General features: G+C 42.9%; 1 protein-coding gene and 1 long non-coding RNA gene across 5 annotated transcripts; one reads left to right on the top strand and one right to left on the bottom strand.

Moving 5' to 3' along the window:
* Positions 1–9,870: 9,870 nt before the first annotated feature.
* LOC130597369 (uncharacterized) lies at positions 9,871–71,567 on the bottom strand. Of its 4 annotated transcripts, none has more exons than XR_008971750.1 (3): positions 71,257–71,567; positions 56,980–57,090; positions 9,871–9,955 (listed from the first exon to the last, which is right to left on the bottom strand). It is a non-coding gene; the product is annotated as an uncharacterized LOC130597369 (long non-coding RNA). The 4 variants fall into 4 exon arrangements; XR_008971751.1 differs by lacking the exon at positions 9,871–9,955 and adding an exon at positions 25,082–25,169; XR_008971752.1 differs by lacking the exon at positions 9,871–9,955 and adding an exon at positions 50,980–51,411.
* Positions 69,017–120,650, top strand: EFEMP1 (EGF containing fibulin extracellular matrix protein 1). Its single transcript, XM_057405844.1, has 11 exons — positions 69,017–69,210; positions 69,513–69,601; positions 72,517–72,565; positions 72,744–73,004; positions 106,873–106,995; positions 110,879–110,998; positions 113,331–113,450; positions 114,871–114,990; positions 116,421–116,544; positions 116,663–116,858; positions 119,419–120,650. The coding sequence occupies exons 2-11, from the start codon at positions 69,521–69,523 to the stop codon at positions 119,575–119,577; spliced, it is 1,353 nt and encodes a 450-aa protein (XP_057261827.1). The 5' UTR covers positions 69,017–69,210; positions 69,513–69,520; the 3' UTR covers positions 119,578–120,650.
* The last annotated feature ends 4,790 nt before the right edge of the window (positions 120,651–125,440 follow it).

Raw genomic sequence — 125,440 nt, forward strand, 5'->3', positions numbered from 1 at the left:
TTTCCTCCACCATATACACCACAAGTCTGTGTGTAGCTACTTCTCATCATGTGCTTTTCTTCAGCACAGACACCACACTTAGTGAACACTGTAAATTCTGATGCCTTATAAACATTTTCTGAAGGGCAACACAACAGATCTCAGCCAGGGTACCTCTAATGTTTTTTGCATACAAGAAACAGCCCTCAAATATATAATCCATGGAAGTTTGCTTGATGAAGTTAAAATGCATCACATTCAATCACACCTGCATTTGCAGATTGTCCTTCAAAGAAGCTGCCTACCAAGGTCAAAAGCAGCCACCTGAAATGGGATTTAGGTGGAGATTTAGCTTCCTCGGATTAAGTTCTCCAGTCAGTCCTTGCTGGGAGGAGCACTTCTTGCCACACTTCTGAGCACATCCTCACTTTCTGCTGTAGAGCACAAGCCACAACCACCTTCCTGTTCACTCATCGTTAGACAAGAGGCCAGCTCAGTAAACCAGACCTTCACAAACCAAAGGGAGAACAAAGGCAGGGCAGACTCTGGCATATAGCAAACCTCATGAAGTGTCCCATGGTATGATTTGAACTGAGTGCCATCAAGCCCTTAAAGGCACCCATCACCAAAACAGTGAGACAGCAGCAACCTGGAGCTCAGAAGCTCCCATCTCCTCACAAGTGAGCCCTGTGGTACTTCAGGGAACATCAGCAGATCTATGGGATGAGGAGGGCTTTGAGAATTCCAGCGTTTGCTGCTCCAAAAATACCCTGTTTGACCAGGCTGCTGTCAGAGCCCATTCCTACTAAAACAAACATTTAACATGTGCAAATACTAAAAGATGAATTTCCTGTTTGAACAGTCAGCACAACAGAATAGTGCCAAGAGAATCATTGCAACATCTGTCAACGTAACCAACCAGCTACCAGCCAGAACACAGGACAACCGTGATCCACCATCGAGAGACAGACAGAATGTCCCAGCAAAGTCTTCCTATAGCAAATTCCACCTTGGAGATGAATGACTAGCAGGAAAAGGGGGGCAAGCAGGACAGTTGCTGTGATCTCCTACCCTTCCCTTCAGCTTAGGAGTGAAAGCACCTTTGGTACTCTCTAGAGATACATGAGAGAAGGAAAGGAACCACCCTCTGGGCAGTGACAAGTTTGGGACTTGTCACTGCCCCAGGTTGCTTGTGACCACGATGCCACTTCCCCCCAGACATCACAGAATGGTTTGGGTTGGAAAGGACCTTAAGATCATCTAGTTCCAACCCCCTGCCATGGTAACATCACAATAACATCAGTCACCAGAGCTTACAAGCCTGGCCAAATGCCCACAGCAGATATGTACAGACATTGATTGCCACGATGGCAATAACAAGTCATTAAGATTAACACAAGACTATGCTTCAATTTTTGTTATTTTAAATAAATATTTTCAAGGTCTTTGCTCAGTTTCAAAGCATTCACACATTCATCATCACTCTCTTTGAACCAAGTGATAATAAAAGGGTTTAAGTTCGGAGGGAAAAGGTGTTACTGTTGACAGCTCATTGCATGCTTCTGCTCAACAGAAGTACTGTGTGCTGGTACCTGCAGCTGGGTCAGCGTCCTCACCATTGCCTTCCTGCAGGACAGCATGGGCTCACTCTCAAAAGCTGTCTGTACGTGCAGTGGGACACATTCATGCCAGGGGAGATGTCACTTCATCAGGAGAAATGATGCTGATGAAGCTGTGGGGGGGTTTAACCTATTTCAGGAACCAAAAATCCCTCTACATCCCGAGTGCCTGAGCAGTTAGTACAGTCGTGTGCAGCGAAAGGGTAAATGTTATCAATCTGGCTTTACAAATGATGTAAAAACCCAGAGGAAGCCAAATTAAAGCTTCTCTAACTTAAGAGCTAAAGAACCCTCCAGTGCCAAGGAGGAGGATTCTGGCCACGTAAGGCCAGGGGAGTATTTCCTTTGTGAACTTGCTGCCAGTGGAAAGCTGGTGAAGGATTTTCTGAGCCAGTTCTTCCTATTGCAGCATGTGGAACATGCTGGGCGGGGGGGAGAAAAGAAAGAAGAAAGAAGGAAAAGAAAGGGAAAAAGAAGTGTGGCAGAGCAGTTTATAATACCTCAACTAGGATGTGCTGTAAGCAATACATATGCTCATAGTAGTAAAACACAGCTGATTTCCAAACACTCTCGCCCTGGATACCTGCAGGGAGAACCCAAGCTCGCTGCCATTCCAGCCCCAGCTTGCATACTTGGGATTTGTAAATGCAAACGGAGCCCTTAACTTCCCAAAAGCTTTTTCCTGTTTCTATTTTAAACTAAAAAGAGCCACTCGGAACTTGCCATCAATCTCTGCAGGCTCAGGGCACCTGAAGCACCAGCATAAAATGTTGTGTTTGTGATCTGCTGCAAGTTTGCTGCCTGCATCTGTAATGTGAGAAAGCCATAGGAAGTACAAAGAAGCAATTGCCATTGCTCAGGACTGACCCTGCATTAGTGTAGGTGACATTTGCAGTGCTTTACACTGTTCCCAGCTTGCTCCCACAACTGCCAGTGGGAATTTCCCTTGCTTCCTTTGGGAAACCAGCCCCAGACATAATCCACCTGATCGTAAAGAAGTTCTTCTCAATATCCAAGCTCAGCTGTATTTTTTCCTTAATTTTACCTTGCCCATCTTCATTGTGCTTTTTTCCTGATTTTTAATTACTCCTTTATTAGTTTGATATTTAATGCTCTCCCTCTCACTGATCATAGAATCCCAGCCTGGTTTGGGCTGGAAGGGACCTTAAAGCTCCTCCAGCTCCAACCCCTGCCACAGGCAGGGACCCCTTCCACTAGAGCAGCTTGCTGACCACCAAAAGAAAATGCAAGAGGCCCTGATCCTCAGTGGAAGTTACATTCAGAAAACCCCAAAATGAACAAAATTGATGAATGAGAGAATTCTGTACATCGCCAGCAGGATAAACAACCCCCACCCCTCCCCTGCTGGACAATTACCCTTCTTGCCCAACAGCAAAACCTGCCTTGATTCTATGATCTTGAGAGTCCGGATGCAGTGATGTGACAAGAAGTTTGGAGGCTGGGGACCCAAATGCACCTTTAAACCCAGAGCGGCTGCAGAGCAGTTTCTCGAAGGCAGGCCACGCAGTGTGAAGCAGCTCAGTCCAGCTGGCTGAGTGATCCATACAGCTGTGGCTTCCCTCAGCTCTTCAATAAAATATTAGGGTGTGTTTCCATTGTTTGCTCGCTGTCATCAGCCCATCCTTCAGCTGACGGAGGTTAAAGGCTATGGAGATTCCTGGGACAGCTGTTTGGTAATTGTCACAGCCAGTTCCTTGGTAACCCACAATCTCAGGAGGTAGATTCTTGGTTGCTAAGCGATAAATTCAGGTAAAAGAACCTTTTCCTGGGTTTTATTACAACAACAGGCTCCAACTGTAGAGTCTGGAGCTGTTTCCTTTTCTTTTCCTTTCTAATTCCCAGGGATGGGATTTAAAATTATTGCTGAATAACTTTCCTGGGCTCTGAGGCAGCGTTCAGCACGGATTAAATGAAGTGGCACTATATTCTGCTCCTATTAAACTGCATAAACCCACAACAGACATCCTGCAGCGTGATGCAGCGCGTGTAGTTAATTTGCTGGGTGTAAGAGAGGCACTCCCACAAGAACAGGCTGAGTTAAACAGGCCTTCCTGCAGAAAGGACTCTGTGTTCCTCTTTCCTTCCCTTTTCCAGTTTGGGATCTCATTCCCATCTTTAGGAAAGTGCAGCATACAGGTTTGAGCTGAGCCAGATGCTCTTGTGACTAACGCTTGCTAAGCAAAGCAAAGACCTTGCTGCCCTTGGCAGCATCAGAGGGGTCAAACCTCCACATGTTCCCTAGCAATTTTTCCCACATGTGTGTCACAAGCAGGAGCTCTCAAACATCCTCCCAGCTTCAGTGCCAGCTCTCGGTGTTTCTTAATGTCCCCACCTATGAAACAGAGATACTGGCAAGCCTTTTTAACATCACAACCTTATTTATGAAGGCTTTTGAGGATGAAAACCTGCTCTTACCCAATCTGCTGATGTTTCATTAGCAGAGCTACAGTTGTGCTCAGTGGGGATGGCAAGTGGTGGGTGAGAGCGAGATGGGGTTAACTTGTCCCTGCTGTCAGCAGCTCATCCTCACGGTCCATGTGTGACTCCAGCATGGGCTGGCTCCCAGGGCAGGCTGAGGGCTCTCTGTCATGGGGAAAAGGGCAGCTGCTCTGCCCTCACTGCTCAGGGGATGGTTAAGGTCCCTGCCTGCCCCAGCTCCATCTTTCACAAACAGGCTTTGCTGCTCTGTTCTTCTCACGTGTGCTTGCCACAAGGATATTATTATTGGTTGCTCCAGGAAAAAAAGCCCTTCTACCTCTTGTCTTTGTTATTAGTTCTCATGTCCATCTTCAAGGAAATTAATAAAGCAACACTTGCCTTCCTCCAAAAGAGAGATGCAGGCAGAAGTTGGCAGTATTGGCTACACTAACCACAGCTTGCTAGTACAAAGCAGGTCAGAAAAGGGTTGTGATTAGGGTTTGGCTGCTGGGTGCACAACGATGGTGCAGCATGGGCTTTAGGAGCATGGTGCAGATGTCCACAAGATTTGTGCAGCCATTTACATGCGTCTACCAGCAAAGCACCAGCCTCCACCAAAGACAGCGGTGACAGTCCAGGGAGTAGCTGACTTCCCTTTCTGGGGCTGTCTGACCAGTGGGAAGAAACATAGAACCACAGAATGGCTGAGGTTGGAAGGGACCTTAAAGCTCATCCAGCCCCAACCCCTGCCATGGGCAGGGACCCCTTCCACTAGAGCAGCTTGCTCCAAGCCCCTGTGTCCAACCTGGCCTTGAACACTGCCAGGGATGGGGCAGCCACAGCTTCTCTGGGCACCCTGGGCCAGCGCCTCAGCACCCTCCCAGGGAAGAGCTTCTGCCTAAGAGCTCATCTCAGTCTCCCCTCTGGCAGGTTCAAGCCATTCCCCTTGGCCTGTCCCTATAGGCCCTTGTCCAAAGCCCCTCTCCGGGTTTCCTGCAGACCCTCTTTAAGTACTGGAAGGCTTTTATAAGGTCTCCCGAGAGCCTTCTCTTCTCCAGGCTGACCCAGCCCAGCTCTCTCAGCCTGGCTCCACAAAATCCAATCATACTTTTTGTAACTGCCCATCTCCCTGCAGAGCAGCAGGCATGGCCTCTGCTCTAATATCTGAAGGAGGATGATGTGTTGGTCCATGCTGTTGATAATCCACTTTCTTCTGGAAAACCCTGGCAACACTGAGATGGTTTCCCAGACACTGGAAGGACTGCTGCAGGACTCTCGAGTGACTCATGTTCCTTTCTAGGACTAAGGTGTTCTGACCCTCACACAATAACCTCTGATATGGGAACAATTAAGCTTTCCAGAGTTAGCACTCTGACATCAGGAACTTTCAGGCAGTATTTCTGCAGCCAGTTCTGCTATAAATCCCCAGTGAATGAGACCAGCTCTTGCCTCGCTGTCAGACTGCCCTTTTCCCTTGACAAGTGAACTCCTCAAGCCATACTAAAAAGCTACTTCAGCCAGTACCTGAGTCAGCACCGTGGGGACCAGTGTGATGCACGTGTGCCGGCTACACTGAGCGCAGCATCCATCCTTCCACACAAAAGACGGGCAGCAAACACAGTGCAGCATCTCAAAGGAAAGGAAAACCACAGAATGGTGATGGTGAGGAACAGGTAACCTGTTTCTCTGTTGTATGTGTGCAGTGTCTGCCAGGCTTCCAACCAAAACACCCTGAGCTGTGATGCAAATACACCTTGCTTCAGGAGGAGCACAGACTACAGCAGAACTGCTTTAACCTAGGTAGGCCAACTGCCTTGTGAAAGCCCAGAGCTCAGCCTGGGTGGCTGCAGTAGAACATGTACAAGGAACCATGCCCCTACAGAAGATGAGTCCTAAAAGCCTGGGAAAAGCTTGGGATGAATTCTGAAAGCATTTTGTGTCCTGACACTCTGTAAGAAACCAATGAAAGACACTTGGCAGTATTCAAATTTAGACTAGCTTTTCTTTAGTATTTCTTCTTTGTGTTATAACCACTGAACTGCTGGTGCTCGGCTGATAAAGGATACCTCACTTAGCCAAATGACCCTCCCTTTTTACTACTAAAGGGTAAAGGAGTGAACTTAGATCAGAAAATTGGTTTGAATGAGTAATACAGAGACACATAACGAACCCTTCTATACATAGTCACTGTCACAAAGATTACAGAAGGAGGGTTCTCATTCCAATTACTACCAAAGTTACCATCAAATAGAATGAAGAGCTGGCCTGTGTGCATACAAAAGCAGTAGGAAAGTTATGCTTTACAGCGAGACAAAAGGCCCAGTTTTCAGTGATACATTCCTGGGGAAGCCAGCAGCTCATTTGCTGATGGCATAACAAAAAGGACAGAAATGATTTTGAATCCGAAATTCATGTTTCCACTGGTCTTACTTGATTTCTTTATTTTTCAATTGCATATTCCAATCAGCTGTAACACTCATCTGGAGGAAGAAAGCGCATTACAAATTATCCTTACTGATCATTTTAGCTTTGTGCTCAATTTCTATAGCCCCAGGAACACGACAGCTCTAAAGCTGTATTTCTGTTTAAGGTGTTTGAGCTGCATGCAGGCAGCAGATAGAAAATGTCACCTGCTCTGGATGTGCAATTGGCAGAAGTCAGGTGCAATGACTTCAATGGAGTGCCCACAGCACCTGGTGGCACACTGGAGCCTAAAGATAGTGGAGGTGAAAGGAAGAGTGGGCAGCGGCTTTCAAATGCAATAAACCAGCACAGAAGCAAAACACAGTGATTGGGAATGGCACAGGGTGGGCATGGGTCACATTTTGCATTATAGGCATTAAAGAAAATACACACACATTTCAATACATCTCATTTAACAGTGTTAACAGATCTGATTAAATATAGTCATATTCTACAGCCACCTATAAACCACCATCCTGAGCCATTCCACCTCCTCTGCAAAATGGGGGAAAGTAACAGTATTGACACATTGACATATTGATTCTATGATCAAAAAAAAAGGGAGAATACTGGCTTCTGTGTAACCTGAAGCTGATCCAGCACCTACAGAGTCAATGAAAACATTCCTGTTGACTCCAGTGTGCTTTGGATCAGGCTTTTAGTAAGAGAGAGTCTTATACCAGGGAATCCTCTATTACTGAAGGAGAACAGCTCAAACCCTGCCTCACCACCTCATCTTCCTATTCCTTAGAAACACTTTTTTGAGGAAACAAGGTGTCATCTTTTGTGAGACATTTCCAGGCAGCTTTGAATGCTGAGGAAAATTACCTGGATGCAGCAATCACACTGCTAAGGGGACAGTAAACATGTTTCAAAAGGCCACGAAGACCTACCTCAAGAATTAAGCACAATATTCCAGCTCTGTGCTATGCAGGAGGGAAACAAATGTCCATTTTCCTCAGCGTGTCACCCTCCTGTGCTTCAGATTCATTCCTGCCCTTGAAATGGCATTATTTTCACGTTATTCTTTGGCTTTTTGTTCCGGTTTCAAACCTAATTAAACTTGGAATAATTAAGCAATGCCTCCCTCAGAACAGCCAGGCCCTGCTTCTGTTTGCTTATTCTCCTGCTGCTTAGCCCATAAGCCTACCTAACGCAGTAGTGATTTAACAAGCCCCGACTTTTTGGGACACAGTAGAGTGGAACAGAGAAGGGGAAGATTTTTCAGCCTCACAAACCTTACAGCAGCACCCTCCTGCCTTGTCATTTCTGTACCTTGACAAGATCTCCAGCAAGAAAATTTTTGCATTTTCAGCCTCACAAAAACCATGGGTTCTCCAGCAATGAGGCAACGGAAAAAATCAATACTTGCCATGTACCATGTAACCAATAGAATAAGGGCAATGATTTATGTATGGATGGATGCAGACTGAATCAGCTGGGGCCTCAAACAGAGGGAGAGAGAGAGAAGGAGAGAGAAAGAGGTGTGGGGGTGAGCTGGACTGCAGTGATTATTCCTACACTATGGCCAGATATTCTTTTTCTTCTGCAGCAATAATCCCCTTCTCTAGCACTGCAGGACATAGAGGAAGGACTTGCAATGTGTGGAATTATCTGATGGACCAGCTTTTCTCTTTTTGCCTCAGAATAATGATGCTATGTTGAATATTAAGGTACAGTAAAAATAAAGAAGAATGTGGTCTGCAGTCCTTCAGTCTTCCAGCTACCTCCACCCTAATAAAGACCAAGCCAGTGGGTCAACAAGAACTAGTTTAAAGAGAGTCAAATTATCAACAGGATAAAACTGTACCATCACTGCTTCCTGACAAGAAAAAGCAGGAAGGGCTTACTGAAGAGAACTACTGTGTACCCCAGGAGTTTCTGCTGAGGATATAGTTGTGTAAATTGGATTACCAGGGATACAGCACTATAAGGTATTTAATGACTGTGGTAACTTTTAGGATATCTAATGCTGCTGTTGATTTAAAATCAAAACCTTCAAACTAAAAGATTTACTTATGTGTCTGTGTGATGCAGCTACCAATAAACACTTATCCAAACTATTTTCGATGCTTTACTGCTGTACTGTTAATGAATATCTAGTAAAATGACTTTGAAGTGACAGTAATGTGCTACAGAAATGTCAGATGATTTTATTAAAAACACCTCCTGTCTAGTTTAAAATAACCTGTACACATTTTGCAAGGCTTTGGCTGTTCTGACTGTATTTACATTTCTGAGAATCAGACGTTCATTCAGTACTTTCAATATTGCACTTTGCTGAGAAGTAATCTTGTTATAATTAATATTTCTGCTGCAATTACCACCGATGACCGAATCGATTCTCTTTTCTTTCTATAACATTTGGACAACATTTAACCCGTGGGATTGTCAGTTTTCCTCTTGGAAGGCATAACATTTTTAGATAATGCTATAGAACAATAGGAGGCCACTAGTTAAATACACCAGTTCTGCAACGTGAGATCAATTAAAGCTTTAAGACTCGTGCTATGTTTAAAAGCTTTGTGTTTTATAGATGTCTGTGAATGTATGAGGTCAGAATAACACAGAAATCATTCCATTTCTGACTTCCCCCAATGTATGTCTGATAATGCGCTGGTGAGGTTAATCAGTAGCTACCAAATTGCATGTGGATGCTTTATGGTGAAAATAACAACGAACATACAAAGCCAATATTTAACTGCAGTATAAATAGGGGCTTGCTTTCTAAAGAATGTCACTGTATGTCACCAGACTTTGCACCTGAATTTACATTTCTGACTATTCTGCTTTGATATTCCCTCCCTAGTTCTTTCACATAAGTTATACTGTGCCTAGCAGAACATACACTTGTATGGACATATCAAAATAACAGTAATGCAGCAAAATAATACACTAGAAATAGAGTTTTTATTTCATTTCCCATTCAGTTGGCAATGGCAGACAATATATTTCAGAGAATGAAAGTGTGGAACCCGTTATAAAGCAGAATAACTACATACAGCTCGCTCCGAATTCAGTCAGAAAATTCTTCTTGTGGCAAACCTGAACAACAAGAACAACCAAAGGGTCCTACACCCCTCAGTCCTTTGTCTTTATGAATCCCACAAATTAAAATCTTAATAAATTAAAATACTTAAGGCTTTAGAATTATGTTAAGCTAAAAGGGGAAGAGATGCAGCCCATGTACCAACTAAAGCACGACAGAACACAGTCCACAAGTGAAGATGCCTTAACAACTTCTAACGTAGAAATAATATGATTTAAGGGGGTTTCTCAAACTCCTCCAAGCACTGAGGACAGAGGAGGTTATCAAGAGGCTTACCTCTGAGCAACAACTGTAATTCTTCTCCTCCTGTTTTTTCTCTCTCTTTATTCAACAGAGCAACAGAAACTCCATGGATGATGATGACTTTCTTGACTTTTGTTGTGAGCTTCAGCCAGAATCCATGGACCTACGGCATTTGGAAATGGAGAGGGAATACCATGAAAACCTTGGCAACAGCAGAAGGGAAAAGGTGGGAAGATCAACAGAACAGGTACCAGCTCTCCACAGCACCACGACCAGGTGAGTTACACCAGCAAACAATGCTTCAGAGCCAGGGAGATGTAAATCATTGCTGAAAATGAACGGAAGCATGCTGTCTTCATGCTGGACCTACACTGCTTTGGTAACTTGAAATACAAGCTCAGGTAGCTAAAGAAATCTGCCCAAGGCTTTGGTCAGTTACAATTCACAGTTGTACATGTATATAGAGCAGACAGTTCACTTTAAAGCGACAGACAAGTTTATGGTTTATAAACCAAGGGCAGGGTGCACTATCACTAGTGCAACTCTGCACCCAGACGTAGTGTACTCTGTGCTCAAAATGTCAAGTGGCAAAGGAATTTTAAAAGCGGAATAATGTTGTTACAATTAGGAAAAATGAAGAAAATGACCGTATTTGCAATACAGAAAATGATTTTAATGTCCAAGTCTTTCTGATGTACAAATCAGTGTTTGTTTCTACCAGCTTACTATGTTCTCAAGTTACCATTTGAAACTAAAGTTGACGAGTCCTCTCAGGGTGAAAACCCAGAGCTGCATTAATAAAAGCTGACAATAAAAATATTGGAGAGGAAAAAATATCTCATTTACCATTGTAAAAGAAGGAGAAGACTTTAATACCATGTTTACTGCAACTCATTTCCTTTGCATGCTTTCAGCTTTGATTAGAAGAAACGCACAGTCAGGGCACAGGCTTGCTCCCATTTACACCAACAGTGAGATTATCAGTAATACTTTCAAAGGATTTCACTTGATACCTTCTTAGCATTTTGAAAACTTGTGCTTTGGCAACAAGACCAGAAAAAGGAGGCTGGTGTTGTAACAAACATGTTAGTTTGAATTCATTTTCAATGCCAGGATGCATACGACTGTCTGTTAGTACAGAATCACAGAATGATGTCTTAAAACGAACGTGCTGAAATTGCTCCTTTCTCTTAAAATCAATACAATGATTTAAAATTGTTTAGAAGCCCCCATTGAAAACTTCTTCCTACATCAGTTACACCACTGTGATTTGTCACATGAATAAGGAAATGTCACAGAGTTTACCTGATTGAAATGCTTTATCGTGCCTTAGAAACTGCGACGCTGTCCATCAGCAATACGTATGGGTTTGATGTCTTCCCAGTCTTTGGCTTTGTGTGGTCAAAGAACCAGGGATATTTGTTAGGGTCTGCTAAACTGCTTGTGAAAATGTGCACACTGTCAGACCCAGCTGAAACTGCCACTGACTGGGGTAATGAACAGCACCAGCCTCAGCCTAATGCAGACCAAGGGGAGCAGCGGATTTAACCAAATGCGATGTGTATTGCGAGGTGTCAGATGGAATAAACAGCAAAAGAGGGGAAAAATTCAAACCAGAAAAGCATGGTAGAACCTGATTTGCAAAACACCAGCTACACAAAAGCAGCCCCCACTCTGCAGATAACCTGGTGATCTCTAGGCAAGGCCTCAGTGCTGTGAAAAGAAATGCGACAAGAAAAACGAAGCTTGTTATTTGCTATAGAACAAACCCAAAGTGCTTGTGATCAACACACTTGCTGACCAGTTGGAGAGCTGGTGGTTATCACCTGCAATTACTGGACCTGCATTTCTTCCTTGCTCCCGTTTCCCATACTTACAGTGTGCAATGTCTAATCGCTTCTTTTATCTCATGGAAACTATCCCAGCTCTGTCAACAGCTCCTGAATTTTTAACGCCGTACCCCCTTCCTCCCTCCCGCTTTTATTCCTCCTGAAATTTCCTGACCCCAGATCTTAAGATAGAGCAACTTCCATGGATTAAACAGTTCTATAGGAGCCACCTAATAAAACACTATTAATTGTAATAGATTTTTGTTTCTTCTTCCAATGATATTTCCATGGCAACATTTTCCCATTCTATTGTGGAGGGTGTTCTTCATTCCCAGAGCAGGTTAACCACAGGGCAGGAAGGGCAGGCTCTTGGTCAGCCTTTATTTTCTCTGGTCCTTCAACAAAGGTTAGTTGAGGTCATCAGAAGCCAAAGGGTAATTACTTTTCCTCAACAGGGTTAAAGTCACACAGATTGCTATTGAGACAACTGTATGGATGACCTTCAGGTTTTTATGCTCAATCTGCTTTGCTTTTAGCACAGCAAATGCTTGTAAGGATAACAGAGAGGGGGAAAGCCCAAAGAGCTCCACACCGGGTACATCTCCCCACTTTTCAGCTGCGCTGCTGAATATTAGTGCAATTCTTAATGAGAATGCAATTAGGTGAGCCCAAACCACAAAAGGGGTGAATAGTGATTAAACATGAAAGGTTTAGATAGTGATTAAACATGAAAGCTATCAATTGCCAGAAAGGACCTGTTCCATGATTTCTCTATTCAAGGAATTTTAATAATTTTCCTACTCAAATGTTTAGGAGAGCAAACACCCCCATGTTCTCTGTTTCACTAGCTTCAAATTCATCACTCGTGTCACCTGCTTCACTCAAAAGAATGAACTGGGATTGCAGGATTTAACTGGGGAAGACTTTAGTGCTTGGTGTGTCTGGCCTATCTCCTTCTTTAGGCTTCCTATGGAACAGTGTCAGCTCAGGAGGGTGGTGGAGATGGGGGAGAGAAAGCCAGACCTGAACTGCAGAGAAAGCCAGAGAGATGATTTGGGTAAAGAAGGATTTTACATGGATTTAAAGGAATAAAGCAGGCTGGTGGTATACCAGTGTCTCCAGCAGAATGTGCTTAGCTCTCACCCTACATAAAGAGTGGAAATGCACTCAAATTGTAAACCAGCTTACAACAGATAAAAAATCCCAATGTCTAAGAGCAAGAGCAACCTCAGCCAGTGGATCTGCACCACTGGTTTGAATCACCAGGCATCAGGCGGGGCCCTGGGGTGTTTGCTTGGTCTCTGGGTACATGGGCCACCCAGACCACTGGAAGCTGGTGTGCCCTGGTCCACAGCCCCTGCCCCAGCACTGATGGTCAGGCAGAGCTCTCTGCTCCTTCCACTGGAACCTGAACATCCCCTGTGGCTTCCTGGGCACCACTGATCTCATTACTAGAATTAACAGCACTGGGTTTACTTTTTGTGGTACACTTTTAAGTAAATATTACAATAATAACAGTCAATAATGCAAAGAAAGAGGGGTGAAATGGGGGGGGTGTCATCTTTCCCAGCCTTAGCTTTAGCCTCCTGTGTTCTGACTACTCTTTCCAAGCTCAGTGTTGACCAAAATAAATAAATAAATACTAAAAGGATCAGGTACTGATCATTAAGATGTCCATTATAAATCAGGGAAGTGCAGCTCAGCTGCTTGATTGATGGGTTACTTTGTAAACTCAGCAAAAGGTATAAATAATCACAATGCTGATAAATGACAAAGGGAAGATTTGGTAATCAATCAATTCAGATGGGGCTAAATGGAAGAATAATGCATCATTTATATTTGGCCATATTCTACAGTATGTAAATTATTGAATACTTGCTATACCACTACGACATCAAAGAGGTGGTAGACAAATAGACGATCATAAGACACAGCTCTCAGACTCTAGCCCTGTCACGCTGTTTAACCATCTGCACTACAGTGTGCTGGGGGCAAGCCAAAGGACCTCAGAAACTTTCTTCTCTCCAGTTCTTAACAAGGGCAGATCTTTCTTTGTTCAGAAGCTACGCTTTGCCAGATACAGCTACTGCTGTAATTCCTGTAGAGAAATCACATTAAAAAGCACTACAAATAATATCATTAAATTAAGGATAAATGCATTTATAAGGACTGTCCATCAAGAAAGAGCTTAAAACACAGGAATCTCAGAGTTAAAGGCCTATATATATTACATCCGTAACATGTATGTATAAGAGAACCAAACATGTTATGTTATGGAAAGCTGTTTTTAAAAGACACTATTAATATTAATTCCACTATGAAATGACTCTATGTGGCAACCAGATAGTTACAATGTGTTCTTAGCTCTGTAATCTTGCACTTCACTAAATTAATTAAGATTCTGAATTTGTTGGATTGTGACACTGGAAGAGTGTCATCCCAGACAGAACAAGGCACAGGTTTCACTAGCACCAGATTTCTAAGACGGAAATGCTTCCCCTTTCTATGTCATTCCTATTCCCATCAGTTACCAGCCTCCCTGCAGCCTGGGAAGCAGCAGTGGGTCTTTTTCCTGTAAGGAAATGAGGAATTTTCAACTATTTATGATCCAACATTCTGAATGTCCCAAATTCTCACTCTCACTCCAGTTATAAGTGTTCAGGACCCCTCTCCCTTCAAGCCAGCCTACGGGAGCTGATACAGAGCAGGACAGGCACAGGAGTCGTGAGCATCCTTCTGTCTTTCTGTCCTATCTGTCTGAAGAATCTGGGCTTTCAGGATAACATGTAACTATTCAGGGACAGACTGAAAGATCCAGGGAAGTTCTTGATCCCGCTGCCCTGGATTAATCTGCTTCCTCACGACTCCTAAGCAACGACAAGGACCACAAAGTGCTGACAAGGGCAGGCCAGAGAGCCAGGGAACATCTATTCACTACTTTTTCATCATTAGTTTAGACTATATCCTATCCAATATCATTCAGATAACATCCTTACAGCCAAATGCAGGCTTTCTGAGTTGGTACTGAATCACTAAAACCCACAGTGACGCAATGTACCTACAAGCACTTTTATAGATTTAAAAGAAATGGTAAAAAACACTACAAAAATAGGAATTTCAGCTGCCTTTTCCATTAGTAGATAGCAGGGTACCAGAGTCACTAGTGATTTGTGAGTGGTTATTTGGATTCACTTTGCATCTACAATGACTGAAAATGGCACAGCCTTGGAGAAGACAGACTGCACAGGCATTTGTTTGCTTTGCAATCATCCTCTTGGGTTTCTGTTGTTGTTTTATAACGAGCAGAGACTGCAAAACAGCATCTCTGAAAACCATCTGGTCTTCAGAAATGTGGACTTCTCTCCAAAGAACAGCCTGGATTTGTCACTCTGTATCTGTGCCCATGTAGCTCTAAAATTATACAGTGTTTAGGTGAAAAGAACAATTGGAAACCCCCGAATATTGAAGCTGTTTCCTGATGTTTTCTCCATTTCCCCTGCTTCTCCTGTAACACCTGCTCATGACCTCAGAGTGCAAGTATTTCCCAGGTGGGACACCTGAAGTGTAAAGCTCTTTCATGTCATCAGGCAGCAGAGACCTCGATGCTCAGAAGGCCTTGCACAAATGTGAAAACATTCTTCACAACACTGAATGCAAAAGAAATTATTCTTTCTATAACACAGAAGGAAAGAAGAAATCCTGCTGGGACAGTGTGTGTGTGTGTGTGTGTGTCAGGTGCCTTCCTGGTCTCTGTCTTATCCATGGCTACTGGAGAGGGACTCTTCATCAGGGATTATAGCGACAGGACAAGGGGTGATGGGTTCAAACTGAAATAGGGGAAGCTCAGGTTGGAGATAAGGCAGAAGCTCTCCCCTGTGAGGGTGCTGAGGTGCTGGCACAGGGTGCCCAGAGAAGCTGTGGCTGCCCCATCCCTGGCAGTGTTCAAGGCCAGGTTGGACACAGGGGCTTGGAGCAAGCTGCTCTAGTGGAAGGTGTCCCTGCCTGTGGCAGGGGCTGGAACTGAGTGATCTTAAGGTCCTTCCCAACCCAAACCACTCTATGATTATATGACTACTCTTAAACTCTCTCTTTTCCATTAGTTCTCTTGGGTGTGTTGACTTCCTTGTCACAAATTCTATAACCAACAGATATTATTAGGAATGATGCCTTATTCTGAATAAAATACCATAGAACAGGCCTTCCAAAAACTGAAGAGCAAAGCAAGTTTGCTTCTCCAGACTTGGGCTCTAAATGGCAGCTGGCCATGTAGAGGTAGAAGCCTGAAGTGAATCACTATAATCAGTACCAGAGGATCACCTTCCATACCATGCACCCAACAGCAATACACTTCTCTTAAGAGAGTATTAATGTATTTTAGTAAAAACTACTGTTGTGTGAGTCATACAAAGAGAAGTATATTCCAACTGAAGTGCTGCTGCTTTCAACCTGGGCTTTCAAAAAGCACATTTATGGTGCTCTCAGAGCAAAAGACGTGTTTTGTATCTCACAGCTCTTAATCTGCAATGCACAGCTCCATCTGCATCACCAGTGCAGGTGATTGCTGCTAGCACAGTGGAAAAAAACAGCTAGGAAACCTGGCTTGGAGCTAACGGAGAAACTGTGGCACCCAAAGTGTCATAAAGGAAAGGTAAATAGGTTTCCCAGATGGTAAGAGTGGAAAACGTGCAAATAAAGCAAGCTGACAAATTCACATTATCTCAGAAATAACCAATCTTCCCATTTAACAGTAAGACTTGGAAATATTCATAATGTGCCTTGGGATTGACTACTGCAGTCTCTGACTATCACAGGCTTGTGCCTAATGGAAAGGATGTTTGTTCCTGAACTTTCTCAGAGCTGACTTTTGCTTTTCCTGGCCTTTATCTGAGCACAGTGCAGATCAGAGAGGCCTAGGATTCCCACACGACACACACGGAGCCACAGGATACACTGCTCCTCTCTCATTCCCGCTTCATCCCTTCAAGGTCTATCCTATAGCCAACAGAGCTGTAGTGTCACAGGCTGGATAACTCCCTCTCACAACAGGCAAAGAAGAGATCACTGCTAGCCTCATAAGCTACCTTCTTATCTTGAAACCTTGTGCCACAAAGGCAGATAGATAGGGAGTGGACTGTGGGATCTGTGTGCTTATTTGACTGTCACCTGAAAAACCACATGCAGGAAAGCCCCATACCCTAGTACAGCAGTTATCTGTTCACCTATGACAGATATCTTCCTTCAGCTGCGACCCTCAGCATCTTGATTTTCTGTCAGCTTTAAATCCCAGCTCATTAGAAGAATCACTACTCCTCGTGATTCTTGACTTTCACAGTTTCTAATTAGCCTTCATAGTAGTCTATTACCCAAATGAATTGTGATATTCCACTTGGTACGTTACATGAAAACAACCGACATTCCCATTTCTCCTTAGCATCATTTACCTCACAGTACTGCTGTCCTGAGGGTAGCACATTTTAACTGCGCAGTTTAGTCATTCAAATGAAGAAAGGTGAAAGGAAACAAAGCCAGGCTGAATATTAACTCCAACTTTCCTTTCCAAAGTTATTCCTCCGATTAGGAGTCTTAATTGGGAAGATCTGTTCCCAAAGCCGTACTTCCTGAAGGTCTGTACATGAGATAGGCCCATGGGAACTGCCCACACAGCTTGGCACAGCCCTCACTCACGTGGCAGTGGTAACAAGAACAGTTCTCCAGTCCACACTGCAGATCTCTGCTCTCTATTCTGACTGCAGCAGCTGTGGGGTCATTCAAGCAGAACTCACCGAGAGGTAAGAGATGCACGAAGATGATCCCTAAGTTTAGAGGAAGTTACTTCCAGAGGGAAACTAAACTATGAAGTGTAGGATGATGAGGGCTGGCTTTCATTGCAGGAGATGAGTGAACGGGGTATTTCTTCCAACTAATGTAGGTTTCTGAATGTCATGGACCCCCCAGGTCCACATCTGTTCAGTAGCACAGCAGTTCACTGAAAACTCCAATATCTAACAGGTCACCTGTGGAACTGCTCAGTTATCCATGCTGGAAAACTGACAGCAGGCTTGAGTGTTATCTGGTTTGGAACAAAAGTCACTTTTGTCTCTTTTTGTGAGCTCAGCCTGAAGACCTGAGATTGACACACCACTGATCTTCCTCGAAATAGAGCACCAACAGCTTGTAGAGGGTGGTTCCCTTTAGCAACCATAACTTGAGCAACAAATCGTAACTATTGTTTCCTCCACCTTCATCCAGTGCAGCAGAAACAGTGTTCTTAATTTGAGATTCACAAGTTTAAGATCAACAAGCAAAATTTTAATCTCTTTGTTCATTTTACTGCATTATAACAACTCATTCAATTTGCATCACTGATGCAACCAAGGTACACTACAACTACTATCAGTAGTAATTACTAGACTGTGCAGTCTTACAGCCCCTGCACCCAATTTCAACAACATCAGGAAGCCTTTACTGGCCACTACCTGTAGCCTCTCCTAGGGACTGCAGCACATCAGCACAGCCAAACCAGTCAGACCAAACCTGGAGTCCTGTCTCTGGCAGTGGCACAGAGCAGATGCCAATGGGCAAGGATAATGATCATAGAATCATGGAATGGTTTGTGTTGGAAGGGACCTTAAAGCTCCTCCAGCTCCAACCCCTGCCACGGGCAGGGACCCCTTCCACTAGAGCAGCTTGCTCCAAGCCCCTGTGCCCAACCTGGCCTTGAACACTGCCAGGGATGGGGAAGCCACAGCTTCTCTGGGCACCCTGTGCCAGTGTCTCATGATGTGGCAAAGACATGGTGCAGCCTCCTGCAGTCTGTGGTTCTGGCAGTGCTCTGTTCACAGTCACCACTGTATCCACCAACTCTCTCTTCCCCCAGTCTTTGTCTCTGTGCTCACTGTGCCTTGCAGCACTTTTTAAAGGTTTATTTTTCTTGTCTTCTCACTCTAATCACCCTTCTTGAAGTGCCCTCTCTGTTTCCCCTTCTACTACCAGCTCATTACTACATCCTGCCCATCTCTTTTCTGCCACACCTCTCACTACCGCACTGAGCCAGGTCAGGTAACCTGCCTCTAATAACACATCTGAGTGGAAAACATGGCTTTAAAATATAAAATCCTCTGAATGACCAGAGTTGCTGGTCCACACTGATGATCCAAAAGGCACTAAAATACGTATTATATTAGATTTTCTTCTTGCTGCTCTTACTAGAATATTCACAATACTAAGATTCACAGAACTAAATCAATCTCATCCCTGTGTGCAGTGTTTCATGCATGTATTTCTGCGTACAAGAGGCATTTCTGCCTGCAAAGCAAGGTTATCTCAACAGTTCAGCATCATGCGCACATCCAAAATGTCCTCTGAGGTGCAATAACACAAAAGCTTGCTTAAACAGCACCAAAACATTAACAGTCTTTTGTGAAATTCTATGGTAATGTATATTTGCAATGGGGCAGATTTCTTCTCATACCCACCACCAATCATCTGTCAAATAACTGCTTTAGGAAAGCAAACTAGCAGGATGCAAAAGCATTACTGTTTAACAATCAAAATTAACCTCAGATAGGGATAAAAAGACTTTAAACTGTGACTTTTATACATTATTAACTGCGCATGACTTTCCTATGGCTGCTGTCCTTGCCCACAGAAATAGAGGATTCAGAAAATCAGTTATGTCTTCATGCTGTAGATCCCAAAGAGTTCTTACAGAGTTCTTACACATCCCAAAGAGCTCTTCTATAGTTCTGAAATCAAACTTGCCCATTTTAGTGCCCACCAGGCTTCTATCGGCACTCAGCACTGTACAGGAAAGATTCTCAAAGCAATACCTCTCCAATTTCAGGACTGAAATATCTAGATCTAGATTAGATTCTGTGGCATGGTTAATAACTGCCTTAACAAAAGCTTCCCCTGCTCCATTAGGCTTGTTGTCAGCTACTCCCCTGGCAGCAGACAAAGAGTTAACGTCAAAATGCATCTCCCGATACCCCGATTGCCTTTCCTCATCCATTGTTTCCAAACTTCTTTTGAATGGCCAGAAATTTTCTGCCTGAATAAACTCCCAACAGAAAACAGGAGCAAACAGCACAACGAGGCAGAGAAAAACTGCATTGGCAGCACAGAAAGGAGACCTGGTGCTAAAACCACAGAGTTCCAGCACAGCATTCATTGTGCAAGTAATGTAATTACAAAATGCAAATTTCACCCTCTTGAATCAACGTTAGTTAAAGCTAGCAACATTCTGTGCAATACCCTGAATCTGGCAAGTTTAGGGGATTTGGATGACTTAATACTCAGAATGGAAAAGAAATGAGCCCAACTCTTTGGAAAGCTGGGACAAAAAGGCTTTTAAAAATAACAAACCCCTCTTTTCATAGCACTCCATGTCTCAGCTTTCCTTTACACTGAAATCTGACGCTGGAAGTAGTATTTGTCACTAACACATAAGAGCTTCTCATTTCAACCTTCTGTTTTGATCACTCGTAGCATTCTCACATGACTATTGGTAGTAAAAATATATTCTTACACAAACCAAGAGCAGTGCATTTCAGTTATGCTTATCTATCGATTCAGTTACACTTGAATTGATCTCAAATTGTTTCAAGCAACTGTTCTGCACCCAAAACACCACATGAACCACAGAAACCAGATCAATAGATTTCAAGTGAAATAATTGTTTTCCTTTGTAAGACCCCCATTACTTCTTGAATGCAGAAGTGTTTGATTGACCTCCAGGAAAGCAGCAGATGTGAATAAGCCAAGCACCTCAGGCCTTATCATTTAAAGTCAGGCCTTGAAAATTACAGGGAAGTACACTGAATGTGCTTGGTTGCTGTGGGAAAAGCACAGCTGGAAAAGCTGCAAACCTGCATTTTGCTCTGATAACATGAGAAGATATACATGGTAAATCCAGGCTTTTAGAGTTAGTCACTCCTGAACACACAGAAAGATATTTTATTAGCTAAGAAATGAATTCAAGGATTCGTGACTGACTGGTTTTATTTTCCCAGTATCAGTGGTAGCGAGGTGTTTGTCCTGTTCTGTGAGATTTCACACAGCTGTGCCACTCAACTCACTTTTCATAGTGTCTTACTACATAATGTTGAGGCTTTGTGAGTGCAGTCACTTCCAGATTGCCCTATTCAGACCTACAAGGAAAGAGGCATAAACCAGCGCAGCAGCTGAGGAAACTAGGGTGACCCCATTAATTCTACTGTGCAGATTTATTCCAGATAAGCAATTTATTGGGGTGCCAAAAGCGAGATCTTAAGTGGTACTGCTAAACAGAGGGAGATGGGCTCTTCTAGGGGCTCAGGATAGGTTTAGACAAGGCGCTGACCTCCGTGCAACACAGGCAGCCCTAGGAGATGAAATGATAATGGTATCCCCAGGCTCTCAAATCTTCCTCTGCGTGGTCAATGCTGCTCCCTTTACCTCTCTTTCCTACCTTTCTCTGTCCTCCCTACCTGGAACATGCCCTTTTGCACAGAAGAAAGTGTCCAGGGACCATCATCTTTGTCCACAGCCATGGGCAGGAACAAAGTGCCTGCAGAGAACTGAGGGAGAGTGTGACTGGAATGTGTTGGAGTGAGTGGTATCTGGGGATGTGGGTTGGTGGTACAGGACCGAGCAGCTGGACAGAGGGTTAGGACATCCTGTGATGGTGATTATGGGAAGGCCTTGCTAGAAGTCACAAACTTGATGGGCTTGACCTGTCAACCTCGGCCCAATATATGCACACTCCATTAGACAGACTTAAAGAGCACACAGCAGGAGCAAAGTTACTGCTTAGGTAATGCAAACATGGGTGTTCCCCCAACAGGCATCAACAGCAAACAACAAAAACCATATGTGAGCCTACTCACAAATTGTAGTTTTAATACCCAATTCTATTTGTAGGTAATTTCTACCCTCAGCTGATGCTTTCCGCCACAAAAGAAGTAGGAACTGGGAGTACAGTGGTGTGGTTGTGGTCTTGGGATGAGCTGCTGTCCCTAGCACCAGTCCTGCTGGAATGGGAAATTGTTATTGCTTTTCATTAGACTGCAAATAAACTAAATACATTCTAGCTTAGGGTATTTTTGTAAGGGAGCCTTGGTTAGCTCCTTGCACATATTAGACCTGATCTGAGCTTTACCCTTTTATGAGTGCCATAAACTGCAAACACCTTGTCATAAACATTTGCAAAGGTCAAAGCAATTGCAACAATTTTGCTAAAGAGATAAATGGTCAAATAAAACATTGAATTGTTAATTCCCAGGTGACAAAAAGCTGCAGGAGTCAGATCAATAAGAAGACACACAGAACGGATTCTGGGATAAAGGGCGGGTCAACCTTGAAGTGTTAATAACTTGCTCCTATTATTTTGCTCTGGCACATCATGTGTTCTAGCAGGTAACATTGCTGTTAATAGCAAATTAATGTCCACGGATACACAGAAGGAAAAATGGGAGTCGGAGACTGTTGAGACAAAAAGTTTGGAAAGGATTTAGTTCCATTAACACAAGGAAAAACAGTGACAGGTGATAAATGACAGGAAAGCACAGTTTTACTGTTATTTCTAATCTAATGTGTTAGTCAATTCTCTTTCTCTCTGCAAATATTCTCTTTCCGTCCTTGTTCTTAATGCGTGGGCTTTATTAAACAGTCACTGTCAAAACCATACAGGCTTATGTGAGTTAAGAGAATTGTAAGTATATTAGATGACAGCTGAGTATGTTGAAGCAGATGCTCAGCTGGTTTGTACTGCCTGAGCTGTTGGTATGGAACTGGGGTGATTTGTATTGGCCTAAAGTCTGCCCCTCGGAATACATTTGTGTTTGTGGAAGGGCAGTATGGAAATTAGCATCCTTGGCAGATAGGTTTGTCTAAGAGAAGAGAGAACCTTTCTTAAGTACATAAAAGGGTGACCATAATGTTCAGCATTTCTCTCTGCTGAAAACACAGCTACTTCAGCAGTAACTCCTCCTTTTCTTGGGGAATTCATGCCTTTCTGCCCACACTGACCATTCAACTCAATAAAATGCAGGTTTGGAATTGCAAACGTAGAATTGATGCTCAAGATTGACTACATTTGCATAAAAGGTCTCTCAGGTCAAAACAGGGGATATGGAAAAGGGACTTAGAGAATCATTAGAAGGCACTGTCTGTTCTCTCTAGTCCACCCCATTCAATATGGTTTTATCGAATACTGTATCTTTTATTGCAGCCCAGCTATCGAGTTAGCTGGGCTACAATAAAAGTCAGATAAACCATACTTTGTTATGAAAACTACACCCCCCCAGTTTCATGACTGTCTTTAGATGAGGTGATTAATAGTTCTCTCAAACTGTTAAAATTCCCTTTCCATCTTATTCACAAAATTCCAACAGGAGCATGGAAGTGTCAAGTATGTTGCTTGAAACTGTGCACTGAGTGACTGCAGTCTAGAAACTGGCTCTTAGTTACCAGTGCAGTGTCCCTGCTTCAGTGTGAGGTGTCCCTGCCCATGGCAGGGGGGTTGGAACTGGATGATCTTAAGGTCCTTTCCAACCCAAACCATTCTATGATTCTATAATGGGCTCCTATTTTAAGTTTATTTTGAGACAAATATTAAGGGAAATTTCAGGCTGTTGGAAGGAAACCACCTGAAGAAGCTACTTCTCAAAACTATTGCATGTTTAGACCCTTCCAGAGAAGATGACAGGTTTAAAAGTTATATACCAAGGAAATTACCTCATTACCTAATTAAGAGACTTTTCTAAAGAGAACTGTAGTGATAGGATAAGGGATAATGGGTTTAAACTGAAACAGGGGAAGTTCAGGTTAGATATAAGGCAAAAGTGCTTCCCTGTGAGGGAGCTGAGGCGCTGGCCCAGGGTGCCCAGAGAAGCTGTGGCTGCCCCATCCCTGGCAGCGTTCAAGGCCAGGTTGGACACAGGGGCTTGGAGCAAGCTGCTCTAGTGGAAGGGGTCCCTGCCCGTGGCAGGGGTTGGAAATGGATGAGCTTTAAGGTCCCTTCCAACCCAAACCAGGCTGGGATCCTATGATTCTATGAGTAAGCAACTCCTGGAAGTCAAAGCAGGAAAAATGTCAAAATCTATCAGAAGTCAGTAACTCCTCATACGCAGTGAAAAATATCTCCCAGTATCCATGGGAAGGAACTGAGATACTCCAACTACCCCAAAGCATTTTGCAGTGGTATAAAATACAGCCAGCAATGGCTGCATCGATCGCACTGGACACGTGAAGGCAAACGAGCATTTGAAAGGTCAGTAATTTTACTTCTGCCAAATTGGATGCCAGTAATTTGTGTAAGTCTGAAAGCCAAATATCAGGGTAAATTCCCCCACTCATATGTAAATGTAATCACCTCTAACAGCAACCTCGGGGCATCTGGCATGAGAAATGCAGAGAGAGTGCTTAATCCCATAAAGCACGACAGACTAAGGAATACACAGAAGATGCTACATGACAAACACCTATTTAATGTGCTATAAATGCCATGAAAATATACTTTGAGAGGAAATTTTAAGGTTCTGTTAACTACTTATTAAATGAAAATAAAACTCTCCTTTTCTAGTGCACTTCAGAAACGTTAGATTGCATAAATCCCATTTTAATGGTTAAACAAAAATTGACTCATTCTCCAAGTCAACTTTAAGGTGTCATTTTTCGCCTTAAAAAGAGAAAAACACATTAAAGGGTTTTTCCAGAGAAGATATTTTCACTTTCTGTCTTCTAAAACCATCACTTGATATATATACAGCATGAGGCCTCCTGGCTCACACAATTAATGGCAGTTATGCCACTAAAATTAATGGCTAAAGGATCAGGACACGGTTAGGTTTTTCCTAGAGTATTTAAAATTTAAAGAGACTTCCACAATTCTAATCTAATAGTAATAAATAATAACCACTAAGTGGGTCTGTCCAACATGGGGAAGGAGATCTGGCAACAGGAACGTAATTCAAGCTACTGCTAAAACAGTATTGCTTGTGTAATCAACAGACATCCTCTGAAGACACATGAAGAGCACAAAGGGACCTGAAGTGACATCCTGCCCCGCAGCAGCTCCTCAGGGGGTTATAGGCATTGCAGCAGAAATCCCACTGCTTTCCAGCCCTATTCTGAGACTCAGGCACCAGGAAGCTGCCCTGATCCGTAATTTTTCCATTGCCATAATTTCTTTCACCATCCTTTCTTATGAAGGTGGGGAAAAAAGACTGAAGGAAAATAATACACTGGAATCTGCAGGGCAAACCCCACCGTCCTCCAAGGAAACACCACACATGCAGTGACTACTGTGTGGACCTTCCTCTGTCCACAACCATTAGGAAATGAGCAGACAACACTGACAGGCTCAGGGTTAGCAGGATGTGAGACCTGCCAGTAACACTTCACTCCTCTGCAATATCACAGGCACCCTTCACTGCCTTTTGCACTCCAGGGTAGAGGAGAGAATGTAAAGTTCGAAACTCCCTTTGCTTTTGTGTTGCTGTTACTGTAAAGACATCCATGTCATGAGCCTGGATTTCAGGCTGATGCGAGGAGCATGTGCTGTCAGGCCTACAAAGAAAGGAAGAAGGGTTCATTTGGGTTGCCTTAACTGAAAAGGTGATTTAAGAACAGGCCACTGTTGAAGAAAGAACCTATTAGGGTGAGAGTCTGTAGGTTTCACTATAGTTTCACCCCCCTAGATACAAGACAGATCTGTATAGCTGTTATTAAAGGGCTCTGTTTCATGTCTCCCTTCCAATTTTGATAATTTGATTACATTGTATGACACTGAAAACATATAAATGGGGTGCTTCTACCCCAGATCCACCCTAGCATCTCCACACAGTACTACCATTTTGATGCAGTTTGCTTTGTTTTCCTATGAATTTCTAGGGTTTTGACTTTCATTAGAAATCATGTGCTTTAACCTTGTATTTGTAGGCTGACTCAGCCTCTATCAAACCAAACCTGACTGTGTCAAACCAGCCATTGAGCCAGTAAGTTTGTGAGAGGTTACGGAGCCACGGCAGTAGAGAAAGTTTTCTCTGGTAACAAAGGAGAGAATAAGCTGGTTTTACAATCACATCTATTTACTAATTTCAAGTTAGTTCAGACGTAACATTAGTAGCAGCAGTATTTGTATCACCTGAGACACACATGGAATACAATGGTCTGTGTTTTGCCTGTCACTCTTTTCACCCACACAAGCCACTGATTTAAATATCTATTTTAAATCAACGTCTCTTTGCCCTGCCAAGAGAGGCAAATGAAGAGCACTTCACACACACCATCTAGTAATCCTGATGGAATACAAATGTTAGCTTACTGAAGTAAATGCCACTTCCTAAATAACCACAAAATACAACATACCCCTGAGTGATTGCTGCACCAGTTTAAATGCTCCAAAATGCTAACACCAGTTTTTAGGAATGGAATAATATGCTCACAGACTGTAGTAGCTTACACAGAAGAGCTCCCCTCTCTCACAATGGAGCCTGGCATGCTGAAGTGTAACTAGTTCGCATGCAGTTCTATTAATTACAATCAAAAGAACGTGATTTAACCTCGTAACTGTGGCCTTTTGAAGAAGAGAAAGGCAACTGCTGTGAAAGTGCACATCTTGTGCTCTCCCAGCTTTTCCTGTTCCATTAAAAGGCCCCCGGATCTCCCCTGGGACACAGCACAAACCAGCAGGAGCACGCAAAGACCAGGTGCTGCAGCTTATTGCAGCTGCAGTGCATGTAGAGGGGGAAAAGCTACTGCTGATGCTCACCATGCCTGATAGAGCCACTACCTGGAGATGTTCCATTTCCCCCCAGCAGCACCTCTTTAAAGCAGAGCTGGTCAGATGTAACAGTCACTCATGGTTAAATTACTAGCAAGGTTCTTTCTGGAGAGACGTGGCCTGAAGCCCATTTGTGCTTAGACAGAATCCAGCCCACAGTACATCACAGCAACAGTGTTCAGGGCAAAAACAAATACATAAATGTGAATGTTGCTCAGCAAGTGTCTGCAGAGAACAAGAAGCCAGAGCATCACGCTCTGTGATAGTACCGCAGCTACAACACGATGGGAAAACACACACTTCACACTGCACCACTTGTGAACAGTACAGGTGAATGGTGAGATAACAACTACATGTATAATTAAACCCGTCAGCTTTGACTGGACAATGTTGGGAACACATTGTTCACTGCCCCTATCTTGTTCTCTCTTCCTCTCACTTTCCTTTTCCCTTCTTTTCCCCTTTCTCCTTTCCTTTCTTTTGTGCCCTTCCTGCTTATGCTGAAGCCCCTCCGGAAAGGGGCTTTCTCAGTACCAGGGACAAAGGGATTCAGCTCTGGTTTGCCCTTGTGCAATACCACAGCAAACACAGGCAAGGTGGATGACAGCAATTGTTGTAAGGAATCTGTAAAAATATGTACTTAACATACAACCATAACAGCCCCCTGATGTTAGACAAGTCATGACATCAGCACCGGCTTTTGTTCGAATCGTATGGAACAGATGCATGGAATCCCAGACTGGTTTCTGTTGGAAGGAACCTTAGAGCTCACCCAGTCCCAACCCCTGCCACGGGCAGGGACCCCTTCCACTAGAGCAGCTTGCTCCAAGCCCCTGTGTCCAACCTGCCCTTGAACACTGCCAGGGATGGGGCAGCCACAGCTCCTCTGGGCACCCTGTGCCAGTGCCTCAGCACCCTCACAGGGAAGAGCTTCTGCCTAAGAGCTCAGCTCAGTCTCCCCTCTGGCAGGTTCAAGCCATTCCCCTTGGCCTGTCCCTACATCCCTTGTCCCAAGCCCCTCTCCAGGTTTCCTGCAGCCCCTTCAGGCACTGGAGCTGCTCTCAGGTCTCCCCTTCAGGAGCCTTCTCTTCTCCAGGCCGCCCCAGCCCAGCTCTCTCATCCTGGCTCCAGAACAGAGCTGCTCCAGCCCTCGCAGCATCTCCATGCCCTCGCTCCAACAGCTCCACGTCCCTCTTGTGCTGTTGCCCCCGAGTTGGAGGCAGGACTGCAGGGGGATCTCACCAGAGCACAGTAGAGGGGGAGAATCTGCTGACCATGCTATAACAGTTGGCATCCAAAGACAACCATATCTACAGCTACAGCCATTAGAGTCACTACTTGATCTGCCACAACAGTCCTTTGTAGACCACCTACTTGTGCTAAAAGGGTACCTTTTAATAACCCTTATCAGAAAAAAAGGCAAAGTGAACATCCGAGTTCTGAATCACCTCCCTGCTTCTGCCACCAGCCCAAGAGCTTCCTGGTGTATTAAGCAAATTGCATGAGTATAAAAGTGCAAGGAGACCAGAATTAAGAGCTCATTAAAACTGAACTGCTGACCTTTTAAAATGGCAATATAGAATTGCTGTGCCTACAGAAACTGTAAGGGGGCAATAAAATTGCATTAGAACATTTTCAGTCTGTGCTCACAGTTAACCACGGAAGTCTTCTGCTAAATAAAAGCAAATTGAAATAATGGCATGCCACTCAGTAGAGGCAGAAAAACATAATATAGTCAAAGGAGGCTTAGGCACGTTGTTTAAGATATGTAAGGGTTTCTGCCTTCAGACACTGAACAAAACTTCATGCACAATTATACAGCCTCTTTCTATGCTTGGTTACAATCATGTGATGTGAAACCCAAACATTCCTGACACAAACGTCCAGCTGGAGTCACAAAGGCAGCTTCTTGGAGGCAAAACACCTCCAAGAGTTTATGAAGTAGTGGGAGAAAAGACAAGAAGGCCACTAAACATCCTCATTAGGAACTGCTGTGACATGCTAGGTTGTTAATAGTATGGAGCTAATAGAGCTGACACTGCAGGGTCTAATACAAGGTGAGAGGAGCTTTTAGGCAGAAGCTCTTCCCTGTCAGGGTGCTGAGGCGCTGGCACAGGGTGCTCAGAGAAGCTGTGGCTGCCCCATCCCTGGCAGTGTTCAAGGCCAGGTTGGACACAGGGGCTTGGAGCAAGCTGCTCTAGTGGAAGGGGTCCCTGCCCATGGCAGGGGTTGGGACTGAATGAGCTTTAAGGTCCCTTTCAACCCAAACCGTTCCATGATTCTGTGATCTCAGTTCCACTGTTACCCTAAAAGGCACAGGCTGGTGGACAACCAGCTCAAAAATCAACAACAAGAACCTTTCCACTCCTTTCTCCTAAGTATTAGCAACCTCTGTGGTTCAAGAGTCTGACTGTAAAGCAGCAGTTTGGGCAGGCAGGAGGTATGGGTACCTGCACCAGAGAGACATGGCAACCACAGTTGCAGAGCCACACAGGTAACTGCAGATGCACCTCATACGGCCCTGTGCACTGGAAATCCAGGACACTCCTTTTGTTATATTCTTATTTCCATGTGCGCACTTATGTCTGCAATAACCACTCTGCCTTGATGAATTATCAGTAACACTTCAAAGAGAAACACTCACTCGTGTCTAAAGTTCCAGCAAACTTTGCCCAGGTGCCCGTTTAGAGCTGAATATAAACTAATGAGACATAAAAATGTCCCCTTGGCAATTCTTTCATACTGCAAGGGGGGGCATTTCTTCTCTGCCAGCTCCTCTTATTAAATGTCCATCAATGGGAAATTTGGAGTATCCTTTAAGTGTGTTTCTTTGGGGAAGCAGCTGAAACCTCTGAACCGTGCATCACATCAACCCCCTTTGCTAATAGCACCGTTCATGTAACTTAGTTTTTCCAATCCATCTTTTCAGTTTGGGGTTTCAGCTGTTTTCCCCTACTTCCCGAGGCAAGTTATATACCTGTTGTTAAAATCTTTAGGAACACAGAATAATTTGCTCTCTGCCCAGTGCCCACCGAGTTTTTTGCAAACAGCAGGATTTCTTTAATGCTTCTGATTGAATTTCCCTACTTTCTCATTTAAGTGTAGAAAAGCAACTCCTATTCCGCACCCCTCTTAGCAGATTGTAGTAAAAGAGGAGAGAGGGGAAGAAAAAAAACCCCTCACTAAAGCTCTGACAGATGGTACCCAGCGTTTGACTCATGCTGGGCTCAGCAGGACCTATAGTTTAGAAGGTTAGAACTGTCAAAAAGACTCTGCTTATCAAGTGAATAACAAAGTGGGGACTGCCAGGCTGTTTCCTATAGAAAACTCGTGTTTTCCTTGTAATTCCCAGCTATCTTCCTGGTGCTTCCGAAACTTCTGAGGAGCAGATGCATGCTTTTCTATTTAAGAAACAACTTGGAAGCTGACATCCCAGGAGCAGCCGGCGGCACAGTAGGCCTGACTTTAAGAAGTTGTGCCCCCGTGCTAAGTGTCAGCGCTGCGGTTTGGGGACCTCAGAGGGGATTTGAGAGCAAGGAGAGAACTCTTCCTTCCCATTCACCTTCTTTTGCAGGCGGGGAACAATCACTCTTTAATTCTTCTCTTAGATTACTGCCCCAGCCTGAGGCTGGCTTTAGCCAAGTGTAAACTGTGAGCAAAGGCAGAAAGGTCTGAGCTTCAAGCAGGCTTTCCTTTTGAAGTCACTTCCATCAGTCAGCATCTATCCCAGTACAGAAGTACCTAAAGTGACCGCAGATGTTAGCGAGCAGACTGAAAGCACTGCTGAAGTCTGGAGCAATGCAAATAAACAGTTAACAGCTTGTGCCCGTGCTATCTGGTAAGTATGGACTTCTCAATTCGGGGGTAGGGGGGGAGCTTGCTGGTAGCTGTAGTGTTACTGTGGATATGTGACAGGCACTGTTATTAATCACTGCTCTAGCACTGTAAATATTCTTACTGCTTTCCGAAAGTAACAGCAATTCAGTTGTTAAACAAGGACATTGTTTTAATCAGCAACTGGTACCAAGTTAGCAGCTGCTATTCAACAGTTAGAATTAATGAGATAGTAATTATACAGCAAAATGCAACCAGCACTCAAGGCTCTGTCATTGCCTCTTTTGCTTTTTATTCTCAGCTATGAAAAATGAAGCAACTGAGCTGAGATTTGAACTTTACAGAACGTAATTAATTCAATGTGGATTCACTGCTGTGCCTGGAATCAAAGCCGGGTTAGAAAAGACTTGAAACTAGTTTGGGACTGAACGGGGAAAATCCTGGGTTACAGTGAAACGGAGTCACAGGCATGCAGAGCGGTGTGGCTACACACAGGGTACTGGCTTGGGTTACCCTGCTGCCAGATAACCTGCAGCAGAACAAATGCATGGTCAAAGATTCTCTCATATTTACTTATTAATTGATATCACATTGATCTTAAGGTAAAGCCATAACTAATGTGATGATCAGAGCCTTCTGAATGTGGCAGTCTGTGTTTCAGAATGTTTCTACCTAGTTTGTGTATTAAAAACTTGCTTTGAGCAAGGGAACAAACAATCAGGTTAATTCTTGCAATGGTCACTGTAAAGCAAAATTTCTGGCCTGAAATGTGGCTAATTTATTTAAGTGCTTATTTATTTAAGGCTCCCCCCCCCCAAATAAAAAAAAGAGAGGGGGGAACACAGTAAGCTTTTCTCTTTTCTTTCTTTTTCTGTTGCTTTTCTCCCTGCCTTACCTTGCCTCAGATCAGTCCCCATTCCCCAATTCAAATGTCTGCTAACGAATCATGCAGAGATCATGACAAGAAATATATCTGTCCAAAAATGCTTGATTAAGATTTTATGCAGCTCAGTCACAAGCTCAAGTGAAGGAATATTAAGCCATTTATTTGTGAAACATATGTAAAAAATGAGCAAAGTTCTCATCCATCACTCCAGGGCATACATGCTGTTCCCTTGCAGAAGCTGCAATTCCCATCCCCTTATTCAGCACAAACCCAATGACCTACAGAGACATCTCAGGGAACAAGGAATTGTTCTTCTGTCTCCTGGGCTCCATGCAGCCAGGTAGTGAGATTCCCACAGCTCCCTACAATGTCTCCTCCAGGAGCTGACTGAAAAGCCCCTGGGCTGCATCAAACTGCTTTGTGCTCTGCACAAGGAGCCCTAGTGCAGGAGCTGGTTTTCTGCCCTTTCCCCTCCCTGCAGCAGGTGCCAGAGAGGGACTTTGCCAGTGAGTTAGCACTTACAGAAGGGACACTTTGTCCACATCTGTGGTTATTTACTAGACTGACCTTTGAAGCAGCTCTGCTCTGGAGCCAGGCTGAGAGAGCTGGGCTGGGTCAGCCTGGAGAAGAGAAGGCTCCTGAAGGGGAGACCTGAGAGCAGCTCCAGTGCCTGAAGGGGCTACAAGAAACCTGGAGAGGGGCTTGGGACAAGGGCCTGTAGGGAAAGGCCAAGGGGAATGGCTTAAACCTGCCAGAACAGGGGAGACTGAGATGAGCTCTTAGGCAGAAGCTCTTCCCTGTGAGGGTGCTGAGGCGCTGGCACAGGGTGCCCAGAGAAGCTGTGGCTGCCCCATCCCTGACAGTGTTCAAGGCCAGGTTGGACACAGGGGCTTGGAGCAAGCTGCTCTAGTGGAAGGTGTGTGCCAGGGGTTGGGACTGGATGAGCTTTAAGGTCCCTTTCAACACAAACCAGTCTGGGGTTCTACGACATTTCCTGCGTTGGTGATGAGTGATTGCTGCTGTCATGAGATGTCCACCACAAAGACTGAGCAAGCTATATAAAGACTAATACCTGTAGCAAAAATGTGATGTGCAACAGAGAGAAGACAAGCAAAAACACTTTCATGGACAGATACAGGAGGGAACCTGCGTTAAGTCTACAAATAAAACAAGAGCTAGTAATGAAGTCACACTGGCTACTTCACACAGGAATGCCCAAATTCCTCTGGAAAAAAATCAATTCCAAACTGAAAAATCAGTGTTCTAATAAAGAGCCACAAACACCATAAGCCTCAGAAAATGCATAGTCTTACTCACACTTGTATTTCAGTAAAGGATGTCCTGGTTTCAGCTAAATTACATACTTGCTTTCTTCTGCTGAAATGATTCAGTCACCAGCAGCCTCACTGCTCCGTACCTGTTGTAAATCTTTGGGTACAGCTCAGCTGGAGCAGCAGGAACTTCGTCCTCACTCTCTCCACATCTGCCTGGGATACAGCTAAAGCCCAGGGGTATCCAAGCTGCAAGAGAGGTATGTACTTTGGAACAAAGGGAGCAGATGGGCTGGCCTAGAACACCTACCACTGCTGCACCTTTAAGGAAACTGTATCTGTGAAATGGGACATTAAATACATTCCATGAAGGCCCTCAATTCTTTCATTGTTCTCCAGATCCCCAAAAGTAAACCCCAGAATCAATCATTAACCACAGTCCTGAGGGCTTGAACCTGCCCTAGGCTTGAGAGTTAATGTCATCTGAATCAGGACGGTTCCTCGTACAAGCTTGCGATGCTTTGTTTTGTGCCTATTTTAGATCACACTGCTCAAAACAGGTTGTCTGCTTTGTTAAAGCATCTTTGTTAAAGCAAATTCCCACTGGCAATGCAACAGAAGCATTTCAGAATGTCTCAAAAAGAGGATAAAGGCAGGTTTAACACTCTTTCCAAGAGAGGAATGGGAGCCTCTAATCACAAGCTTCCCAGCAAGTCATTTAAACATTATTTATATTTATACCTTACCCACAGTAAACATGTAAATAGCTCCTATACATGTTATCAAGCAGACAGGAGAGGGAGCTCTCTCTTCATCCCACCCGATCTCGAATGGGTTTTGCTGAAGTGATTAAAATCCATCCCCATTTTTATCCTATGTCACATGTCACTCCTGTCCTGGAACTTTCTCCTCTTAACAAACAGCTCTGTAACACAAAACGTTCCTGTGTCCCACAGAACAGGGCTTGGGATGGATGCAGGAAGTACATTTTTAAGGCACTTTTAATTTTGGTATAGGAAAAAATGAGGATGTAATTGTTATTTACAACATTCTCCTTCCCTACATATGGATACAAACGCATACTCTGCATGTATGTGTGCGTTGTAACTATACTACTTATATATGCTTATACCAGAAGTATACTACTACACTTTCCAACTAAAATACTAAGTTATTTTTCCTTATCACCATCCTTTACGTGTTCACAGATAATTTTGTATTTATCCTGAAATCCATCAGACCAACCTAAGAAATCTGATAGATCCAAGTGTATTTTTAAGATAAATCAATCTGAATCAATCTGAAATATCAAACGCAAAAGAAATAGAGAGAAACAAACCCCAGCTAAAACAAAGACAAAAGAAAGTCACAGTAACCTTAATATCTGCCTATTCTCATTGTGTTTATTGGAAATCTTTTTTACATGGTCTTAATTCACACCCTGGCAACAAAACTTTGTCAGCAGAAATGCTTGTATCAGCATCTGGATATAATGCTAAAAATCAAACCGTGGGTTACATCTGCCTCGCAAAGGCTTTCTAATCAGATTTACTTAATCCGTTTGAAAGAAAAAAACCCTGGTTTTGTCCCCCAATTTGTTGCAACATCTGAAAGTTCACGAGGTTACGACCCCTCTTTAAGACAGCATCTTCCACCACCTGCAAAGAGCCCAGGAAAGCAGTCTGAAACAATAAAACACGTGCTAGTTAAGCGTTGCCAGGGAAACAGTTCTGCTTCAGCACGGGGAGGGGTCAGCCCCACGGTGGCTTTGTCTAAAGAAGACATGGCCCAGCTGTTACTAAAGGACCATTGTTGTAGATCATCAGGAAATAACAGTCCAGGCACCAGCTCTGCCCTATGGAAGCTTCTGTTTTCCTCACTGCCAGAGGTACAGCTCAGTCAAACGATGGAGGAACAGGCCTTTAACAACCTAAACTGAAATGTAGTAATAGTAAAGATACTACAGGCAACCCATCAATAGCAAGTCATTGTTAAATGCATACAAATCCATTCTTTCCCGCTTTCAAGGTGGTGATTTTACTAATGCATCACCCTCAAGTCACTAGGTGGCAAACACTAACTATCCCATCAGAAAGCCTCAGAGCCTGAAGATTAAGTTATTCTTTATGCTTACAAATGAATCAGCATACAAAGACAGTTCTGGCTTCCTTACATCAAAGGGGTAGGAAGGGCTGCAGCAACAGATTGGTCTCCAGTTCATTCTGGTTTCTTTCAAGGATGAACAATACTTGATTTCATTGTCTCAAAACACAGCATCACCATCTTCAGTCCAAAGTCTCATCTCCCTTCAAAATGGAATTTGGCTGACTACACTCATTAGTTTTTAGAATAGACTCAATAGAGGAGTGTTGTGCAGGTTCTGTCAGTTGGGTTTTATGTTCCATAACCTCAATTTATTTCTGCCCAAGCTCATTTCTCTGATACTGAGGATGTGGTGAGGGGGAAATGTGTGTCTCTGTGTTCACTCCCACTTCCCCAGTGCTTCACTGGCATCATCAAAAATGACAAGAATTACTTGTTCTCTAGAAAGAACCTTTTCAACCTCTCCTGATAATCTGCTTAGCAAGGCCACAAGCTGGTTTGCCTTTGTACTGTAGAAGCAGTTGCTGTGAGTCACCTCTTACAGAGGCTTTTTTTTGCATGGATTTTTCAAGGATAAGGTACAAAACAGCCTTTCACTTCCAAAACACAAAGGAGAAATAAATAGTGCTCTTTAGGCTCCTCCTAAAGCACACTGAAGATTTGCCACAGCAAAAGACACCAAAGATCTGCTCCTCGTCCTTCAAATTCTTTGGATCACTTTGCATTGGCAAAACCACGTCTCTTAAAAGGAAAGCTCTGCAGCAGAACTGAGTAAATTCATCTGAGGTTTTTACAGCTGCTCACAAAAGGAGTATTAAAGTAGGTTAAAGAAGGGCTTTTTGTCTTCTTTATTTCTTGCGCTTACTGTCTGGAATTAGCATAAGTGTTAGGGTACAGTCCAGGATTAATCTCTTCTCATTTGTTTGTGTTCTTTTCATTTACTTAACCACCCGCTCAGTACAAGTCTATTCATAATCTGGGCCTCAAAGAATGCCCGATTTACATGGAAAAATGCACAACAAGACATAACAAGTGGGAGAGTCAGAAATGAGGCGAGAACTACATCGGCTGAAGGGGAGAGTTTTGTACCAGAGAGCCTGCACAGGGCTGCAGCAATCAAAGGGGTGGTGGTGACTGAAGGAGACTAAAACTTGTCTCTTTCTTGCCCAACACCAACAACTACACAAAAGAAGGACAGAGAGAAGTGTTCACAGAAGAGGAATTGCTGCCATTTGATCACCAACAGATTGAGTGTTGAGAAGGAAAGGGGAAAATTACTGTTGCTACAATAGAGACCAAGAAAAAAACTCATAGAGGCAGGGGCAAGAAGTTCACAGAAAGTCAGAGGAAAAGTGGTGTCCTCTGGTACAGCCAGACCAAGTCCCAGGCGATTGTGAGGCATCCAAAAAACAACCTTTGGAAGATGGGGATCCACACAGACTGGGAATGCAGTGTCAGGACCAAACCATGTTTCAATTATTATTAATAGAGTCATCTAGTCTTGAAAACTAAGGAGTTACATATGGTCTTTCCACAACAGAGCCTCCTTCAACAGCAATCCAGTGTAAAATATCCCATGGACTAGTAGAAAGAAAAGATTTCTCTCTCTTCTTCAACCTGGATATAAGTCGCAGACTGGGAAATCTCTGCAGGCAAATGTGATGTCTTTATAGCAATCTCACAATTACCCGTAGAGATTCTACAATCTGGCAGCTTCGTGCACTGTAATTATAAAGTTTGCACTTCATGCTCAGCACCTCTGCTGAGTTGAGCTGATTTCAGTCCAAATTGCCTCAATGGCATAGAGCTGACTGCAAGCTATTTTCTTAATACTTTTCATGAGCCAAAAGTTGAAACCAAAAGCATAAAAGCCACATAAATTAACCCACTGGGCACTGGAAAACTACTGCTAACATCTGTCTACTAAAGGACAAAGTTGTTATAGGTTCTGTTTCAACTATATGGGGTTAATATTCCAGTAGTAGGCTACACCTACTGTTAACTGAACCTGAATCACAACTGGGTTTTCATGGGTTAGTTCATGCACTGCTGGATGGGCTCAGCTTCTTAAAAATGACGATGCTTTGAAGAGCTGTTGGGTTGATGAATGTTCTGAAATCCAGCTTTGGGCACAGCAACAGCAAGAAAAAGTCACTTTGAAAGAAACTGCTCTGTTTCAGATAAGGGAATACCAATGCAGGCCTTCAGGAACAGAAAAAGGTTTTTTCCTCACTTAAAATGTTCCTAGAACTATCTGATATTTGGGAAGTTTTAGCTCATCTTACTTGAACGACATTCAACAGATTCATAGTTGGACAAGTATTTACGATGGCTCAGGAAAGCAACAACTCTTAAATGTTCCTGAATCATCCTGCTCAGAAATGCATTCCTACAAGCTTATGTGTGCACAGAAATATTCCTATGCCATACATACACATGGCTTTATTGTCATCACTGCTTTCAGAAAGCTGATGACACCATGAGCTACACAGTGGAGCTGCAGAAGGGTTGTGCACTTTTAGGAGGACAATACAGATGATACAAATAAAGCTCACAGAAAGCTGACTCCACATGTCCTGTTGGTGCTCCAGAGTTAACATAACACTGAACTGAATGGGCCCAGCTCACCTCCCAGTGACTGTACCATCATTTGTGCCAACTTACTCCAGAAGATAGACCTCTGGAAAATTCACTCCACCTGAACAAAGCATATAAAAGCTGGACAGGAAGAAAATTTGGCCTGAAAGGACATTGATGGTGATGCTGAGCTGTTCCCGCAAGAAGAAAGCAGGACTGCAGCCTTTATCTGGGTTGCGAGTTAGATAAAAAGACTTTGATCTTCTTGGTTGCTGTTATGCTAGAGGACTTCCAGAAAACACTCATGACTTTGAAGACCCATCATATCCACTTGCAATCCTGCTGAGAAGTCAAATGCCTACCTGGGCTATAAGGATGTCACTTAGGTTTAACTTCAGCTACTGTGGACTTAGGCAAAGTCGAAGTGCCTCTTCCTCTGATCTTGCTGCTTTGCTACTACTAGCTCCAGTGGAAAGGAGAAGCAGAGAGGATGTTGGTGTTTTCAGTGCAGGGCACTATTCCAGCAGGAGGGCACATAAAACAAATACTACTTAGATAGAAGAACAGTCAAGAGCAAGACATGAAGGCAGGGAAAAGACATGGCTGGAGCTCTCATTTTAAATGTGTGATTCTCACACATTTTATTACTTCCCCGTTGTACACCTCCTCTGTTCTCCCTATTTACAAGAGCTGCATACTTAGTCTGCACAACAGCCTGGCTATGTGACTCTCTAGTTCCCAGCACTTCCCAACAAACCACTTTTCTTCCAGGAGAGTCACCACCTTTAGTCTAGATTGGAATGTACATAAAGACTGAAATCAAGGTATGAGTCTAATCTATTCTTCTCAAGCAAGTGTTAACTGACAAATGATGAGGGCAAGCATGTGCAGCTACCACGATTACAGCTGATAACTGTGCGTGCAGCTACAATTGGCATGTCAGCATCTGCAAATAAAACCTGCGCTGTTATCCCAGAACAACTCCGAACAATAGCAAAGCCCCATTCATTTCAATATCATGATTGTTTCAACACAAGCCTTAAACACCAGTTTTGGGACTGGAGGCAGAATTGCAATTGGAACTGACGCATTTTCCCCACGCAGATCCTTATAAATTATCCTTACTTTTATTATGTTGTCTACTATGTCTTCACAGTCTCTTTTAATAAGCCATAAAATGTGTTGGGCAATAAAAACATCAGTTACCTTGTATGATTCTCAAAAAAATTATCTGACTATTCCACACTAGCATTTTAAATCCATCTTCAATTATTCAGTCAGCCCAAGCCCTGCAGAGATATCAATATAGTGCAATGTATATCCAAAAATGCTGTTGATGAATAACATGCAGCCTCCCCATCCATTCAGATTCAGAAAGAAATGCATCAAAGAGGAGCTACGCTGACAAATCCAGCCCTGAGAAAGAAATCAAAGCCTGATTGCAAGAACTGACTCAAAAGGGTGCTACCATCACTTTGGGCTAATCTAAAGTTTTAATCCCTTGATTCTTCTCATACCATTTATTTTGTTACTGTTCTGATTAAGAGGCTTTGGGGGTTCATCTGGTATTTTTAAGTTGCTGACATCATCCTAAATACTTCTCGTCTTCTTGTGCTGCCAGCAGTAACTGTGCTTTCACACCTCTAGCCTCAGAATGCTCCCATTGTAGCAAGTGAAATATCACATGTGAAAGAGAAAAGCAAGCTTTTCTGCAGGTTTTCAGATCTTATCATAAAACTGGAGTAATAATGCCAGTAATGTACATTTATTGTTTTCTGGATAAAATCTGGGTGAAACCAAACCAGGCTTTCACACTAGATTCTTATGCTCTGGATTCCTCCCAAAGCCTTTCACCCTCACTCTAATGACCTCTTTCTATCTACTTGTTTATTAGCTAATATTTTTAAGCAAGACAAAGATTTGTCAGCCAGCACTAAAGCTATGGAGCTGTTTTGAGCCCATCATGATGAAAGAGTGGAAAATGAAACGGGACATGTTAAAAATTCCCTTTTTACAAAAAAAAAAAAAAGAAAATTCTTAAAGACTTGCCACCAGTAAGGGTAATGGATGAACTGGTAACACAGCTCTTCTGAAGCTGCACCCAGTCAACATCGTGATGACCAACACCAAGTCCCAGGGATCTCTTTCCCTGTAGAGTGCCCAAGTTTCGATACTGACTATCTATTAGTTATTGTTGTTATTGTTTTACTGTTAGCACCACACAGAATGGAATCTCTGCTTACTATTTAGAATCATAGAATCATAGAATCGTTATGGCTGGAAAGGACCTTAAGATCATCCAGTTCCAAGCCCCCTGCCATGGGCAGGGACACCTCACGCTAAACCATATCACCCAAGGCTCTGTCCAACCTGGCCTTGAACACTGCCAGGGATGGAACATTCACAACCTCCCTGGGCAACCCATTCCAGTGCCTCGCCACCCTAACAGGAAAGAATTTCCTTCTTATATCCAATCTAAACTTCCCCTGTTTAAGTTTGAACCCGTTACCCCTTGTCCTGTCACTACAGTCTCTAATGAAGAGTCCCTCTCCAGCATCCCTACAGGCCCCCTTCAGACACTGGAAGCTGCTCTGAGGTCTCCACGCAGCTTCTCTTCTCCAGGCTGAACAGCCCAAACTTTCTCAGCCTGTCTTCATACAGGAGGTGCTCCAGTCCCTGATCATCCTCGTGGCCCTTCTCTGGACTCATTCCAACAGTTCCATGTCCTCTTTATGTTGAGGACACCAGAACTGCACACAGTGCTCCAGGTGAGGTCTCACAAGAGCAACTCCAAATGTAAGCAAAACCTTCCTTGTATCTGGACTTCTCATTAGACATTTTCACTGCAAGTTGTAATACAAAAAAAACTGAAGCCTGGTCATTCGATCTTTGAGTTGCAAGTTCTAAACTCTTTTAGACACTCTTACACTCATTTCACAACCTTCTTACATCCACGTATAAAGAGATGACAAAGCTGTGCCAAAAGATCATCAAGGTTGAAGAAGCAGTTAAAGATTAGGAAGTGCCAGAGTGACGGTTGTCTATGTGAGATAACTCTGTCCCCTCTGTGCCTTTGCAGTGTGAGATAGATTTTAAATGACAGGATTACATGTGCCAGAGCAAGATAAATGTTATTCGACCATAAGGTTTTCGTGCACCACAGAAAAGTGAGAGGACCCCAGTCTTTCAGGAACTTGGAACAGTTTCTCCTTCATAGAGAAGTTAGGAGGCAGAAAATGGATGTTTAACCTTGGAAAGACATCTAACCTCTCCAGGTACCTTCTGTATGTAACATTAATCCATATTTACACCATGTTGCAGTAATACTTGCCTAAATTCCTACCCAGATGTGGTCTCCTCCTGTTCCTTTGGAGCTTTTCCTTAATGAAAGTTCTACAAATACACATTTGAAAGCCTTAATGGCTCACACTGAATCATGATCTAACAGCCACCCTCCATCCACTGCTATTTGACTACGATTTCAGTGCCATGTCAAAATTGTCTCTGCATAACAGTGAGCACTGCACACAGGGATGCAAGAAGAGTTGCTACAAGAATTTACCCACATGGTTTGGGTTTTAACTCTTCTATCATCAGTGGAAAACAGTTTAAGTACTACAGGAGAAACACAAAGAAATCTGCATTCCCAGTAGTGCTGTGTTTAGTCACCTGCTATACAAGAAACAACAGCAGAGATATACCTTCTGGCTCTTGTGCTTCTCCTTTAGCCACAAGTTTTCCTCCACTTCCACAGATCTACCACAGATGAGGAAGTTTGCTCAGGCCTGTATTCATCTGGAACTTTGTTTGGGACTTTCTGTATCACCTGATGCCTTCTTTTGTCCAGCAAATACTGTTGAACTGGCTGAGCAAACATAATCAGACCTCCTGCTAAGCCTACCCCGGGTTTGTTCCAGTGGAAGCTGTTTTCTCTGAGGATTTCTGAGTTGTTCCCCTGCCAGCATGCTCCAAGGCTGCACAATGCACAGAGAAAAAGCAGCACAGCTTTACACCACTGATGGTACAGGCTGTATGCTGTGGGCCTCAAGGTAAGGAAAGCAGCTCAAGCTTGCAAAAGCATCTATCCAATTACATACCCTGCTGCTTGCCAGAGGGCTTGTGCAGGGGAAAGATTCCTTCAGGACTTGCCTGTGGCCATGGAGTCTGCCCTCCATCAGCCAGAGGATGCTATTACCACAGAGGAGCAACCCCATGGAGCAGATGTGGTGTGCACGTGGTGTCTGGACTGCTGCTTCACCCGCTCTGCAGCTCTCCTCAGTGCACTGCAGCCCCAGGGATGGGATGGGGTAGGGTGACCCTCATTGTCTTTATGATACCACGAGCAGAATATTGCCCACAGGGCCTGCAGGGAGAAAAGCAGTTCACTCTCCTCGCTAGCATGTTCTGCTGGTGAAAACAAACCACGATGAAATATGAAGTGAATGATCTTGTTTATCATGTTCTGCAGGTAATCAGTTCCATGAAACAAGCTTATATGTGACTTCATCCTTCAGAAAACTTTCTTACAGCTATTTTCTGAACACTCGCTCAATATCTACTTCTAACCTCATCAAATGTCTCCAGTACATCTAACGTCTTTGATTCCTGCCTGTTCTCCTGCACAGTTCTGGCATTTTATTTTTAAACGTAGGAGATTTACTGACAGAGCTCCATAAGGAACAAACACAAGAGCAAGGTTTGGCCATAGTTCTCTGCTCAGATGGGCTCCCATGGTTTGAAAGCACTGATGAGCAGAGTTACAGGAGCACGGAAGGAGGTAAGTGCAAGGAGCTGAAGAAACATGCACAGCATTTTTCCATGCTTTACATAAATGCTTTTTGCTCACAAGTTAGAATTCCCTTGAATTTATATTTTATTATATTCCCCAAGAATACAAGAGAAGCCAAATAAGCAGAGGCTGAACCAGAAGGAACAAGTCTGCTTTATCAGTTTACACACAGATTGGGGCATGCCAAAGATCACCAAATAAACTAGTTCTCAGCTCAACAAATGGAGTTGCTTAATAATACTTCTCTCAGAGAAGATGCACAGAGACCCTAAATGTTTTAATGACAGATCTTCACAGTTCCAGGTGTTGTCTGTGGAATTATGCCATTTTTTCCTGTGTAGGACATTCAGGGAAGGAGCTTAGCTGACATGAATCCACTTGCAGGCCTAACCTGGACGGCTGTGAATTGGCTTAATCTCAGCTGGCAACTGTGAGCAGTTCATAACTCTCTCACAGTTGTACCTGGGATTATGCTAAACACAGCAATTTCTTTGCTCTAATGGATTAGCAGACCTGTGTGGCACCTTTATCACACAGCCAAGAGATACTGTTGCAGTACACAAAACCCAAACACACCATGCACACAAGATGAACCTCATGGTTTACTCAAACCATTAAGTACACTGAGCTCCAGACCTTGCTTTGATAACTCCTACCCTCCCCGCTTCACCACTGCAGCACAGTACCTGTGTTAACTGGGTTAACAATTTTTTCTAGCATCACATCTCATTTCAACCCCAGTGAACATGTTACAGGTAAAAATGCCTTCTGAAAACACTGCTCTAGCACCAACCTATGGGGCACACAATGGCTCTTCAGTGTTTAATCCGTCACATCTTTTTCAGATAAACACAGTTCTGTGCCCAGGCTTTGCACCTCATCCCTGTCTTGTCACAGGTTCAAAGATCCATGTTCCACCATAACCACCATCTACACTGAATGTTCCATTACCCAAAACGACTGCAATCAGTTTTCCCCACATTTATGATCTTCGTAATGTCCCAGCTCAAACCAGTTAGGATCCTTGTGACTTTTCAAAGCTGAAGTTCACATGCTGGAGAGGAACAGATGATTACCTCCCATCTCAAGAAACACTGCTATCATGTCTGTATGTACGATACCAAGCATTACTGTGATGTGTGGAAACCGAGTTGTACAACTTCCTTTATGTAGTTCCCATTTCACTCTTGTTTGCCTTTAAAATGTAATTAGAGATACCATTACAAATAAGGAATTAAAGCAGTATCTTCTGTCTCTAAATCAACCCCATTAATTTAAGAAATCATCACAGTTCCACTATAAAGTCACCACAGACTCTGGCTGGATATCAAAGATGATTTAAGTTTGCAAGCTACTAAGTAATCAAACACAAATCCTGTTATGCTGAACCCCAGATTCAGTATCATGTTAAGCAGAGACACTCCAAATACCATTCCCATACTTTCCTACGCTGTTAAGCTCCTTAGCCACAGTTAAAATATTATCATTCGTGTTTACAGTGCTTGCAACTTGCAGCCCAGCCTAAAGATACAAAAATCAGTGCAAGGTTCCCATTAACATTAGATGGTTTTAGTCAGCCTATGGATACCCAGCAGAAAGGAGTATTATATACATGCACACGATGATATTCATTTCAGCACAGTTTTATGGCTTAAAGCTCCAGATGGCCCATCCTTAGGGATGTCTCCCTCAGTTTTATTTCTTTGTGAGGTTTCAGGGAACATCTGTAGTCTGCCAGAAAGTATTTATGTCCCACTAAGGATGAAAGGAACCTGACAAAAGATGGCTCCCTGATGTGCAGAAGTTGGTACTCAGGAAAACACGGGTATGACACAAGTTCCTTTTAGTCCTGAAAAACTAAAGAAGAAAATCATTCTGAGATGAAAGTGCCCTATCTGGAAGAGCCCTGGTGGAGTGATGCCATTTCTAACCCAGTAACTGTTAATGGAAGTACCTCTGATGTAAAAGTGTTCCTGATGTTTATATGGACTCAGTTATCACTCTCATTAGTCACCAGATGTCACCAGATATGTTTTCCCCTACAAAATGTTCTTTACATTCCACCATTCACTGTAAGCATTATCCTTCCACAAGTTCATTGAAGTGTCTAGAACACTGTGGGACACAGAGGGCAGAACATTTTAAGACAGACCTAGCAGACTGCATGGCATCTGTGCCATGGAAGCAGGAACAAAATGAGTTACAAGCTTTTATATATATGCTCCTGGATCTATGGACTGACACTCTTAACAGCCGACAAGAAAAGACCGCAACCTGAAGATGCATTTCAGGTTCATTTTGCTGATTCTTACAAATAGATTTGGAGGTATTAGAAAAAAATAACAAAACATGTGGTGGCTAAACATGGCTTTTGGTCAAATGTTTGATTACTGTTCAATCAGGCCTCATTTTCAGCCTTGAAACTCAGGAGACACTGATTTTAACTAAAAAAGAATTAACTACGTCTTAGAACTGATCTATGGTGTGACAAAGCATAAAACGCACTCTGAACGGGGCAGAGTGGGAAGAGTTGGCAGATCAGAGGCACAGGACGATGTTGATGTGTCAGCCTCTGTTGTGGCATATTACAGGGAGCTCTAACCTGACTGACCCTCCCTATCAGTGTAACAGAAATACAAACCCGACTATCTCCAAAATCGCTGACTTCATTCTTACCAACAGAAGTGGGTGAAAGCAGAAATCTTGGTGTATGAGGGCTGTAATGACCTCCTAAAACGCTCCTTATATTGTGTGCGTTTCTCAGTACAGTAACTTCTACAACAAATGGGCAGACATACCTGGCACACACTCATCCAGAGGAAATATAGAGGCTCCTTATCAAGACTCAGGTCTGAAACAAGATTATCCCTTTCAAATGTAGTGTTTTTTCTAGATCCAGAGAATGGGTGAGAAGTAGGACAGTAACATTAGAGCTGTAGCTCCCAGTGCCAAAATGCTGCACGCAGAAAGCCCATACACTGTGGCATAAGGTTATAGTCTCTCGTGAATTTCACAGCTCATGCCTGCCCTGCTGCAAGCATACATCCTTTCCTGCAGTTTGAGAAGCAGAACACACTTGCTGACTAACTTGTATTAAACTATTCAACCAACCAACCACAGTTTTTAATGAAGTAAAACTTGTGTAAGATGCACAATACTCTACAGAGCGCTACCTAAAATGGTTCTTGGTAATACTTAATTCTTGGATGAAAGATGTAAGTTTCCTACAATCCTGAGTGGTGCAACTGAGCAGTTTTCTTCCTCATACACTCGTAAAGCTTCAACATCTGAAGTTTCAGATTTAAAGAAAAGACATTAAATGGGAGCATTGCAAGGCTAAAAATTAGGATGCAACCAAAACCACTGCAGAGTTTTTGATGTCGCAGATACTGCATCAGGAACTGATTGGATAATAATCAGTCACCATCAGTTCCTAATGCATTGCCTTCAGCATCTAAACAAGCATCTCAGAGGTTCCAACACGAATAGCTGCAATACTGCAATGAGATATGTGCTAAATGTCCACCTACCAACAACTTGGCAGCTCTCTCACAACCAGTATTAACTTCAGAGGGAAATCTAAAGGTACTAGTGCTGTTCAGTGGGACACTTCACTCCCTCCCACATAAGGGCAGTGCAATTAGAACCGGATTGGAAATGTAAGGAAGAGATTGTTCTTGCTTGAGGTGGTTACCTCAACTGTGTATTTCTCTTCGTATTTATAAGCCATACCCAAAATATAAAGTTAATGACAACAACAGTCACTTATACCTTATTTAAAAGTGCTGCAAAATTATTTACAACCTGCTTTGAATTATGATTATATCTGCACAAAATATACATACTGATGTATAAGACCAAATGAAAAAGTAGAGAGAGGAATCTTTTCTTCACTGATGAAACAAAAGCCACGCTGAACTGGAACACAGCAAAGCACAATTACCTCAGGAACTGAATGAATTATATCCAATCTTAATAGCATGTGACATCTGGGTAAGTAATAGGCCACTTATTAAATATTAAGTTGTCAGATCTTAGCAGCTCTGTGGGTTCTTGCATCCTCAAAAGTAATCTGAGCCTTGACTTGGACCTCACCTGAAGAACACAGCCCTCACAACACAGTTTCTATTAACACCACAACTTGTCAGCTGAGCACTGGCTCAGAGCAAAGCATCCAGACCCTCCAGTACATCCATGGATATGTTGGAGGTCTTGTATCTCTATCTTGAGTGCATCTCATCCCATGTGAAACTGTGATCACCAACCTACAGCAGGAATGTGGATAAGTGAAGAAGGAAGATGTACAGCAGGATATCAAAACTGTCAGTGAACGTACGTGTATTAACAGCTCACAGAGGAAACCTGGCAAACCTCACCTGCACTCTGACAGGAAGAACCTCACCTCCACAGTTCTCTGAGGGGAAAGTGGATGCCTAAGAACTTAATTATGATACAAGAGTCAACTGACATTGCTTACTCATTATTCTTATTCAGACCTGAAGCTCAAAGACTTTAAATACAACTTCCTGGCTGTCTCCTCATGAGTTTTATTCATTTTTTCTACTTAGAGATTAGCTTGGCCACAAACTTTGAATAAGAACAGGGATCTGGAGCTCAGCTCAGTCCCTACAAATGGTGTTTTATCACCCGAAGGTGTTTTTCATTATGTTACATTGGTAGGAAGCAAAATCTATATTCAAATCCTCAATCCAGAATCCATGTATTCAGAGACGAGAAGTGCTGGCACAGGTCCACAGGTTAAATCCTTGGAGTGAACCATTACACAGAGAGAGAAATTTGCATAGCACAGCAGCAGTCTAAAGGCGCCATCGTGCATGCAGAGACACGGAGCACCTTCAGAAAGGCAGGAAACATGGCTTGTGGCAAGAGTAATTTTAGGAGTAAGACAAGAAGCCTGAGTAAGCAGATGTTGTCTGCAAGGTCAGAAAGGTAAGCACCAGTTTCGCAACGCTGCAGTTTATGCAGTGACACAGAACTTATTCCAGCCCCTAAGGGGAACCAACACCACCTGTGGTGGTTTGTAGCTGGGATCAGATTCAACTGTGGCCTACAGTCTCCTCCCTTCATGCAGATCCCAGATTCCTGCACATGGAGACGGCACTCAGGTTCTGAGGGAACAGGCTGAAAGAAATCAAAGCAGTTCCTTAGCCTTTTTTTCCCCTTCCTAGGGAAATATTTCAAGCCTACCAAGACTTAAACCACTGTCCTTTCATGTATATTCTCAATATTGGCTATCTTTGTTTGAAAACACTTGTGTTCAAGGGGGAATAAACCAAACATTTGCATTTATTACTTTATTCTGACCTTTTCTAGCATCAAAAAAGTATCCAGCACATCATGTGTGAGTGAGGGCGCAGTTCCATAGGCCAAGCATACACAAAATGTATATGTGCTGCAGAAAGAAGCTAGCAATGAAAGGATGAAATAATTAATAGTAACAATTAATAGTCATATATGCATTAAGTATTTTATCTGGAGAGGGGAGAAATGGGTCCCTTTTATTATGCTTATTGACTCACAAGCTATTTCTGCAGGAGATACACTAACCTGGGCAGCTGGCACTGTGCAGACACAGGAGCAGAAGTGATCCATCACCACACGCACATGCAGAATTACATGACAGACACTGGAGTAGGTGCTGTGGCCATTTTAGTGGCTTCCCCCATGTCCATACATCAAAGAGCAGGTATATTTGAGACATTAGAAAGAACTGAGCTGTCTGTAATCAGCAATGCCTGGTGCCACTCACGCTCTGAGCTCATGGCACGCAGTTACAGACCTCTCTTGTCCAAGACTGTCATTTAGACAGAGGCTGTGCCAACCCTAACCAGTAAGAGTCCATCCTGCTCAGAAATGTTACAGCCACAAAGGACACAGCTGCTTTTCCTAGCTCTATGAAGCCACTTTTCCTTTTCTTTGGTCAATCTTTAACAAAACTTGTATTTTTAAACAAGCCATAAACTTCAGTTTTGCTAAATGTGAATGCACTCTGTGAACTTTGTGGCCATATAGCCACAAAGAAAGGAAAGGCAGGGGGAAACAGAGAGAGAGAGAGCTCTTACAACAAAAGCTCTAAAAGTTATTAGTCCTTTTAGGTTTTATCTTCATTTACTAGTCTTCAAGGTGACTATATCCCTTGACAGTAGACCAGAAGTGCTCTGAAACCTAGTGATATGGGGCTGTTAACATCATCAAGTTATCTGTGCAGCACAACGTGAAGTTCCTATACTCTAGACTTTCCAGTACTGGGGAGTGGGACTGGCAGATCCTTTCCCTTTGGTCCCAGATACCCACTAAGGACTCAGCCTGGTATTATAGGTACCTTCAGATCCTGGTCAGCCTAAAGAGAAATTCCGTGAGAGAGCAAATGGGTGGGAAGGCTGAAGGGAGCTGATGTCATTGAGCTCATACTGTAATCTAATTCTAGATTGTTTAGGCCTCCCATCTCTCATCCTCTTCTTCTCTTCCTGTTTCTAGGAAAGAAAATAGCCTCCACCCTGCTAATGATCCCTCAGGGGAGGCAGCATCAAGAGGCAACAGTTGCTGCAGCAGAGAAAAGCCATGGCTGCTGCTGCACACAGCATCAGGCTGAGAGCATCCAAAGCCTGCAGAGAGCAACTGATCTAAGTGGGTGAGGAAGGAAGCCTCCCCCATGGGAACTCAGCTGATTCAGGGAGGGAGGGGAGCAGCTTTACAGTAAAAACAAACCACAGAGCTTCTCAGAACCCCAATAATGCCTATGCATCCCCCAGAGAGGATTTGCAGAAAGACAGAATAAACATACTTAACAGAAAGATGCATGGTTGGAAACATCACTTAAGCATGACGTTTCACAGTGTAAACACAGGGCAGAGGGCCTGAGAAGGTCTCACTCTGCATCCCCACCAGCAGCCAGCGATGGACTCCTCTCACTTTGCCTTTTCAGCACTTCTTTGCCTTCCTCCTCCCTGCTGAATGCTTAGGGCCAGCTCCTGAGCTCCCTCACTGAAGCTCCTGGAAACATAAGGCAGCAAAAAGGAACCATCTACTCTTCTTCCATTACTCCTTTTCCTCCCCTTTCTCACTTCAATCCCAGCTCAGCTACCATCCCATCAGCCTGCAGTGACAGCCACCAAAAAATGGCATTAACTGTATTTCTCCTTACTTATCTTTATCTCACTGTCAAGAGAGTACCCAGTACTTCTTGCCCTAGGAATCCTTCTTCTCAGAGAGAAAGAGAGCCTTTCCATTACTTGCTCTCACTCCCTGGGTCAGCCTCAGCCAGAGGGCAGCAAGCAAATGTGATGCTCCACCAGGTTTGTTAACCACAGGGCACCACATTTGTTTGTGACAGGTATGACCTGGGAGCAAAATGAAGAGGGAAGGAGGAGGAAGTATTTGATAAGCCAGAAATTACTAACGTGTTGAATCTCCCACCCTGCTCCCACTGCTTTTGGAGGCAATAAAATCCAGGCTGGAATTTCCTAGGAATCTATACAAACATAAAATGAGGCACTTACTGTAGGCACGTGTTCCCTACAATAAAAACTACTGCAATGGTGTCAGACCAAAGATCCAGCTAATTCACCTGTCAGTAACTAAAACAAGGTGCAGGAACACTGGTGCTTTCCCAGTGTTCTTCCAGGCTCCAAGAATTTGTGGCTGGTGAACTCCCCAAGACATACATTCCCATTTAGCACCCCTAACAAGCCTTTTTTTCATGAACTATCTTGTATGTCTTTAAACCCATGTAAGCTTCAGCATTCACAATATCAAGTCAAGGAGTTCCACAGTTTAACTCTACATAGTAATGAAGAATCACTTCATTTTGTACCTCTGCTCAACAGAGTTTCTTTCAAGCATATATATCAAAAGCAGTGCTTGTTCCTAAAAATCTGTGTAGACTTTACCACACTATTCCACAATTCCCACTGCAAACAGGAGAAAGAACAAAGAAACAAAAAAGCATAGGGATAAGAAGAAGAAGCCCAGGCAATGAGCAAAGAAAAGGTGACTGTTGAAACAGGTCACTGTATCAAAAAAGAGAATCTGTAATTCCTACTTTAGGGACACAGAGAAGCCTTCCAGAGAAGTTTACACATCTCTTGAATTTCTGCCCAAGTATCTCAGGAAGCAGAAAGATGTTTTAAATGACAGGCCCCTCTCTCTCCTGACCACATACTTGGAGATGTTTAGATGCCATATTTATTCCATCAGGCTCATGACATAAGTTACACCCAAGAACTGTGCTCCAGAGATGCCCATTTCACAGTAGGGTATGAGTAACTAGCACGGAGGTCCTCAGCCTCCCTAGTTTTGGTCAATCCACCTCCCACTTGGACCATTTCTCAGCACAGGCAGGGAAGGAGCACAAAGCTGTCCACCCTTTTGGATGACTCTTCAGTCCTGATGGAGCAACAGCTTGGGGCACAAGCTGCTGCAAGCCACCCACACACATAGGTTAATGCACTTTTTGATGATTCATAAACCCAAATCTAACAGCAGAATCAGGCCTTTTGCTCATTATCCTGGAATGAAACACCAGCTCACATTTTTTACAGATGACTGTCAAGGCAAAACCCTGGACTGAAAAGTCCTGCTTATCTAAAATGATTTTCAGCTACACCCTTTAAGGCAAAGCCATGGCTATTAAAAGAAGTAGAGAAAATCCCAGAATCATAATCCTGGAACATTCAGCTGTGCACTGTCCTCTGTGCAGTCTGTTATGTCTAGATTTTGCAGGGATTCTCTGTACAGCAAATGCTATCACTGTGCTACATAACCCCTACTCACTGCGGACTAGTTAAGGATGGATTTGTATAGTCTTTACTGCAAGTTCTTCTGCTTTTAGGTGTTCTTGCTGAGTCTGTAATAACATAGCTTTGAAGTTTAATTACTCTCAACAGTTGCAATCATTATAGTTGAGAGACAGATATATATTTGTATATATACAATAAGCTTGTAAAGTGGGACTTAACTTCAATCAAAAAGGGAAAATATGAGACAAGTTTTATCCATTGATAACTTCAACTAAATCAACTTTAGTGTCATGCACATCAAGTCCAAAGCTCAAATCACTGGAGAGCTGCCTTCCTGCTCCTTTCAGCAAATTCTATTCACTCACTAATTATGAAGGAGAGGAAGAGTTGCCAGTCAAGAGAGGGGGATGCTGAAGATTCACAACTGCTGGTTCATTTACTACTAATATAATGGAAAAAAGATGTGCAGAGCAGCCACCCAGGAGATGAGGTGACTGCCCACAGTGTTTGGAAGAAGGAGTTACATCAGAAGACGGCCACAGAAGGTTACAGTGGCACACAGCTCAACTAATCCAATGCACAGAGCCACAATGAGAGAGCCTGTGGACACAGAAAAACTGCTCTGCCATAAAGATATATTGCCACATTCCCTGTTTTAGAGGAAGGGGAAAGATTAACAACCTGTGTGTCAGCTAACAGAGGACAGCACTTTATGAGGGAAGCATTTCCAGGAGATTTTATACGATCAATCATTTTCTTTGCTCTCCCCACAATGCTGTGATATCCTTGGAGCTGCCCTATTCTTATCTGCAAGAACACAAAGGCAGACACTGGAAATGCAGATCCAACCAGCAGTCTCCTTTCTGATCTTTACTGTTGTTTGCCTGATGACATAAGCACAGTTTTAGGAATAATGTACATAGAAAAACGTGTGCATGTGGCAGTGTGTAACTCCAACAGTGCCTTTGGCAGTGTGTAGTGTAACCACACTGTGGCACACACTTCATGGAGCCAACAGCAAACATAAAACTAGACACTTCCCAGTTCTGCAACTGTGTTTACTCTGAAAGCACCATTTGCTCAGTGAGCACACACCAGCAAACAGGACCACAGGATTTATTTTAGCTGTAATATTTAGTAAGAGAAAGGAAATCATTTTTTATAACATAGGACACAAATCTTTCTCCGGCACCGCAGGTGCTGACAGATGCAGAGACACATCCCAGCACTTCGTTTTAAGTCGTGGGCTCAGGAATGCTATTCCATGTCACTGAAGGCTCTAAATCCTTAGCCTGATATAAATAACATCCTGTTCTGATCAGTTTTTCTTACTCTGTGTATAAGTTTCTTATTTTCTCCTATCATTTTCCAATCTATCCTGGCAGCCATATTATTTCTATATATGTAGCAAACTCTGCTGGTTCACATCAATTTATACTGTATATGAACACTTACATACATAACCACACACACACAAAGCAGTGTTTTGAATGTTAAAGTTGCAAGTCCAGACTCCAAATCTCATGAAAGAGCAAGATGCAACTTACACAGTTTTACACACTTAAATAAACAGTTGTTTCTACCTCCTGATGGTGTCTACAGAATAGGAAGGGAAAAGGCATCAAGATTATGTAGGATGCTTAGATCCAAGCTGCTGCTGTAATATAGTGCATGCTGTCCATAGGAAAGTTCAGCATCTTTCCATTTCTTTTGCTAGAGATTCTTCAAATGCCAGCTCTGATGAGGAAACTGGAGTGCTACTTCTTCCTGAAAGCAATACTACAGTTAATAAGTAACTTCTGAATTCTGTGAGACAAAACATCAGGGTAGCACGTGTTTTGACCCAATTTACCCTAACCTTATAAAACTGAAAATCCCCCTCTTTGCCATCTAAATACAGCATGTCTGGTCTCACCAAAGGAAAACCCTCTGACAAAAGCTACAAACTTCTGTCATCTACATCCTTCCGCAGAAACCTCACAGAATTGATATTCCCATTCACAGATAACGACTTTTATATTTCCATTCTGCCCCAGCAAGACATCACTGAGAGGCTTCAGAACTTGCCAGTTGAGAGGCAGAATTTATTGTCTCCATGAATCACAGTTTCAGGCTCCAATAAAAGCAAAGGTCATTCAATGATGTGATAGATTATACCCCATCCCTGAAGCCCGAGGATCACAAGAGCAGCATCTCCTCTGCTAAATCAACAGGAGGGGCAGTTTCAGAACTGTTCTGTCCAGAGACCACCAGGTTTACAAGCTCTGCTGAGAAACCGTCAGCACTGCAAATTCCCCAAGTGCTGCTTATGCACGGTGCTGGCTGAGCCTGTAACCACCAACAACTCCAGCTGTTTGTGCCAAAGTCCTTTACGTAGATGCACAATTGGAACTTGTAAATTACATGGAGAAACAGCTCAAGCTTAGGAAACTCCAAAACATTTCTCGTTTGACCAGTGTGGCCAGCAGGGTTGTAATTTCTGTGAATCCACTATGTGGGGTTCTTGGAACTTACCAGCTCTGCTGGCAAAGCAGTCACAGCTTGTAATGTCCATGGGGGCAGGAATGAGGTTCAAGGAACTTACAAGCTCCCCAGGGCAGCTGGAGGAACTTGCAAATTCAGTTAGACAGATACCTGGTGTTTGTGGAGACCTGCCAAGCCTATGCAGAAAACAAATCACAGCCCATGACGCTGACAGCTCTTTCCCTGCTGTAACCCACAGTGAGGTCTACTGCAGAGGTGATACCCCCCACTGAATGCCTGAACGAGACTGTGCCTTCCCTTGGAATCTAAGTTATATTCTTGGCTGTTTATCTACAGGGCAACATGAGCTTCCCTAGGGATTCTGCATCTCCTGCCATACGCCTGAAGGATACTCTAAGTGATGTTCTCATGCAAATGAACCTCCACAGGTAGTCTGGTGAAGATACAATCTGCATCAAGTATCTCACACAAAGTAAAACAGACACCAGAGGAGCCAGCAACTGCTTCATGTTCCAGCCTCAGAGCAGTTCTGGAAGGCTTGATGAAAGGTGAAGATGTTCCTAAGCACAAAGCAGTTGTTTGCTCCTCTGTTGACTGTTTTCTTTTGTTTCAGATATCCTAAACTACTTTCTTAACTTTCATCAATGAGAAACATTGAAGCACAGTAACAGAGGGGGACCACTGAAACCAGGGTGTCAAGTAGCTATGCATGGGTGATGGCAACAGATGTGAAAAGCAAGGAAAGCAACACCTGCTCCTGGATATGTTGCATTGTGAGATGGGAAACAAAATATCCCACGTGAAGGGACAGAGGTAACACGATATTATGGAACTACTGTTCCAGGAGTGCCCCAAGCATGTGCACCAGCTTCAACTGCCATGTGCTTGAGCCTAACCCAAGCACAGAGACTGGTAAGTTTTAAAGACTGAGGCTGTTAATATAAGAATATGACATGTGTATCAGTATAGTGCATATGAATTAACAGATACTCTACTCTCTCATCATTACCACAGTCTAACTTGGACTTAGTTATCCCTGGAAGTGTCCATCCCGTAGCTGCCTCTAAGTGCCTGGGAAATCACTAAGTAGCTTCTGTGGAGCATCTGCATCTCCCCACATCAAAAATCAGTGTTAGATACTACCATCATCCTCTTCCATCAGATTCAGGACAGGCCAAAGAACATTCTGACCAACAGGACTGAACCAAGATGTCCATTCTTACATTAAAAGCAAAAGAGGAGCCTTTGGAGGGGACAGTCACAGACATTAGTCAACATCAGCTCACTGAAGAAGAGATTTTGTCTCACTTGAAGTGATTTAGAGAAGGTCAGGACTTTCTCGAGAGTTCTTTGCCTGCGGCTTCCAGCACCACACTCTGACTTCCAGTTACACAGCTCCATTAGAAGCACATTACAAGGGATCCTTTTAGCTCCTAATCCCAGAGATAACCTGGAGCAACACCATCTTCAGTAATTACGGTTCACAACATGGGGGAAGGAGTAGCCCCATTGAGCTACCTAATCCTTCAGCTTTCTCCAAATCTTCTTTGTGTAGTTTAGCACAGAGAAGTCTCTACAGAACCCATGGAGACAAAGAGAGCAAAGGCCTTTACACAGCTGCATGTACTCTTTCTGTGTGTAGGCATGTATGCATGTGCTTTACACAATGTGTACATGTATGTTCACACGTCTGTCCATGTCTTCAGGACTTCTGCACCCAGAAAACTGATTTTTGCCTTCTAAGCATTGTATTCATTAAGAAGAAAACCAAAGAGGCTGTAGGAAACATGAATAAGAGGGAGATGTACCCAGTAAGTGTGGATAAAGGAAAACCTGTTTTATCAAAGCTCCTTAGACTCTGCTTTTCACACTGACTCCCCTTAGCAGAAGCCCTTCCTCTCATTTTGATCTTTTGAAGGCTCTGCATAGGGAGTAACCATTGGTTAAAACAGTTTGTAATCAATTATCTTTACTTCTACTTTTATGCACACCGATATTAATACACACAAAGAAACTTCCCAACAAGAGCCTTCCATACCCTTCTCCTCTGTGTCTCACTGTTCTCTTGCACATATATCCATTGTCATCTCAAAACCCACACTGGAGTAATGCACCTACTCCCAAATCCCCTTATGGCACGCTCTTTGTGAATTTGAAACACTCTGTTATTCCCAGAACCTGAACCTTAAGACATTGCATTGCATTTAGCATTCCTGGTCTTGCCAGGTTGCCAAATCGAAACAGAACCCCCATTTTGCACAGAAATGAAGGTCCAACAGCAGTTTCAGAAAATGCTGTACCAGGACAGAAAGGTTTAACCCTCACTAACCAGCCACATGGAAAGACACCCCTGAAACCATTACAGAAACTCACAGGCTTTTCCAAGTAACTGTATCATAGAGGGTTAGTTAATTGCTCTGACAAGGCAACAAATGAAGCTTCCCAAAGGACACGTTTGTATGCAAGAGCTTGCTACATCACTTATGTAACTTACTCTGATTCTTTTTCATGCAATTTTAAAGAAGTAAATTGACCTAAGGGGGTGGAGTAGTTATAACCACAGTTTAAACAAGAGGAAAATTAGTTTAATTGCATATACCAGGTTAGAATATGCTGGCACTCTCCATAAAGACATTATCTTCCTTTTTAAGGTGAGTCTGTTCAGAGGAGTCATACTTTTGGCTCATTTCTGCATGAAGGTTCCTTTCTTCATGAACCAGAACAGAAGACTATGCAAACTAGAAGTGAAGGAGATTAATGTAGCATTCAGGGAAGAGGTCTTTCATCTAGAAAAGAATAACCCTGGACAAAGCCATTGCTTTCAACAGTCCCAGATTAGGGCAACTTCAGCTGTGAAGCTCCATTCCAATTCCACAGGAGATCTCTCTGCCCAAAATGAGCTCAAGCAAATGTCTAAATTCAAACTTCTTTAACACATGGAGGATTTTTGGAACAAGCCCTGGATATAAAGCTTATGGAGCTCTTCCATACTTCATGGGGTATGAGACTTGTGAAAGACCTCCCCAGAAGGCACCATGCCTGTGCTCTGTGTCTAATACTACACCTTCCCCACTGCTGTTCTGACAATTGAATTGCAGCTATAGAATCCCTTCAAAGATATTTGCACGTTTTGCTTTGCCTTCCAGCACCCATTCTGCTTCCCGGCCAGTTGAGCACACCTTATACCGCCATAGCGACACTAGAGGGCAGCTCTACATCTCCAGATCTCCATTATCTCAAGGAGGAATTGATTTCATTGCATTCCTACATTATGGATCCACAACCTATAACTTCGGCTCAGGAATCTTATCAAAGCCGCCTTTGTTTTAAAGCAAAGCACAGTAGTTACCATCTAATTCACCAGTTTATCATGCATTTCTCTTTGGCAGGTATGTGGATTTCAGAAGGAACTATGCCGAGTTGACTTTTTAATGGAGAGCACCATGGAGGAAACAGCTCTTTATTTTGCCAGGGTGCTGTTTGTTTCCATGGTGCATTCCCAATCCAATAGGCTTATGGTATTTCTGCTGCTTATAAGTCCATATGCACTGAACAGCAACAATAGCAATTTATAGGAAACCATGGTTTTAAAGGTCAGCATTCTTTTAATGCGCACATATACTTAAAACCACAAATCTATGTTAAGCAATTTGCATCAGAACAGAACTGCCTGCTTCAAATTTCCTCTGGCTTTATCCTTTCTTATTCTTTTCCCTTCTATCCACTGGATAAAGCTCCACCAGTGTCAGACCATACCCTCAAATCAACATCTGCATTTAGATTTGCTTGTTTGTATGTTCTCCCCTTTAAGGCTCAGCCATCAGCCAACAAATGACTGCTGTCAATCAGCTCACAGGAGCTCTGCCACATGGGGAGAGCGGTCCCACTTACCTCATACTCAGCTGCATTCCTTCTATGAGCTTTGGGAAAGGGCTGGCTCCACAGGAACTTCACATATAGCTTGAAACAAAGTCTGATTTCCTCAGGGCTCTAGCCACAGATCTGCATGGACAAAAACCAAACGCATCCTTCGAATAAGCCCCACAGAGGTTTGCCATCCCACCCTTTTCTTTTTAAATGATTAAAATGCATCTTTCATTGCCTTTAACTGAGAAGTTCCCCTCATTTGGTCCCTTTCTTCACGGAAAAACCAGTCAGGAGCTGCAAGGATTACTGGTAGTATTATGCCACCACAATCACGGGAAGCATGGATTGAATTTCCAGCTTCACTCAGGGACCTAGTCCCTCTGCTAACCCCACCGACAACACATCTCAACCACACCACACTTAGTTCAAGGGAAAAGGGAATGTTTTCTGGAACTACTATATTAAATTACTATGAGAACACCCCACTAATAACAATAATATGTCGTACAAGTTCCTTTTCCTATTAGAAGGCCTACAAGTCAAGCCCTATAACTGAATCCTTGTACTGGCTATCTTCCAACTATGAATGGAAAAACACACTGACACAAAAGTTGATTTAAAAGACACCAGAGGGGTCACTTCCACATTAGGCCAGATTGAATTTTCCTCACATTTTGTGGAACTCTTCAGGAGATCTGTTATGGCATTCCATAGGTGAAAAACCAGCAAAACATACTCTATAAGAGCCTGCAGATGCAAGAGCTGAACACTTCTTTTCACAACAGACCAACCTACAATAACAAATCCTGTTGCTATTCACAAGAGAATCATTGAGTATTGCAAAACTTGATCATTACTGATTCATGACAGCTTGAGGAAAAACATCAGCTTAAGTAATCAGGTCAGGGCACTGCTGGTGACCACAGTGTTGGCAAAAGAAACCATTTCTGTCTTCGAATCTTTCATCAAAGTTTAACATTTCACAGTATTTATCTTTTAGCACTTCATTGCTGCAGATCAGTAAACAGCTAATAGCTTGAGAATGAGATGTTAAATTGTGAGCAAACATCTCTATTATCTCCTAATTCACTTACACTGTTCATGCTTTACATTCAAATTAGTAAAATTACTGTTAGGATCCCTAACAGTTATAAAATAATCTATTACTGCTGTTAAGAGCTTCACAAGGTGATTAATGCCTTACATAGCCTGACACTCAAGGGATGCTGTGTCACATATCACCAACTGGGAGTAAAGATCTTGTTCAGATCTTAAAGTGGACAAAACCCCTACTTTTTTTGAGAAGGAAATCGATGTGATCTTCATTTCCTCCTGGAAAATGAAGGAGGAAGTCAAAGCTTTTCTCTACTAAGGATGACTGCAAACAAATCCATCCCACTTTCTCCCACACCTTCATGATATTCTTTCTCTAATCATTCTGAATAGGCAGCAGTGTGGTGAAAGACCTTCTGACTCCAAATGAAGTATTGCAATAGCTCTTACTTACCTTCCTAAGGTGCACACTTAAAATAACCTAAAACCTAAAGCTGACAAACTGTTAATCCACCCCAAGTAAAGATCTGTTCTGCTGCAGAGAAGATGCTCTCCTTACCCTGCACCTACCTATGCTAAACGGGACTTATACAACAGAGTGTGTTCTGGCAATTTAAACCCAGCCCATAGGGGCCAACTTTCAGGCATCATAACTTGCTACACCTCAGGCCTACATCACAGATACACTTCCTGCATCACAGGAGGCTTTTACTAAATAACAGCAGCTATGTTGGAGACAGAAACTGAAGTTAACCGGATGAAGTGCGTCAAGAACTAATTCCATCCAAATTAATGCCCTGTGCAAAGGCATAAGCTGTGAGTTTCTACACAGAATTATTTGTTATACAGGTTTGCTCTAAAATAAATGTTACGTGACTGTTAACTTTGAATCATTATTAGCTCTAAAGGCACATTGTAAAACCACTCAGCTCCACCTTCAGAGAACAAGATTACACATCTCTTACAGTTTTCTGCTAATTATGGAAGGAAGGAAGATCTTTGATGGAAGGCAGGAAGCTGGAGGAAGAAGAGCTGGTAAGACTGTTTTACAGTCTTCTTACAGCTGTCACTAGAAAGTTTTCACCCATTCATAGGATTATTTCATAGTTTCAAGAAAACTCATTTTCCTCTAGTGATACCTGTAAGATTTAGGTGCTGCCTTCACAAAAGCAACATTAAACAAGACAGAATTAAATGTCATATTTGCAGACTTTCTAAGTGGACAGACTGTATTAAACACAAGGAACTCCCTTCTAAGACATGTCCCTGTAGATGAAGCGAGGACTCAGTGGCAGAGCAGTCTCAAGTGCTTGGATAGTGACTGTCAGAGTACATTGCCTGTTACTTGAAGCCCCTGTCCTTAGTTTTCACTGACCTTGTGATACATAATAATCCACACACACTCACAGACACCAGTTACATTCTACTTCCACACAGGGTGAGTGCCAGTCCTGAACTGATGCTTCTTTTGAATCAGCATAACAAAGGGAACCGAATAAAAGCATGGGGAAAATAAGGAAAGGTCCTTCTTAATAGTTGCAGTGCCACAGTCTTAGGGCCGAAGTCACCTCCATTGGTTTAGCACTTTCCCCTTTAAGGAAGCAAGGAATTTACCAGCTAACAGTAACTACAAATGTCCCCCAAAGCCATTTTGCACAGTTACAAAAATAGAACAGGCTCTTAACCCACCTCAGTCAGACCACACAAGGTTCAACACATCTCCAGTACAAGGCAGAGACAGAATCTGACCCCTGCCCTAAAGCAACAAGTGCCAAAAAAGGAGTTTTACAGCAATCAATCAAACAATCTACAGCAACAGGCTTAATTCATACGTAGAATCATAGAATGGTTTGGGTTGGAAAGGATCTTAAGATCATCCAGTTCCAACCCCCTGCCACAGGCAGGGACACCTTCCACTAGAGCAGCTTGCTCCAAGCCCCTGTGTCCAACCTGCCCTTGAACACTGCCAGGGATGGGGCAGCCACAGCTTCTCTGGGCACCCTGTGCCACCACCTCAGCACCCTCACAGGGAAGAGCTTCTGCCTTATATCTAACCTGAACATCCCCTGTTTAAATTTGAACCCATCACCCCTTATCCTATTACTACATCTTCAAGATGACACGTTTCTTAGTGTCCACAGCTTGCTGAGAGATAGCAGTCAGGAGCTCCATTAACAGCCAGAGATTTGTATATTAAATGCCTCCCCGAAAGATTTATAAATTCCAGGTACTTAATAACTGAGACAGATTGTTAATAACTCAGCCACAATTTGCTGACAAGATGCTGAACTAAGAGTTCTCCTTTGATTTGAGGAAAGCACAGGCAAGCTCAATCGGTTTTGCTTTTCCTGCTCAAGTGGTTTCTTGCAGAAGCTGAATTTATATGGAAAAAGTCTGTTCCCTCTTAGAGATACACATTTGAAAAATGAGTGATGAATATGAGCATAAATAACCAAGGCCTAAACTTCTGACAGACTGTAATTGTTACTTCTAGAAGTGAACATTTCTGCAGGCACAATTCACTGTTTAAAGTGCTGTCAAACATTGCATTTTTCAAGAGTAAGGGAGCTGGAAAGCAAAAACCTTTTGACATAGAATAGGATAAAAGAATCTGGAAGTAAGTATGAGTAAGACAGTGAGTAGGACCCAGGTAAACACATGCGCCTCCTTTGCACTGGTGCAAGTGATTTTTTTCCACCTGCCCCCTTCTCTTTTTGTTACTGTTGTATGAATGTGTGGAAAGACACAAGGACAGGCTCGTGCTCCAGCTGTGTGTGACTTGGTCTGCACACAGTGCTTTTCTTGAAGCATGTACCTAACCTTTACCTTCTGTACACTGAAGCCATGTTCAGCAAACCATTTCAACCAAAGTCCAAGAGCCTTCTGCAGGAAATCATAGAATTATAGAATGGTTTGGGCTGGAAAGGACCTTAACATCATCCAGTTCCAGCCTCCTGCCATGGGCAGGGATGCCTCACACAAGACCATGTTGCCCAAACCTCTGTCCAACCTGGCCTTGAATACTGCTAGGGATGGAGGATTTACCACTTCTCTGGGCAACCTGTTCCAGCGCCTCATCACTCTCACAGTAAAGAACTTCTTCTTTGTATCTAACCTGAACTTCCCCTGTTTCAGTCTGAACCCATCACCCCTTGTCCTACCACTACAGTCCCTGATGCAGAGTCCCTCTCCAGCATCCTTGTAGGCCCCCTTCAGACACTGGAAGGCTGTTACACTCCCTGGCTAACACAGGAAAGGGCAGAAATATGTTTGTGAAGAAGTAATCCCCATGTGGGAACCTCTCCAAGTGTGCTCCACACTGCCACCTGACAGCCCTGGGAGCAATCAGGCTCCTTGGAGGCAGGAGGCAGTACCTCAGGCATTGCTCTGCAGCCTCCAAAAGGGACACTTTAATATCATAATCTCCAGAACCGTATTTACGACCTGCAGCTGTGGTGCCAAAGAGGCCCCCCGGCCCCTTACACACTGAGACTATTGTTGGCAAAACAGAGCTCTGAGATTTCTCGAGTGACATAAGCAAGTTAGCTGAACTACATTGGGCTGCTCTGGATGGGGGTGGAGAGGGGTATTTGGTCTTCTTTGTGTTGATCAGATTATTAGGGGCTTTTATCACTTCTGGTGTTAGCAGTCTTCTAACTTTTAATAGCTCTTAAAGCACAGTAAGGTGTGAATGAGCAGGAATTCATTTGTCAGGGCTTTGGGCTTCCAGGGAATGAGAACTTGAACTGATTAGTAAAAAAAGAATCCCCATGTTGCACATAACGTAAAATAAGTATATATTGTAAGTTATGTGTGAGCTTATTACGCAGATGAAATGTTTGGCATTGCTCTGCAGCCACTTAAAAGGGATACCTCAATGACTTAGAGCAGTGGTGCTCCCTCTGTCTCACTCCCAGAGCAAAGCTTTTCCCTGATGTGGTTAAACTCCTACAGAGCACATTTTGGGAGCATATAGGGATATGGACTTCTCATTGCCAGCTTTCAGCTGTATCATCTTCCAGTCTTCTTGCCTTTTCCAGCATTCTGATGCCTTTCTACAGCATGTATCTGCAAAGAGGGGTGAGAGGATATCGCCTTTAATCTCATCTAAAGGAACAACCCCACTATTATTTTTCTTCTGCTTTCTGTACGACAGCATGCAGACAAGCACTAAGTTTAATATTCTAGGGAATTAAAGTGCTCTGACATATATACCCTTTGGTATTAACATGAAGATATTCACCAGAAACGTTGTGTCTCCGGACAGCAATGAACAGGTTAACTGGGCAGGTTGTTTGCCAAGTTCACCCCCACACAACAGGAATAAGAAATGCTGCTGCTTTTCTGGTATTAATAACTTCTTCTCAAAGGGAAAGAAAAGCAAACTCAGAGAGTTCAGAAGATGCTTATGAGACCAAAATACTGTTTAACCTATGTACTGATGCTGGTGCAGCAACTCTGCCCTACAAATCTGTTCTTCTGAGGTCTTCTTCCACAGCAGCTTTTCTGAGGTGGCTCATTTTTGCTGTGCTGAAAGATCACCACACTCCTACACTCCATTCTAGGTCCCCAAGGTTCTGCAGAAAGCATTAGGTTCAGGTTTTGAAATACAGATGTCTGCTTTGAAGGTGTTCAGCACTTTCTGAAACTCAGGAGTGTTCTATGTCCTATTCCAATAAGCTCACGTTTGCCTTTCTCAGAAACAAAAAGACTATACAACAAGAAGAGGAAAGACTGTAAGACAAGAAGAGACACCTCCTGCTCAGAGGAAGGGGAAATTGATGTCCTGTCTGGAGGGAAGATAAAGAGAAGACACAGTTTTTAGTTATCCACACTCATTTTCCTCTCTGAAACATGAATGCTGCAGTAGATGAAGTTCTGCCTGATTCTACTTTCAGCTGAGTCAATGGCAAGGTCCCTAAGACAGGCCCCATCACTGCTGCCTGAAGTCAGCCTCACAGAGAAGCGTTCAAATCGCACTGACTTTGAAAGGGATCTGGGTACCTAAGACAATGAACTGCCTGGAAATCCTGGATACGTAAAGTGAATGTATTCGCTTCACTTCCCTGTGAGATTTTCTTCATTTCACAGAGAGTGTACCAAGAAATAGAATCATAGAATCCCTGAGGTTGGAAAAGACCTTTAAGATCATGAAGTCCAACCATTACCCCAGGATTGCCAAGACCACCACTAAAGCATATCACTGAAGGGCTTGCCTACAAGGTGTGTTAACACTTAAATAGATTGAATGGTTTGCACAAAGCTTCACGAGAAGCCAAAATGAGAGATGAAGACTGTCTCTAGCATATTCTGGGTAATACTGGATCTGAATTCTGGCGTTCCTATTTTGCCTCTTAGCCAGAGCAAGGAACTGCACTGACAGAGCTGAATCAGAAGCAAGCTCTATGTTCCAGGTGCTATCCTGAATATCAGGAAGATTTTCTGTCCCTCAGATCGGTTGCAGTCCTGTGAAGAGGTTCTAGACAATTCTCATTTTAACCAAACTGGTTGAATCCCAGTTACAGCAACAGAATTAAACTCCTGCATGCAGCAATGCTGGTCTTCCAGAAAAAAAGGAAAGAAGGAACAGTGACTGGTGTTATAAAAGCCACATATCTCTAATGATGCACGTTTCCCCGTCTGCTGTTTCTCTTTTCTGACATGAGAAAAAGAGAAGGAAAATCACTGGTAGAGAGGGCAATGGAATAGAGCTGCTACATGGAGTAAAACGATTGAACGAGTTAATAATACCCATACAAGCAAGAGATCATAGAATCACAGAATCCCAGACTGGTTTGGGTTGGAAGGGACCTTAAAGCTCATCTAGTTCCAGCCCCTGCCACAGGCAGGGCCACCTTCCACTAGAGCAGCTTGCTCCAAGCCCCTGTGTCCAACCTGCCCTTGAACACTGCCAGGGATGGGGCAGCCACAGCTTCTCTGGGCACCCTGTGCCAGCACCTCAGCACCCTCACAGGGAAGAGCTTCTGCCTAAGAGCTCATCTCAGTCTCCCCTCTGGCAGGTTCAAGCCATTCCCCTTGGCCTGTCCCTACAGGCCCTTGTCCCAAGCCCCTCTCCAGGCTTTTTATAGATAGGAAGACTGCTAAAATTCCAAGTACAACTGCTTTTCAAAATAAAACCTTCACAGCGATAGTGCTGCAATTTAAGTCAAGGCCCATATTTGTCATACCTGAAACTCTCACCACATTTAAACATCTTGACCTGTACGGTTAATCCATGAAAACAGACATTCTGAGACTGTGAGTAAACTTTTGTTAAGTTGGACCTCAAAGTTTTGCCTTTGGAAACACTGAGAAAACCCTTGTAAACCATGTTCTCTCATTTTTCAATGGGAAGCCTGAAGTTAACACCACACAAGTACAAACAGGAGTGGTTTATGGCCACGAAAAATATTAACTACTTAAGACACAAGAGGTGATGAGCCACACATGCAAAGTAAAATGGACTCCTACCTCCCCACACTATTACATCCTCACTTCTTAGGTTGCTTCCAGATAAAACTCACACTTCTGATTTACTGATTTATTATAGCTGTACAACAGAGGAAGATGGACAGGCTCTGGGGAGATGCCTTTCTCATTCACTCACTCTCACTCGCATTTGTTTCCACTGTCAAAGGACTGGTACAAACACAACCACCCCATTCTCTGGGCATTCCAATTTCTGCTGGAGTTTACAGACATACAGAGTGTAAGATCACATCCCTATAAACTGCAGCAGCAAAGCAAACTGCATGCTTGAGAAATTGCAAACAAACCACATGCTGCTTCTTTAGGAAAAGTTCCAATTAAAAATGGCAGCAACATTGGACTTGAATATCCTCCGAGCATTGCTCAGCATTTAGAAATGAAATCACAGGTTAGCCTAAGTTAGCCAAAGGCCTCAGCACAACAAAACTCATACAAGAGCTCTTGTACAGGAGATAACCTGAGCGAAATAAAGGCTGAAATTCCAGGCTACTAAATTTCCTAATCCGACCTTTGTATATTTTTCTTGACCAAACTGCAAGAATTACGGGGCAGGAGTTTTCTTTGACGATGTGTTTGTATCACCCATGTATCACACTATGGTAATACAAAGCAGCAAACAAGTAATAACAACAAACATATATTTCATTTTAAGGAGAGGCTTAAGAAGGAGGGACTATGTTCTGTCTCCTTTGCTTCTGACATTTTGGTCCATTTTATCTTCTTGTAATTTCAATGTCTATGACCAGAAACTGATATGACACATTTTTTACCTCTCACTGTTAGTTTTCTGTGAAAGGTGAGAGTAATCTGCTGACACAGTTCTTTCAAATGAAGCCTGCAGTACAGTTAACACCTCACACCACATGCAATATGCTCGAGGTACCTCCCTGGAAGGTAAATAAACTCACAAAATCTTACCTCAAATAAAAGTTCAACATTTGTCATATTTAATCAGCAATAAAGTCAGGTACTTAATTCTTCACAATTTATCCTTCACCAACACTATGTCATTTCCAAGTCGAAACGTGGAAAACATTTTGACATTTGCAGGCAGTGTGGCAGAGAGGCAGCCTGTCATGTTATCAAAATAATTTATGTTCGAGAGTTCCTGTGAGTCCAACGGGAAAATAACATCTCCACCATTCCAGCTCTTAGTTTAGACAACTCCAGTGTTACTCGATACGACATGCTCGGGAAAAGAAATCATCTTAAATTGACAATGATAGTCCCCTAAGCTGACAAATACAAGTTGCTTAAATTCTCTGTGTGCTTCATTTTGTGTTCTTGCGAGCTCTGTTTGAAACAGGAAAAGGGGGTCAGATCTGGGAGTAGAAGAGATTAAACTGCAATTTTGTTTTCCTCATTTTCGGGCTTGCCTCTAATATCAATCTCAGCCTTCTCTAAATTATGTCCAGCTGTCTATGGCCCCCAGGGACAATTCTAGCAGCCAGAATTAGTTGGAGTGCAGTGACATTTTAACCACACACAGTCTTCCTCCAGCCTACCTATCCTTGGGTTTTTGAGGACAATGGAGGGGGGCAACAAGCCCTGCAAGGAAGAAAAAATGTGAACATTTAAGTCATAAACACATTGGAGTTAAAGAATGTACGAAAACTGTGGGGTTTAAGGAAAGCAAAAACTGAGATGTGACAGAGAGTTCACTAAAGCAGCAGGGAATAGAGTGCACCATTTGTGGAAGGAGCCAAAAGCAAGTAATCAGGGGCCAGCCTCGCAGGGCTGCCTCAACACACAGCACTGTCAGTGACTGCTGCAAAGGGTTGGCCTCAGCAACACCATGTTGTGTGTTCAGCAAGAAAGGATGGATGGTTTGACTGCTTCCTACATGACATCTTCAGACATTTCAGGTATGTAAATAAGTTGTTCTGCTGCTGAGCAGCTCATTCACATACCTCACACCCTTCTCAACGTTTCCAAGGGTCTAAATCCTGCTATCTTACATCAGTAAAATTTCCAGTGGCCTCAATAGGAAATATCTGAGCTACAACATCATGAACCGAGTCCACTACCTCCATTTAAAGGATTGAGAACTATCCCTGGCAGAATATGGTACTTCAGCGAATGTACAAGTGTGTCTGAAGCCAAGTATAGGATCCATGCTCACTGGCTTTCATACACCCTCCAAAATGATGTTACTGCCCTTTCCTGCTTTTCCTTTTCTAGAGTGAAAAGAACCCATTGCAGTTGTGTGGCAGAGACAGTGTTTCTCTAGGTGGCAAATTAAGACAAATTTTGATTTAATCCATGATCCAACAAGTTAAATTCAGTCCTCTCTGCATGGCAGATATGGCAATGCATTCAACACTCACCAAGTGCTGCTGTCAGTACATGTTAAGTAATGGACGCTACTATCTGTATTCATTAGATTATTAGAAACGTCTGTGTTGCTTCCTGTAAGCATGAAACAGTCAAATTCCAAAATACACTAGGGGGCACAGATACAGATTTACAGTAATACAAGTCAATAACTTAGAGACAATCTAACACTTCAAAGTTGTACCTGCAAAAAATGACATACAGGCTTTAAAGGAACCTTTTTTGGAGCAGGAGAGTAGGTATCAAAAGGTAACTTGTTACATAGGCCAGCATGAAAAATGTCCTAAAAACGTAGCCAACCTAAATTTTCTCTATCACACCATGTTGTTGCTTCTGTACTTCATAGAATCATCGAATAGTTAGGGTTGGAAAGGACCTTAAAATCATTCAACCCCGCTGCCATGGGCAGGGACACCTCACACTAGACCATGTCACCCAAGGCTCTGTCCAACCTGGCCTTGAACACTGCCAGGGATGGAGCATTCACAGCCCCCCTGGGCAACCCATTCCAGTGCCTCACCATCCTAACAGGAAAGAACTTCCTCCTCATATCCAATCTAAACTTCCCCTGTTTAAGTTACCCCTTGTCCTATCACTACAGTCCCTAATGAAGAGTCCCTCCCCAACATCCCTATAGTCCCCCTTCAGATACTGGAAGCTGTTCTGAGGTCTCCACGCAGCCTTCTCTTCTTCAGGCTGAACAGCCCCAACTTTCTCAGCCTACAGTAGGTGCTCCAGTCCCTGATCGTTCTCGTAGCCCTCCCCTGGGCTTGTTCCAACAGTTCAGTCACCAGTGAGGTGTGTGGACTGTAAATCCTACATTTTAGAGTCCCACTTACCTGTACACATAGAAACAGCAGTGGGAGAGGAAAAACACTGTCTTCTCTCATCACTACCTAAGAAAAAAGACAGGCAACATACTGTTGTTAAATGTATTCTGAAACGACCAACGTGGCTGTTTCTAAAACAGGTAAGAAAAGAAGCAGTTTGGTTCAGAGACAAAATTAATGTGACCTTCCAAAAAAGAACTGACACTTTACAGATGGGAGATCAAATACAATTTAGCATTAAGAATTTAAGGGGTGATATAGGGAAGCCATTCTCTAGGCCAGCAGTGCCAGAGGCCTGCAACCTAATATGACATTTTCTCAGGAGATCTCAAGCTCTCCAGGCTCTCCTTGGCCAACATTACGGTGGTAAAAGGGTTCTTTATTTAAAGAACTCATGTTCAGACATAGGAAGAGAGCTGCGCTGCCACGGCACAGTGCCCCCAGACGCAAAACTGAGGTCCTGAATAAAGATCCAGCTTATCCCTCTGTAGAAAGAGTTCCCTGGCACACTGCTCCTCACCAGCACCATGCTACCTATGAATGCTTCTACATCTCTGACATGCCTCTTCATCCTCCCTTCAGCTTTCTCACTGGGTAGGGAAATAATGGTAATTCACGCGCAGAAGTGGCCTTTAAAAGTAACGGCTGCTGAAGCTACATGATGTCTAATAAAACAGGCGTTCCCCTGTGAAGGGCTCTGGGGTTTTATTTACCAGATCCAGAATGGGAGGAGAACACATCAATCCCGCTGTTTAATCCCAGGTATCTTGCCTAGCTGGATGGACGCTCCATACTACTGCTTGCAAAGCCACAATTCAGCCTAAATTAAAAGTATACGTTTATTACACAGGCTTTCAAAACATGCTCCAAGGAGCAAGCCCAGCGCCCAGCATGAGCCCCTTCATCAAGATCTCAGGTAAGGAGATGGCGAAGCTCATTTATACAGATCAACATGTCCCCACACCTCAGTGCTCCGGTATCACAGCGCTGCTCCACACAACGGGGCAACCACACCACAGACGCTACTCCAGAGTCAGGTTACTACCGACCTACTGCCGCCTATGGCAGGTAAACCAACATGGACCGCACCACTTCCCTCCTTCCCACCTCCGCCTCATGGCGCTCCTCAACAGCCGCAGCCCTCGAAGGCCCACAGCACCCCGAGCGATGCCCGCGCTCCCCTCACGTCCTGCCCCGGCCCCGCCGCCCTTCCCCGCCAGCGGCTCCCCTCACGCACCCAACATGGCGGCGCGTCCCGCACCTGCCCCGCCTCAGGGCGCCCCGGCGGGCAGCAGCGCAGGGCCGTGCCGAGCCCGCCCCTCCCCGGCCCGGCGGAGCGCAGGGCCCGCCGCGGGGTCGGTAGGGGGCGTGCGGGGGCTCCGGTAGGAGCCGGGGCCGGTTCTATTTAGCTGAAGGCCCGCGGGGTGGGGGGAGAAGAGACGAGACCGAGCGGGCGGGCGGTGGCACCGCAGCGGAGCCAGCGGACGGACGGACGGTAACGCGCCGCCGGGAGCAGCGACCGCCGCCGTCCGCGCCGGCCCCGCCGCAGGTAAGGAGCGGGCAGCGCGGGGTGGCTCCGTGCCGCGGTGCCCCGGTTCCTGGGGCGGGTTTGCGGGGCAAAGCAGGTGCCCGGCGAGGTTCTCGCCCTGCGGGGCTCCCCTGGTCCCCCCTTCACTGCATAGGGCGAGCTTGCACACCAGAACGGCTTCGGCACCCGAAAGGTGCGCTGACAGCGCTGAAACAGCGGAGCGGAGCTGAGCCGCCTCGGCCAGGTAGCGGCCGGGCAGGAGCCGGTCCCGGCGGTGAGACCGGTGCAAACACCCGCCGTTCACTCGCTTGTCTTTCTTTGCAGGTTCACGATGTTGACAGCTATGTTCTTGGCTGCTCTCATCCTTATTACAGTGCATTCGCAGGAAACGGAGGAAACCATAACGTACACGGTAAGGTGGAACAGAGCTCGAGGTAATTGCTGCTTTGCAGGGATTCTTTGCTAAACGACCCTTAAGCAAAACCAAATTCCTTGCCAATGTATAGCATGCAATATAAAGTTCTTCGGGCTGCGATGTTAACCATAAAATAAGCCGTTCCTGCACCGAAACGGTGTTTTAAAGCTGAAGTTGACAGGATAGAGCGAAAGAGGCTACAACTGCCTGCTCTGAAAGCTTGTCTGTGCACCGAGCTTGATGAACTGAACGTTATGAGGCTTTAATATTTGTTTAATCCACTTTCCTCAAGACAAGGTCCCTATGGACCTGAATTTGAAATGGATGGAATTTGACAGATAATTAGGTCAAACATTCTTTGGTGTTTTCTTTCGGATATTTGAAGCTGCTTTTAACAAAATGTAAGTGCTTCAGAACTCGCTGCTCTCAATGAAGCATCCGAGCCCTGCAGTGACCACAGGACTTAGTTTCTGAGCTGGTTTTGAGCAGTGCTTCTGCATGGCTTGATAGATTTGCATAGGGACACTGGAAATAGGTTTTTCTTGCAACCAAGTGATAGAGTAAGAGGTTTAAAGGGCTTTTTGTAAAGCTTCTTTTGAACTAATTTGCCTGTGTTCTGCCTTCAGCTTGCATAATACATGTCGTAGAAGGAGTGGCAATTACACGGGCTTGGGCTGGGGAAAAACCCACACTTTCACATCTGATTTACAGTTGTAATCCCTGCAACTTGCTTCATATGGGTGGACCTCTGAATATGTGTACAGGCATTAGCGCAATGCCACACAAGCAGAAAATTCTGCACACATGCAGAAAGTCAGAGAACCACAGCCAAAGGCTGAGATTGTGTCTTACACAAGTAATCCCACTGAAGTCAGTGGGATGGCTCAAGCAAGTCAATATTGCAGAGTTGGACTTTAATGTAGAAGATGGGGCTTAAAGAAGCCTCAAGTGAGCATCCAGAAGCCAGCCATAAAACACTTTAACACTGGGCTTTAGAAGCAATAGAGTTTTGGAGGTTGGGAGTACTTCTCTTCAGAGGCTTCTGTGATTATTTTGTAAGTCCCTATATATAAGTGGAAACTGCAGATTTGATTACCTTTTGCAAATCCAGCCTAACACAGGGATCCCATCCCCCTGCTTTGGCTCACTTATTACGTGGTCTTTTTACAAAACTAAGTAGCATTTTCTGTTAAATCTACATAGTTCTGTTAATACCAATGGGAAATGTCTGGCATGCTTATAATTTGGGTTCCTCTACTCCATTTTCAAAGAGGTCTTAGCATTTAGGTGCTTCAATGATCATCAGACTCCAACCATATACTACTACTTAAAAAAAACTTAGCCTTTGGACATTTTACTCTTAGGATGCTACTGTTTCTCACATGTGCATTGTATTCATTTAGAGCCAAATCCTTTTTTATCCCTTTCTATCCCTTCAGCTGCAATAATAGATGGATTTGGCTCCTTGCAGTTAAATAGACAGTACTTCTGTTGTGCATTAGCAGGAATTGGGCAATTCAGTAAGTGCATGAATTAGCTGTTTTCCTTTGGGCTTCCATTCTCATAGCTACAGTAACTTTAGTGTTGTCACCTCGGCATGCGGTCATCCCCTTAGAGATGGAGAATTGTGATACAATTTGCTGTGCACTTACCCCTTTGGAAGTAAAAGCCTCCAAAGCTGCAGATCACTGGTGTCACCTGCAAAAGAAGAACATATTTTCAACCCTGTTGCTGAGTCTGTGTCCTTTAGTAACAAGTTCCTCAAAATAACTTGAGGCTAGTGCATGGAACAAGTGGATCTTGGCATTGGAAGAGCAAATTTATCCCTTGTATAGCTCCTCTGCAACAAGATTTAGCTCGCTTGACTGTGACTAATTACATTAGCTGACTGCATTCTTTTTTCTATAGGACCATTAAAGCAATATCCTGAGCAGCACAAGATGAGTATGAACCTACATAGTATGGCTCAGTTGATTCATTGATACAGCAGACACATTTAAAGTAGCCGGTATCATGTTGATACTTAGTTAATCAGTTTCTAAATGTCACTTGTGATTAAAATTGGCTAGAAAATGTAATGGGTTTTGGCAGAGGGATAATGAAGATGCCCACCCAACTGCAGGGCAGAATAGTTAAAATTCTTCCTCAGTGCTCTAGTCTGCATTGATATGAATAGTTACTGAGTATAGTCTTGTTTGAATTTTGCAAAGTCTTATTTATACAAGTAGTCCTGTTATAAACTCTAAGTCCTGTTATAAACTAACCATTTATTGTATGTCTCCCAATATAAATTGTTCTTCCTCGACTGCAGCTCCTGGAGTCATGTGATTGCAAAGCATGTGAATGAATTTCCAGCTGCCATGGGATCCTTCCCCATTGCTGGAGTGCTAATGGGAAAGGATGGAGCACGGGGGTCTGGTAGTCCCTCTGGTGAACTGGGAATTAGAGCTGTTCACCCATTGGAAGGCAGGGGGGTTGGAACTAGATGATCTTAAGGTCTTTTCCAACCAAATTCAGAAAAACTTGCTTTTTTTTGGATAACATTTTCATACTGCTCAGCTGGATCCAAAGGTTCATCTATTCCAGAATTCAGCCAATTACGCTTTAAAGTAGTATATAGAAAGAAGTCAAGGGGGCAGTGATGCTTTCCCACTTTGTTCCCAGCCCCAGTAAAACCTACCTACTCACCACAAATGATATCTCAGGAACTTCCCAAAATAGAAGCTCTCTCTGTATATATTTGTTGTTCCTGCCCAGCAGTGCTGTACCAATAGCTGTTTTTCTAGCTTACCAAGGTATGCAAACACTGCATTTCCCTTAGTGTCCAACTTGGAGTTTATTGAAGTATGCTTGATTATTTTTCCAAAATAAGGAATCCCAAGTAGCCTAATATTTATTTTTTCTCTCTCTAGCAATGCACAGATGGCTATGAATGGGATCCTGTTAGGCAACGGTGCAAAGGTACAGTAAATAATCCTTAAAGAATACCAATGGCAAGTCTGTCTTTGCAAATTATCACTGCACCCCCCTGTTTCGGACAAGGAGGCGTGCTTGCATGTCTCATTGTGTTCTTTGTGTTAATGGCTCCTGCAGAAGGTTCGCCTGTTAAAAGCATGACTTGTGTTGTTGCTAACCACAGATATTGATGAATGTGAAATAGTCCCAGATGCATGTAAAGGTGGGATGAAATGTGTTAACCACTATGGAGGATACCTCTGTCTACCCAGAACAGCGCAAATTATTGTAAATGAGAGAGAAGAAGCAGCAGCAGAATCCACTAGTGGTCGAAACAACGTCATTCGACGGACCCCAGCTGACCCTCACCGTGCCCCTCCAAACCCAACTCATCAAATCCAGTGTGCAGCTGGGTATGAGCAAAGTGATCACAATGTGTGCCAAGGTAAGCAAGCTGCCCTATGTTTTCTTTTCAGGATGACTGGAGTGTGTGTAATACCAAATGGAATACCTGGAAAACGATAGCCTAGAACTCTTGTATTCACTAGAATGTATTGTGGCACCATCAAACTGGACATGTAGATGCTTAAGATGCATAAATAAAATACATGTATGTTGTTATATTTCAAGGTACTAGAAGTTGCAGTTTGTTTCATCTATTTCACAGTATTGAGTAGAATTAGTTCTGTTCTCTGTAGAGCCTCAAAAGGATAACCCCTTAATGCAAGTAAGCAACTCCAGTCAAACACTTTGGGTTGAATTAATTATGTCCAGGAGAGGCAGTGCTTTGGCTAAAGAGGCAGCACAGCAAGTCATGTTCTAGACAATTTGTAAAGACTTGCAAAACTATGTATTTTTTAGTAAATGAATGCTGAATGGAACAAAAAATTACCACTATGTGAGCATTTGCTTAGAGCAGACTGTAATGCAAAAGAACAGAGTGCTTTTACTATGTATGAGGAATATTGCTCAAGTAGTAGGAACCAAACATCTGAACAGCTTGTGCTCTTCTGATCTCTATAGAAGCAGCTCTGTGCAGACCCTGCCAGCTTCCTTCCAGTCATAATCGAGCCAGCCTTTGAAACTATGGCAATGAAGAGCTTTCATCTGCATGTACATACACCACACACAGTGCCAAAATGCTCAGGGTATTAGCAATGTTAATTGTATGCATTCAGGACCCAGCCTCACAAGCACTACTGTAAACTAAGGCAGTTTCATTTATTATTTTATATAAATAGTTTACTCTTCTACTTGCTGAAGTAACAAATGCTTCATCCGCTGTTTTGTTTCCTTTCACAAAAGATAGATTCTACCCCTTGCTCACAAGCTGGGGTTTCAGGCACGTTAGTGGGATACCCGTGCAAACAGAGGGCAAAACGTGACCCCATGGTTCATCTTTTCCACTTTGTGGCCTGTAGCAGTATAATCATATAAAACAGTACTTGAGTGACTATAATCAGGGCAAGCTATAATATACAGTGGTAGTTCCTTTCTCCCTGGTATTCGTGTATACAGAACGTTATTTATCACTAGTAAGTAAATTCCCTGTCATTCTGAAGCACAGTAATCATCATGGAGGCTGGCAAAGTTATTTTTGTAGGCAAAGCCTCAGAGTTGCATTTCTGGCTTATCTGCTAATGTTCAACATTTCCGTCACTCCAATTCAAGAATGTCAAGCCAAGAACCTACCGCAGGAGGTCAGTGCCGTGATCCCCTTAACCCTGAGCGTTCACTTTGGCTTATCAAGGGAAAAAGCAATGCCAAGGATGGCAAATAGGGTTTATTTCCTTACTTTAACATAGTGAAGTAGCAGCAGAACCAGGAACCCGTGTTTGATCTGAAACCTGGGTTTGATCTGGCACTCCCTCCTTCAGGTGATGCTGTTATGGTGGCTGGCGCTCATCTTCACTGGTGAATTGCAATACATGCGTCAACTTTAGTATGTAACAACAGCTTTGACTAAAAAATGCCAGTAATGCTAGCAAACATGAACATCACTTTTTCTTCAATGGCTTTAGGTATATAAATTGGGGATAGCATAAGAAAGGTTAACAACATGTAGTACTAATACCTTACATTCCAAATAAAGGTCAAGAGTTAGGGTTAACTCAGATACCAACAACTGGTTGAGGTTTCTGTTTTGTTGGGAAGACTGGTGGTGATACATTACTATTACTTTACTCTATGCTCTGGCTTCCTGAACTTGCACCTAAATATTTATATCAAATTCACAAATCTTTGGTTAATTCATAACAACAACTCACTGTTGTTATAGTACCAGAACTTTTAAACCCTCAGATACACAAACTATGGTGAAATCTTGGGCTCGAGTGAATCAGAGTTTTGCTACTAATTTCCTCATGCCAAAATTTCAATCTGAATGCAGAAAGCCTGGGAATATTAATGTTTAAAAGTTGAAATGCATTGTACTGAATGAATTCCAGCTGGAAAAAGGGTAGTGGACAGTGTGCTTGAAAGGAAGGATAAAAGACTTTTGGAGCACTTAAAGAGTGCATTCGACTTCATGATCTTCATGCTTTGCACTGCTGAAAATATCTTATAAAAGATAATCTTGATCAGCAATGGTCCCACTGTGGATTTATTTAATTATAGTTAAAAGACTGTGCTATGATAACTGCTTGAGGCTCCTAGGGAGTGTAACTTACACATATAGTCACACTTAAGCTTGTTTTATTGTTTAGTAAATCAAATATGAAGTCCAGCTCCTTCTAATTGTTTGCAGATGTATGACATTTTCCTTCCAGTCCAGCAGCACTAAGTATTTTATAACCAATGTGAAAGTGTGGAGACCTCTGGTTAAAACAATAACATGCTCTGAGGAGCTGTATTACTGACATCATAGGAGAGCATGAGGGGCCTTCTGTTTAATACAGATGTCCACTCCCTTTTTAAGCATCGGATAGGGAGGGTATGGTAGGCCAAACACATGCATGTTGGTTTGGAATAAACATGCATAAATGACACTACTCCTGTTGGGCTTTAGGAGGCTTCAGTGATGTGCTGAGCTCCACTGTTGGGAAAAGCACGGTGCAGCGTGGCCGGATCCTATTTCTATTGACAGGAATGAGAAACATTCAGAGAGGCACATGATTCTCTGCACTTCTTAATCTACCAAAACATGGCCATGTGCCGAAGTTACAAAAGATACTTAATACCTTCTTAACTTCTGACCTGAAGAAAACAAGTGACAACTCTGATACTTATCAGTGTTGAGAGTTTTCTGCCTGCAGTACATGCTGTTATTTATTGGAGACCACACAGCACATGAAAGCCCCATTCAGGTTGGATAGGGCTTGGAGCAACCTGCTCTAGTGGAAGGTGTCCCTGTCCCTGGCAAGGGGTTGGAACTCGATGAGCTTTAAGGTCCCTTCCAACCTAAACCATTCTGTGACTCTGTGAATAGCACAGATGCAGACTGATCACAAAGCACGGTGCCTTGCATAAGACAATTCCATGGAAATTACTTCAGCTTCCTACGATATAAATCAGTTTTACAACTATCAGTGATCAGAAACACATTCTTGTGTAAGTGTGTTGATGGCAGAAGTTTGGGTAGCCAAGATTTCCTGGGAAATTCTTAGGAATACCACATGTGAGCACTAAGTGCCAGGAACCCCCCAAACTGATGAAAAGATGAGGGGAGGTTATTCTGGAGTAAGATCTCTTATGCAGAAAATGTGCAGAGCCCCGAGTCTGAAAACAAAGCTTCAAGTTAAAGTGTTTTAACTGTATCTTAAATTCCGAGTTTATGACCTTAACTAATCCCCCCTCTCCCCATGGTCAGTTCCCACTTCACTGCCACTTCTCAATTTGCCTTTACCTCTAAAGGGCTGCTGAACTGGTCCTTAAGTTAGAGTCCCACACGTGGCAACTGCCATCACTAGGGAAGCAACTCGAATGTTCTGACCTGTCATTGTGGGAGCATCATTCCCACTGGGAAGAGCAAAAAAACAGACTAAAAAATAGTTTTAAGCAAATTACTGAGTTAGCTAATATTTGCAGCCACTTTTTTGCCTGATAAAAAGTCCAAGAGCTGCACTCTGTTGCCTGCATACAAGCTTGAACTGGAGTTCTGGTGTGTTGTTAGGCTCTCTGTGATTGGAGTCTGCTCCTATTGAAGTCAAATGAAAATCACCCAATTAATTCAATTTTGTCAAATCCAGTCTGCAGGAAACCACTCCTAGAATGTTAACGGCACTTGAACGAAAATAAGACCAAGCCAAGGTACCAACTAACCTGTAAACTTGAGGAGGGAAAAGAACTTTCTTTTCTTGCCTTCCTATCACGCTGGCATTACAAGCAAAGTAGCAAGCATTCTTGCTCCTCAGTTGGACCAGCTACCTGCATTTCTCCGGTCTCTTTATAACCCCTTTGTGCTACTGTGACTGTAAAATACAGGTGGGAGACAGATGGTAATACAGCATATCAATGATTTCTTATAGAGAGAGAGAGAAATGATTTTTTTTCCTGATAGTTCTGCCTAGACTTGGTGGATGTTGCCTGCTTTTTTCCTTCTCTGTTGGGGGAGGAAAGGAATGAACTTGTTTTCTATGCTATGGTTATTTGTCCCCTCAAAATCATTTCAGGGGTCTCTTCATTGGTAGGTCTTTTTTAAGATTTCCAGTACTTTCCAAGCAACTTATCTAGGCTTTTACCTTAAGAAGTTAACTTACTGTGAAGAAGTCAACTTCGTGTAAGTAAGTTAACATTGTTAACTTAGTGAAAATAAGTTGAATAAGCCTAAAATCTGCATCTCTAGATCCCTCCTTTTTTAAGGAGGGAGACGCAAGGCTGAGCAATTCGTATTTTGTTTTCCATACAGAAAACCCTTTCTATTATGTGTATATGTTAGGGATGTGCAGCTAGCAGATAAAGGACATAAAAACTGGGTAAGTGCAGGTGCACTCAGCCTGGCTCTCTGCAGAGCTGCCTCGGGTTCAGGCTGGAGAACCTGGTATGCCTGAAGCAGGGTGCTCACCACTGATGTCTTGGCTGGGTGCAGACTGTGCTTCTGAAGTGCATGGCCTAAAGAGCTCCACTCAACGCGCTTTGATGTGCCTCACTGAGAGGTCTTGGCACATGCAAACCAGATCCCCTCCAGAGGGGGAACTGCACTGCAGGAGGGATGCTAATACATGCAAGCACTAACAAGCCTTCAGGCTCCGGGACCAGACTAGAGAGACTCTCAGAAATGTAGGTGCTGGGACAGTGGAGCCTCCACACAAGCTTCTGTTGTGCTCTTATGAACCCACACTGTTTCCTAATGTAGAGATAACCTAAAATCACAGAATGGCTAGCATTGGAAAGGATCCTAAGGTCATCCAGCTCCAACTCCCTTCTCATGGGCACATCACACTAGACCATGTCACCCAAGGATCTGTCCAGCCTGGCCTTGAACACTGCCAGGGATGGAGCATTCACCACTTCTCTGGGCAACCCATTCCAGTGCCTCACCACCCTCACAGGGAAGAACTTCTACTTTATATCTAACCTGAACTTCCCCTGTTTCAGTTTGAACCCATCACCCTTGTCCTATTACTATGGTCCCTGATGAAGAGTCCCTTTCCAGTATCCAAAATACACCTGTTTCTTACAGGAAACATTTTGGAGAGCCTTTCATATTTCATATTGCACCAAGTTTTCCCCCTTCTTGTATTTAAGGAGTACTTTAGAAAACGCTTTCAGGGCTACTTTTAAAAGAGCCTGAGTTGTGACAAGTTTAGTTCCAGAGGTGTTATTCCCAACAACACGAGACCTGCTGAGTTTGAGGATAGGGTGGGGAGTGAGGCTTTGGTAGGAAAAATAAGCTCTAGTTATCTGGTTTAGGACTCCGTTAATTCACCAAGGTACTTACTTGAGCACAGTTCATAGGTACGTATGTTTGCTCCAGTACTTCAAGTGGAGAATACTTGTGGCCAGCAGTAGCCACGTTAAGAGACTGACCATGCCCTTTGAATAGTAATTCCTGGGAAAAGCCATAGGAATTTTGCAGGTCTAAGAGAATCCACCACAGAAGGCTACAAACTGACAGTTCACAGCTCTTGGTACTGAGTGTTCATAGAAGCCAATTAATTCCTCATACATTTGGGTGCATCCTGCAGAGATCATTTTTCATCAGCCCATCCTGAACCAATTGTTCAAGCTGTTAATGTGTGAAACTGCTGCCTTTTGCTGCAAAGAGCCCTTTCTGGAGCATCTCTTTAATAGTCTTGAGGGACCTGAAGGGAGGTCACAAAAACTCATCTTGTTTTGAGGGCCTTAGGGCCTGTTTTGGGGCATTTAAAAAACTTTGGCCACTCTGAATCATCTCCCCATCTGTGCTATTTGCACAGCTGTGAGTGTCATGTCAAGACCTTGGATAGATCTTCTCTGTTCTTGTCTGACCATTTTACTGTGAACATCCATCACGAGCATAAATACTAGCAGCTGCTTTACTTCCTTGAGTTCCTTACTCCTTTTCCATTATCCTGACCCCTGCAGGAGTATGCTCAGGACGCTGCAGCTCAAGATTCATACCATATGCTAACCACACCGAGATTGAGGCAAGCTTCTGAAAGTTGTTTACCTCAGCTTCCTGAACTGTGATTATGCAGGCAAGCCTAATCTAGACTTGAAGTTTAAGTAAACTCATTAGCAGCTCTCATGGCTTCTTCTTCAAGACAAATGGGATTGTGCAGTAGCCCCATTGACTGTCACACTTTGGGGTTTGATTTGTTGATTGTGAAAAGCCTGTTTGCTTAGTAGCTCTGATGAGGCTAATGTTTTGACAGGCAGAACATAGCAAATGCATTCAGTAGGCCTGAAGAAAGTCCAAACCTTCAGCCATCTGTCCTCCTTCAGAATCTCACTCCCTAAGCTGGAGGTCTTTTTCATGATGCAGTCAGGAATAACACCAGATAGCAAAGGAGAAGAATGTGCTTATGTCTTGATCCTGACTGGGCATCCCAGTATACTTAACACCCCATTAAAAGGCACAGAGTATTTATATCTCCCTTCATGGAATTCCCTGTCTCTGTTGCAAACACTGACATAAGCATCCTAGAAGTCAGCAAACCCTACAAGGAGCTATAGCTGTCATCTGTTGCATTCTATACCATCAAAGAGCTTAAAACTTGACTTGTGGGAGCACGAGCTGGCTTCAGTTCCCTGTTTCAATACCTGCTGTCAATGAATTGTGGTTAACAGCATTGCACTGATACCAAGCTTTCCCTAGCAATAACAGCAGAGTGACAGCACCCTGGCAGCCTCTTTTAGCACCTTCCTTGGATAATTTTATAGTGATACAATTGTCATTTTGTGGATAGATTCTTTCTCCCCTACTTCCATGAAAGAATTGCAGCAATGTTCTCAATGTGTTTGCTTTGAGCTGGTCTGCAGTTATTTCATCCTGGGCTGCCACTGCATTACGTATAGTTCTTGAGCCTGCTGAAGAAGGCTGGGTGTTCCTCCTTTCTCCAGTTGTTTGCCCAGGGTAATTTCCTCTCATCCAACCCTTTTTGCTCTGTTTTCAAACCTGATTCAGATTATTTAATACAAAATGAACAAGCTCTTACCTGTGTTTTACTTTCATTTTTGAGTTTGGGTTACCGAGTCATCTTTTCTAACCCTAGAACATTTCTGAGGGATCTCAGCATTACAGACACACAGTTTTTCAAGCTCCAAGACATCTCTTGAGCATTTTTACTGATAGGGCACTAATTTAGCAAACTAGAAAACTGGTTCAAGAGCTGAAGTTTAAAACTGTTATTTTCCTCATTTTATTCTCTTTCCAAGTGATTTTCTTCATTTCTTTCTAAGGAAGATGATAGCTACTGTTTCTCCTCGCCTTTCTGTCTGTGCCAAAATAGTCCTACAGGCAGAACAAAGCTTCCCACAAATACAGAAGTGGTCTGTTTGATTCTTCACTGTAGCACATAGCACTTAGTGAGATGTTTATGTTTCTTTCATATCCTTTACTAAGGAAGAGTATCTCCTGCACTATAGCCAAGTGAACCAGTGTCCACCATTACCTGTTTTTAAGCTTGGTTTCATACAAGTTGAGCTTGGCTGTCTCCTTTCATTATACTTACAGAAAACTTACTCCCATCTTCCCTCTGTGATGCTTTTTAAGCTATTTTTTCCTGGGCTATCACCATTAATGCATGTTCTGTAATAATTCAGACAAGATTTAAGCATCCTTTCAGCCGAAGGGTTCTTATCAAAGAGAAGTTCACCACATACCTGCCAAAGTTCAACTGCTTCTGTGCACCTGCTTGAAAGATCTAAACTTGGCTGTTAAAACCTCTTCTCTCTGTATATGACAAGAATATATTGAATAGGTAATCAGCCATATATAGGTCATGGGTAAAAAGCATGAAATTTCACAAAGATTCTATCTGTTTTCATCTTTAAAGTACTACATTTTGGGTTTTGTAGCAACCAGGCAGCATTAGTTTTGGAGAGAAAGCTATTTATCATAATTCAATATACAGCAAAACATAACCTGAATGAACATATTAAATGCAGAAGAATCCTGCTTGTACCTTCTTTCATTGACATTTTAACTTTACTAAAAATACAAGAGAGTTTGGCAATTACATGTAGCTCGGCATACATGTAGTTACTGTAAATACCTTTTATGCTCATTCACATTTGTGTTTTATTTGTTGATCTGAAATCATGTTAAAAGTTGGTCCTGTTGTAAGTATAGAGGAGAAATCTCATCTTTGTTATGTGTAATTGTATAGTAAAACCTGTAGCTTTGAAGCTGAAAAAGTTACTAAACAAACAACATGTGTGACACGCACCTTTATAAGCTACAGTGCTAAGAAAAGGTTCTTCATGCCCGCAAAGGAATTAGACATTTTCTGGCATAATGTGTCCCAATCACATAATTCAACATTTTTAGAACTAGATATTCACTAGACACTTATCTGTTGCTGTTATCAAATACCTGAAATAAGTAACTTCTGCCTGAAAAATGACCCAATACTATTCTGCAGTTAGGTGGTGGGGTTTCATTTCATTGGGGGGGGGGGGAGTTGGTTGGGATTTTGGAGGCTTTGGGGTTTTTATTGCTCAGCTTTCTTATTTTCATTTCTTAATGTCAAAACACAAGTTTTCAGAGAGTGGGCAAAATAGTACTTGCTTGGTCAAGGTGATGACTAAATGTCTAGCCACAAGTAAAATTCATAAACAGAATGATAAAGGATCCAGCGTATGAAGGTGTATCTATATCCTGGGTAGAGATGTTTCTTTGGGAAGCTTTGAATCTGTCTTTATTAACTCCCGATTAAAGAAATCACGCCTTTGAGTGGACATATCTCAGTATCTTTTAAGCCTATTTAAATGGGTTCTCAAAGGGAGAAGACATGGCTGAGCTTTCCTTCACAAGCTGGATTTAATCTGAAGGACACCTCTAGTCTAGTCATGACCCAGGATGACATGATAAAGCAAATCTGACGTTGCACTTGAGCGTGTTCAGTCCATGCCTGAGTGGATGTTCTGTGTGGTTTCCTGAGCACAAACAGAACTTGTTCAAGGATTTTTATCCCCATATGCCTGCATGGGTGGGATTTCTGTTAACAGGTAACTGCTCATAATGTGTGCAGTCAGCCCTCAGTGGGGAGTGAAAACAGCATCCCATGCAGTGATTTGAAAGGTTCCAGCCTCAATGGCTTCGGGAATGGGTTTTGTCCATCAACACCAGTAAAATCTTCAGCCTGAGGTTTCAAAGTAATCTGTCACTGTCTACCCATGAATTTTTACTGCCAAAAAAAGTGGTGTTTATAAAGAACTGGCCTTCTGCTGGCCTCTGAGTAAATAATCTCATCTATTTAGAGACTACTGACACCTAAATTCCACTCTCAGCTGTAGCTTGCACCAGAAGAACTTTGAGTCAGATTGCTGTGTAAAAGTGGCGTTTGTACAAAGACTGAAGGTTGGGTTTCCATACTTAAAATTCACCAGAGTTAAAGAAATCCAGGGTGGGGAAAATAAGACAAATTACGGGATGAAAATATACCGTAATGCCAGAGAAACAGTGATATCAATTATGGCATACCTCTTAGCGTCAACATCACTACTGTAACAGCTGCCTGTTCTAACAGAAGTAGCTAGGATTGGAAAATGCAAGGATTTTTGAGGTGTAATAGTTTTCTGTATGGTTTTAAAGAGGCTGCAAATAAGCTAACATTTAATAAGGGACTGGCACAGAGGAAAGGAATAAACCATGGCAAAGTGAGCAGAGATTTAGCTGTGATTTTAGCTGCCTTTTGCCCTCGCTGGTAAAACTATCTTGATCAGAAAGATGGAAAAAGCAATCTCTTTCTTGTCTAGATGTACTCCATGGAGATTTTGGGGTACCTGGGCTGCACTAGAAAAGAGATGGAATCAAATACACATTTAGAAGCAACAAATACAGTTCAGGATTGGGAGCAGGTTCACCTAAGTTGATAAAGACAGCATCGTTTCAAGAAATAGATATTACTGAGTGCCTTAAAAAATACTTACTGAATTCTACATCAAATTTGAAGCCATTTTGCTTTGCACCTGCATTACCACGTCTTACTTGTACTTTTATATCTTGTATTTAAAGCACTTTCTTAGTGGGTTAATTTGTTCTCAAGAGACTTTCTTATCAGGAACAAGTTCTCCACTTAACTTTTAGATGATAAAGGTGAACCAGATAAGACAATGTACTGCCTGTCATGCTTAGGGCTAGTTAAAAGCAGTAATATTTCAATGGGCAGTGTTGTGGTTAGTGCATGGTCACATCAGAAAGAAGCAATGCTGTGGAACACCCACATATCTGCCCTTGTAGGCTGTGAAGATATCTTCCTTACTTCATATCTCCCAAAAGTTGTTGGAGAGGGATCAGAAAAGTGTGCAGAATCCAAATGTCATTCCCAGGGGTAATATAAAAGCTCATTTTTATCTGAAGTCATCCTGCTTGTATTTACTCTGCCATCTAGATCTTCTTCAATCTTATCTGGCTTAATGTAAAGGATCAAGACAGACCCTTCTTCCAGCTGGGTCCATCTTCCAGCTTGCTCCTTGAGTAGAAAAGAAGTTAAAGGTGGTTGCAAGACCCTAAGATATTGCCAAAGTTTTAGGCTCAGTACTTTTTACCTAGTGCAGAAGGTACTATATAAGCAGATAAAAATCATAGGATCATAGAATGGTTTGGGCTGGATGCACCTTCAGAGTTCATCTGGTCCAACCTCCCTGCAATGAGCAAGGCCATCTTCAACTAGATCAGATTGCCCAGAACCACATTCAGCCTTGAATGTCTCCAGGGGAAGTCAAGTCAACACCACTACACAGGTTGAGCACCTCTTGGGCTGCTGGTGTTAGAAGTGTGAGAGCCTCATGATGGGGAGAATTATAACCATCCTGATACGGTCTGTGCACGTCAGAAAGTGGGTGCAGGAGAAAACCACCCCTTTTTCCCATCAAAAACACTGTTTGACCATTATTTAAACAATCCAGAAAATATATTCATGAGTTTTAATCTCTTATTAGGCATGTGGAAAATGATGATTTTGAGGATGGGGCTGCTTTTGTTACTGTGTGTGTTTCAAGTTAGAGTATTCCTCTACCAGAAACTGTGGTTCTGCGTGGCTAAAAAAGGGAAAAATCCCCATTTCTAGAAGATATTTTTATGAAAAGGCTGCCTCATTATGTATTTAAATCAAAACCTTCTCTCCATTATGATTACACTCAGATTTCAGCATCCACCACGAACAGAATCTCTGCCTTACTATGTATGCAGATTTATAAGGCTCCAGGCACCTTTGAAATAAATTGAAAGCACAGCCATGTAATAAAGCCAAACCCAGACACTAGCCAAGGAGATCCACCCAGCAACACCCTCGAACACCCTCAGCCTCTTCCCCTAAGCACAGCTTTAGAGCTCTAGTCCTGATCTTGTCTCCGCTTTCTCCACCCTCCAAAAGCTTCCTGGGGGATTCCCCAGCAAGCGGAGCAGGAGCAGCCGGAGCCTGCGAGCGGCTCTTCCTCCTGCACAAACACTTCACTTTGCTGGGCTTTCTTACCTGGGAAACAGCTCGGGAGTGGGGCTGTTTGCAGTCTGCTCAGCCTCTTTCAAGGGGGATATTGTAAAGGAGGAGCAGCTCACAGCAGGAGGAAGCAACAGTGGGGGGGTGAGGAGAGATTTAACAACCGAGGGGAAAGATGTGTGGCAAAACCACACTGAAATAATGGAAGGGTTGGAGAAAGCAGGTTTGCAGCTGCTGTTTCCCACTTTGAAACACAATTCAAAGCTTCATTTATGATGCTGAAAGGTACAGAGAACCCCAGGAAAGGGAGTGCTTCCTGAACTCACTGCTAGAGGGTATCAGCGAAGCCAACAAGCTAAGAACCTTATTAAACAGAAGTCTAGACATTTTATACAGTGAGACCAGAAGTTAAAGAGCAGCAACTTCGAATAGAAAACCTGATTGATATGTTTAGGGCAATCTTTAATTATGAAGGAATGTCAGGATGTTGGAGAGCGACTCTTCATCAGGGACTGTAGTGATAGGACAAGAGGTTCAAACTGAAACGGGAAGTTCAGCTTAGATATAAGGAAGAAGTTCTTTACTGTAAGGGTGCTGAGGCACTGGTACAGGCTGCCCAAAGAAGCGGTGAATGCTCAATCTCTGGCAGCATTCAAGGCCACGCTGGACAGAGCCTTGGGTGACACGGTCTAGTGGCAGATGTCCTTGCCCATGGCAGGGAGTTGGAACTGGATGATCTTAAGGTCCTTTCCAACCCAAACCATTCTATGATTTCATGATGAGGGTAATTGTAAGAAAGTGGACTGGCAATATCTGTACCCTTCCGAGGTATCACATGCTGCCTGATTTGACAAAGCATATTGAGTTCCATTTTCTGTCTTTCAGCATGTGGTGACTGCTACAACCTGTGATTGAGCATAAATTCCCCAAAGCTTTCATTAATCCATCTAGTGGACATCAGATGTTCAGTACTGCAGTGGAACCATTCCCCGCTCTGCAGGCTGCAGAAGGTTGAGGCTGGTTTTAGAGAGCACAAACCACTAAAGTTCCATTGAAAGTTAAAACCATTGGGAAATTTCAGGCAGAAGTTTCAGTAATTCTGACAAAGTGATGTACAAACGATCTGATCTGATTGTCAGCCCTCAACTGCATTTAAACACTGCTATATGGAAAAGAAACCAGGTCTTAATATCAGAACATTTTCATCATAGGAATCACAGTTTGTTATTGTAAGTGTTCAAGGCCAGGTTGGACAGAGCCTTGGGTGACATGGTTTAGTGGGAGGTGTCCCTGCCCATGGCAGGGGGGTTGGAACTGGATGACCTTAAGGTCCTTTCCAACCCTAACTATTCTATGATCCTATGAAGAGCATGCAATACTGCAAATCACTGACATCCTTTTGTGCTACCACAGCTTTCAGGGTCCTGACTTAGGCTCCATTCTGGAAAACATGTGCCTGGAGAAGGAAATCTGTCCTGCTCTGAACAGCTCAGTGGTGCATGGGTTTCCATACTTTAACAAGCACATGCTTTCCACAACACTACTGCTGTGTTTAGCGCTGTATTTGCGACAAAAGCAGCAGCAGCAGCTTATAGCATTCTTTGCATTTACTTCTTTGTTTTAGTATCTCTCATGTCCAACCTCGCCAAAAACTGGCCTCAGCAAATTCTGGCTCGTGGATGCTGTGGGAGCCCCGGGGGCTCCATACACATGCCTCATCTGTGACCAAACAGGGGCTAAGGAGCCATTTCACAGCGCCTTGTCCTCAGGGTGGAGTCACACTCCTCCAACAGCTATGATCAGTAGGCTGAAAGCAAAGTATTAAAGAGACCAAAGGGACCAGTTGGGATTTGCACTGACTGAATGGCCGTTTGGGGGGTTCAGCCAGAAAGAATGATTCTGAGTGTCTAAAAATATGAAAACCAGGAAAAAAAGGCGACACAAAAACGTTGTTTTAATTTGGCTGTAACATTCCAAGCGGGACAGCCATGGGATCTGCCTGGATCAACCGGAGGCCATCGCTGCAGAGCACCGCAGAAGCTCACGCAATGCCCCAGCTCACACGCACTCCAGCTTTATGGCATGAAGTTCCAGCACTGTCTCTGTCACACAAGTTCAGATTCAAGACAGCATTACTGTTCCGCTGGGATGTGGTTGGGATGGGCTGGGTAGACAACAGCCCTTAAAAACTGGGATGATAATATGCAGGTTTTTCCATTCCTATCATTTGTCCTTAATTTGAGAAATTAAATGCTTATGTGCCATTGTTAACTATTCTTAGCACTAATTTCACAACTTAGCCCAGGGATGACCAAATGGCTTCTTTACAGGGTTTTTTTCCCCTCTCAGTTCACATCTGTCCTGCATTTATTTACTTTGGTGCTTAGGTTGCATAAAAAAAACCTCTTGTGACTCAGCCTCCATAAATGTTCTAATCAGAAACCTCACTTTACTCAACTACTGCCTGAAGAACACTATCTGAAAAGCCAGAGGGTAGAAAGGCAGTTCCCCATCCTGGTTAATAGCTTCGAGTGTATTTACAACATCATAGAATGATTCAGGTGAGAAGGCAGCTCAGGAGGTCTCTAGTCCAGTGTTCTGCTCAAAGCAGGGTCAGCTCTGAGCTTAGAGGTCATCAGACCTTTGGACCAGGAGGTTTATCAAGTCAGGGCTTGAAAACCACTGTGGATGGAGAGGGCACAACCTTTCTGGGCAGCCTGTTCCACTTCTTGGCTGCACTAATGGTGAAAGAGGTTTTTCCGTGTATCCAGTCAGAATATTTCCTCTCAGTTCACCCTGGATTGATAAAGTCAGACAAGTGAGATGTGCTAAAGATACAGATTATTTTTCCCCCTTCATTTTTCATTATACCTCTAGCTGGTCTGCATCAATCCCTCAATTTTACCTATCAAACTATTTAGACTTACTTATTCTTTCATCTGGCTGCAGCACAGAGAGGCTGTCAGTCACTGGGGAAAGCTTCCTTCTGCAAGGCACTGTATGCACAGATGCAGTGAAAAAGCTCACCTGAGAAAACTTCCCAGGCTTGTACTTCCACTTGGCTTGCTTTCCCTCTTGATTTTCTTCAACAAGATTATATTGATATTATATTAAATTTATATTAATACTATAAATACCCATTTGGGGTTTTTACCTACTGCCAAGACTACTTCTTAGTGTACTTTTCAGAACAGAAAATTGTATAAAACTGCTGTATTTGTGGGGAAAATGGGTTTGTTTTCTTACTAAAGATGAAGGTGAGGAAGTGCTTTCCATAAGTGAACGGAACAGTCCTGGGGCAGCTCTAGGTTTGAACACAAACATGTTCAGGGGGAGCAAACTAGGGAGAAGCTGAATGTCATTCCCAGCTTCCCATGACCCGACTCTTGCTACAAGGGAATCTCAGTTTCAGTTTGGGAAAAAACCAACAAACAGGAATATCAATCAAGCCAGGACAAAACAGGAGAACATACAGTTTCACTGGTTGGTGTCTTTGCTACTCAACACACAAAGTTCTGAATAAATGCAAGGATTTGTTCATACCTAATGCCCACCAAACCTCTTAAAGTACTGGAAGTATATCAAGACTGATTTTAATAAGCAAAACCACTGTTTATACTTTGAAGTATCATATTAAGACACACTTAGTTGTGTTCCAGCATTTAGAGCACATATGGATCCCAGCAATTCCACTGACATCTTTGCACGCACCTAAATTTACACAATTCCTGCACGCTGTCCTGAATAGGAATGAACTGATCCTTCACCTTGTTGCTACGAATTTTAAAGAGCCTCACTAAAATACTTGCCAGAGCAAGCCTGTAATGCCAAGCACAGACTAATCCTACTCACGGGTGGGTAGGAAATGCTTGGAAGTATAGGAGGGAGTAGCCTTGATCTGAAGGAATGGTGCTGTTTACTCAGCTTGCAGTTGCATTGCTGGGAGTGAGTTTGCAGCCTATTCTGCTGAGTATCCATCTGGTCTCACATCTAATAGCACTGTCCCTTTTAGATACTCTTCGCGTCATTTCTGTATCTGCTTCATTCTTTATTCTCTCCTCCTCTTTACTTCAACTGGCAGCAAGTGCCAAAAAGTGACTGAAAACAGCAATTCACACTGTGCTCCTGGAGAAATTACTATACAATTAGCAGCATTGCAACGTGAGTTTCAAAATGCTAATGAAATAAAGCTGCTTCTTTAGGAAATGAGATACTTTATGATTTATGGTGACTCTGAGCAGGATTGTGAGCAGTGCACAGTGCCAGATGGAAAAACACTGTTGCTTTTACTAACCAGATACTTCATGCTACTTCTGTGGGAAGTGATGCCTGGCTTGACTGAAATAATCATATCCTCTGCATCCCCTCTGTAAAAGCTTATCCCTTCTAGAAAGTGGATTGTTAGGATCTGAAAATCAGGTATATTTTCTTCGTCCTGAGGAGCAGAATGATGCAGTGGACATGAGTGGTTTGGGACAGCATGACACGTAGCTGTGTGTTCACACAGTTCTTTCCATGAACTTCTCAGACTCATTTTCTGGCTCGAGAGGCTTTGCTCTCTACTACTGGACATTTTGGGTGAGCACACGTACATGTAATGAGTATGAAGCCTTGTGGGACAAATAAAAATTACTGCACAAATAAGAGTCCTAATAAATCAAGCCCAAGAGTTTGAGGTCAATATGCAGAATTAACCCATTTACTGAACGTTCTGGAGATAAGAGATCATTGTTCTTTGCTTTGAAAAGATTTCTGGGTTTAATATGTACTCAGCCCTTACTTATCTGTTATGCTTTGCTTCCTTTTTATTTTCCTTTCATTGAAAATGAGACCTAACTCCTTAAAAATAATCTGGACTTGATCCTAAAACACATTGAACACTTCCCAGTCCTTCAGAAAATAACAGAATACAAGAACTTTCATGACTTAGTTTTTGTTTCTCTGAAACCTTGAAATCAGTTCAGAAGATCCTATCTTGCTATTTCTTTTCTTCCACAGTGATCTTTTTGCCAGTCCATGAATTCTCCAAAGCATACTAAGAGTCTCTTAGATCCTAAATAAGTTTAGATGCAGATCCAGGTACAGAGGATGTTCAGCGAACTGCTGGAAACCAATCTTGTCATTGGTCTTCCACCAGTTTTTTGCGTATCTATTGGTAGCATGATGAATTACAACCAGCCTCTAAGTCGATGGAGTTGGTTAGGTGCTATATATGAAAGTTTTCAAGCTACTAAAGCCTTCACATTTAGAGTATGTTAAAAATCTTGCCCTCCTCTTCAGTAGTCCCTGTGTGGAAATCTTCTATTTTGCTTATAAAGATCTTTACAGGCCACAAACATCATCACCTGCCAGACTGGTTCTTGCTCTCCTTTGAAATCCTCTATTCTGACACTGTGGTTGCTTGCAAGTGGCCCTGTCTTTGAGTTCAGGGTTTGCCTATCAGCACAACAGCGGAGTCCTTATCCATGACCTTCTGTAGGCCAACGGCACAGAGAAATACAATTACTATGTTAGATGTCTGAAGCTTACACAATAAATGTGAAGTTGATTAGCCTGGGAGAAGTCTTAATGTTGCAATAGTTTGGGTTATTCGAGGTAACACAAACTATAGTAGCATAAATAATAACAGAAGTGGTAAAATTACCAAAACACCTTACTTTAAAACGCTTTAGCCTCAGAGTTTTGAGCAGTTCTTCCCCTAATCCTATTGGTAACATGCTTGTAGATGTTTACTTTTCCTCCACTATAAACAGAGCATCTTATTAATACTTATCTCCTTGCTTTTCCTTTTAATTCTATTCTTTGCTCTTGCCATTAATTACTTGGAAACAATTAGTCTCCTCTGGAGTCATCCTCTGTCAGTTCATCTCTTGCCTCAGCAGTTATTAGAAGATAGCACTTCCACAAGGAAAAGTCATTTATTTTGCCACCCAGCAGATGCATGGGCATGGCATGGACTTTTCCCTTGTACTGCACAGCTGCAAAGCCAAGTGGACAATCAGACATACTGGAATTAAATCCATCTGGAAGGCATTTGAGGCTACAAGACATCTATGAAAACCTTGAGTGTGATTGACAGCTTTTTCCAATAGCTTTGATGGAAGTTCTAAATTGAGAAATCTCTTCTCCCATCCTGCAAGAATTTATGAGCAAACTTTATTCTGACCAACCAATATTGGCCTGTATTCAGCAGCACATGAGGCCCTCATGCTCCCCTGTGGCTCGTGCTCATCAGTTAACCTCTGCAGTGGTCATGGAAAGGCTAAAGTAGATTTTAATCAAACATTTATGACTGTCTACTTAGAGAGTTGTGCTGAGCAATGTGCTGATAATGTTCTGGGCATCCCTCAGGAATGCCAGGATGAGACAGGCTACAAATCCTTGGCAATTAGCTCATACACTCAATTTGCAAGAAGATCAAAACCTGGGACCTTGGGCCTTTTAAAGAGGGAATGGAATAGACTGAAAACCAAGCAAAACACCTGAAGAAAAGACGAAGGGAAGGAAGTGCCTCAATGCTGCCTTTCCAGGAAGGATGGCTAACACTTCCCACTCTTCTTTCTTCCTGGATCCAGGAGTAAGAGAAACATCTCAAACAACAGCGTTAAACAACTTGTCCAGTGAACCCATTAGGGTCCATTCATTTCCTTCCCCAGATTAGCCACAAAGCTAATTCCTATTTATTCCTGCAGGTCTCTGGAGGCACAAAGCCTGGTCTGTATGGGCATCTGTACTAACAGGTGTCCTGCAGTAGATCTCCTTCTACCTGCACAATAGGCTCCGTGCTGCTGGTGCTTTTCAGTGCCTGCCAGTGACCCAGAGCCAAAAGACTTACAGAATCATAGAACAGTTTGGTTTGGAAGGGACCTTCAAAGCTCACCTAGTCCAACCCCCTGCAACGAGCAGGGACACCTTCAACTAGATCAGGTTATAGAATCATAGAATAGTTAGGGTTGGAAAGGACCTTAAGATCATCCAGTTCCAACCCCCCTGCCTGGGCAGGGCCACTTCACACTAAACCATGTCACCCAAGGCCTCGTCCAACCTGGCCTTGAACACTGCCAGGGATGGAGCATTCACAACCTCCCTGGGCAACCCATTCCAGTGCCTCACCACCCTAACAGGAAAGAATTTCCTCCTTATCTCCAATCTAAACTTCCCCTGTTTAAGTTTGAACCCATTACCCCTTGTCCTGTCACTACAGTCCCTAATGAAGAGTCCCTCCCCAGCATCCCTATAGGCCCCCTTCGGATTCTGGTTGCCCTGAACCACATCCAGCCTGGCCTGGGACCTCCACCACCTCTCTGGGCAACCTGTGCCAGTGTTTCACCATCCTCAATGTAGCAAATTTCTTCCTCACGTCCAGCCTGCCAAACATCGAGCAATGGCTAATAGCAGTGCACCCCTCTGAGGGCTGAAATGGTTAATGCCTCCATGTCCTTGGCTCCATTGCCTACGTACCATCATCATCATGCTCTGGGGAGCGCTCGCACTTTGTCACAACCACAAACAGTTTCAAAAACAGCAATTTTCTTTCCTTAGGTTGTAAAGTGCTCTTTCAGGCATTTCAGGAGTAGAAGGGATTGCCAGAGGAGCCTCTCCTCCTTCCATGATCACCTTGCAAAGCTGATTTTCTCACCAGAGTGTGTTTTGCCAACCTATGTTTCTCTCTCAGCGCTGCCTTACCTGTGTTCTGTACATTTGAAGATCGTCTCGAGACTTGCACAGGGCTGTATCTATTTTAGCTATGTTTTTATTGGCAGCTCATGTATACTACCATGCACCCACGTGAACGAAATTACAGAGCCCGGACAACTTTTGTACAGAGTTCCTCTGGCCACAGCTTCTCTGTGGGTTTCGTTTGGCAGAAGTGATATCAAGCAGAAGTCTTTTCCCTCAGCTCCTGATGTAAACTAAAATACACCTTATAAATAGAAAATACAGGCACTGAGAGCGTTGCCTTTGGGCAAACAGCCACCTTTGGGCTATGGGAAAAATCCAGTTAGATATGATTCATAAATATAATGAATAGGGTGCCATAAACTCGCTTTGCTCTTCACAAACAAAGGCACATTCTCCACCTTGAAAACTTAGAAGGGCAGAATGCAGAGGAATAGGGAAAGAAAAACAGAAGGCAAGTCAAAGTTGGGGATTTAAGGGAAGAAAGAAAAATGGGGGCTTGAATCAGAGTGGAAAGTGTAATTCTGAAGAGCATCAGACATTGTGTGGAGTAAACCAAGGGGCTTTGTTGGGCCCGGGATCCCTCTGTGCCTCACTTGTGATGAGCTCCAGCTTTCATTTAGCAAAATGCAAAGTGTAATACATTTCAAGAAGTTAGTTTGTTCTTTTAAGCTTCAGTTGAGTTGAAGGCTCCTATTGATTACAGCTGGAGCTGGATCAAGCCTGAGCTGACTGTGTTCTCCTGGCAGACTCTCACTTGTAAATACCTTTCATCTCATCCAGCAGTGATAATGATGTGCTTAGATGATGTGGCAGCAATTATTTATCTGCTGCGTTAGGCTTTCTCCTTGATGCTGGCCAAGTACCCTAAAGTCAGACCATAGAAAGGGATGCTTCCATTTTCATCAAATCTTATGAGTTCTTCTGAAGAAATGGTAACAGCTCTGGTGTAGTTTAAGTAGTCATTTGTTTCCTCTCTCTCACTAATAAATTTGGGAGCAAAGGGCCCTATTCCACTATATTTAGCAAGTTGAAACACGTTACAAACAACCTTGTTATCTGATAGCACACCCCAAAGGAAAACCCCTCAAACCTCCTGCTTTCCCAGCTTTCTGAGCATCCTCCCTCCTAACCAAAGAGGAAGCCGAAAACAGGGAGCGGTGTCGACCTTGGTTGCTCTCTGACTGGATTTACACACTTGCTTAATACTGTGTAAATACTGGAAAATAAAGCATGGATCTTGTCAAACTTAAGAACTTTGCAAATAAGGAGCATTAGAAACAGCACTAACAGCAAATAGAGCTGAAGTATCTACTGCCAAGTCAGTGAGAGATCCCACGTCCTGCCTGGCAATCAGTCTAAATACATCCTTTCTCCCACTTCAAGTGACCTTTTCAGGTCAGCAATGTTGTGTGTTAGCTTAATATTTTAAAACTGGAACTTTACTGGTATTTGGCCTACTTTTTCCTATTTATTTTCTAAACAAATGCTGGCCACTCCCTGCTCTCGGTAACCTTTTAAGCTTCGCCAGAAGGCTGTGAAGATCACAAGGTAGAAAAAGAAAGCAAAGGAATAAAAATCACACGCTCAGGCAAACAAAAGCAGGTTGCTGCATTCCACCATCCCCACAGCCCTGCAAGCAGGCTTCAGGAGGACTCTCCTTCCTCTAGGAAACACTGCTGAAACCTCAGTTGCAGTGAAAAGCGCCAGGGTTATGGTAGCACAGCATCTATTCCGAGGCAAACCTATGTAACTTCCCAGCCAAAGGAAAAAAAGAGAAGAGCTGTCCCAGTTGCTACTTCTACTTGATTGCTTAAGGGCAGCTGGGAAGTGAGATCCCAAGCCTGAGAGCAGAGCCCATCATGGTTTTAAGGCAAAGTAATTTTGGATGAAAAAATAGCTCTCTCTTCCCAAGGAAACTTCTGGGTTTAAAATGTTCAGTTTTATTTATTACAGGCGCATTGAAAGAACAAAGTCATTTTTTGGTGTCTTTTTTTGTTCCTGAACACAGAAAAAAAAAGTGGCAAAACCCCAGAAAAATTTTAGTTTGGGGCCAGAAATAATAACAATTTTCAGTTTTAAGGTTTTTGGGATTTTTTGTCAGGTTTTTGAAGGAACAACTGCTTCCCAAGCACCAACTTACGATCTTCAACAGACTGCACACCCTCAACTTATTTCAGTTTTCCTCCTTGGCCATCCCCACATTGCCACAGCCCATCATAACATCCCTTGGGCTCATGTGTTGCTCTTGTCACATCCCATATAGCTGCACCCACAACAGGACATGTTCTTCAGGGCTACTCAGGGTGCACGGTACCACCTCGGCACTTGCTCTTTAGGCCTTCTTCCAACAGCTCTGATTTTTGGACAGGGCCTTGGGTGACATGGTTTAGTGTGAGGTGCACCTGCACATGGCAGGGGGGTTGGAACTGGATGACCTTAAGGTCCTTTCCAACCCAAACCATTCCATGATTCTATGATTATACTTTGAATCAGAAACAACAGCAGCAAGAGACAGAGGTAGGCAGGTACATAGGAGCTCTGTGGTCAAAAACTGAGCATCAAATCCGATGGTGATCTGACCAGATCACACTGCTCATCTGTGGATAATTAAAACTATCACTGCAAGTGAAAAGCAGCTATGTTTGTAGGGCTCTTATGTATGTGCCTTGCTTTTCCCTTTCAAACAAAGAATGTATTAAAACTTCATTTTAAGCCCTCTTCATGTTAAGAATGACATGGAAAATTGGATTTTCCACTTCTATTAAAACGGAGAGCCAGCTAATGGGACTTCTTAAGGCCAGGCAGAAGTTTACAAGACACTGTTCCTGATGGGTTTGTTAGATCAGGACTGTACAGCACAGCTTATTTGTGGCATACTCCAACTGATATTGCCACAGAGATCTGAACGTTTGCACATCCACTTTACTTCACTTGAACTGCGCAACCTGAACATTGTGTTTTTCTATCCCAGCTCTTCCAATCCCCTCCCATCCCTAGAGTCTATTTTGGACCAAACCAACTGATGTGTCTTATTTTAAGTACTATTTCCATGCTTTGCTTCTATTGTTCTCTCATTCAAAAGTTGTAGAAGGCGTGAACATGAATTTCTTTAAACCATTTCACTTCATATTTCACAAGATGATAAAATAGAGACCAGTGGTGCCAACTGTACTTTGAAAGTAAACAGGTTTTAAACACATTTCTTCAGAGCAAGGCATCTATGGGTACATACAGCAACATGCTAAAAGGATCACATAACCATGCAGGAAAAATTCATAACTAAATAATGCCTTCAAAGGCATTTCTGGAGTTGGAACAGCCTCAGGAATCTGCTTATTTATGTAGGGAACTGTGGAGATTGCAGCATGTTGGTACTGCCAACAGATAGGATGATTAGTGCTAAAAACAATATCATCATTTAGATAAGCCTTCTCCTTCTGATAGTTGCTATTGAACTCGACTTGAACTTAAATGTTCTCAGCTAGGGAAATACAGTTATAATTCCTAAACCAGCTCATTCAGCCTGCAAAATCTGAAGGAGGAGATTTTATTGATAAAATTGGTCCCTTTTATTAAGCATTTTAACTCTTTTGTCTTGTATCTTAGGTCCCTTATACCTTAAGGTCCCCTGTTTAAGTTAGCACTGTGTGCAGAAGTTCACTACTCAAAACCATCAAGCTATTGTACTTCAGGCATGGGTCAGATATCACCTAGTGTCTGCTCAGTGCATGGGTTTGCTTGCTGTGTTAGTTAGGTTTTGTTCAGTTGATAACTAGCTGCCCTTACTGTCAGAAGAACATACAGACTATGGTAGTGGCAGACAGACCAACCAGGCTTTCACCTGCCTGCATCCCCCATTGCAGGACCTTTGCCAGCAGCTCCCACACGGAGATACCTCCCTCACCATCAGGAGTCTTGTGCTTCCTCACAAGAGGAATGCTCTGATTAGGACTAAACCACTTGAAGCCATGCCAATGTACCAGAAAAGCAAGATTTTCTGCAGGATCAAAGATGGTTTAAAGCATACTCTGCAGCACATAGTTTGAGTAGAAGCTGGTGTTTTCCTTTGCAGGGACCCAGCAGCTGCCAGTGCAAGTGCTGGGAAAAGGCTTGCAAAGATTTAATGAGCGATTCTTCAACTTCCTAATTAAATAACCACAAGGAGCTTTCAGGCCTTTATTTCCCTAATATTACAGGTTGTAGCAGTAATATTTTGTTCAGTCAAGCCTAGCGAAAGGAAAATGCTTATGAGGGTTTCCAAGGAGAGAAATAAACAGAATGGGAATGAATAGAGAACTTGGAACTTTTAAGTGTATGTAATTAAGAAGAAAAAAAAAAGACATCCTTCAGATAATTCTGGAAACTATTAGGAGATATTCATAATTCATAACCAGTTGTTTGGTTTTCTTTCAAGCAAGGGGGCAGCTTTACATGAAACACTGACTAGCTTTTCCATTAACTTAAATAAACAAACCAGTATGCTTCAAGTTAAGTGAACATCTTTCTCTCTTCGTCCCCCCCCCGTCCCGTTCCCCCCCCCTTCTTTCTTTTTAATAACTGGGTGAATTAGAAATAAGAAAGAGACATTTACTTTCAAATAGGAAATTGGTTTGCATGCTATTTCTTCATGTTAAAAATACTTTGGAACACTCACAAAAACAATGTTAAGCTGAATTTATGGAAGTGTTCCATATCAGTTTTGAAGATGCTATGCCAGATGTCGGGGAGAACTCTTTCATCTGCAATAATGGAATAGTTTAATCCACCCTTGTTGTTTTTGAGTATAGTCCAAGTGTATTGGTCATCATGGGTGGGTGATCCTCACTTAGGCAGGCATGAACCAAAAAGCACAAGTTGTTAGACCTCTAGCATCAAGTCACAAGAAAGCAACAGCAGGAAATACTCTACTGAAAGTAAAAATAAGCCATTGCAATGTAAATCACAAAGTTTACCATTGTGACCACTTGCATTGTGAAGCACTCTGAGACTTGGAGATATATTGCACTGAATTACCGGGTTGTAACTTGAAAGCAAGTATGGCTCCATTTATGGTCTCAGCACAAATAAAGCAAAAAATACCTATTTTAAATTAATATAGATCAAACCCATGGAATATTTTTCTTTTTGATGAGCAGGAGGACCAATAGTTAACATTGTGGTCTTCCATTGGGAGAAAAGTATCCTTCCCTTTGAGCAACTTTAAACATAGACATATACATTAATTTCTGCTCTTGTTTTAAGCATACATGTTGAAGTAACGCTGGATAGAAAATCCTACTGCTGAATGTCTTTGAGGAATAGCTTTTGTGGCCTTGTATCATACTAACACTGTTGTTATAGGAACCATACCACTTCCATTTGGAATAATCACTTTAATTACTGTATTGCTTGAATGGTGTTTTATGTGTCACATTCATTTGATCTCCTATGGTTGTGATTCTATAATGAAGAATATCTTTCTATCAGACACATTCCTACAAGCTGTGTTTAACCATGGCTGTACTGGTGGAGCCTGCAAAAGAGCACAGTATGAACCTGTAATACAGTGTTTAGTCTTTCTCACTTGCCATACACACCACTTCAAGCACGGACAGCTACTGTGCATGAAGCAGGGAAGCAGAATACGTGTTCAGGCACTGATTCAGGTTAAGCACCTCAACTGGTCACCACTGAAATGCTATGCTGAATGTAATGGTTCTAAAGACAGTTTTATGTTAAGATACAGGATAGAAAAAGCATCTTATGCCATCTCTGCCTTCAAAGTCAAAACTCTCTCCTAATTAAAAGCCATTTCCCTTTTGCAATGTGATTTACAGCCTGTGGGGCATGCACTAGAGAAGGCAGGTAGCATCACAGATGAGAGGAAAGGAAGTCATGCATCAATTCAAATCTTCATTCATTTCCCTCCCCCCTTTTCAGCTGCCTGCCACTCCCAAACATGTGGGAGATGTTCTAGTGCTGAAAGCTATGGCTCACTCCTCCATTTAGCTATTTTCTATGCGATAAGTCAATTCAGTTTGGACATACCAAAGACAATACATAATGGTGACAAAGTACTGCAGTCCAGACTTGACTATTACAGCTTCATCCCTTCTTAACTCTGTTGAGTGACTAGAAGGATGCTTTTCCTGTACTTCCATATTCAGGAAGTCACTGTGGTTGGGTAACTTGCCTTATGGCAGTTGCTAACACTTCTCCAAAGGCAGAAATCATGCATCAAGAAACTCTAAGCTGCACTTTGTTTGATCTTCTTTATACATTTTCTACGTTAATGCTTTGCATGACTTCTATTTTGTTGTGCCATGATATCCAGGAATACTAAAAGACAAATCCACAAGGAGCTTGCCTTGCTGTGCTCTCGCACTGCAGAGGGGAAGTGTTCCAGCACGCCAAAAGCAGTCGTGCCGTTTTTCATGAAAATCTCATTCATTTCAACCTTCTACCTCACATATTTGCTTAAAATGTAGGTCTTGGCTCTCACCATCTATTTTTCCTGTGCAAACAAGTATTTGTGCAGGTTACCTTCGCTCAACTGTGACAACTTGTTACCAGGGCAATCGGTCCAATAGACTTCACATCAAAGAGCCAAAGGAAAATTCAAAGGGGAAAGAGAAACAGAAGCAATAAAGAGGAAGTTTATGGGCTGCCACGGAGTTATATAGAACTAGAGACACTACCTCATGACACTACAGGGTAGTGACTGCATTTAGAGCTCAGGTCTTGCTATTAGGAGGTTTTGCCACTCCAGAAGGGAGAGATTTCCCTAAATATTGAGTCTTTTGGTACCTGCTGACCTGGAGCTCTGTAACAGACTCTGTGCTGGTATTTCCCACCGCAAAGCGCAGCCTCCCAACACCAATGAGTTAAAAGTTGTCTGGGCATCCAGCCCAGATGAATAACATCCCAAATGTTGAAGGAAGTAGCAAGGGAAATAGAAAAGCCTTTGACAGAAATTGTTGATAGCTTGCTAAGGCTGGGGAGGGAACCAGGGAATTTGGAGGTTGCTAATGTTGTTCCTATGTGTAAGAAAGGATCAGGGAGGATCCAGGAAACGACATAGCAGTGAGTTTGGCTTCAGTTGCAAGAACAATGTAAGAAACATAAATAAGGGACAGAATACTTGATCTGGTAAAATAAAGTGAGCCCATACTCATAGAAGAATCAGAAGGGTCTGATTTCTCCAAGTAATTTACCTTTAGCTGGTTAGCTCTGAAAAACACTGACATAAAATGCCTTACAGACTGAGGGAAAGCTACAGAGGTGGGAAAAGTGGAAGGTTTTGTAGAATCCTGAGATGAATTGTCCAGGATACCTGCAGTCCTGTGCAGATCACTGTATGCCTGGTATCAGACTTGCTGGTGCCATCTCTTTCGTGGGAAGTGGTGTTTGGAGGTCAGATGAATCTATTAGAAAAATAGACCAAGTCATTTTCTGGTGTCTTTCACACTGAGAACTCAAAAAATTTAAACTGATTAACTAAAATATTTATTGTTTCCATTCAAAACAAATGGAGAACAGCTTGGCTTGAGCCAGGGACAAGTGCAACACGGGCACTGGTGGGCTCATTCTGGGATTAGATTGGTATAAAGCATTCAGAAGCTGGTCCATCAGTGCTGCAGTAGGGGCAGAAACAAGAACTCAAATCCCATAAGTTTATTTGAAGAGTCCTCTTTTTGATCTGGTGGAATATTCTGCTTACAAGATTGCTACAGACCAGAATAAAGCAACCTACAAACACTCTGTGACTTGTCTGAACAGATGAAAATCTATACAGACAGGGAGAGCATGAACATGCTGTAGGAAACCACTATATGTTGAGAGCAGTGAGCAGCAAGAAGCTGAGCGCACTTCACACATTGGAGTAAGATAAACAAGTTGTTAACCAACTTACCTAACAAGTTGTTAACCAACAGGAGTAAGACAAAGATACAGTTATCCCTGACTAACAAGTTGTTAACTAACAGGAGTAAGATAAAGATACAGTTATCCTTAACTAACATGCTGTTAACTAACAGGAGTTAAGATAAAGATACAGTTACCCTTAACTAACAAGCTGTTAACTAACAGGAGTAAGATAAAGATACAGTTATCCTTAACTAACAAGCTGTTAACTAACAGGAGTAAGATAAAGATACAGTTATCCTTAACTAACTCTTGTTAGTTAAAGGCACAGCTCTCCAGCTCCAAGCAGGACACACAGGTATGCACTAGAGGAGAAAAGCTCTAAGCGGCTAAAATAAGACGAAGGATAGATGGGGATTGCATTTTCTTTTCCCTACAAAAGCTTGCAGCAGTGGGGAAATGCATCTCATGAATTTATGTCCTTCTCATAATGATACGAAGCAAATTACAGAGATTAAGCTGTTGCATAAGTGAGCAAGCAGTATGAGTCAGGGGGTTTGGGAAAAATGAGTCACAGCGGGAAGGGAACGGAGCCAGGTTTGGAGCTCCAAGAGGGAGACTGGGAAAGAATTTTATGGATGTAGATAAGAGCCTGACAGAATGGATTGCAGTGGAGAAGGAGAAAAACTAACTAGCTCTAACCAGGGAACCATACACTAGATGTAGAGAAAGCTATAGCTAAAAAGCAGGTCAGGAGAAACGTCTGTACACAAGTGGTGGTTGGAGTGGAGAGGAAGCTGCCAAAGTCAGCAGTGGAAGGACATAATTGTGTAAATCACTTCAAGAGGGAGTGCGGGTACATTTTTGGAAAATGAGGGAATCACTGGGTATAGCTATTAGTGAGGCTTGTGGAATTAAAACTATGAAATGCAAGTTGATTTATATTGTGAAGGAACACGGGAGCAAGCTCTGCTGCCCTCCAGGGTGCTCACATTATTGCTGTAGCACCCTGCAAACTTCAAACAGTAAGTGATGCACATCAGAGCGTTACCTTCACCTGCAAATAGTTGCCAGTATCATAGAATCCCAGACTGGTTTGGGTTGGAACGGACCTTAAAACTCCTCCAGTTCCAACCCCTGCCACAGGCAGGGACCCCTTCCACTAGAGCAGCTTGCTCCAAGATCCTGTGTCCAACCTGGCCTTGAACACTGCCAGGGATGGGGCAGCCACAGCTTCTCTGGGCACCCTGTGCCAGCGCCTCAGCACCCTCACAGGGAAGAGCTTCTGCCTAAGAGCTCAGCTCAGTCTCCCCTCTGGCAGGTTAAAGCCATTCCCCTTGGCCTGTCCCTACAGGCCCCTGTCCACAGCCCTTCTCCAGGTTTCCTGCAGCCCCTTCAGGCACTGGTGCTAAAGGTCTTCCATTAGGAGCCTTCTCTAGACTGAACAAGCCAGCTCTCTTCCAAAATGAACTTCTAGAATAACCCTGCATAGTACTGCAAGCAGTGGTATTTGTGTTAGGATGAGTCACTGGGGTCTGATGGCCATATGTACCATGGTACAGTTGAGGACTTCCATAAACAGTTCTGAAAAAGCAGCATGGCTTCCATGTAATTCCATTGAGAGACCAGTGCCCTCAATTGCAATGTTCCTCCCCCCACTGCTCTATTGCCTCTGACTTTACATCAATTTAAGGTTTTTAGATAGCAGTAATCATTACAACTTGATAGAGGCCCACACCACCTCACCCATTTGGGGAATGGTATGGTTTGACTGAGCACAAGCCTGCAGGAGAAGCAGAGTATGAGATCCATATAATTAAAGACTGTGTCATGACGCTTCATGGATCTGAATGCAGACTGGTCAGAGAACCTGAATGCTGTGGTTTGCAATTCCCAGAGTACTTTGAAATGATCATGTTCTTACAGTGTAGTATTCTGGATGTAACACCTATAAACAACATATGGGGATTAAAGTAGTCAATCCAAACTCATTTTACAAGTTCTGTTAATATTTCATAACTATTTCAAGTACAAATAAATCCCGTAAGAAGCTTGTTTTTGAGTGGCCTATTGAAAGGCTGAATCATTATTGGAGTTCAATTATTACAATGCTCAAAACACGGAAGGTAGCCCAGCTCCATTTCCAAATCAAATTAATCTGCAAAAGGACTGTTAGAGATGCTCAGGCTATTTCAAAGGAAATTTTCCAACTACACAGGTTATAACTGTCCAGAGAATAACTATCTGGGAATAAAAATCTCAGCAACTTCTTAGATCAGACCCAGAGCTACAGTGAGTGTAAGGATTGATCTGTATTTCACAGGTTGCATGAATCAATAACCAAATACCATTCAGGTTGTTTAACGATGTAATACAAACTTCCAGCTCTTTTGTGCTGCTCCCTCCAGATAAACCTTTTAAATGTTAGCTGAGATTTGAAAATAGAAAGAAAAAAGGGTAAGGTTAAAAGACGGACTCTTCATTAGGGACTGTAGTGACAGGACAAGGGGTAACGGGTTCAAACTTAAACAGGGGAAGTTTAGATTGGATCTAAGGAAGAAGTTCTTTACTGTGAGGGTGGTGAGGCACTGGAATGTGTTGCCCAGGGAGGTTGTGAATGCTCCATCCCTGGCGGTGTTCAAGGCCAGGCTGGACAGAGCCTTGGGTGACATGGTTTAGTGTGAGGTGTCCCTGCCCAAGGCAGGGGGGTTGGAACTGGATGATCTTAAGGTCCTTTCCAATCCTAACTATTCTATGATTCTAAGAGAAGTTCACTTGCATTACAGGTTACCAGTGTGATTTTACCTGGGTGAACATAGGTATGTTTAACATCTAGAAATGAAATCTAAGACATGAGAAAGGATGAGGAATGAGTTGAGGGTGTTTTCAGGCATCACTTACAAACTACTTGCTTAAGGTAGAAGCCTCAGCTATGTCATCAGCTTCTGAAACACTCATGGGAACAAACTTTATCATGATGACACTAAATTTGGACAAGAGGATGCAGAGGAAAGATGCTCAAGAATGAGCTTGTAAAAGCCCATTATTTTCTTTCTAGATCTGTTTCTTATACTGCACTCATCACTGTGGTATCTTGAGCGCTTTCCAGTAGTGCATTAAGCAACATGACAAACATCTGTCACATGTTTATTCTCTCACCCTCTCCCCAGAGACACAAGTGTGTGCAGTGCAGTGCCTTGTTTTAATTTTTTTAATTATTATAAATACACATGCACGTAACACACATGATTAAACGCTGGTGCTGGGGAGGAGAGGGCAGACAAATTTATCTTGCTCTTAGGATTAAAGCTGGTGACCTCTGTGATCTTCCTGTGGGAGTTTCTATCACACCCAGATCCTTCTGTCTTCAGAGATACCAAATCAGGCTGCTCACGGGTGTCTGCAGCAGGCAGAAAACAAACATATGGATTCTCAATACCCTCATTTACTGTTCACACTGAAGTGCAGGGATTTTGTCAAGAAAGATCAAATGGAATGAGATGGTAGAATTTAAGGGAAAACATGTGCCTTGTATATCCATCATTTCATCCCTGCATGTAATGCAGGCTAAAAGCAGGAATTGATGCAGCTTCCAAACCACTGTCACAGAAGCAGAGGGCACTGTGCAGGAATCTAATGGACTGGGAAAGTCTAATTTAAACTGGGAAAATAATCCTTAGAGTAATGGAATGAAGACCTGGGAGTTATGGATTTCCACACAGAGAGGTCATAACTGGGAAAACAATCTGAAAGCTTGATACCAGAGTGCAGTCAGACCCTGACAGATAAGACAGCCTACCCATTCAAGAAGCATGGACATGTAAGTGGGAATCCCAGATCAACACTGGCACCACCAGTGTAAGGTTATGCTATTTCATATGGGGAGAGAAGTGTGCATGTGTGTGTATTGGTAGACAACTCCGCCTTGGCCACCTCAGAGAAAACTGGAGCTGATCTGCCTCATCCCAAGACCTCCAACATCGAAGCTGCTTCCTTCCTATGACTTCCACTCCTCTATTGCTCCAGTAACTCTCAGGACAGTTAGAAAAAAGACTGTTTCTCTAATGGAGGATGATTCAGGTCACATCGAGTGCCAAGAAGCTGAAGACTTCTCTCTGGGCCTCACTCAAAGGCATAGATGCAGAGATCTGTGCAGCAACATCACATTGCAAAATCCACCAGTGCTGCTTGCCATACTCCACAAGGGCTGGGCTGCTTCTGGTATCCCACCAATACAATTCACATTTGGCATCGTTTTCAGTGCTGAAAACTTCCACTCGCTTCCTCACCCTTGTATCACTCACAACAGTAGACATATCTGTAATTATTGCAATACTAGAGATGTCAGAACTGAATGTTCCAGCACTGAAACCTTTCTCGCTGCCTGCAGTTCTCCTCCCACTATATTTTACTTGAAGCACTTTAAGAGGATCTTTAGGCCATCAGGTTTCCTCTAACAGCACTGTTTTCTTTGCACAGATGTGAGCAGAACTCCTCCGAGCATGGCAACCTACTGCCCTTCCCCATGCAGGCTAGAGGCTGCTCTCCTGTCCACCTTTACTTCCCACCTTGAGTAAAGTCCACAAACAAACTCCCATCAATTCCATGTATCCATTTCCCCAGCTTGCCTAGGGACTTGCATCTCAATGAAAGCCATCCAAAGACAGAAAAGCCAGCAAAAAGCACCACGGCCATGCAGAGTGACAGCACTGACAAAGCTCTTCTGAAGTCCACCAAGAACACACCACATACTACTCTGTAACAGACAGGGCAGTCACAGCTAATACACAACCCAGTTCAGGATCCTAAATTGAGTAATAAGATTAGGAGAGCTCTAAAGGATTCCTTGAAGCCAGTCTCAAATGTTTGTTCTAAACACAGGTCTCTGGGGCCATAGCATCAAATTCTGCAAGTTTCCAGATCAGGACACAGCCAGCAGTCAAATGCTGCTTTTCAATAGTGGTTTTTCTTTCAAACTGAACTTACCACTGGGACAAATCAAAGCCCCTCAGTGCATAAGTCAATCTAGTTTGCTTACTTTTAGCTGGAGTGCCTTATTACTCCATAGAAGTTAAACTAAATGGAAATCAGGCCATAGATACAAATGGCAACATAAGGACTTACTGCATTTTAACTGATCTATCTTAAAACGCAACTCGTGTTAAGTTTACTCATATATGAAGTTCTTAAAGATCAAACAGTCTTTGTTCCTGCACACGTGCACAAGAAGGATTTGAACTCTATGACTATCATAGCCATCTAACTCAGCTTTTGTAGAAACGAGGAGTATATGCAAAGCCCAGTGATGTCCTTGCAAAGACTTGCACGGAACTCCACCGTGCTTGAGTGTTTAATGATGTGTCAGGTTGGTATGAGGCAGCAGCTCTAGTCCCTGAAAGTCTTTACACCTGAGAATGTGCTTTTCAGCTGTCAGGACAAAACAACACAGTCAGCAAGTCCTGCATCAACACAGCAGCTTCAGGTATTACACAGAAATGCAAAGAGGGGCCTAACAGAAAAGGGCTTTATTTTCCCTGTGAGATAAAGAGAAGATAGCTGTAAAATATTTGGACATTTGGGGGAAGGGCAAACATTGAGAATTAATTCAAACTGTTGATGGTTTATTTTTTATTGAATCTTGTGGTCAAAATTGTTTTCCTTTGCTATGAGAAAGAATCCATCATTTTTTCCAAAGCACCACCCAGAATCTGCCACTGGTGATGTTCTAACATCCCCAGTGCCTATACAAATAGAGAGGTCAGCTGAGATTTGTAAACTGGAGATCATAAGTTTGAAGGAATTTGTTTATTCAGCCTAGAGTCTCCAAATGGTGTCCAATGCCAAAACTAAAAAGTCCTCTCACTGTACTGTGTCAGGTTACACTAAAAAGCTCTCCAACATTTGGGATGTTCAGATGAGAAAGCAAACTGCAATGCCATTTTCAGCAACCTATTTGTCAGCACATGCAGTTTAATTCTAATTAAGTACCTCCAGCAGTTATAATGAATAGGCAAAATCAGAATGGTGGGGTTCTACTTGTAGAAACCTGCATTTAGTGTGAATTACCCTGAAAAGTATCAGTCTAGTACTTGTATTTTTAGCTATGCTGTTCAAATGCAAACATACCTGAACTCTTTCCAAAGGCTTTAGCAGATTGAATTAGGGAAGTTTTCATGGGAATGACAAGAGGCAGATCTCTTCCTGAGAAGGCCACCACATACCAAGTTCCAAGTCCCTGTCCAAAGTATGGAGCATGGGAGCCATGCAGAAGAGATCACCAGAGTCTCTTTAGTATCAGCAAAACAACATTTCTAACTCATCCTTGAGAAAGGGCTGAACTATGTTTGCTGAAGTTTTCTGCAGTGATTCAGCATTCAACAACCAACCAGCATGAGAAACAAAACACAAGGCAAAAAAAGTCAAATGATTAAATTATGATAAAGTTGCAAGAAGTTTATGGAATGTTTTATAGTGCTAAGTACAAAATATTAATGGTATTTGACAAATAAAAGTGTCTAAATGTTTAAAATAACCATAGCTGAAAATAGTTACAAATGCAGTAAATCAGAATCAAGAGTTATTAGAAATCTGATAAGATTTTACATCCTGCAAGTGGAATAAGCCCTGACATTACATCTTTGGATATATCTGAACTTTGCTGCCTTCACTTAGAGGAAGCTAGAAGATACATAAAACATTTCAATAGGCTAAAATCTGTTTTAAGTAAACTTTAGGACTAACATTGCATTTGTTTTGCCTATAAAGATATAGATGAATGTGCAACTGGATCCCACAATTGTAGAGCTGATCAAGTATGTGTCAATTTAAGAGGCTCCTTCAGCTGCCAGTGTCCTCCAGGCTATCAGAAACGAGGGGACCAGTGTGTTGGTAAGTGTTCCTCTGGACTAAATGATTTTCTGTCATTATCTACAGTTGCAAACTTTATATTGATTATAAAGTATATGGGTAAAATAGCTATGTAACTGTGAAATGCAATGGAGTAGTCACTTTATCACAAGGATTAATCACTAAACCATGGAACTAGAAACTATTTTAAGTACAATCAACACTTGGAGTTGATATTCACAAGATTAATTTTGCTAACAGTTACCATTGTGTTTATTGTTTGTATTGGGGTATTGCCTAATGGCCCGGATACAGTCATAAGTCTACTGTAGCAGCAAAGCAGAGCATGTCTTTCCACTGACCTCAGGGAGACTTGAGTCCAGGTCTGGAGAATAAAGCTCTACCTTCACACAGCCCTAATCCCAGCTCTGCAGAGCCCCCTCACACAGTCTGGTTCAGTGCTCAGCTTTATGAGTACACATGAAAGAGATGGAAACTCTGAATGCAGGTATATGATATTTGCAACTTACAAACTGCTGCACTTTATTCTTTGTGCCAAATAAACTATTAGCACCCTTGGGACCTATACAAGTATAGCATGAAATGAAATCCAAGTGCAGTACAAACACTGCATCTTTCCTATTCCATCCTCATTTGGGGACATTATGCAAAAGTGCCATTACCCTGTTCCTGCAGTCCTCCTTCAGCCATTATTCAACACCTCCTTCATCATGATTTTGATGGATGAATTGCTTTTATAGGCACTGCAGCCTTAAGGCTTTGGTTTGTCAGAGATAATAAAAACACCTATGAAATAAGAGAAGCAAATATATACACCATGAGGTGATAGTCAAGACTGCCTCTTAGAAGACACAAGACTGCTTTTATACAGCCTAGGAGAAAAGTGTTTGGGTTTTTATGTCTTCAGCAGAAGAGGAACAACAGAACTTCAGGTTTTCCTCTTTGTGTTCAGGATCTTGCACTTGAAAGTGTTGAAGAATTCTTTGATTTTTATTTATATTCTCTTCCCAAAAGCCTTGCTACAGCTGTAGGTAGTCACTGCAGGAAGGAAGCAGGGGAAGCTTCAGTCCACATCTAGACTAACTTCAGTTTCTGGGCATGGCTCTTTCTGCAGAGTTCTGAGCCAAGGGCTGTCAAAATCAACCCAAAAATTCTTATCTCTTTCCTAAGAGACAAGGATCAGGCCCTGAACTGTCAAACTGCTGTAAGCACAGATGGGTCTAATTTCTCTCAGTTCTCAGTGCAAGAGTCAGGCAGTTCAAAATGTAGGTAGAGGAAGAGTTTTGATAGGGCTTTTTAATAGCTGGGGTTTATCTCATTATGTTTAGAGCAGGTAAAGCATATCACTGCTGTGTAACAGCACTTTGAGTGGCAAGACCCATGGTACTCACTGAAAGTCTCACAGGACATGTTATAGCAGGTGTTATAGATGAAAAGCAGCACAACAGCACACCCTTACATCCCCATGTGAATACATTTATGCCCCCAAATCTATGCATGAAGATGTCTGGAGAGCAAAAATTCCCTTCTCCCATTTAGGTCAAAACCAAGAGTAACACCTGTGTTACATATTACACACTGACCTAAATTCTAGGTCCATCTGTACTCTTTGGGCTGTCAGTGTTTCAGGATAAAGGCTGTCTTTGGGGATTTTATAACCACTTTGCCAGAAGATGTTCTTGGGGCCAGATCTTGATAGAGGTTCTCCATATGGGAGGAAATGTTCCTTAAATTTGAAAGAAATTTTTCCAGACTATTTTGGCTTCAAGGTAAAGGGGAAAAAAAAAAAGTTTATTTCTGACGATTGATTCTGGTCTAAATTCACTATTTTTTGATTCCTTTTTGCTTGTTCACATATTGCAAAATTAATCCTTTCTAAAATACAAGGCTGCAGATAGAAGGAACTTTTCCAACATTACTTCAAAGTGAAGATTTGGCTGAATTGATTAGATAATGCTTAGTATGGATGTGCCTAATCCCGCCAGGAAAACTCCCACTGAATTACAGTCAGATCCTGGAAGCATTTCTGTGCAGAAGTGCAGTGCCTGAGCAGCAAAGCATTGCTCATGTCTGTACTGTATAATCAGGGCTTCAAACAGATCTCAGTCCTGTAAAAGTCAAGGATGGATGAGACCTACTGAGCCTCCTGATTTATTCCTTTTCTACTTCCAAATATCCCTCTGCAATAAGAGTTACAGACAGTCGCTACTGTACGGAGAGGCAGGAATGTTCCAGCATGAGCCTTTTCATTCAGAACCATCCAAAAGACTCCTCTGCTAAGTTCAGCCCTGAAGAGTGACTTCAGCTCTGACAGAGAAAGGGTTAACTTCTAAAGATTATTTTTTCACTTGATATTAAAACAAACACTTTCCTCATCATATAAAAAAAAAAGCCTTGGCCTCTTTTTAAACACATCTATGGTGGAAACAGCTGGAGGTAGGAAACTCAAGATCTGGCATGGATATGGGAAGTGCCTGCCTTTGTTCCAGTGCAAACTGGTCTTATTTGTCTGAGGGTTGAGCCTTTGAAATCTCCCATTGTGTACATGTACAGAACACGGCCTGGATTTCTTCACCAAACTCAAGCAGGCCACAGCTAAAGAAGGCTGCTGCACATACATGAACCATCAGTACCCTGAGAAATAAGATGCTTTCCGGGCAAAACCGGAGGCAGCAGCTCCTCCAGAGCACAAGGAAACCTTGTAGAATGGAGAGAGGTAAAAGAATGGGCTGTTGCACATTTTGTATGGTTCACAGGTGAAAACCCTGCTCCAGTGCACATTAGGAATGCTGAAACTTGGAAAAAGGCAGCATGCTCCACCTCATCTCCAGGCTAAGCTGCAAGGAGAGGCTGGGAAAGTTCATCCTGCCTCAGACAGCACTAGCTTTAATCTGACCACCTTCCCCTGCACCAGGGAGCACAGGCAGGAGGTGTGGCTGCTGCACGGGAAGGTGGGCAGGAAAGGCAGGGAGGGGAATGGGAGCAGAGCAGCCTCTTGGGGAGCAAACCGGTTTCTGTGGAAGCCCAAAAACCTGTTTCCTTTTCAGGCCCATTAATCTTCTGTCCTCACCATTCCGCTGTTCTTGTACAGAAAACTTGGACTTTTCTTAATGGAGCTGAAAAGATTTAGTACATGTTAAGAGTTCTGTGGGGGAATTCTTAGGAAAAACAAGAGCTGCAAGCCACACTCACTGTGTTGGTTGGTGTTACGTCTGATCAGGAGAAATCTTGGTTGAAAAGTAGAACATAGTGGGGTTTACCTATGCAAAATAAACCAGACTAAGCAGTACTGTGGAACTGAATAGAAAATGAAGTTGGAATGTGGACTGATCTCATTGGAAGACAATCATCATAACACAGATTTTATAAAAGAGAAATTAAAGTTATCATAGAATGGTTTGGGCTGGAAAGGACCTTAAGATCATCCAGTTCCAACCCCCTGCCATGGGCAAGGACACCCCACACTAGACAGTGTTGCCCAAGGCTCTGTCCAACCTGGCCTTGAACACCACCAGGGATGGACCATTTACCACTTCTTTGGGCACCCTCTGCCAGCGCCTCACCACCCTCACAGTAAAGAACTTCTTCCTTATCTCCAACCTGAACTTCCCCTGTTTCAGTTTGAACCCATCACCCCTTGTCCTATCACTACAGTCCCTGATGAAGAGTCCCTCACCAGCATCCTTATAACCCCCCTTCAGATATTGGAAGGCTGCTCTGAGGTCTCCACACAGCCTTATATTCCTGTTAATACCCATAGCAGCAGTACCTCACTCACATAAGCTCCCCCCCAGCCCCACTTTTAATCAAGTGCCATTAACTTTCCAGTTTCTTTGGACACCAGACAGCAGCAGTGAATTGCCATGATTCCATCTGAACTAATGTCTCTCCTTTGGTAACTCAGACATTGACGAGTGCACCCTTCCTCCGTACTGCCATCATCGATGTGTGAACACCCCGGGTTCCTATTATTGTCAGTGCAATGCTGGGTTCCAGTTAGCATCCAACAACCACACCTGTGTAGGTAAGAACTCCTCTGTGTGTACTTACACTCAGTGTAGAGACAAATGCTGACACATGCCTTGTCACAGTTGAAATTTAACTATCTTCCTCCCAACTTAGAGGAAATACCTATCAACAGTAAGACATACCAGCTGCTGTATTGAGAGGCTGTCCTGCAGGTGATCCAGTACAGGAGGGTTAGAGAGTAAATTGGAACCTTAGTGAAAAGCTGTTATTTTGTTGGTGCAACAGTTTTCCAAAGAGCATGCAGTTTGGCAACTGGAACCCTGGAGGCTTATATTCATTATCTAACCTTAGATTTATTCATTCTTTCAGCTGAGGTGGATTGCTTTGCATTGTCATTGGCTTTCACGATATTATTCCCAGTTCATGCAACAAAGGCTGGGACCGGAAACCAGGGGAAGCAGTGCTATACCTCTGCATTAGTGTAATTATCCTCAGCACATGATAAGCATTAGTGATGAAAGAAAACATCTAAGTCACATTAGAATATCTATAAGGTAATGTTAAAAATGAAAACCAGGGTCACTTTTAGTGACCCTTTAGAACTGATCCTCCCTTTAGTAGTAAAACACTAAGGGAAACCTTGCAGAGAACTTTAAGACTGCTGTTAAGTTTGAAATCATAAGTTCTGTTCTAGAAGAATTAGAGTAATAATAAAAAGGTAACTAGTGAAGTGCAGAGAGAATGGCCATAAAACACAAAGAGATTAGTGATGGAGATAGTTCTTTATGGCTATATCTAAAAGAAATCTATATTATATATGTATTTTTATATAGATAGATAGAAAAATTGATCTGGGTTTTCCAGCTTTTACCATTACTTCCAAGTGTTGCCATATCTTATCCTTGGCACACAGCATAGGACTAAAAGAGGAATTGCTGGTTTTCACCAAATGATAGGGTGCAAAATTGACCATGGACACTACATAACCATGTGGCCTGCTGTTACTTATCTGACCCTTTCCATAGCTCAAATACGTAGCAAGGTATATCCTTACAGTTAGACTCACAAATCCATGACAGCTCCAAGTTCACCAAATGCATCACCAAAACACCTCTTCTGTGATTTGCTGGCCTCACAGCCTGATAATTCATGCTCCTAGTAGGAAAGGTGAAGTAAATCTTAAGAAGAAAATTTGTAAATGAATGGCTATTGCATCAGGACAGACTTTGACATCCCAACAGTCATCTGGCAGAAGTGGTACTTGGTACTACACCAATCGCATTGGTGTTACAACTTCAGCATACATTGAAAGCAGGTCTATATTTCACAGAAGGAAAACAGAGCTGTGGCTTTGGCTAGCTTATTTAATTCTTGACCAGCTTATTTATTCCTTCTGGTAGCATTACCATGATGAATACTCTTTGCACTGTTGCCAGAAATTAACTAAAAGGAGGAAGAAAAAAATCCCTTTGTAATCAGTTTTGCCCTATTGCCATTCATTTTCAAGACTAGGAGGTTCAACATATAGAGAATCCTCCTTATTGTTTTAGTGCCTGATCTTAGTCATCTTTGTCAGTCTTTAGCTGTATCTGTAAATAACTGAGGGATGCTGACATCAATAAGCATTCACAAAACCCATGAGCTCAAGACCTTTTAAAATGCATCTCTCCTCTACTGATTATATCTGATACACACAAATATGAATGGAATATGGGAGGAATACATGGGAAAACACAGAATAAATAACAGAGGAGCAGCAGTTAGTCAACAGCCTGTGAAAACAAGTGTTATAGATTCCAGAGTTGATTCCAGTTATATAAACTTCCATTAAAAATTGCTTCTCATACCAGTGTTCTCACATATGTTCATAGGATGGGCACATCATGGAAAAAACCCAGCACAGAAACATACCTTCCCCCAATATGGTCTAGGTCTTTGAGCATTGCAAAACTCCACTGGCCTCAAAGGCTCATGTTATAATTGTAATGGAATTTAAAAGAACAAATTTTAAGAGTAATAAATAGCTCCAATAAATCCTAACCACTGCATGCTGAGAGCTCTTATCAGTATGTGTTCCTTATATCAATTATTTATAGAGACTTGGCATTTCATACCTGAAAAAAAGAGCCTGGAATGTGGAGTTTAATAGCCACACTGAACATTTTTGGAAGAACCCATCACACATTAGAATAACTCTCATTCCTGGAAAAATACTCTTTTTGTTACATGGAATGTAAAGCATAGATCTGACATTCCAGTGATGCAGAATCTATATTGATACAGCCAACTGAGCTCCTGCTAAGCACTAGACCCAGACTAAGGACTAACCCATTTAATCAGCCTTATACCAGCTACACAGGATGAAGATCTGTAACTTCTCCTTTCAGACATCAACGAATGTGATGCCAATAACCCATGTGCACAACAGTGTTACAATATACTGGGTTCTTTCATCTGTCAGTGTAATCCAGGGTTTGAGTTGAGCAGTGACAGAATCAACTGTGAAGGTAAGCGATTTGTGTGTCTTGGAAGAGGGATTTCTTGGTTTAAATGATTTTCCCAGAGGTCTTTTTGTGAACTAAGAGATAATTCGAGTGGAGCCACCCTGCAGGTGCAGTTTATAGCCAAAACCTTAAGATATTTAGCTTTTCTGTTATAAATGTGGTTGTTAATGCACATCTTAGTAGCTGCACTCAGGTACACACAGGTACAGGTATCTCTCTTTAACAGTAAGTGCAAAGCAGGACAGACATTACTACGTTTCAGACCACAGCTGGGAAGAATAAGGCTTCTGAATGCTTATTTCACAAACTCATTGGACTTGTGTGTGGTCTAATGCTGATGACCATGAAATGAATCGGAAAGGAATGCAAACCAAAAACAAGTGCAAGTTTGTGTGTTGTTGAGCTCCTCTGAAAAGAAAACCTCCCATTTCTGATTTTAAGGCAGCGACAATTGTGCTTTTGAGGGGCTTTCAAGCCTGTGTATCCAAACAGCACGTCTCCTGATGATTATACAATCAACACTTTATTTCCTCTGCCAGAGTCTCCACAGGGGTTCTCTAATCTCCTTTTGGACACATGATGATCTCACCCGTAAAGCCAATATCCCTTCTACCAGTCTTTGAGCCAAAGAGGGCTTTTTGGTTTACCACTGCCCTGCTAAACAAGCTAGCAGAGCTATTACAGATGCTCCCACTCCAAGCTTCTTAAGCTAATCCTATTTGCAAGTGAACAGAACAGGGAGCAGCAAGTATGCAGCCTCCAAGGACAGCCTTGACATGGAATCAAGAACTGGGCTCAAACCTCAGAGGCAGTAGGAGGGAGTTGGGTTGTTTTCCAAGCCATTCCCTAGTTTTGATAGGTTTAATTTCATTTCCAGTTAATGGCATATACTGTTCAATTCTGTTTCACATTACACTTTCTAGCAAGGGACTGATGGTTACACAAGGATTTAAACAAGCAAAAGAGAATGGTACGCACTGATTGTAATTTGAAGACAAAAAGAGGCCTTCCCCTCTTCCCCAAAGAGCTACTCCGTTAGCGTAGGGCACGAGTACAAAGGCAATATTTTTGCCTTACTAACTAATCTCCCATCTGTGGGGGTTTGTGAAAGTAACCACATTTTGGAATACTGAAAGAATAAATTCTTTCAAGAGTTATTTTCCCAAATCTGTTCTGAAGTCTAAACTTAGCTTCTGCCTCCTCAAATCCAGAGTTCTCAACGTTGTTGATAAAACACCAGCAGAACTTGCCCTGCTATTTGCAACTTTATGGTGTTAAGCAGTACATTTCTGCGCTTTGCTAACTCCTTCCTTTTAGACAGAACTCTTTTCTTTCCCTGTTACCAGAATTTGGCCACTATATTTAGTTCTGTAACAAGGTAAGAGTTAGACAACGATACCTTTAAGCTCTTCTGTCTCTGCAGACACTGACGAATGCAGAACTTCAAGTTATATATGTCAGTACCAGTGTGTCAATGAACCAGGAAAATTCTCCTGTGTCTGCCCTGAAGGATACCAGGTAGTAGGAAGCAGAACCTGTCAAGGTGAGTGCCCTCAGCTTAGCAGCCTCAATACTGCATTAGTAACACCACCATTTCAGGCAAGGCTAAGAATGCTTGCTATCTAAATATTTATATCTCATGACATTATGCTAGCAAAAGATATGTTGATAAAGCATTTGATGATTAATTGCATCTCTTGTATTAATTCCTGCTTGAATCTTGCAGCTCAAACTCTTAAGTCCTTCAAATTCCTAGGACAAAGTGTCAGTTCTTGCAACCCTTGGGTAAAACTGGTGTTGGATATCTAAGTAGGAGTCTAAGTTTCAGAGATGAGATAAATGTCTCTGGAAAAGGAAATTAGAGCATTTTTTACAGACATTAAATGTGCCTTTATATGATGTTTCATTTTATAGAGATTCCTAACTCCAGCCACAGTAGAAATGAAAGATGTTTCTTCTGATAACAGGAGGGAAAAATAATACACAAGACTTGAGCAGCTTTGATAATCTGTGCTTAGAAACTAAATGTTCTGGTGCCACCAAAAGCCAGGATTTTGAAGTCTGGGTTTTCTTCACTGGTGCTAAATGTCTCTGTATCTTATGAGAGAATACTGCAGAACAACATACTAAGTGCAAGAACTATTGCTTCTGTCATCCAGAAGCCAATTTAATAGTCATTATCTATAGAAAGAAATAGGTGCTAATTGCTGGCAGAAGGGATGAGAAAATAAATCAGGGTTTATTAACATTTTTTATAAAATCCAGATTAATTTGCTAATACTAAATATCATGGGGTAGCATGACCACGTACATCAGTTTGTGCCTTCCATAACTAAACCCTTTCTGTGACTGTGCATTTCAGGAGATCATGTAGGTAGACACCAGTGGGGTTCTGGCACTAGCTGGATAATAGAGCATTAATACAGTGTGAGTCTGACAGTCCCGACCTCCATTCAGGGTTATTGTCCCAGGCACAAAAGGAAGCTCTGCTTGGGACAATGAACAAGTTTTCCTTATTCCTTTCAAAGCTATTTTAGTTTAACTGTAGCCATTAACTAAGCATTTATACCATCAAACGAGAAAAGGTGGAAAAACCACAATTTTTCCTCAAAACCTTTTTCCTCTGTCTGCAAGGTATCTTCTGCTATGAAATCATACTTTGCTACTTAAAAGCTTTATAGTATTTCCACAGCTGTATTACGGTTAAAGCATACCTTTAGTCAGCAAAAAAAAAATCTTCAGACTTAATTTGTCAATAGACACATTTAATGTGTTAATAAACACATTTATCCCATTTCTGCATAGGGAAAGCCTTTCAAGCCAGGCCTCAGAAGAGCAGGTAAAGAACAAAGAACACAGGAACCTGTTGGGTTTCAACAGACAGGCAGGTGGTTGTTTTGAAGACACTGTGTTTGGTTTTGCAGCAAACTCATTTCCATCTGCTTTGATATGGTCCCTTTTCCTTCCTCCTAGATATAAATGAGTGTGAGACCACTAATGAATGCAGAGAGGATGAAATTTGCTGGAATTACCACGGAGGATTTCGTTGTTACCCAAGAAATCCTTGTCAAGAGCCCTATGTCCTCACATCTGAGAAGTAAGAGGAGACAATAGTCTTTTGTAGAATGATCCTCATCAGGCAACATGAGGAGACACATTAGAAAGCAAATACCAAGTGTCTGCAGCTATCAGTTTCATCCTTTTGTGTCTTCCAGCCGCTGTGTCTGCCCTGTATCAAACACCATTTGCCGGGAGCTGCCCTACTCTGTGGTGTACAAATACATGAGCATCCGCTCCGACCGAACGGTGCCCTCCGACATCTTCCAGATCCAGGCAACCACCATCTACCCTAATACCATTAACACATTCCGGATCAAGTCTGGGAATGAAAATGGAGAGTTTTACCTGAGAGTGAGTATTGGTGGGAGTAGGACCCTCAGCAGGGGATAAAAACCACTGGGTTATAACACCAAAAGTTGCGCTAGTGCCTGGCCTTTTGGCAAAGCCATCAAATGGCCCTGAAAGAGTATCACTGCATCCCAAAGTTGATCAAATTTTGGGTCTTCCTTTTCAAATGTGCTTGGTTTCCAAATTTTAAAAAGCCTTTTACTTTTCTACCTAAAAACGCTACATTGAGAATCAGCCTGCTTCTTTCAAATGAACACAATGCTAGTAATGATCATGAATATTTACCAACCTTGGGATACCCATGTCAAATTCAAATGAGGTACCTCCATGCTTTTCACTCTGAACCAACAGCCACACGTGTATTTAGCAGAGGATTATAGAAATATTCTGATTACAATAATCACAGAATCCCAGCCTGGTTTGGGTTGGAAGGGACCTTAAAGCTCACCCAGTTCCAACCCCTGCCACGGGCAGGGACCCCTTCCACTAGAGCAGCTTGCTCCAAGCCCCTGTGTCCAGCCTGCCCTTGAACACTGCCAGGGATGGGGCAGCCACAGCTTCTCTGGGCACCCTGTGCCAGCGCCTCAGCACCCTCACAGGGAAGAGCTTCTGCCTAAGAGCTCAGCTCAGTCTCTCCTTGGCCTGTCCCTACCTGCCCTTGTCCCAAGCCCCTCTCCAGGTTTCCTGCAGCCCCTTCAGGCACTGGAGCTGCTCTCAGGTCTCCCCTTCAGGAGCCTTCTCTTCTCCAGGCTGCCCCAGCCCAGCTCTCTCAGCCTGGCTCCAGAGCAGAGCTGCTCCAGCCCTCGCAGCATCTCCATGGCCTCCTCTGGCCTCACTCCAACAGCTCCACATCCCTCTTGTGCTGCTGCCCCAGAGCTGGGTCAGGACTGCAGGAAGGGGGGGGGGGGGGGTTCTTCCCAGAGGGGAAAATCCCCTCCCTTAACCTGCTGCTCATGCTCTGGGGGTGCAGCTCAGCACATGGGGGCGGTTCTGGGCTGCAACAGTATTAACAATATAAAATATGCAATTTAAATGTCTCATTTCTCAAAAAAAAAGTAAGGAAATCAAGAGCAGCTTGGGATGAGGCACTGGTTTGTGGAGTGCTAAGTTCAGGGTAGCTTACAAGGGCTTTGTGTCCTGATTTACTCCAACCTTCACTTTCCCATAGTGCTGCAACTATTTCAGAAAACCACAAAAGTTCAAGTGACTGACGACAGCAGCATTTCCTGTTGGTATCATGCAGTCAAGCAGATCCACATGAATGAAAGTGTCCCTAACATCTGCTCTTTGAGCTTTTTTTGGGGGGAAGAAATCTGATTTTCTTGAACGCTTGTAATATTTGCAAATCCCTGGAAAATCCTTTTTGCTTCATATATGGGCTTTTCACTTAGTAGAAGAGAATCAGCATAAAAAGCTTCAACCAGAAATACATCATTGGAAGGTTTTTCTATTTTAACTCAAATCTGAAGATGGAGGGAATGATAGTAAATTTCAAAAGTATACCTAGAGATGGCATTGCCTATTTATGCCATGTTTCCCCAAGACAGGAATATGGAATTACTCACCGATATCTCACTTGTGGTATAACCTATAACCCAATGCTTTTCCATGGATGTACTACACATCAAGCCCTCATACCTACCCCCCCTTAAAAAAGAAGAAGATATCACCAGCTCTAGTTTTGGGTTAGATCTCAGTCTAGCCTTTAAACTGAGTGTCAGACTAACAATTCCAACCTTCTGTTGCCACCCAACAAGAAGTCACAGGCCTTAAATAAGGAAGCGTGTGTTTATTCCTGGCAAGGGACTCTGGTAAACAAAGGCTTACTTGGAAGTTATTGTTGTACAAAAACTTGGAGCTGGGTCTGGGATACAGCAGATGGACTGGATTCAGTTTGATACGTAGTAAGTGAAGGGAGAGATGGAGTTTACCCTTTTACTATCACCTGTAAATGATGAAGCCGTTTAACAGACTGGCAGCATGCCACAGACAAGGTCTGTCAGTGCTCCCCGGCAGCACTATCCCAAGCTGGGAAAAGAGCTTTGGAGCAGTACAAGATGGGGATGGCAACAGGCACACCGGTTGCAAGAATTCCCAGTGTTTACAAGAGGAGCATGACTTCTAGAGCGCAAGCATTGAGACAGGCTTAGTTTCTCTCCACTGAACAAGCTACATCCCTGTTAAAGACATTAGGTCTCTCTTGTTTTACTTATTCTCTCTCTGTTTTAAAAGCTGATAGATGGGGCTAAGAAATAAAGACCATCCTGGGATAGATTACCAATTCCCATGTCCTTGAGGAGAGTCAGCATAACCAGGAACAGATTTTGCAGTGCAGTTTATTCCTCTGAGCCCTGGTCAGGTAAAGCTTTCCCTGCAGCAAAGCCAGGTGTGAGATTAGTCATGGCTGTTTCAAAACGTTAAAAGAATACTTGCATTGTGTATCTCTGTGCTGAGACAGAGCATTTTTACAGTGTAGTAACACCCCAGCCCTCTCCTGATGCAACAGGGGACTCGTTTTAGGTTGGACTGAATTAAACTGAGTGGTTTTCTGTTGTTCTTTCAGCAAACAAGCGCCGTGAGTGCAATGCTTGTACTGGTGAAATCACTCTCAGGACCAAGAGAACACATTGTGGACCTGGAGATGTTAACAGTCAACAGCTTGAATTATCGTACCAGCTCGGTGTTAAGATTAACAATAATAGTGGGACCTTATGCATTTTAGTGGTTTTCAATAACCCTTCACTGGCACTTAAAGCAGCCAAAGAATATTCTCTTAAAGAAAGCACTTACTATTTTATTTATAGAGTTTGCTCTCTTGGTTTTATTTTCAAGATTTGTTTAGTAAGTTGATACCTGTAATCCACACATTACACCTGTAATTCAAAATTAGTAGATGTGTTCCATAGTATAACATGGGCATTGTCACTTTCTGTATAAAGATTTAAATCTTTTTTATTACCTTTCTTGGACTAGATACATACCCTGCTTTTGTATGAGACCTGTATGTTCATACTCTCCTGTAAAGCTTCACACCCCCTCCCTAGGCAAATAGGTCATGCAGTTAAAAGGTGATCTTCTGTGTTGTTCCGATTTTAAATTCTAATGCAGCTACACTGACAATCTCAACAAGAATAAATGACATAGTATGAATGATACACAAGGAATGGTTATCTGATAAGCTAAAATGTATTTCTTCTTTTTAACTACTTTGTAACAAAAGCTAACAGTCAATAAAAACCTCTTTCTGTAGACATTTATGTGCTATCACAGTTGGTTTTTCTAATCTGGTTTGGAGGCGAGATGGTAAGAAATGTTTGGCATTGGGTTTTTCTATGCAGATTGTGCTAACCATACCATGGAATAACATTCTGCTCCCTCCAAGATAAACAGACCATAGGAAGAAAACTCCAAGAAGGAAAGAAACTCCAAATGGAAAAATCACCGCACAAGGCACGTGTGTCTGTACTTTCTCCTGAGAACACTGTTGGGAGTTACTGGTTAGAGGGACACAGCGTTTGCAGACAGAAGTTAACATGCTACTTTCTCCAGCAATATTATGTTTTATACTAAGAATTGAGTGCATTTGCTTAGTAAGTTATATCATTGTCAGGCACTCGGTCCTATTTCTGCTCTTACAACTCAGATGTATCATGTACAGTGTTCATAAAGTTTATTTCTAATTCAAGAACTAATAACACCTTTTGTAATATGTCAAATCGTATTTCTTGTTTAAAAATGTACTAGTTATTCCTTTGATGTACAAAATTTTTAATAAAGATCTCTTACCATATTGAATTCAGTCTTTTTTCGTGGTAGTTTATAAGTACATTAGAGGGGTGAATTGGCAGCTACTGGGGAAGTCAGCAAAGACCCATTGAGTTCTCCAGAGTCAGAAGGACCCAGATGTTGGTCCACACAGTGTTAGTTCACGGAAGACTAAAAACACAATTCTGACGTAGAAGGACAAAGGCATTTCCTAGTGAGTTTTAGTTTTACTGACATTAAAAGAGGATAAATACACAACATTCACACATAGTTGCTGATTTACAGGAAGGAGCCTCTTTTCTATTTAAAATTCATTTTCTATAGAATTTATTTGTGAATAGCATCTGCATTAAACACAAAAACATGCATTATACACAAAAAAATCTGTGGGTGCAGACCCACAGTTTCAAACTGAGTATGTCAATCACCATCAGCGATTGCTTTCAAGAGATGTGCCCAAAGCAAAAAGCTTGGCTGGAGGACTTGGCACCCAGAAGTCCTGCAACAAGACAGCCAAGATTTGCTCCAGTGTATAACTTAGAACAGGCCACAAAGGCTCTGGTTTAGGGTGACACATCCCCCACGCTCAGACAAATTGCAGAGCAGGACCCCATTATCCAATGATTATTCCTTCAGGCACTCATTTGTGGCTTTAAACAAATACGTCTTCTGCCAGAAGGGACAGAGCACATGGGTGTAACAAGCCAAAAAACCAGTGCTGGCTCTGGGTCACATTTGCTTTGCCTGGGGCCCCGGAGCTGTGGGGTGAGACCCCAGGTAGCCTTCACCCCCTTGGCAAAGAGAAGCTCAGCAATGCAAACCCAGTTGCTTTGTAGAGGGATTTAACTGGCATTTTCCATGGTGAAAATTCTGTGATACGGAGAATTTGGCTTGTAGGAAGCTCCTTCCTCTCCCCAGAGGGATTCCTCCCCATTCATCATCGTTACAAATCTGCTCAGTTTGAAAGGCAACTCCTCACCCCGCACATGTACTAAGCAAAATGCCTCCAACCTCCTCCTCCCTGCAGTTCTTGTGGCAAGCAGGGAGGCTGTCAACTAACATTTTCTCCCCATGTAATCTGTCCTCACAGAGGAGCAGTGCCTCAAGCATCCCCTTCACTCCCCAGCATCAGCACTCTTCTTTTACACCGACGTTCAATTCCCCAAACTGTGTCATTCAGCTTCTCCCATTCCAAGAAACTATCAATTTTGTTGTTTCTATTTAAAATGGGCAATTTTCTCTTGATAGGCACCTGGTGGCTTTGCCTCCTTCAGTCCTGGGACCTGCAGAGCACCAGGATGGTCCCTGTAGCGAACTAAGCAGCCACAAATCATCCCCAAGCTGCCAGACTCTGCCTTAAGGAGTTCATGCTTTTGTTCTACGTTCATGCTTTGCCAGTATTTATACCAATTACATCACCAGCACTTTTAAATCTGTGCTTAACTGACAATCACCCAAAATTGATCATTCTATATATATAAAAAAATATCTATATACTTCTCAAACAGCATGAACAGCAGAGGTATTGTAGCTTGTACATGTGCCCAAGCCATATTCCGCTCACTGATTCCTCCACATCTCATCGTGCTCATAGACTTGGCTTAACCCATTCTGCTTTCACACATCGTCCTGCCAAGCACCTCTCTCGCTATCTGTTTGCAATATTCATGTCTATATAAGACCACTTACAGCCCAAAACAGCCAAATCAGAGCTTTTGTCACACAGCTCAGGAGCACAGATCCAGCCACTTGCCACTATGGTGCTGTGGGTTGGTAGAGACCTAAAGGCAGTTGCTGGGTGTGGGCACCACTCTCTGCACATGCCTTTAAATCATGGTGCTCTTATGGAAGCGGGGAGCTGAAATAACAGCAGCCCCTCCAAAGCAAAACACAAGCAGGCAAGCAGAGCAAGCCAGGCACTGCAGCACAAGTTGGAAGGGGGTGCCTGGTATTGTTTTGGATAGGGGTGCGGTACATGATCCAGTAAGAGTGTCCAAGAGAATCCTATAATAGCAATGAGAAGATGGTTCAGAGCCCAAACAAGGAGCTTTTGTACATCACACCCTGCCAGAAAACCTGCATGTTGTTCGGAGGAAAACCCACAGGTTCATCCCATTCTCCAGGAAAGCAGGACTTGATGTTCCTTGCAAAGGATATTGAGCTGCAGCAAACATGCAACAAGAGTTTGAATAGCTCCTTGGGTTAAAAGGGACACTGCAACACCAAGAAATCATATGAGAGCAAAGTGTTTCACTGTATCCTACTGGCATGACCATCATCGATAAGACACTCCAGGAAAGATTCCCATATAAATCTCTGTCACTGCTGGAGCAGAATCTAAACTAGGCTCACATGCAAAGTTTAGTATCTTCTGAGAAATAAAAAACAGGGAGAAAAAAAAAAAAAGAAGTAAAAATAAAAATAGGACTTTGAGTAAACAGAACTTAAGGAAATAGAAATGCACTTCCCCGAGACCACCTGAACAGAGTGCAGTGGGATTATTTTGTTTGGAAGGCTCACAAATGCAAGTTTATTGTTGAATCCCGTTTCCATGGCTGCAAAGAGTTGCTTGTGTTTTGAACGATCATCCGTGTTTCTAACTTTATAACTCTCCTATTAAAATATAGAACAGCTGCTGCCCCACTCAGCTGTTCAGCACATGGAGCCCACCAGGGACAAAGCCCACTGTTAACAGGGAGAATGATTCTTAACGCCCTCACATTTCTAAACCTCACCATCATCCCAGAGAAATGGCACATTTCCACACTTCCCAGCTGGGGGAACACCTGCGTAATGCACAACTGAACTGTGCTGCATCTGGTACCAAACCCAGTTTGATTTCATCTGGCCAGCAGAAAAAGTTATCAGCCCCAGCAAACAGAAACAGGGCAGAGGGAGCTGTGTTTCATATCTAGGGAAAAGCAGATGTGTAGTTAAGATGTTTATACTGCAAACATTTCTGTATATATTAGGAGGAAAGAGAGCTGTTTAATAAAACAGAGTTGGTTTACAGTTGCCAAAGCAAATTTGAAGGACAGTACAACAGCTTTTGTCATTTCTGCATGGGAAAAAAATACAGCCTGCCTTTACACTGACATAGAGCATGTACATTGGACAAGTAATTCTATTTTTTCTCAAGTAAAAGGTTTTCTTAACTCTTTTTAAAGCCTCCCATTTACTGTGTGTACTTGCTCAGCAGAAAATGCTGCAAACATTGTGTCACAACAACATGACAAAGTATTATTAAAGGCTTCCCCCCATTTATTCTCTGGTATCTCAGCAAACACCTTGCTACTGAATAAAGGGCTGTGTGGCCAAGGCCCAGCAATGCTTCCTGGAGATCACAATACTGGACTTAGGTGAGCTCCAGGTTTCTAAGAATCATGGAATGGTTTAGGTTGGAAGGGACCTTAAAGCTCATCCAGCCCCAACCCCTGCCATGGGCAGGGACCCCTTCCACTAGAGCAGCTTGCTCCAAGACCCTGTGTCCAACCTGGCCTTGAACACTGCCAGGGATGGGGCAGCCACAGCTTCTCTGGGTACCCTGTGCCAGCGCCTCAGCACCCTCACAGGGAAGAGCTTCTGCCTAAGAGCTCATCTCAGTCTCCCCTCGGGCAGGTTCAAGCCATTCCCCTTGGCCTGTCCCTACATCCCTTGTCCCAAGCCCCTCTCCAGGTTTCCTGCAGCCCCTTCAGGCACTGGAGCTGCTCTCAGGTCTCCCCTTCAGGAGCCTTCTCTTCTCCAGGCTGCCCCAGCCCAGCTCTCTCAGCCTGGCTCCAGAGCAGAGCTGCTCCAGCCCTCGCAGCATCTCCATGGCCTCCTCTAGACTCACTCAAGCAGGTCCAGGTTTGGTTTGTAACCAGTCACACAGTCCCAGTTTGTGCTGTTTCTGCTCTTGCTTGAGAGAGACTATTTCACTTCTGATCCAGAATCCCAGCAGCCCCAGAAGCTACGTCTGTGCTCTGCATCCCTGCTCCCTCCCAGAAACACATCTGGATAATTAATATTTTTAATTTTCATATTTCTAACATTTCTCAGTCACCACACGCTATGTATATACCCAAACAGGGGAAACATTGCTCCTAACATGCTTCAGATCAGATCTTTGACAGAAAAAGGTGCAGCCCTCCAAGACTTCAGCAGCTCCTGCCCTGCAAACACACACTCGGGCTCACTCATTGCACAGCTTTAATGAAATACCTATTTGTTTTCTCCCCACCCCACCCCAGAAGATACCCCCTAAAGCCTCTGCAGTTCTGGTCTATAAGCTCACTATGCAAAGGCATGTTCCATTCCCATACACTCAACACAAGCATACAGAGAGGCTCTCACATTAAGCAGCCTGCCAGCTGGGGTGACAAAAGTAACATATTTATACTGTTCAACTCTCAAACCACAACTACGAAAAGCCACAGAGGCACCTCAAGGTCCAAACCCTGCCGATGCCACTCCAGAGACATCTGAACCTGCGACTGCCTCCTCTTGAGGGTCACGTTTTCTTCTTGCACTTGGAGTGTTTCTGGAGTATCTATGTGCAATATATAGGAATGTTTCCTATACAGAATATATACAACAAACACCCAAGTGGGAAGTCAAAAGAGCGGAATTCTTTCAGGCGGCATGGAAACTAGGAAAACAAACAGATTTGGGAAGCTTGGAGCACGGGCTGCAGAGGGGGAAGCCAACATACCAAAACAGCAGGGTAAAAGGCATTATTAAAATCAATAAGTCATCCTCGGAGAAGCCGAGGTTGTATACGAATGAGGAAAATAGAAATGTTCTTGAGATCTGGAAGGTCACACGTAAAAGCAAACAAGGGA

This window comes from Pezoporus wallicus, unplaced genomic scaffold (assembly GCF_028554395.1).
Source record: "Pezoporus wallicus isolate ANWC-B61680 ecotype Strahan unplaced genomic scaffold, APGP_CSIRO_Pwel_v1 contig_6714, whole genome shotgun sequence".
Classification (NCBI taxonomy): Eukaryota; Metazoa; Chordata; class Aves; order Psittaciformes; family Psittacidae; genus Pezoporus; species Pezoporus wallicus.

Bases quoted from the DNA above. Each gene is read 5' to 3' on its own strand.
- EFEMP1 (XM_057405844.1), top strand. From the start codon at position 69,521: ATGTTGACAGCTATGTTCTTGGCTGCTCTCATCCTTATTACAGTGCAT. The intron at 73,005-106,872 runs GTAAGCAAGCTG...TTGCCTATAAAG, and splicing joins TGATCACAATGTGTGCCAAG to ATATAGATGAATGTGCAACT. The intron at 106,996-110,878 runs GTAAGTGTTCCT...TTGGTAACTCAG, and splicing joins ACGAGGGGACCAGTGTGTTG to ACATTGACGAGTGCACCCTT.